Here is a 144,179-nt window from a genome sequence, read left to right as displayed (position 1 = left end):
GTTTCAGTATATAGTAAGATACTGAAATTGTCACAAATTAAGTTAGCCCATCTGTCTTTGAACTTGAAACAGGAACAGTTTATGGTGTTCTGTAGTAGTGCAAACTGAAAGCACTGTCTCTTAAACCTGTTCTTTGCATGTGATCTTGAAACACTGTTGAATATTTCAAGCTGCTTTTCTCCTGACCAAAATATACTGAGGTCCTCAGTGCACTAAGTGCAACTTAATGGTAATTACAGGTCCAGTTATACTTTGTAAGATAGATAGTGGCTCTACCTGAATGGTCTGGTAAAACATAAGTCTTAATTTTTCTTCTTGAAGTTGCTGAAATGAGTTGAAACTCATTTTAATTCTGCCCTCTAAACTTTCTCTGGTTACATTTTTCCTGGTAGCTGCATTTCAGTCAGAAACATGTATAGGTGAAATGTGTTTTGGATGAAAGGTGCAGTTGATTAGATTACTATTATGAGACATCTATCCAAAGCAGTTACTGAGGATGCAATTGTACACTTAGGAGTCTTTTTAACCTACCTGATAATGTAGTGTTTTCAGTCTACAACTGAGATAATAAACTTTAAAAGCACTGTAATTTTGCAATTCTAGTTAAGTAAACATAACACTTTTGTTCTTACTGCTCAGAAAATTCTGAAGTTGTGTTATCTCAATGACTCTTGCAATGAATGTCATCCCATGAGAAATTTCAAATCCCCTCCAATCTTACAGAATTTAGGCAAAGTGGAAAATACACACGGAGAAATCATTTTGCCCAGCTGGGCTTTTGCACAAACTAACTCTTAGGGGAAAAAATTAATTCCAAACACCTAGAGTGATTCCTTGGAGTTACAATTGTTGGTTTATGCTGAATGAGAAATACAGTTTCTTCAACTGTGTCACTGTGATAAACTGCTTCTCTACGACAATGTCCTTGATATTGTAGAATAGCAGTGAACTGCTGTTCTTTTCCCCACAGACTGTGACACGTAGGTGATGACTGGCTGCAGCCATGCAGTGTCAGATGGGATTTACTCAGAACATCTTTCCCCCAACACTGCTCTACAATGTTCTAGTCAACATTACAATCAAGCGTGACATGGGAATGAAAATCTAGTGTTCTAAGCATAGCATTGCCTATCAAGAGAGGTAATTAGTGATTAGTTAATGAGAACATGTGGCTGTGTATCATAAATGCATGTGCACAGTGACTGAACAGATTATATGGATGTGGGGGAAAAACTCCATGAAGTGATTTAGCATAGAGAAGTGTGCAGATAGCTTGTGCTGGATTTAGGTCCTTAGAGAAAGCAACGCTTGAATTGTCATTTAAAAAAAAAATTTAAAAATCTGTATTTATTGTAATAAGAAACTTGATAAAGTAGGAGGCATTTCTAAGACTGTGAAATTTTTCCAATGGCAGTCTGTGGAAGCAGTGACAGCTTTTGGCTTTATGGGGATATTAGCCACCATAATGCCCCAAACCTAACTCACAGAGAAGCACCAATAAAATTAAAATTGCAGGAGTAAACTGAGAAGGAAATAGAGGTGAGATGGGAATGACCTATGAGTTCTCTCTCTGGAAGTACTTCTTCAGAAGTGTCCCATTAAGTTAAAAGTTGCATCTCTGCAGAGGGCCAACTTCATTTCTATGTATGCCCTTGAAATAAATGATTATTCTGGGGCCTGGCACTACCTTCAGTTCTCATGTTCTTTTTGTCTTGGTTTTGACGTTTTCAGGTGGTGCAATTTAGTCAGGAATGTTTCAGCATAGAAGCAGTTATTCTGTCCTGCAGCTTTCCATAAGCCTTGAATGTCTCAAGAAGCAAGATGAGGAACTTCTGCAGACTTGCTGGTGTTCCCATCATTGTTTTACTTGCTTATTTGTATCATGTTTTTCATGTTCTTGAGATTGATGCAGCTAGAAATAAGTCCAAACTATATAATTATGCCGGTAGATTTGTTTTAGAAAATGTTGATTTCTTTAAAGTAGTGTCCAAAACAGAATTATTTTTAAAACTGAACTTTAACAACCTCTTTTATGTGTACGTTTTGTAATGTCTCAATGCTTCACGTGTTCTGATGTTTTTTCTACACTTTCATAGCTGCTTGTAATATTAACTATGCTCATAAATAAAAAAGCAGCTTTCTTGCCTGAAGGAAGTTTATTGTGTTTGTAAAAGATTGGTTCAGGGAGTTGAATTCCACTGGACCACACACACTTGCAGGAACAGTCATAAATTTTGCAATTGCAAGTGTGGTTAAATCTTTTATTTATATAGTAACGTACTTTTCATACTGTCTGAAAACAGTGAGCAGGATGTACTTCTGGTGCATCTGTCTTTGTGTCAGGAAAATCTGCCAGCTTACAATTTCCAAACAAATTGTTTGTTGTAATATCAAACATCAGTCTTCAACATGAGATCTCAAGTACTAAATTAAACAAGTCCTCACTTACTCAAGTAGGCAAAAGGGTTTTGATAAGCTTATTTCAAAAGAAACCACCTTGATCGTATGCAAAATATTGTGGTAAAGTAGATATTGTGAAAGTCTATTTAATTACAACTGGCAAGCAGAGGGAGCTGGACAGATTGTGGTTTTAATTTTCAGCACTGCCTATGGGGCTGAAGAATCTCTGCTCTCCCAGAACTGTTTATAATGCACCTGATGTAACCATACTGTCTCAGAATTTTTTGAAATACCTGAATTTTTGAGTAAAATTGCAACAAAAAGAGTAAACATGGACATAGGTCTGTCATTAGCATTTCTTATAGTCCATCTGCTTGGTCTATTTTCATATACATATACACACTAATTAATTTAGAAGTAAGCGTTGTGTGTTTGAAAGCTTGCTCAAGTGTTTGTTAGGAGGTTGGTTTTTTTCTTATCACAGTTGCACTGCTTGATCTAATTAAAAGTATGTCTCCCAGTAAACCTTGTCTGGCTTGTATCTTCATGTAAGTGCAGCTGTGATATCATGAGTTATATTTGCCATCTTTTGCACATTCATTGCAGCTGGTCTGTGTAGAAGTGTAAAATGAGGCAGGATTGATGCATTAGCTGATCAAGTACATGTTAATATTCAGATTATTTTAATTTCAAATAATGTATTTAAATTTTTGGTAGCCTTTTATATTTATATTTATTAAGAATAGCTGTAAAGATGCATAACAGGACTAGGAAAGCAATTTGTTTGTTGTTTTTTTTTTTTAGCAAATAAATGAGCAACATTGAAGTTCAGATTGGCTGAAACATTAAATCTGCCCATGAAACAGTAAAGTTCCAAAAGGCTCCTTCTTCGCAGCTATCTGGATTGAATAGGTTCCAGATCACTAATTAATAGTATAGGAAATGTTTTTTTGAATGCTTAATCTGAAAAATAAATATGCAGATCAATTTACTACTCACCCTTTGCAAAACAATTTCACCAGTTTCTGCTACGTTCTACAGCTGTTCTTTGAAGACTGTGTTATACAATGTTTTGACAGCAAAAATTACCAGCAGCAGATTCAAAGGCATTCAGTTGCCCTATTCTTATGAGATATAATTTATTACTTTTCTAATGGTTTCAATAATAAAATAATATACAACTCTATCTGTATGTTAGATTTAACATCCCTTTTTTGCTTTCGTATGTAACCATATTTATCATATAAATTCACAATTGATTGGAGGGTTATCAGATATCAAATCTCATGCAAAAGATATTTTCCTTTTATTACATGAATTTAAGTGTAGTTAATGGCACAGTATGGCATCAATGACACAATAACTAAAGTTATAAGCTTTGGAAATGATGCTTTTCATACTTCCTTGAATTTGCTATCTTTCTATTTTACAAAATATATCACAGAGGTAGAATATATGATGCAGGAATCAGACATAGCTCTGAAACAAAAGAACAGCAGAGAAAAGATTGTTTGCTTTTTTCAGGGCTGAATTGTCTATTTGTGGTTCTGTTCAGGCTTTGCACAGCAATCCTTTTGCCATCTGCCAGTGTAGGCTGTCCTTTCTGTTTGTGTGACTGGACCTAATTCTGGATTCTAAGCATGGCCTGCACTGAGACCTGGGTTTGAATGTTTATGTGCTACCACTGTATTTTTTCTGTTCAGTTTCATCTGCTGCCTTACTTTTTTTGAGAAAAAGCTGTTTATTGAAGTCAGGCTGTATTATGGGCTATTATGTCTGCCAGTTGGATCAGCTTGATGTATCAAGTGGTCCCATGTAGGAATTTAGACAATTGTAAAAATTCTGGCTTTAGACAAAATGTTCTGCTGTTAAGCCAGGAAGAACAACCCCTTTCTTCTCTTACGTTTTAAAGTTTTACCACAAATCATCAATCTATTTTCTGTTTTTCCCTCATTTAGGGAATATTGTAGACAATTCAGAGTAGAATATCCATCATGGGATTGACCCTGATGATTTTTTTTCCTTTCAGGTGTCCTTCAAACTAATTTGGACAAAAATAAACACAAGTATATTCTGTCCTGACTGCTTCAGACATTACTGATCACTAACTGCCACAAATGGGTGCTTTGTCATTTGGCTTCTTCAAGTGAGGAGGATAAAAAATGAGTGCTGTCTGTTGAAAGCACTCTAAATAGCTTAATAGCCATTACCTTAGGCAGTACATTTCACTCTCCATTTTGTCTTGATTCCAAAACATGACTTTATCTTTCACATTTGTCGAATACTTTTCCAGATTTGCAGTCTCAAAAGATGAAGGTGCCTTCCTGTACCCAGAATAACTCCCACAAATCTGTCTGAAAAAGTACTTTAGAAATCACTACTATAAATCATTAAATACTTGTGCTTGGGGGTCATACATAACCACCTATGGAGTGAATGATGATTCTTTTTAGTGTCTGGTCTGAAGAGATAGGAATATATTCATGCTGTTAAGTGAAGTAATGATATTTAGTTCCTATTATTTTTACTGTGGTATGTGAAACTATGACCAGATCCTCTGGGAGGTGAATGCATAATATTCTAATGTGGTAGAAAGTAGTTAATTCTAGATTGAGCAACATTCTTAGAGTTTTACATAGCATGTAGTAATAGCAATAGGTTGCTAGTATGTACAGCATGTCTGTTCATAGCTTTGAACTTAAAAGTATTTTTATGGACATTATTTGTGGAGTTGTAAAGAAAATACAATAACAAATAAGGGAAGAAAAACTAGTTGTAGTTCACCTTTCTCTGAGGCTGGTAATCACTCCTTTTATTTTTCACAGATGTCTGTAAGTAAACACATTATTATCAAGCTCTAGTATCGGAAATATTTATTAGAATATAAGTACATTAATTACTTTTTTTTAGTTTAGTTTTTAGACCCTGTATGGGAAACTGATCACAGGCTGAACCTCTGATTAACCACCTGAGGCAAGCAATGAGTCGGCTGTGGTAACACAGGTGAAGGTAATTCAGCTGCCCTATCAGAAGGGGTAGAGCTTGACTCCACTTCTCCCAGATCCCATTTAAGGGCTGACTACCACTGAGGCAGGATCTCTTTCTCTGGAGGTGACTGATCATCTTTCTATCATGATAATCTCTTGGACAAAACCTCTGCTTAAACTGTTCACCTACTGACAGTATAATTGTACAATTGTATAATTGTACAGCCCCCAAGGCTTGACTTAGAACTCACATTTTGAAAACTAAAAAATTGTTTTCCTAATTTAAGGCACCTTTTAAAAGATGCTAGTGTTCAAATAAGACAAATATTGCCTCAGAAGTACACAGTTTGGTTTTATCTCTAAAGCACTTCAAATTTAGAGGAAATAAAGCTGCATTTCACAGATAGCAACTACTTTTGAGAGACTGGGTGCCTTGGAAGCTATCTGGAGCAAGAATTTCTCACTTTAAGCCATACTAACCAGTTTCTGACACAACGTGCTTCCTCAGTGCTACTCTGTCAGATACTGCTGAGGGATTTTGTGTGTTTTTGTTTGGGTTTTTTTTTTTTTATTCATGTCTCCTTAACCTACTGCTTAAACCAGGCAGGCACCAAATAATAATGGCTCAGTGTTGGCTGAAACTGTAAAATGTGTAGACTCATACGTGCACCTGCATGAGAAGCTGTATACTTACACATTTTAAGAGATGCCCAAGGTGTTGGAGCTCTGTTTAAATATGTGGGCTCATTTAAATCACCTAAGATCTCAACTATAATGGTGAAGAGTGATTTTTATGGACTCATTGTAACAATACTTTTTTTTCCTTTCTATTCAAAAGTAATATTGTTGCTTACGTGGCTCTCTGAAGAAAAAGAAATAGAGTTGGCAGAAACAAAATCCTTGAGAGAAAGCTTGGGTCAGACAATTATGTTTTATTTAGCTGTGTTGTTTGAGGCTGTAGCTTGAATCAGCTCTGAAAAGGCCATCTTTACAAGCTGGGTTATGTAAACATTTTGTTGGGAGATGAACAAATTTACATATAAAATGAAGTGATTGAGTGCCTGAACATCAAGCTTAGAAAAATGCCTTAAAGTGGATACTATATGCTGGAACAATAGAGGCAGCAGCAGCCGACTGCTTCATGTACATTATTTACACCAATCTATTGGTGCCTTTATGATCTGCATGCCATTAGAGGAGTGAATGATTACTTTACTGTAGGACCAGATGTTTTATTTGAAGACCATTAATCAAATTTCCCAAGGCAGAAAAAACATTAGGCAATTAATTAAGTTGTAATACCGGTCTTGTAAGAGGTTTCTGACTATACTAATTAATCAAGTCAAGTTAGAAGGTTCTGTTCAAGGAGCTCTGGAGCTCTGAATCACTTTCTGATAGCCTTCAGAGAAAAGAGCTCTGAATATCATGGCGATGTAAACTGTTGGAAATATACTCATCTTCCACTTGTGTCTGCTGCTGTGATGGATTTGATCTTATAAAGGCATGGTGAAATCTAGATGTTTTCTTGAAGGACCATTCTAATCAGCTTCAGTTGAGTGAGAAGGAAGGTGATGTAGAGGAAAATTGTTTGAATTTTGAAGATTAAACCAGACTGACATTTTGGTTGCTCATTTTTGGTAGCTTGTGGAGAGGCTACACTGTTAGGAAGAGCTCACTTTTATTTTCCTCATGCAACAATGTTCATGGCAGCAAGACAGCCTATGGGAGCTTTTCTGTATGCTTTGCTGTGACTCACTGTCAATAACAAACAGTACCAAATTTCCTCTTAGCTGAAGATCCTCAGTGCTCTAGGAGTGTACTATGTATTTTTCTCATTATACCAACCTTTGTCTGGTGCTGAAAATTAAAATGGCAACTTTACTACCTTTTTATTTATTCGAAAGCTGTTTCAGCTTTATGTGTAGTTCCTGTTCTTGTGTGCACAGTGTGAATGGCGTGGGCTGATGTTTGAAAACCTTGCAGTGGTTGGTTGTAAGGGAAATAGAAAAAAAAACAACAACAAACCACACCTGAAAATAGAAGATCAGATGTTTTGAAGAGAAAACTTCTTTTAAGAGAAGTACTTCTTCTAAGAGAAGTAACCATTATATGTGAGAATAAGTAAGAAAAGATCTTTTTCGACACATTATCAACTTCATCGGTCAGGAGAATTAGTCTGAAGTTACAACTATTTCATTAACTTTTAGTACACAAAGAAGTGTATTTGTTTTCTAGGTCGCTGAAGCACGTTTTGGTTGACTTCTTTGCTGACTTATGGACACTGGCCTGACTGGAAAAGCATTTAAGCATTCTCTGGCATATGCTGGGGAGATCTCTTTATAGGAAATAGAAAAGGAGTTCATTAATCAATAAGATCTACAGGTTTTGAAAATAGAGAGCCTGTAGATAAAAAAAAACCTAGAGATCAAAAAGTATGAATGTTGAAGATCATTGACAACATAGTTGACAAAACTTGGTTTTGACAGTCTGAGACAGAGATCAGGAACTTTATTGTGTGACTCTTGTGTGGTGAACAGTGGCTGTGAACTAAACAAATCTGTGAACCTGGTCAAGTTAAACAAATACTTATTGGAACTAAAGGGCAAATTGTGGCTCGCATATAATTTTTTTCAATAAAGACAGTATTAAAAATAAAATATGATGTTTAGGGGCAAGATTCTGAAATAAAAGAACACAACAGCAGCTAACTTTACTATTAGCTTGGGAGACATATGTTTCCATAGAGACAAAAATGATGGATTAGTGTAAATGCTTCATGGACCAATCTTTCCTTATTGCCTAGAATAGAGTTACTTGGCAATACACTGAATGGGCAGGTGCCAAACTTGTGAGATCATCTAATCAAGGGAGGGAGGGTATCACAGTGTCTTTATTTTGCCATCCAGTTTTACAGTATTTCAAACTTAGATACATGCTACTGCTCTTTTTGAGGAAGCATATCACCTCAAACCTGTCTGAAATGAGGAAAGATTGCACCAGAATATTACTGCTAAGGTAATTACATAAGTGTGTACATAATAAACTTTCTAATGCTATATATATTTATGGATCTACATAGATGAGTACCTCTTAAGTCATTACTCAATTTCAACTGAGTTTTCATTTTCTTAATTTCTTGCTTTCTGTGAGTAAGAAATAAAGATTAGAAGTAATCTGTGGCTCAGGTCAGCCTATGTGATGAATTGTGTCAGAGATAATGTCTATCTTGTGGCTTTATGGAATAAGGCTGCTCAAGTGTTCAACTGTCATGGTTTTGTAATTTTGCTATCAGTATTCCACATCATAACATCATGTAAAGCATGGATACTTCTATTGAATGTGCAGTCCACAGAAGAAGACTACATATCCCAGAGAACAACACGGGTAGTGATGTCACAGGACCAGGACGCTATATAATCTTGTTCCCAGGCTGGAGTGTCCTCCTTCTTCTCTCGAACTTCTCGGAGAGTGAGAAGCGTTCCAGCTGTGTCGCCAAAAGTTCACAGTAGGCCTCTCGGTTTTTGGGGACTCTCTTTTTGTTTCGTTCGATTTATTAGCCTCAATTATATTATATTGTGTTATCTTGTATTTCGTTATCATATTTAGTAAAATAAGTTTTTCCTCCTTAGATTGCCGCAGTTTTTATCCCATTCCCCTTTTCCTCCTCCTTTCCGGGCCCCGGGGGGAGGGGCTAGGGGGTGGCTTCCCCTGTCACAGGCATAGGTAAATCTAAGTAACCCATGACATCAACTAAGGAAGTATGTAATCAATTTACTAACACAAAACTGTGTAGCTTCTTTTGTGGAGATGGGAAGGAAACTGACTTCAGAAAAGTTTATATAGGTGCGTGGTTGGATATGTAATTCCAGTGGTGAAATTTTTTCAGAATATCAACTTACAGTTTTCAGCACAGCCATCAGAAATTCTTAAGTAATTAAAGATTGGAATATCCATGCCAAAATTAATCTACTGGTATTTACTAATCCTCCTTTGGTATCTCCCATTGTTCTATAGATATTTATGTATGGCTCTTCTAAGAGCCCTTACTTCAGTATGAATTGATGTTAAATTTAGTTGTGTAAGTTACTTTGCTTTAATTTTTTTAAAGACATCATTTACACAATTTATTACTTAACTCTTTTTAACTTGCATCTCTTCTCCATTTTGCCACAGTTGCAGTTATTTTGTAGAGTAACTGATACAGAAGTTTAACTTTACTAGATATCATGCATGCAAAGAGAAGCGTGATAGTTAACATTGCTTGACGTTTGAAATGTGAATGGCATAAGGCCCATGTTCACTTTAAACTCAAGTCACATCATTTCACTTCCATGTTTAGCAAGTCAAGTAAAATATTTTCCTTTCTCATGAGGTATGATATGTAGTGTTCGCATCTTTTTCAATAGGAAGAAGCATGGTGTGAAAGTCTGTTAAAATACCAGCTCAGACATTGGCTTTCTCATGATTTTGGCATATCATTTTATTTTGATTTCTCATCATCTTCCACAAAAAATCTGTGTGTATCACAGATATTAGCACAAGAAAAACATAGAAATCTCTTCAGGACTTTGACTGGGAGAATGTGCTTTGCTATGGTAGAACTCTTCAGAGTTTTTATCTGCTGTCAAGTATTATGCAGGTTATTTTAGAGTAAATGACTTCTTGTTTGTCTTAATCTGTGTGTTCAGTCACTTGACCTTTTATCATGGTGACTTTAAGGTGCTTTTTTCAGCTGTTGTCTGATTTGGAATGTAGTAACTGAGATTCCATGGGTTCTTTCATTTGGACAGTCAGAAATCCCCTTTATTCCTTGCAGTGCTGAAGTTTGGCTGCAAATTCAGCACTTATAAATGCTGTGTCTTCTTATGAGGCAGAGGACAAGAAATCTTCCAAGATGAGGAGAATTTGAAGTCATTCTTGATATTCTCTCACTGGAGAAAAATAGTAACAGCAGTCTATAATTTAGTGTAAGACTAGAAATAACCTTTAAATAATTGATTTCATTAAATAAAGTCTTGTCATTATGATAACATCATCCTAGTTAATACAGAAACCAAACAAGGTCATAAAACAGCAATTATAAGACACCAGAGTGTGAACTGGGTAAGAAAGCAGTCTTTTAGGAAGTGATTGTTGGCAGTTTTCCCAGGGAACTGCTATTCCAGGGATGCTTGATTCACCTAAACTGCTGCTGCAGTCCATGTAGCCCAGTAGTTGTCTGCCTTACTGAATGAACACTAAGATTCATTCATCAAATCTGTGCTGAGCTAGGAGATTCCTTTCTGTATCCGTTACATTCAGGGATTGACTTTTTCCTTAGGGATTTGGTTATGACAGCAAAAGATTAAGAAAAGGTTCAGAAGTTTGTGAATGATGTGATCATACTGCATTTATGTAGTACATAATATATGCAAAAACATGGTGGTAGGAAGAGTATTTTGATGTTGGTGCTTTTGAAGAGCTCATCAGAGAAAAGCATGCAAGAGATGGAAGATAAGCACTATTGTTAGTATAGGAAAAAATACTTTGCATTTCTATGGACCTTTGTTAAGGTTCAGTTTACCATGCTTACTGAGATCAATATAATGGAAAAAAAAAAAAAAAAGAATGCTTTTAACTGTATTTGTGGATCATTTGGGTATTTATGAAGGCAAAGTTATTTCATCTTTTCCTGTTACTTAGCTCATGAACTTTGTGTTCTATTTCCAGTTTCAAGTCATACAAAATCTAGAAATTGCTGTATTGCTATAAGCTTACCAGTTGCTTCACCAGAATGCTGCCTGTTATGCACACAAATTTCTCTGCTAATTATGTGTGCAAGTTTTAACTCATGTAGGAAGAGAGAATAGTGACTAGAGTTCTATCTTGGGAGTAGAGAATGTTGTCACTGATCTCTTGAGGGATTTGGACAAATCTAGGAGTCTCTAATTTAGCTGCATATACAGAGTTATAATGTTTGAACAATTCACTGTCCTGCAGGGCTTATATGGACCTGAAAGCATTTTTATGTTTTTATGTTTGCCTTGTTACAATTTTTAATGTGTTCATCTGTATAGCACTGCCATGAAATTGATTTTCATTATTTGTTGATTCTGTAATTTTAGGGTAAGGGAATTTCTTTTCTTTTCCCTGCAGCAGTGTGTGGAGAAGAAAAAAAATGCTTAATTTTAAGTGCTCATATATTTTGTTATGTATATTTTGTTATGTATTTAATAATAGAAGTTTAATTGGCCAAAAAGACCAAAGGCATTCTAGGGTGCATTAAAAAGTGTGACCAGCAGGTTGAGGTAGGTGATCCTCCCCCTCTACTCTGACCTGGTAAGGCATCATCTGGATTACTGTCTGATTCTGGGCTCCCCAGTACAAAAAAGACAGGGGACTTTTGGAAGTAGTCCAGCTGAGGGCCACAAAGATGAAGGGCCTGGAGCATCTCCCTTATGAAGAAAGGCTAAGTAAACTGGGTCTACTTAGCCTTGAGAAGAGATGATTGAGAGGGGACCTGATCCAGGTCTATAAATATCTGATGTGTGGGAGGAAAGTGGAAAGGCCAGACTCCTTTCAGCAATGTGTGAAGAAAGGACAAGGGGAAAGAGCCAGAAACTGGAGCAGGGGAAGTTATGCACTGATGTGTGCAATAACTTCTTTATGGTGAGGGTGATGGAGAGCTGGAACAGGCTGCCCAGAGGGATTGTGGAGTCTCCTTCTCTGGAGATATTCAGGATCTGCCTGGGTGCCTACCTGTACAACCTGGTGTAGGGATCCTGCTTTGGCAGGGTTGTTGGACTCAGTGATCTCTGAAGGTCCCTTCCAACCCCCATGATCCTGTGAATAAGGCATTTGTGTAATGAAGTCAACATGAGTCATCACTTGCTTCTCACAGTACAGGATTTCATTGTACAACCCTCACAGGAGCAGAACAGGTGTCTAACTTAGAGTAAGTTGTATGGTGTTGCTTTAGTCCTTTAATGAGCAGTTTTATTTACTGTTGCAAGTAGCTTTGAAAAACAAGGATTGTGTGGCAGTTTGGAGATCTTGCTGGTACTTTTTGAAGACTTGGAAGTTAACCAGTGTTTCATAATGTTCATTACATCAGTGTTAATGCCAAAATACACAAGCATAAGGCTGGAACTCCTCCTGCCTTCATTATCAGGATCCTAGGTAGCCAAATAGAAGAAGCAGCAGTTACTCTTCATTCCTTATGGAAGTCAACAGCAGCATTAATGGGTTTCTCAGAGGGGTAAAAGCTGCCTAAACATTTTTCATTTTACAATAATGTGTTTTAAAAGTTTGAATGCAGGTTTATCTCAGCTTTAGAACATCCTTAAACTAATAAATTCAAGGCTTTTACCTGTCATCACACATAGCTTCATCCTCTCTTTGACCCTGTTAGAAATACATAATTTGTAGTAACAAAATCAATAGTGATTTCAATATCTTACATGACCAGTGCTTATATAGCATTAAAATATTCTGCATTATAACTACTAAAACTAGCACATAAGACAGCTTGTTCATGTGCAAATGTTATTGCTTGCTAACAAAGATGATTGGATTTCAACTTACGTACTTATAGAATACTTGAGCTCATATATAAACTCTCAGGAGTTTTTCTATGGGAAAATGTTCAAGAATGTAAAGGGTATGTCAATTCTACCAAGTTAAATAGCTCTGGGGAACACCGAGTATTGACACTTGGTTGTTCATACTGTGATAATTTAAAAAAGCTCTTTTACTCAATTTTAGTCTGAGCTTACTGCCCATACTAAGGCATGGTTTAAAGCCAGCATTGTCTAGGGGATTTCTCCAGTCAGCTGTTAAAATGCAGCCTGTTTTGGAAAGGAACAGAATTTAAGTGTGGTTGTGAGCCATTCATTGTCAGCTAAGATGCAGTAAGCTAATGCAATGTCTCTCTTTTCAGGTTTTGGAATTCGTTTACACATTACTTAATAAATACTGACAAAAAAAAAAAAAACAAAACAAAAAAAAAACAACCAAAAACAAATAAACAAAGCATTTACTGAAATGATTCCAGAAAAACTTTATTTGAATGCATTTGAAACAAGTTTTGCTTATGATTTTTCAAAATGCTGAGTGCCCTCAGCTCTGCCAGTAGTCAGGTGGGGTTGGTATGCACACCCCCAGTTGAAGAGCTCTGTTTAGAGATGTGTGGCTATAATAGATGCATGGAAGAATTGACCTAGACAAGAACAGATACACAGGCACGACATGAAATTTGGTGCCAAAACTACTTAGATTAAACAAGGTTACAGCTGCTGCTATTCGTAGATATTATATGGTAATAACAGAAAGATGCAGATGGATAAAGAAAGGCAAAGCTGCACTAAATTAATGTTGTTGCAAAAGACAATAAATACCTTTTGCTTTCAAGGTTTTGAGGGTTTTTTTTGTGAGCTGTGGAAGCCAGATTCTGGAATATGGCAGTGCTTCCATCTCCAGGGGATGGAGTGGAATCCTAAATATAGCTCAGTCTGGAAAGTATTTGGATGGCACTGGGTTAGGGAATGTTTTATGAAGTTTCCATACATAAATAAAAGATGAATGCAATTAGTGCTCACCATAGGATATTTCCTTCTGTGTGACCTGAATTCATGGATTTTTTTCTATGGTTTTCAGTGGGAGAGATGTGTCATCAAGTGCCTTTTGAATATCAAACAGTTTGAATGAGCTGCTATAATCAGCTCCATAACCTTTTATAACCATCTTCATGACTGAAAATTTTCCCTTTGAAACCCATATTGTCTATTCTCTTTCAGATTACTACTTCAAGTATGCTGTGCAACTTCCTTGTAATTAGTGATTCTGTCATGTTTTGTAAGATACAGATGAACAGCGTTACTACTATTTATCCAGGTCAGGACTGTACACACTTGGTGTACTCTGAAATATCTTTGTACTTCTGGTCTCTTCAAGCTGTGTCCTAGTGACTTTTACATAATGACTGTGTTACCTTTATTTCATACTTTAACCTCAATTTTATGTGAGACAGGAATCCTAAGCTGAGTAAGATTTTTTTTTTAGCTCAGCTTTAGAATATCAGGTGTTAACAGCTCCACAGTCAGCCGTAGCTGTTGTCATTGAATGCCAAGTTTATTTAATGTTTCCAATATATCTGTAATTTGCTGAGTTCTGATCTTGGAAACTGCTTACAATTGCTTGTTTTCATTTAAATAGTAGGACAGCTTTTGGGATGTCTTGAGTTTTAGGGACAGAAATCTCTTTTTTTATGACAAATACTTCATGGAAATAATCCCAACCTTTTATGTTTTCTAATCTAATTGATGGAGCTGAAATCTAAGGCAAGGGATACTCAGTCTATTTTTCTTAATCAGAGAAAAGCAGTGAACTTATAATGTTTTTATTAAAGCAAATTGTTAGAAATTAGTTTCTGGTATCTGGTCTCGGTTTCTTGGCTCTAAGAGAGCATTTCTTTTTCCACTAAACACTTCTGGATGTAGTTCTGTTTGGTGCTGTTAAGTGGTACTTTCTGACTAGATAGAGATGTCTGTAAATTTTTTTTTATGTCTGTGATATACTTGTAAAGTAACTCAACAGACTGACCAAAGCCTCTGGTCATGTTTATAAAAAAAATACTTTTTTTGTGCTGGTCTTCAAGAGACAGTCAAACCCAGCTTGATCTAGAATGTCTGTGGGAAAGAAATGGCAAGTAATTTGCTGGTCTTACTAAGTAAGAGTGTGAGTAATATGTAAATGATGTCTCAGTTCGGTGAAACTGTAAAGTCTCATTACTAAATTAGTCACTGAGTTCAATATCTAAAATGCCTGATTTATGGCAACAAAACTTGTCTTTGCAGGTAAGTATCAAAACCTAGCTAGCAGGATTTTGAAGCCTTTTCAGGACAGAACCAGTAAATCCTGTAGTGTCATTTAATAAATGGAGATACAAGTAGTAGTCAATTATGTATTGTTTAGGGGAAAAATAAAATCCAATACAGGCAAGCCAGCTCAGAAGGGGTCTCCATGATTGAAGCTTGACAAGAACTGAGTATCCCTGATCTTGTTGGGGGTGTTCTATTATTTTTTCCTGCCCTCTTGCACTCTGTTCATTTAGATTTGGGAAGGTTTATCCCCAACTTTGTGAGGTTTGGCAGCGTTCATGTTTTGTTGTTGTTCAGTCAGAAGTTCCAGGGTAAATATGTAGTTGCTACAAAAGTTGTGTGTGCTATGTTCATTAGTTTATCTGAGCAATGATATGATAATGGATGTTCTATTTATATATACCTGTTGTACAGATGTATGGAAGCATCACAAACTATGTCCTAGACAACACTGAATGGCTCTAAAAGGGCACAGTTTAGCAGCTGCTCTACCAAAGTAGTAAATATCTTCATTTCTTCCCCAGTCAGGATATTAATCTGTGAGAAGACTTTGTGCCAGAGCCTGTATGCGTCTGCCTGTTTTATGTTACAAATGCCAGAGTTCCTTTCCTTCCTTCCTTTCTTCTTTCCTTCTGTCTAAGGACATATGAGAACTGTAAGTCTCACTAGGAGCCATAAGTCTCACTGAGGACAGTGGCAAAGGAAATCATGAGTGCCAGTATCAGAAGTTCTGATTAATGTGTGCAGTCTGAATAAATCTAGATTTATGTGACCTGGAATAATGTATTTCACTGAGGTGCTGGAAAAGGTAAGATGGCACTGGAGACCCTGCAATGCACAATCTGTAAACAGTAGTAAAACTTAATTTCCAGGACCTGAAGAGTTATTGATCTCATTATGTGGTCAATACACCTGAGAGCAATAATTCTTAATAGTTACACACAAAGAATTCCTGTAGTGGAACATGTGAAATGATTTGTCATTGTGCTATAGTCTACCATGTTTGTTAGGCAGAGAGAAGCTCTCTCTAAATGTAGAAGAATCTTACATTTTACCAGTCACCAATACACTATTTCAACCATCTGATGCATGCTTCTGAATTAGAAACACATTGTTTTAAATGAAGAAAAAAAAAAAAAAAGAAATATGAGATGAGAAAGTGTATTAGTTTTGTATGGCTTAAATTTGTTACATTTTCTTGTAGGGTTGATGTAATAAGATTTTTTAATTGCAGTGGAGTACATTTACCTCTCAAGACTTCCTATCACTTTGAGGAAAAATAAAAAATGATTGCACTGTGTTACACTTGCACCAAGCTGTATCGTTGTGAGAAGTGGGGTAAGAAATGAAAGTTCTTCCTCACAGCTCTTTGAAACTGTATGAACTGCATTTCAATGAGCCTCCATCACCACTAGATTCCAGTGGAATACTCACTCATATAATACTCATATTTGTGATTAAAAAGTAGTTGGACATCAGTAGAACATTAATAATGAGAAATCAAGTTAGCCAGTGAAATTAAAATAATAAGAAAAATATAAAACTTTTGAACTATTTTCTTCCAAGAAGTGGAAATTACTGTCTTAAACTGTTTAATTTCTGTTCTGTCTCTTTTCAAGACTGTCATAAATGAATGTTTTCTTTTAGTCTTCAATATATGTTAAAAGAAGATGGAAGAGACTGCATACAGACATTTTGTTGTCTATAAAGACCCTGTCTCTCACTCCTAAGGATTTCAGAGTCAGGATAGTAACAGAATTCTGAATAAGTGCTTGAACTAAAAATTCAGATTTAGAGGGATTAATTAATAGGTGGAAGGTGAAGGGGGTTACTGTGCTGGCTGAGTAAACCTTGCTGGAACTAACTGTTGAGTAGAATTTGTTTCATCTCTCTAACTTGTGTATCAGACCTTAATGTTTGTATCCATATGCCTTCTTTGTATTTTTCACATACAAATTATTACAAAGAAGGGGAAAAAAAAGGCAGTGGTGTTAAATGAGTTAATTCAACTCTGTTTAATACCAAATATTGTAGTTGGAGAGAATTCATCATAGCTCAAATTTTTGGTAAAAGGAAGTATTGTAAAATGCAGCCTCCAATCTTTACTATTTATTTAGAATAGTGAAGGAAGAAGCCTCAAATTAAAGGATTGTGTGTGGGGGGGAAAAAATAGTGGGCATGTGTCTGCATGAGCTGGTCTCTGCATATGTACACCCTTTGAGACAGCCTGCATCTGGGCGTAAAATAACAGATGCATTTGTGGCAGCAATGTAAGGAAATACTTTGTATGTAAAAATTCATCAGCAGAAAGTGATAAAGCATGTAGTAGGATAACTTCTAGAAGCAACTGATAATTCAGTGATTTACTTCTCTTCTGCTGAGTTCTGTTCACTGAAGATCTATTGAAAATATGCAATTCACGCTAACTTATAACTTTGGTCATTTTTTTGCCTTTTTCCTTGGGTTAAGTAGCAGTGATGAAGAGTAATTCACTGGTACTGTTCTCTGTAATGAGGTTTCCAGAAAATTGAGATAAGCAGAATAAAGTTCTACCATTCTGGATGCTGATCTCAGCATTTTCAGAACCGCTAAAATTAATTGCATCCCAGCACAACTTTAGTGCTCTTCTTGTGAGATGAAAATAAAGCTGGAGAATGTGGGAGTAAGAGCAAAAATTGATGAGTTTCTTGCTATTGTCCTTTTGCCCCCAAACCACTTTTCCACTGCTGACACCCAGCATTCTCCTGCATCTCTGACTGTGAGGCTTTGTAATGTTCCACGTGTCACTATATTTCTTTTTGTATTAACTCCCATGAAAAAAGACCTGTTGATTAAACTTAATCTCAGTTGTAGTAAACTTCATCTTGGGTAGGCATGAGTCTGCTTAAAGTAAGACTAATGAGGTGGCCAGCGTTGCTGACTAATTGTTATGGACAGAAGGGTTTCTAGGGATGTGACTGCACAGGTGTGCTGTTTCAGATACTTGAGCTGCTAAGTCCAATTTTGTGGGGATCTGGAGGAAACAGAACAGCAGTTAGGTTTGTTTGTTTTGTTTGCCTGTATTGCAGAAAACAGAGTGATTAGATTATGGTACTGTTTGGGCAAGCTTAGTTTCTTAGATGCTGTAGAAGAGATTGGTAGTAGATTGTAAATAGAGCTGGGCCTAAAATGAGTTGATGTGCAAAACTGATGGAGGGGGGGATGTAAAGGGATATATAAGTGGGAGAAAAAGCTTAGGGACAGCTAGGCTTCTGCAAGTATCCTGGGAGAAAGTAAGGGAATTGCATTTGGAATTGGTGAGGGAATTAAATATGGAATTGAGTGCAGGAAGTAAGGGCTGTTTTTCAAAGTGTTTTCTGAGTATTTAATAGAGAAGCTTACAACTAGGGGCTTTTAGAGGGCTTCCTGAGTTCAGATGAAAGGTGACAGCCTTGATTAGGGAGGGCACGACAGAAGGCTTAGTGGGAAACTAAGCATCTTGAGGGAATATGCAGACAGGGATGCTGATTCTTGTTCAACAGATGCTATGGAGGCCTGAGGCAGCTCTGACTATGTAGGTCACACCGTAAGTAATGCCTTCTATTTATTTCTGTGGAAAGTAAAACAGATACGAAGTGCACAATAACACTTTTTGATAGAGCAAATTCTCAGCTACAGAATACTTTTAGAGTAGAAAGTGTTACTTTTGAAGGAGTTTTCATATAATTACAGGCCTCTCCTAGAGCCTGACTTCAGGCAGAATTGCAGGTGTATGCAGAGTGAGCCTGAGTAATGTAACCCTCAGCAATTTGAGGTTGTGGTAAAGCAATATAATATGAAGCGGAGTGTTTATGGTTGGATTATGAATCCCATGTTACTAATACCTCTGCATTGCCTGCAACGCCACTTGGTGGGAATTTTAGATAAATTGCCAAGATTCTTTAAGTTTTTAATCAAAATAATCTTTATTTTTAATTGCTGGGATTCTGATGGCACTGACACTGGAACACTGAAAGCATTTAAGTATTTAAGAATAAATCTAGTAGGAGCAGTGGCTCTTGTTGGAACATTCAAGGCCTGGGAAGGGTAGTTACAGAGAATGTATACCTGGAATGCTGACATTAAGGGTCCATCCAGTTTACTTTTTCCTATCAGAAAGCGACTTGCATCAGAAAAAAGTATCTACAGAGAAATGAATGTAAAGGGCTAAATTTTGTAGGATAACATTTTTGTGCCAGCTGAGCAAAACATTTTGACATGTGTTTAGTTTCAAAAAACTGTAGTTCTTGTGTTTGTGTGTAGGGTGGATCAGGACTTCGAGTCAGAACCTTGCAGGATTAATCTTTTTTCTTTTTTTAGTAGAGCATAACTACACAACTCAACAAAAACATTGATACACTGTATAAAGTCGATTAAGGTTTGTGAAGTATACAGAAACTGATGTAATAGGACTAATCCAAGTTGTCCCTCCATTATGTTTAGAAAGAGTACTGTAATAGGAAGATTTAGATATCTCAGAGAGTTATGCTTTAATTGAAATATCTTGAAGTTTTGGTTCACTTAAACTCTACTATTCCAAACTCTTCTCTAGTAATTTAATTACCTAAAGGTTTGCAAGGTTTTCTCATCCTCTGGACAAGGAAGGCTTTAGGATTGCTTATATGTACCTCTGCTTTTTGTTGTTGAACTTAAGGAGCAAACTTATTTTTGAGGGAAAAAAGTAAACATACAGTTGAAAATAATGAGAAATGATCAAATGAAAGCTTATTTTAAAGAAATGGGAATATATACCTGACTAAATATGTGCTATAAATAATTCTGTATATGTTGCTTAAATCATTGTGTGCATCAGTTGTAAGGTAGCCTGAGGGTTCTTTAAGTGTTATGTTGAGAAATAAGCCAAGATTTTGCATTTTATTTAAGCCTTACACAACATTAATAGATTTCAAGCCTGCTGGGGTAAGAGATTGTCCTTAAATGACTTTGTCAAGTGAAATGTAATTGAACACCTTTTCTTTGGCTACCTTTTCAGAATATTTTACATGATAATAGATAGTTGTCTTTGTATTAGTAGGCAATTGGCAACATGGTTTTGTATGTTAGGTTTTGGGTTTTTTTGAGCAAATGAATTACTATGTGTTAGTGGTGTGCTCATCTAGCTCAAATGTTGCAAAGGTCATGTTCTAAGGAAACTACACAAGTAGATTTTTGTTTTACTTTGTTTAGGTTCAAGATTCAGTATGCAGTATGTTCAGAATTCGGCAGCTGATGCGATAACTCATGTAGCGTATACTGAAAATATTTCAAGCACTGTAGGGGCTAGAATCCAGTGTTCTAGTTTCAGTCTTGTACTTGTTTGTACACAGAATCAGTGGAACTTCATACAATTTTTACTGTTCTATTTGAGCGGCGTCTGCCATGCTAGGAAAAGCTCAACAAGCTGCAAGTCAGGATTACTTTGGTTAATTTATTTTGATAAGTTAATATTAGTAAAATATTTTTAAGTAGCCATAAAAATACACAAGAAGATCTTATCAACATGTAGTTTTCTTTAGCAGAGAAATACAGAGGCACTTTTAACACAGCTGCTGAAATATGCTTTTGCTAAAATCTTTACCTATTTTTTTTCTGGTTAAACTCAAAACCCTGACTTGATAATTTGTCTGATGGCAGCAGTGCACTGTGTAAATTTAAGATCCTCCTTGTGTCTTTCTTGCACGTGGTTCGCTCAGGCTTAGCTGACTTTTATAGACATGGTTCTGCAATTAAGAAGTACATTTGTGTCCTCTATTCTTCAAAAATATGCCGCTGTATTTTTAATTTATAAGTATTCTGTCATAGTAGAGGAGTAATTAAAAAATTAATATATATAAACACCTTTAAGCAGTGTTGGTATTACACTGCAGTAGGTATTACAGTGGCCCTTTAAAATTTCTGTATCAGTGATGTACACTTAGTTTGCTGCTCTGCTCCTTCACTCATCAATTCCTTCCACTTTCAAGAATGAGGGTAGAATTATGCACTAACAGTACTCAAGGGGCCCCTGCTTGTCTTTGATTATAATCTTTTCTGGGTCAGATTAATAATTCATACATTATTATACAGTATTTCTCTGTCAGAAGAGATGCTGCCTGTCATCTCCCGTCACCTTTAAGGATTATTTCAGTTCATTTGAAAATTAAACTTGAAAAAAGGGATAATTACTGGGTTAGGTGAACAGACACCACACAGCAGACATTTTTAACTAGGATGTGTTTTGTTTTGCATCTTTGTCTCTTAATCTCCAGAGCAACTTCTTATGGAAAATGGTGAAAGGTCAGTTACAGGAGGTACATATAATGCAATTGATAATACCTGATGGGAGGGGGGGGGAGGAAGGAATCACTGTGAGCAACACTTCTGTGCAAGAGCATAGTTACAAATAAAATTTATGGCATTTTTTTGAGAGAGGGATGCATTTCCAATGGATCTTTGAGTGGTTTCTTTAGGCTACTGTACTACTCTTAACTTTTTCTATTCATTATCTTTGAGATAAGGAAATAGAAAAGAAAGAGAGAGGGAGAGAGGTGGACATCTGATTTAAGAAAAAAATCACTGATCCCTTTACCTCCATTTTTAGTTGAGTGAGGAAACCCATATCAAGGAGTACTCAGGTATTTCATAAAAAATAGATTTGAACAGAGACATTCAGAGCATAAGGTGAAGCCCACAGCTTATGATTAAGTTCACAGTCTCATATTTTTAGCCCTCAGTTACTGACAAATTGAGAGTTTTAATTGCGATTTGAGATATTTGCTGTACATTAACCTGTTGCCTATTATCAAAGGGCAAAAAAGCAAAGTGTAGCTTGAGAATCTCACATTTCTTACACTTTGAAATGAGGCTTAAGGAGAGCTGTGGAATAAGATTCAGGAGAACCTCTCTGTGTAATATGGCTTGATTATTCATAGAATCATAGGATGGCCCGGGTTGAAAAGGAACTCAAAGATCACTGTTTCAACACCCCAGCTGTGGGCAGGGTTGCCAACCACTAGATCAGGCTGCCCAGAGCTGCATCCAGACTGCATTCCTTGCAACAGGGGTGGGAAATACACAAAGAAATGATTGTCCGGTCCAAGATATGGCAAAGCTGGTCGGTAATCTTAATATATTATAGCCTGTGATGAATGTGGGGAAGTTGTTTTGCTTCCCTGCTACAGAATAACAGATGTTTTTGGCTGTGTGACATATACATCGTATTAGAAAAACTAAATTCTTTTTATTCTTTAAGAATTGTACTCTAAACCGATCCTGGCAAGGAAGGAGAAGTCTTCTGCTTCAAAAGCAGTCACGATTATTAATTCTGCTGAAGATCTGGTAATTTAGCTTCATGCTAAATCTTGCTGTCATACTCTAAATTGATCTTGGTACACTTTAAATTGAATCAAATAACTGAAACGTGATTAATGCTGAAGTCTGAAGATCAGATCTTGATGATCTCTTTGAAAGATAAATGAACATATAGAAAAGTAATAAAGCTAATACTTTCCTTAGAGAACCAGTGATAACTGTCTTCCTTCTGCATTCCATCACCCTAGGAAAGATTAATTTGTAAAAGATCAACAAGGATTACAGCATAAAATAGACTGCTATGGGAGAGGCATAGTGTTTCTGTCTTTTCAAATGATATGGATATGATTAAATTATAGGGAGAGACAAAAGCTGCACTATAGCAATGTACAAAAATATAGGGGGGTGAATTACTCTTAGGCACACGTTTCCAGAATGTGGTGCAATCACATAAAATGACAGTATGATGTGTAAAGAATGTATTAATGACAAAGACATTTGTGCAGGGATTTTAAAGGTCTAATCACATATTGTATGTACTGAACTGTCTCCAGCTTTGCCGCAGATTGAAATAGCATCTGAGAGAAAGACCCAAGGAAGTTGATTTTTGAGATAGTCTGTGTTATGGTGTCTCAGAAGAACCCAGGATTTAGTTTGAAGGCTAAAACTGTCTTGTTTTAACCAGCAAGCACCTCATTTATGTGAGCTGGAATTAAAGGTATTCTTTACCATAATCTACAAAGCCTTGGCTTAGGGAGAACTGTCAGTGCATGCTCTGTTCTCATCTCTGATTACCTTTTCTTTGCTCTGAAATTCCTTCCGTACATGAAAAGCAAGAAATGAATGTCACAAAGCTTGTCCTGCCTGTTTTGCCCCCTCTCAGGATTTCTTTAAGCTGGGAGAATCCCATAATTCTCATATTTAAAAGCTTTTGGAAGTGTTTAACTTGTTCATGTTTGTCTCACATAACACTGCTATACTGTTTGCTTTCTGTCTGTCTCTGCTAGCTACAAAAGAAAGGTTCGTATTTATGACAGTAAAGGAGGCTGTGGATCAGATCCCTAATGATTCACTCATAGCATTTCTCTCTGTGCTTTTTGGACTGGAATAACTATGGTTTTGCATCTGCAACCCACTGTGTCTGTTATTTACTCTAGTATCTGTGGATGAAGACAGTAAACTCGGACACTAGAAAAGCACAGAGCTCTCTCTGTGTTGCCCTTTCTGGTACAAATATTTATATGATATTTCCTGTTTTATGCAATATATTTCAAGTGTCCCTTAAAATATAGCATACTGTATAATTTTGTTGAGGTCCGCACAGCTTCTGTATGTTATTAAAATATTTTGTATAAAGGTGCAAATGTGATTAGAATCAAGTCAAGCTTTTTTACTTTATCAGAGGGAAGTAACAGAATACAATTGAATTGAAGTATCTTGACATCAATCACAAGTGAAATTAGTTGGCTTAAACTGCAACTTTTTTCCAGTGTATTTTACACAAAGCTGAGTAGTTTATCAAAATTCATAAAAATGTGCTAGAACTGTTATTGACATTGCCAGTTTACATATAAGAATTATGTATGAGCTAACCAGTTATTCCAGATATTAAACCTAAGAATAACTCCATTCCTTGTTCAGAATTTTGGGTCCATTTTCAGAGGAGTTTGATTATGCATATAAGACCATATGTTTCAGTAAAAAGAAAACAAGCAAACAAATGAACCAAAGAAAACCCAGACCAAAAAAACAACCAGGTAATGCATTATTTCTATTCTGCTGTGAATTTTTGAGCTTCCTTCTTTATTACTGTTACTTAAAAATGTGGCGTGTTGTGTCCTTAAACCCTTTTGCAGGTCTCACTAATCTGAAACTGTAAAAATTAATGAAAATCAATAAAAGCTAATTAGTACATGTCCACTGTTCGTGCTTTCACAGGCTATCTCCAGTTTTCTGATAAGCAGAGGCATAATCTGGAGAACATGAAAGAGCTGAGGAGATGCTGTAAGACTGAGTCGCAATGATTCATCCCATGCTTGTTTTGATAGCTGGACTATTTTTTGCTTCTCACCTTTGTTATTTTTCATCACATCTTTTACTTGCAATTTTTTGTAGGTTACACATAGCCAATTAGTTTTATGCAAATATTGAGGCTTTCATTTCATTTTTTTTCTTTTCTTGCCCTCCATTCATTTTTTTTTTCCTAAAGGATATATAATATGTACTATAAATTTAATATAGATTAATTCAATAAGCTTTCATATGTTAGATTACTGTGCTTTGTGGCTGAGTGGTTGTAGGTTTAAGAGAAAATGATCAGCTGAAAAATAATTTTTGGCTTCAACCTCACTATTTCCCACTACTGGACCATGCCAGTGTTTTCAAGATGGAAAAGCATTTGAGTTTGACTGTGGAGGAAAGCCACCTCCTCTGTCTGACTGCTAGAAAATACAAAACGAGCCCCTTCCCCCCAGAGGAGCATCATTTAAAACACTTAAGTATAATTCATTTTGGAACGTATGTTAGTTTTCATTAAAATGACAGTTCCATTAAAGAGGATATATATTTTGTGGTGACAGAATTGGAGTCACAGTTCTACTCATTACATCATTTAAATCTTTTGTGAATTATATTTAAGAAATATTTTTCTTGTATTAATAATGAATGTGTTGGTTTATGTTCTTGGTGTTTTGGGACTTTGCTTTCATTGGTGAAATGTGCTTTGATCAGATTTGTCCTGAGAATAAAATGTTTAGTAGGTTCATACTGTGTAACTATGCTTGTGTATTTTACTTGAAGAAATAATGGAGAGGTGTGTCAAAGGCAAGTGTAGATCAGTCAGCAAATCCAGCACATCATCTGTGCAATCATACCTTTTACAGACTCAGCTCAGCTTCCTTGGAGGCACATTATATCAGTGGGTGGTGAGACAGAAACAGGGCTGAGAACTCCACAGGGAAACTGACAGTTATTACTGATGTTTAACTGGATACAGTTGTCTCTGATGTCAGGATTATGCAAGATATTTGTACAGAAGAAGCCAGTAGCTGTCAAAGTATAATACAATATATTTTCACTCTTTAATGAATTTTTCACAAAACTATGTGGTTTTCGACAGTACTGAGCTGTTCATTTTTTATTGGGCTGACTTACCAAAACTTTCTCCAGCTTCTGCTAATAAGCACATGTTTCTTTTAAACTGCAAGTTTTAAACTGATAATTATCAATATGGAATGCTGTATACAGGGCAATGATAAGAAGCTGTTTAAGGTGCTGGATTAGTCACAGCAGCCCAGTGTAAAAAAACAGGCTTATGTATCCTTACATTGTAATGTATACAGTTCATTGTTACTTTTGGCTGTTTTGATGTTAAACAACTGTGCAATGCCATAACTAACAGTCTTCTCAGGTTGTTTGCACTTGTTTATTTTTCACTTACTAAATCTGAAGTATTTCCTTGTGTCTGATCTGGAAATATGTTGTAATGTAGCATTAGTCCAATGGCCTAATAGAAAGTTAATTTACACTTCTGCTAATTGGAATTCTCTGGAGATAGGAGTTTTAGTCTCTCTGATATGGCATATCAGATTTTCCTTAAAGAGAAGGAGGGGTAAATAAGTTCCAATTGCTATTTCATTAAAAATGTAACAAGAGCTGTGTATCTGTTTTATCTATATTAAATTGTTTTACCTATATTAAGTCCTATCACATTGCAACTGTGAGCACTTGTCCTACTGGTTGACTTTAACTACCCGCATGTCTGCAGGAAAAGTAGCATGGTGAGCTGTAGACAAGACAAGAGGCTCTTGGAATTTGAGTGGAGTAATAGGCCCTTTGTGGGGCCACAGTATTGGACCTGTTGCTCACCAGTGGGAGTGCATGGATTGGTGACCTCAGGTTTGGAGGCTGCCTGGGCTGTATCCACCATGCTGTGATGGGTTTCATGCTTCTGAGGAGTATGAGACTGTCAGAGAGTAAAATCAAGCCACTAAATTTTAGGAAAGCTAACTTCCAGCTCTTGAAGGAGTTAGTCAGCTAAGCACACTGGGAACTTGTCTTCATGGGTAAAGCAGAGCAGAACTGGCAGATCTTTAAGGAAGCTTTCCTTGGGTCATAGGAGCTCTCTGTCCCCAGGTGTAGTAAGTCTGGAAAGGAAGGCAAGAAACTAGCATGGTTGGACTGGGACCTGCTGGTCAAGCTGAAGAGCAAGAAGAGAATGTGCAGGCACTGGCAACAGAGGCTCCCCTTTAATTACTTTGCATACTTAGAGCCTTCACTTTTCAAGGCTGAACAGCCCCAGCTCTTTCAGCCTGTCCTCATCAGAGAGGTGTTCCATCCATTTTTTTGTAGCTGGATGTGCTGCATAAGGTCCACATCTCCCCTGTACTAAGTACTTGACATTTGGGTGCAATACTCCAAGTGAGACCTTACCAGTCCAGAGTAGAGGGGCAGATTCATCTCCCTTGACCAGCTGGCCACACTTCTTTTGGTACAGCCCAGGATACAGTTGGCTTTCTGGGCTGTGAAGGCACATTTCTGACTCATGTCCAGTTTCCCATCCACCAGTACCCCCAGATCCTTTTTGGCAGGGCTGTACTCAATCCTTTCATTCCGCAGATTGTATTGGTGGTGGAGACTGCATTGACCCAAGGCATCTTGGAGTCTGCAGACCTGAACTTCAGTCTCTGCTCATGAACAGGGAATACTGTCCAGAACTTATCTGCTGGGAAAACAATTGCCTATGCAATATGACAATGTGTTAGTTTCAATCATGAAATTTACATAAGATCTTAGTGCTTTGTCCTGGTTTTATCTGTATTCTAGATCATGTCATCATCTGACAGGCTGTGGTCATGATATGGCATCTTTTTATCTCTTCTTGTCTTAATTAGGTAATTTTTTCCTTCTCCCCAAAATGGGGACAGGAGGGTGAAAGGGATCTTTTTACCCTTTTTCACTTGTTGCATGTGAAACCATGACATGCTTATTCTATACTATAAGTATTTTATAGTATAAGGTAATGAATATACTATACTAAAAGTACTGAAGTAGTCTTCTGCGACCATCATTGCTTGCTCATTTTTAAATGTATATTGAGTTAAAGGCTTTTCTTTCTAGGACTTAAAGGGAATTTATATTAATGAGGGAGGCTAGCTTTTTATGTGCCTTCATAGGGTTTAAAAACTGAACAGAAATGGTTTTAAGTTAAAGAGAGAGGAGAATTAGATTAGATATTAGGAAGAAATTTTCTACTCAGAGGCACTGGATCATATTTCCCAGAGAGTTTGATGTCTCATGCCCCGTTCCTGGAGGTGTTCAGTGCCAGGCTGGATGTGTCCCTGGTTGGCCTGATCTCTTGTGGTTGGTAAATCTACTCATGCCAGAGAGCTGGAACTGGATGGTGTTTAAGGTTGCTTTCACCTCAAACCATTGTAATGGAGTTCCTGTTGGGAGTTTGTGCTGGTGTCCTTAGTGAATTTGTGTCCACGTGGCACGGTGCAAGAAATGCAGTTGACAGTGCACATCTTAGAACTGCAGGATCATTGAGGTTGCAAGGGACCTTTTGGTCATCTAGTCCAATCATTGTTTTTCAAAAACCCTAAGTTACTAATGTTGTAAGTGTGGAAGTGGCAAACACTTCTGAGGAAAGGCCCTTAGCACACCAAATTTGGCGCTTTTAGTGGTGCAGTGTTTTTCTGTTACCTTCTGTAGCATCCTGTTTAACTAGGATTGTGATTCACAGACTGACAATGAGCAAGCAGCGATTTTTCAGGTAACAGCTAACCAGTGTAGAACATTTGTTTTATTATTATTATTAATTTTTTTGCTAGGAGCAATTCATGTTGAAGAAAATTAATTTGCATGGTTGCAAAATCAGAACTGATTGAAGAAAAGGGAGATTTCTTTGCAAAGTAATTGTATTTTTTAATTCAGCATTAAAAAGATCAAAGTTGAACGTTTTTCTTCTGTAAATACAATTTAAATATTAGAATTAAAAATCAGTACTTGGGAGTGCACGATAAAATAGACAGTGTGGAAAAAATACAGAGAGCAGAAATAATTCTACATATCACTGCATTAATCCAGAAGTTTCAAATTAGTGTTTCAAAGCCTCCTGAAGGCTAATTGTTTAAGACCCAAGGCAACTCTCATCTCCATAGCAACGGTTATTTACTTTTTTTCATTTAGAAAATGGTTTATGCTTCATACTTTACATACCAGGTATAGTTAAACCCTAATATAAGTTTATTAGTAACCTTTCATTTTGTACCATTTCCACTATAGCAGACATACTCCAGGTATTACATTTTGATTTCTGATCTTAACTAGGTTTTGGTGGTTGAAAGTTCATTATATTTTATTTTTGTGCTGCAAAATATACGTATTTGTTAAGAAAGAAAACATTATTTAACTTAGTTGTTGCAGTGGCGATTCAACTGATTCTGAATGCTTTTCATCAGTGTGCAGTTTTCATGTAATTTAGCAGAGGTTTCACATCAGTGGTAGTGATTGACACCACCAAAAGTAAACATGCTTTATGATCCATGTTATATCACTGGTTCCTGCTGTTTCATCCACTAGAATGTGTCAGAGAATTAGGACTAATAAGCTGAAATTGAAAAGGGACCCAAGCTGATGAATGAAAAAATATGAATCTGAAAGAGTTCTCCCCAGTGTTCAGGCTGGTAAGCTCAGGAAATGAACACCAAAAGTACACTTGTCTTCTAGACTGACTTGCTATATGTCTGAAGATAACTCATTTCACCTCTGACTCAGTTCATAGTGGTAAGAGTGATTTTTGTTGTTTTTGGTTCGGTGTTGTTTTTTCCAAAGCGTGCAACATCAGTGCTTATGGAAACAGATGCTTGATATTTTTTCACTCATTGTGAATACTAACTAGCTTGCTTTTTGGAAATATTTTAGCTTTCATCAGTTCTTGCCCACTAGAGGTTATGCTAATGAAACCAAGGCTCTGGCTGTTTCAGCTGCCTAACAGCTTTTGTGCTTAGCAACCGCTCTAGAGAGCTACACAGCAGTTTTGGCTCCCTGCACACCTTAGTCAAGATCTTTTTGCTAGGACTTGTATGCCTTTCTATAAAGTTTGTTAAAATTATTGAAGTTGAAACTTGTGTCAACACAGCTAATATTGTGTGAGTTTCAAGTGGTCAGGAAGGGTTACATTCTCCTTGTGCAGGCTTCTAGAAAAGACCATTCTAAACTGAATGAAGTAACTGAGAAGAACTACCAGCCTGCTGATGGTTCTGGAGCTCATGCCAGGATTCAATCAAATTGAATGATCTGTTTGGGAAGTCGTAAGATGTGAGCAGGTCCAGGCAAATATCTGTAAAGAATGTTTTAGATCTGGTTGATTATCTTCGTGATGGGTAAGAGATATTCGACTTTCTGAGGTTCCCCCCAAAATAAAACTACTGCTATAGTTTTATGGTATTTTTCAGTAAAGTATAATTTTTTTACTGAAAACTTTGCCATTCCCTTTCCCTTTTTCTTTCAGTGTTTTCAGGTTAGTGTGTGTGAATAAACTATACTTGCTGCTAGGCTTAAATGGAAGCAGTTATCTGCTTTGTGGAATCGAAGACCATCCTTTCAGTGCCATGTTCTGCTGCCTTTGCGTTCTGCCAGAGAAAGATGAGACTTGATGTGCTGGTGACTAACCTTGCTGCTTTTGTTGTGGTAGTGTTTAGATGCATTAGTGAGGAATGCAATGAACGCTTCCTATGGTTTGGAGTTACCTTTAATAAAGGAATATTAAAAATGCTGTGTTGCCTTGTTCAAGAATAATATGCTTCAGCTACCTAATACAAAGAAAATATTTCCCTAGCAGCTTACTGTGATCAAGAATAATGGAACTCCTAATACGGGGAAAACATTTCCCAAGCAGCTTAGTGTATAAATCAGTGTTCCAGACTAAAAATCTAAAAATAATCACACACCTGTAAGGAATTCATAATTTTTTTTGTATGGAAAATATAGACACCCTCCTGCCAACTGCAATAGTAGCAATTCAGATATCAGTAGCATCTGATAATAGCAAGCTGTGGATCAGTCTTCTTGCTCATGTTAATAAACTTCAGCTGTAATAAACTATAACAGCTGTAGAGAAGTTTAGAGAAAAGTAGAACAAGACTTGCTCTGTGTATTCCTGGATGCCAGTTAATTGCAATACATTTATTAAAGCAGCTAAGCAATTTGCTTTTGTTTTTGGGGTATTTCTAGGGGTTTTTTAGTTTTTTTCCCCACATACAGTGCAGTTATAAATGTGCACATTTTCTTGTAAGAGAGCACATATCAGTTGTTAAATGGTTTGGAGGGCTGAAGTATTGGCTTAAATTTTAATGAACGTATTCTTGCTTATAACAGTTACTATAAAAACAAATCGGGAAGACTTTATGAATGGAATGAATTCAATTCATAATTACGTATTTTTCTAAAACCTAGCAGCAATGGCCTTAGTGATATTTACTTGCTTACTTGCAGTAACATTAAGGAGATGAGCTCTAATTTTCTGCAACTTAAATATAAATTAAACAATTGCTTCTCTGAAACTCTCTGATATTTTAAATCTTGATATGTTCAAATGTCTTATTTCTTACAGAAGGTGTTTCTTATCTTTGGCTTCTCCATCTCTCATGTTCTCCTTTGGATCAAGAGCTAAGGCTTCAACTTTTGTTTTTATCAAAAACCAAAGAAATCAAAACACAGTCTGCTTTAAGAACTTAGGTCTCTTGGAGAAGCCCAGTGAAAATAGGGAAATCGCATGCATTTTGTCTGAGGAATGACTGTAAGAATAGGAATCCTAACTGTACACCTCTTAAATGCTGATCTCTGTAGTAGAAAACACAGAAGAAAGTACCTGTCTGCATTTCATCCTCAGTGTTTCTGTGGGAAAAGATAATGGTAGAAAATCTCCTTTCTGGACTAATGGTACTATCCATTTTAGATATTTCTAGCAATCTCAACGAACTTTACAGCTATACAAATGCTTTGTCTGTTAATTATACAAGAAATTTCCAAAAGTTGAGTCAAAAATGAAACTATAAATGAAAATCAAGAAGGCATAATCATATCCAGAGTGTCCAGCAGGTCAAAGGAGGTGATCCTCCCTCTCTACTCTGCCCTGGTGAGGCCTCATCTGGAATACTGTGTCCAGTTCTGGGCTCCCCAGTACAAAAAAGACAGGGATCTCTTGCAAAGAGTCCAGCAGAGGGCCACTAAGATGGTGAAGGGCCTGGAGCATCTCCCCTATTAGGAGAGACTTAGGGAACTGGGTCTGCTTAGCCTTGAAAAAAGAAGGCTGAGAGGGGACTTGATCCAGGTTTATAAATACCTGAGGTGTGGGAGCCATAGTGGTGAGGCTGGTCTCTTTTCAGTACTGCGTGGGGATAGGACTAGGGGTAATGGGATGAAAGTACAGCATAGGAAGTTCCGCAGGAATGTGTGGAAGAACTTCTTCACAGTGAGGGTGACGGAGCAGTGGAACAGGCTGCCCAGGGAGGTGGTGGAGTCTCCTTCTCTGGAGATATTCAAGACCCGCCTGGACGCCTACCTGTGCGACATGTTGTAGGGAGCCTGCTTTGGCAGGGGGGTTGGACTTGATGATCTCTAGAGGTCCCTTTCAACCCTACAATTCTGTGATTCTGTGATATCCTAATGGCAATTTCAACTTTTTTGGCCAAAATGAAGTCTCGGAATCACAAACGTTGAGTAAACATGGCTCCTGAATTGTGTTGAGCCCTTCAGGCTTGATTTGAAATGAATAGAAGTTGAATAGTTGCTGAAAAACTTTCTCAAGTAATATTTGTGTCAGGTACAATGCTTCATAGTCTTCAAAGAAAGGATTTAGATCCCAAATAGAACATGAATATCCAGGGCATAAAGTGCAACTATTATTGTCAAATAATATAAATTGAAAAATAGTTGAACTGTAGTTAGAGATACTAAGTAAACTGATGGTATTGTATTACATCTTCTTATTTGTAAGTAAAAACCTGGGTGGAAGGGAAAACAATTAGCGCTATTGTTACAGTGTTCAGAATCATTGTGTAATGTGCCTATAGACTGGAGTACCTTTACCTGTTAAGTCTCCAGTTTAAAGCAAAGTGATATCTAATATAGGGTGATCTTTTTTTACAGAAGCCAGCGAGTCATGAAAATTAGGTTTTGCTAACAAATATCAAAATAGCAGATCTGTACAGCATCTGTTTCAGTTTGTCTAGTGCTGTGTTGACCCATCTGTCAACACAGTACTTAATTTTTGAGGCAGTAACAATAAGAAGAGAATAAAGAAATATGCTTTATTTTCCTAATAATTTTATTAATTTTCCATGTACTGGAACGCTGAGTTTGTAGGACTGCAATTAATTGATTAATAACCTTAAATATTAAGAGGCTTGTTTTTTGTTAAATGTGTGAGGATGTTTAGGAAAGAAAATATATGGTAACATCACCACGTAGACCAGGGCAGCCTGGCCTGGTGGTAGGTGACTGTGACTGGGGTTTGAAACTACATGATCATTATTGGTCCTTTTCAACCCAGGCCACTCTATGATTCTATGATCTGGTTTCTGGCTTGGAAAATGAGCCCCTATTTGAAGTTTGGCTTTATTGCTGCTATTCCTTACCATTCACTGATGTAGTAATACAATATAGCAGAAGGGATTGCAACCAAAGATATGGAAGGAAACAGCAGGCAAAAATCTTGTTTTCATAAAATGACCTTAATTTATAAAGGAAAAAAAGAAGAAAAAGCAGGAGGATCTGAAAGAAAGAAAACACAGATACAGAACACACAGATACAGAACTCACAAAAATTGCTTTTTTATAACTGTATTTATAGCACTTATGAGTAGCAATTTCAGTGGAAAAAGTTTCTTACTGTTTTTTGCAAAACTGAATTTGTTGTGGTGTCTATAAATGACAGTATTTATAGATATGGGGGTAAGATTTTATGCATGATATACATATTAAAGGAACAATATCATTTCCCATCTGAACCTTATCTAATCTTTTTTTAAAGTTAAATTTATCTAGAAAAATAATAGGCTTTAACTTGTTTGTTTATAAGTTACAAGCATCCTCTGGTAATTTAAGTCTACATGCACTTGGCTATTCTTTAAAACCAAGGTACCTAAAAGCAGATGTGATTATGGGATAAATAAGCATTCTACTCTTACATTAAAAAATACAAAACAACAACAAAAAAAAAAATCCAAAACCAGCCATATTACCTACATAGGAAAAATCCATGCCTGAATATTCATGTATGCATTTACCATATATTGTACAGAGCCATTGGCATGGTTGTATCTAAGGAAGATGAGAAGTTCAGCATTATTGTTTTAACATCAGAGATAATGGAAGCTAAGAATATTTTCTGTGGGGGAGAAAAAACAGAGCAGAGATATTTAGGTTATTTAGGATATATTTTCTTACTGTTTCATTTCTATATATTTCCATGGTTCTGCTTTTTGGCTGATGTGTTTTGGAGCTGTTGAAGTTATTTGACAACTCATTAAATTGTCAGAATTTTTTCCACATCATTGCCTTAATTCTAGTACTGTCTCATTTTTTCCCCATCATATTCTTCTCTTCATCTCTCATACTCTTGTCTGTGTTTTTTTCTCCCCCATCTCTTGCTCCATTGCTTTGTATTTCATTATTTGAAATAAACATCTTTATATGGTAAAGAATCACAGGTATGTTTTACATTTTTTGCTTCTTTCGGTCATAGACATTTGTTCTAAATTGTGTGCAAAAGTCCCAGTCTTCTGGTGGTTTAAGGTTATCTAATGAATCCCTGGATTTTTTCAACAGAAAAACAATTATTTCTGTGTTATTCCAAGTTAAAAACACTGCCAATAATGTAGCAAAGTAAACAGTAAGACCATTCTGAAATTAATATGAGAAGATGTCACACTGAAACAAATAACTGTTAACAAAGGCTGGTAAAATATTTAGGTCACTCTGAAATTACTGCCTCCTACTTATTTCCATGGAGCCTATAACATATCGAGGAGAACAATAATGCCATTTGTTAGGGCGAATTCTCATCTACAGAACACTGTTTTTCTATGTAATTGCCACTATTAGCTATGCATTTTTTCAGAAGTCTGCATGCTGTGCTCTTAAAAAATAAATAAATAAATAAATAAATCTGCATGCCCATCTGGATCATGGCTTGTTGCCGTTACCTCTGCTGAAATACTCTATCCATCTTCATTGCTCTCACATGTACTGTTTGGCCTCCACTCTGTTGAGCAAGTGGCAATGGGTGCAGTTTTTTTCCACAAGAAGGGATTCAATGGTGCACCTTTGCTTCATCGGCACTTCTGTGTCTGACACCATTCTGTCAGATTGCCCCTCTGCTGCCATCTGTCACATGGCAGCAAGATGGAACCTCAACCTCTACAGCTGAACCACCAACATCCACCTTTGACACTGAGGGTTGAAGTACTAAAACAGGATATGTTATTTTCAAAGCAACCCTTATAAAGAAATCTTAAAGCTGGGGCTGTATTTAGTTTTTGTGTGTGTTTAAAGAAGCTCCAAACTTAGTTGTTTTTTTTTTGTTGTTTTTTTTTTTTGTTTTTACTCATCTCTCAAATAAGTAGGACATACTTGAAATAAATTCTATTTATTTTAATATAGATTGATATGTTCGGAATGTCTTCAGCAACAAGAGGTGTTTAAAATCTGGCCTCTGGTTCTATTGTACTTAGCTGGGACAAGTTTATAAAAAAAATATTGTGTAGTCTTGTGCTGCATTCTTGTCTTGAAGAGGGGCTTATGCTGAGCCCTATCTGCAAATCTTTTTTACTTCTTCCCCTAAACTTACATTCCCAGCTTGGCACAATAACAGTGGAAGCACGCTAATTCAGTTAAGACTGTTAATTTTGCTGTAAAAAGAAATATGATGGATGAAATTCTCCTCAGGCTCCATGCCTGGGGGCTTCAAATGCAGAAAGATTTGAAAAATAATGAGGGTTTTACAGCTGAGAGAATAAGGTTAGTGTAAAGATCTGTTAGAAATGTTAATTGCTGCTCTTTCAGTAGTGTCCATAGGCTGGCTTGGAAGGTTAGGAGGAAATTATTTCCATTCAGTAATACAGGATAAGTGGGCAAGAAAGTTCTTTAGTCTTCATGTGATAGCAGTGTAACTCTGTCCTGAAAATGCAAGTTAATTAATTGTGGAATGTCTCCTTAATATTAATAGAGCTATTATCATTAGTTTGCGTGGTAAGTCACATTTGCTAACTCATGACTGATAAGCCCTAGGGAAAGTTATTACTTTGTTGTTCAATTCTGTCATTCCTGGCTCTGATGGGAGGAAGCAGCAGTGTATAGATGTTGAATAGCTGAAACTGTGAGGTGGCAGGAATTGCCTGTGATTCATGGTGGATCTGACAGAACACTAATATTTTCCTTTGCTAACATACAGTTTTTCTACTTCCATACTGACTTCTGTATCATTTTTCTATCCAAAAAGAATGGTTTGCACACTGCTAAGTTAATGCCAAGTTAACAATCTCCTTAAGAGAGGATTTTATTTTCTAACTGTTGAACAAAAGGAAGCATGGTGTATATTGTAAATTTCCTATCTCACTTTGCCCTTTATTCAGGCTGTTGTATTTTATTTATAAGAATAAATCCACAGGTCTTTACCATGTGATCCAATTTGCTATTTTATAAACTGAAGCAAATACTAAACTAGGAGTTCTTTCCTCGCTGTGATCAATGGCAATATTCCCAATAGTGTTGGCAAGTGTGAGAACAGACCAGAAAGATGTTTGCTTGAATCAAATGAAGGTACAATAGATCATTCTTTCAAGAAGTTGTAGCATATTTGAAACACTTGTTTTTTCTTATGAGAGAAGCTGCATGCAGCCGTTGTTTGCATGAAAATGCACTAAAACTTGTCTAACTCATTTTAATGAGTCACTGAGGGACTGTATTAATGCCTTCATCTGTTAGGTTATATGTGAAGCAAGGGACTGCATCATTCAAACTCAGTGCTCTGAAACAGAATGCAGATGTCCAATGGGGACTGCTCATGGCAATTAGGAAACAGTAACAGTTGTTTGAAAGGCAGAGACTACATGTTAGTTTAGACTATAAGTCTTACAGAAAAAGATAATGAAATGCTTTCTTTGGAAACAAGATGGAATCGGTATCCTTTTTTGTATGTATCTCTGAAAACCATTAAAGTAGGGCTTTAGTTCTGCTGCTTCAAAGGACTATCTCTGATACAAATAAATCTTGTAGCTGTGGACACCACAAGGCTCCAGCAGAGCCTGAAATCATCATGTAAACTGCTATGGGAGCTCTGCATCCACTGCAGACTTAAAGCTGTACAAACAAAAGACAGTTTATCAGACAGTCACAAACTCAGAAATCACAGATAATGTGAAGACCACATGAAAACAACTTGAAGTCTAGAAGTAGCAAATGTAGAGAAGTTAATATACTCCATGCTTTCTGAACACTCTGAGTTCTTTAAATATCACCTCAAACTGTGTAAAATATGGGATATTCCTTCAGTGACTTGGTTCTGTTTGTGATTTCAAAGAAAAACTATGAATAACAAGCATGAAAATACACTTCAACACTAAAGATGTGAAGTGTTGCGTTACTGGTGGTATCAGGATGGATTTAAGGATGTGGAAAGGCATTTGGGTAGAATTTAGGTACCTAAATCCAAAGATGCTATTCAGATTATTTTTACTGTATTAGGATATTCATGCATGTCCACTTCACCCTACCAGAAGTGAAAACATCTAATTAGATTCTAGTTGAAGCTTTGAGTGGACAGTAGCTTATAAGACAACACTGAGTCTGACCTCATTATTAAAAACAGAGAGCTTCTATAGGTGAGCTGAGATCTGGAGCTAAACTTGGGGGTTGACATTGACCATCCAGTTTCAGTGAGAGAAAGAGCTAGAAATACTCAGAGCTGTATTTTTTGGAAATGATCTCTCATTGATTTATTTTCTTTTTCCAAAGATAATGTTTAAGGCTTAAACCTTCATATGCATTCTCATTTGTATGAATAGTCATGTTTGAATAAGTTAGCCATGCAAAGTCCTTGTGTACAGGTGTTACTCTGGGGGACTTTTCTGCTGTATTAAGCAGTAACAGGGACAGCATTAATTCTTGTTGAGAGGATAATGAAAAATAACAGATCCATTGAAATGTACATTGCTAGAGAACACATGATTAGTGAGAGAAATTTAAAACAAATTCTATGCCTCTAGGAGAGGGATACTTTTCCAGTGGAAAATACACAAGCTCAGGGAAAACCCTTTAAGTATGTGTAGCTAAAGGAGATACAAGGAAGCAGAGGAAAGAGGAAATCATTTGTGAAAGGATGAATTAATTACTTTGGAGACAGAAAACAGGCCTACACAAAACTTTTCTTGGTATTTCCCATACGTTCTGTACTTCTCTTGACTGCACATAGCATGAATGCATAGAGTAGATAGCACAAAAGAAAATATTAGGGATCAAAGGTAATACTTAGATAGGAATGATCCATTTATTTAAATGGTGCTGGAGTTCATTCTTTCTGCTCAGTAAAGGCGAAGTATTTGTCTCTTGAAGATATTATAAATCTATTGTTGTTGTTGTTGTTCTTTTAAAATATTACCCTGGACAGTGTACTTATTTTGGGGGAAGATCTTAAAGTGACTCAGATTAAAAAGACTGGGCAGCTTGCATCTGAGGTTCTGAGTATTAATGGCCCTGATGATGGAGACTGATATGCAAAAAGTCTCTTCCCCTGAAACATGATTATGCATAGGTTGTTCTTGGCAATACCAAAATAGTTAAAATTGCAGTCTGAGTCCTTTCCCCACATTTATGCAGATAGCTGGTGTCTCTTCCTGTCCGCATTGTCTAAATCTCACGTGCTTTCCAGTTTAGTGCATTGATTCCTCAACAAGTGCTTTGAAAAGAAGGCTTTTTTTTTTGCTCATTTCTAGTGCGTGGACCTCTCAGAATTACCTAAGCATAAGCACTAAGTAATAGCAATGATCATATGAAATTAGAAATAGTTCTTAGGAGTTTTGCTGTCTTAATAAATCAGGATGCAGCTGTAAATGAAATTGTCAGTGCTGTTTGGTATGGGCCACATTACACATAGCATGTAAGCCTCAGCTGATCAAATAACAGAGTGGTTAAAGTTGGAAAAGACCTCTGGTCCACCTGTGATCAATTCTGTTTCCATTTCTGGACTGGAGATTTGTTTTGAAGTATTAGTGCAGTTCTCTGGAGAATGTTTGAGACAAGTCGTTTCTGATAAATTAGGTTTGCAACAACAAAACAGTTGTGCCAGCTGACAGACAGCAGAAATATAATGACTATCCTTCATAATAATTTTACTCATTTAGTTGTACAACATGGGTTAGGTAGCTGAAAACCTGGACCAGCTGTGGCCGGCTGACTTCCCAGGCTCTCTTTATCATGCCATTGAACAGTAAAGTTGCTAGGTGCATTTTAAGTTAATTAGCAAAATGTTAGCATAATTTAAATTTCTTGACAGATTGTTTTCCACAATCTAATCACAGCACAGTTGGAGTCTATCCAATTTCCCTTAGTGTTATTGTATTATATTTCAGTTTCTAAATACTTTCCTTTGGCCATCAGTAAAGAGATGAAGAATTCTTTACATTGGAGAATAAGAACTCTGGCAGAGGCTCTCTGTGTTTAAGATATTACACCATAAGGGAGGAAGGAGAAAATGGAATAAAAGGTCTCACACAGCTTTCCTTGCAGCTTTAAGGCTCCAAGAGTGCCTTTAGTCTGCTGGTTCTTTCTGTAAGTTCCCAAAAGGGAACACTAGGTTCTCCAGAGACTCCCTGCAGAGCATCCACAGCATTATGCTATTTTTGAGACATCACATTTGGCGTAGCAATTTTTTCAATAGGTGGAAGAAGATCAAGAGGAGACCAAGCATGTTTCTGAGGCTTTTCAAAAATACACTAGCCCCTTGAGTTTGTCTGCAAAACAAGCAATGGCCAGTATAAATATAATTTAATCTCATATTTCTGCACCATGCTGCTGTCCTTTTTCTTTGGTATGCATGTCAGAAAGAACAGGGCTTGGAAGTTTTATGACTGTCAGATGCATGTAGCAAGTTACATGAGAAAAAAAATAATAAAATGACATCAGTGAAGGTAGGAAGCAGGAAGCCAGGTCAAAATTCTGAAGTGCAGAAGCTATGCTGCCAGACTGAAGTTGCAATAACAAATCCCTCCAGAATTCAGCATTAGATGTAGCTTTGAGTCAAATTTGGCTTTATGCCACCTACCTGCATGGATTAAACAATACTTGATTTCAGCCCTCAATTAGCTATGTGGAAATTGTGCATCCTTTCATTGAGAAAAGATATGTAAGGCTTTTCTAGCAGCCCTGATGTCCATAGGAGAAGCATGCTTATCTTGACTCAGTAATTGTGACTTTTTTTTTTTTTTGAACATGAGAACAAATATTTGTAGATTCAGGAATTTGGGAATCTGTGAAATTCTGTTTATGAACAGGATTAGGTGGTAATAATTGATGTTTGAGCATACATACAAAATCCTTTCAATAGTTATATCTTTTCATAGAGTGTCAGGTTTTTGTGATTTAGGTCTCAGACAGTGATTAGAAACCAGCTGCTATCTTAGGCAGTCCGAAGCACACCCGTACTGCTTATTGTGGAGTTGGAAACTAACTGTAAAGCACTCTTGGAGCTCTTAACACAGAAAGGTGTGCAACAGTCTCTTAAGGTAATGTGACATCATCTATACATACTATGTATCATTTTAGTAGATACTTATATTGCTGTAATGAGCTGTCTGGTTTCAGAGTCATGGCTGCATTTTGACTGTAATTGTTTTTTAAGTATTGGATTGAGTCTTCTGGGTCAAACAGTTCAGGTGTCATTTGTAAACTCTTGCATAAAAATCACTGAGTGCTAGGGTCTTGAAAGGATCAAGGTGAATTTAGGCTTGCTAGTGTACTTTAAAGGCTATTGTGTGTAATAGTATCCTAAAATCATCTGCATAAGACATAGTGCAGCTTAGGAAGAAATTAACATATCTACCTCAGCTACCCACTGTCCTCTCATGTTCAAGGCTGACTGGATTTTCAGGGATGTAGTCTAGTAGAAGGTTGTCTATTAGATTGCTGCATTCTTGTCGAGACAGCAGGAAGGCTGGCATATACCAAGACAGGAATCTTCCAAAGAGAACAGAGGGTTTCCTGGCTGAAGTCAAGAATGTGGATTGCTTATTACCCAAAATGTTCCTGTACAATACTGTATATTCACAACTCATTGTATGCTGTCTGTTGTCAAGCATGCTGTTCTTAGACAGTGGAAATTAAACTTCTAGCTTAGCATCTTTAGATTGTTCAGAACATTGTTTTGAGGAAATTACTATCTCTGAAGTGCTTTCCATTGGTCACTATGCAAAATAACAACGATCAACTGCCTCCCACTTTGACACCTGACACTAACGAATACACTAATTTTCTGGTTTTTTTCTGCATTCCATATATAAATGGAGGTGATATGCTTACTATATGTAACTTGATTTTGTGTTGCTACTCTCATTCCTCCATTACAGAAGCTCTTTTTACACCTGTTGCTTTAAGTAAGCAATAGGGAAAGTGAAAACTGCATTCTTGAGAGCCACGTAAGAGAATTTTCTCAGAAGACGATAAAGAAATACATTATGAGTTTTAAAAAGCAGGATGTTCCACTGATCATTTAGTCAACTCATGTGGAGTTGTCTTTAAGTATTTCTTCCCATGGGATTATTCTGTGTGAGAGAATGGAGGGGAAGCTAATCTTACCTGCTAGCATCTAAGGGGACATAAAGATTTTCTTCCACTTTTGTAGCTTGTTGCTAGCTTGACTGTCACCTGCTGATTCAAGCACAAATGCAAGGAGTGGAGAATGGCTTGAGAGCAGCCCTGAGGAGAAGTATTTATAGGTGTTGGTTGACGAAAGACTCAGTATGAGCCAGCAACGTGCACTTGCAGCCCAGAAGGCCAGCTGCACCCTGGCTTGTATCAAGAGCGGTGTGGGCAGAATATGGAGGGAGAGATTTTTTCCCACCACAGGAGATGTGAGCAGTGATCTGATACTATATTCCTATAGGAAACAGCTAGGAGAAAAGCACAGTAGAGACTGTAAACTAGTTATGTTTCTCATATTCTACAGGAGCTATTTTTCCTGTCCATAGGAAAATAGACTCATAGCTCTTCTGCCCTAGTTCTTTTCCCACAGCTTGCTATGTACCAGATCTTTTATCTGAAGCATGTATTGTATGAATCCTGCTTCTATGCAAATTTTCAATTAGTTAATCAGAGGATACAGCTAAAAGGAGGTGCAATGGGTTCTCAATAGCAGAATGGGAAATCAGATAATTCTTTTACTTATGTGAGTAGCTAGCAATCACTACTAAATGTGTGATGCTCTGCATTCCTCACACAGTAAAGACTTGCTTGTCTTACCCACTAAAATGTGCCTTTTACTTCTTTTACTCAAGCATCACAAAAAAAGGTGATTTGTTTTTGTTGGAGTGTTCTGTATTTCTTTGGTTTGTCTCAAGTTATTACCCTTACTGAAAGAGTTCTTACAAAGAACAGGATCTGGCAAGAGGGGTAGAGGAAATGTATATAGAACAGTAAATCCGAATTTCCTTTCTTTGGAAGTTCATCTATTAAAAATGGTAAGATTAAAGATTTAAATAAAACTTCCAGAAGATATTTCTCAATTAACTGTTACCCTTTGGGCAGTTGCAGGGATAGTTTATTATGTCTATTCTCCAAAATCCGATGGTAGCACCTTTTCTAAAGACAGCACTCACCTGTTCTTCACTCACTTGATGAGCCAATTTTCCTGTATTCCTGAACACTTGTTTGAGCCACTCTAAGGATGCTCCTCTGTTATGGCGTGGAACACTTATTGAAGCACTGTTTCAAGCTTAACATGTTAACAAATGTTCTATGTCTTCAAGGAAAGGCATCGATAATTATTGATATTGTACTTTGCCGAGACCTTGGATTTTGCAACATTCATCAAAAGTGATTCAGACCTGGCTGCTACTATTAACACATTAAGTTCATTCTGCCAATTAATTCTACTATGATATGACATTTTGATGCATCACTTTGATGCATCACTTGACATTGCACTTGTGGTCTGACACCTGAAGACGAAATACACTCCTTCCTCAATGAAAATGCTCTTACTGAGATACAATAGCAGTCCAGATATGAATAGTAGCTAGAAGAGATCATTACCAGCCTTATCTTCTTGAACTGGACTTGCTGATAAAATTGTTTAAGAGAAATGAATGTGTTTGTGAAGGTTTTCTTATGAAGAATAAGTATCATTGAAACAATCTGTCTGTTGAAAACAGCTGAGTGAAAGATGATGCAGAAAAGGTTTTGAGGAAAGAATATAAAGAATAGGTGGATAGCAGAAAAGTATGTAATGGAGGAAAGATTGAAAACAGCACAAAATTTAAATGAATATCTATCAGGCATATAATTAGGTGGGGTTTAGATAACATTTCTACTTGGAGTGAAAGTTCCAAGGCAAAGTACCTTGGAGCTCTTACAAAGGGCTCCAGAGATTTTGATTTTCCTGCTTTGAAATGTCCTTGCATTGCACAGGGTGATAGCAGAGAGGGAGAGACTGGTGTTTGTGCTTTCAGGCAGATTTCAAGAAACATAAAAGCAATTCAACAAAGCCACAAAACTAAACCTAAAGATACTTCTGATAAAAAGGAGGAATTTATTTTATGGGGAAAGTTCAAGTTGTAGTATGGCAGCACTTGAGCCTAGTTTTAATTTAAAACAGATTTAAATTGAGGGTAGAAGGAAACAGCTTCCAGACCTTTCTCATTGTGAGGAGATTCAACTCCAATGTCACATTGAGAATTCCTCCTTCCATGTCAGTCTGCTTTCACTTTTAACTCAAGTATCATAGAAGACTGGAAAAAGACACAAGAAATGAATTTGGGAAAATATGGATTGAAAAAAAAAAAGTCAGAAAATCTTAGCTCCTGCAACCAACAGCAGGAAAACCATCTGTAGCAGTAAAATGTTTATTTCCTTTTACCAACTCTGGGCTATTGTGGTAGTGAACAGGGTACGATTGTGACCCCAGGCATACAACAGCTTTCTGTTATCTATGCGTAGTAATGATTTCAGGAATCTTCTGCCACTTATGGCTTAAATATTTTTTTTGTTGATGACCTAAAAATTACCTACTGTTTTAACTGGTGTAGCCATAAGACTTATGGGTGTCTGCAGTTCCTGGTGCTCCCAAAGTCCTTTCTATCAAATAAAAAATAAATAAATAAAATTATATATATATATATATATATAATAAGAATTTCATTATGAAATTCAAAATGAAAAAGAGTATCATTTAGTGGTTACTTCAGCTTTACTACTGTGTTTAATGTTGCATGGCCTGGGTAAGCTAGAATCTGCATGAGATTCCTCCTGGGTAATGGAGGGTGGATCAGCTTTAGCAAAGACTTTTCTTGGGTACTCAATGCTATTTCCATGAAACATATGCTATTTGTTAAAAACAGTTTGAACTGAAAGTAAAACCCTGTCATGTTTGGAGTGAGAATGTTTTATACTGGAGAAATACAAGTAGGATGACCAAAAGATTTTAGCTTGGATTAGGTGAGAGTAGAATTGTTTATTTTAAACTCTGAGGTTATTCACCAAATTGTAGTGATTTATTTACTCATAAAATGATATATTTGCTCAATATATCTTTTTTTTAAGTTGCAAATCATTCAGAAAGTTCTAAACAGTTACAATGTTACAATTTCAGTTCATGGGTTTAAAATTATATAGCTTTTTTTTTTTTTTTTTAAATTTATTTTGAGACCTTAGCTGAACTTCTCCATCATTCTTTAATAGGCTGCTTGGAGCAGTTGTGTCTGCTCAGGCATATCTCACATTATGGAATACTTACAGGTTGTTTTATTGGAACATAAATTCGCTAATGGTTATTTGCTATTTAAGTGGTTTAAGGCCATGACCTTTTGGACAGTGTGGTGCACCAGATTACAGTGTCATTAATTAATTTGGAAAAGAGAATATGCATAAATATAGCCAGCAAAGGATTTGATGCTGTTTAAATGGCAATATTAGAATACTGATCTCAGTGATTAAGTATTACATGAAACAGACTTTGTTCTTGTGGCTACTAAGGAACAATTTCAGTTTCCAGTTCTGAATGTTACAGCTTCATTTGCATTACTGTATGTTTTCCAAAGGGCTACCTTTGGAGTCCCGGTCTTATTAAAGTTTTGTTTAACTATATATACAGCCAACATATTTTAAAGGATGACTCTTCTGGAAAAGGATCTTGAAAAGAGATGTGTAGGCCTGATTTGACAGAGGAAAAGCCTTTACTTCCTTTTAACAAAGAAATAGAAACATACAAAACAATAGTTTTGACAAATATAGAAAAAGACATTTAAAAGACTTTTTAAGTTCTTAAACATTTTCTGCTGTAGTCTAGTTCAGTTTATAGAGGTTTCTGGGAAAGAAGTGGTTAGTTAACATTACAGTCATCAACAAGGTCAAGACACGTATTCATGTTTTCCATCTCTTGTGATCTTGCCAAGGAAGCTGTCTGGAGCACATATTTCCTTTCCCTGCATCTGTATGGAATGCAGAAATACATCAGGCTGTTTGGGGCTTGCAGGTACTGAGACAATGAGCATGGTTTCACCAAGGGCAACTCATGCATGACCAACCTGGTGGCCTTCTGTGATGGTGTGACAGCATTGGTGAACAAAGTGAGGGCAAGTGAGATAGTCTACCTGGAACTGAAAGGCCTCTGACATGGTCCTGCCCCGCACCCGTATCACTTAACTGGACAGACGTGGCTTCAAAGGGTGAGCTATTCGCTGGATGAGGAATGGGCTCCATGGTCGCGGCCGGGGTTGTGGCAAATGACTCTGTGTCCAGGAGGCCACTGATGAGTGGTGTCCACTAGGGGTCGTCTTGAGACTGGCACTCTTCAACATAGTTATCATTGATGTCAGTGATGGATGGATATCAGTGGGATCAAGTTCACCTTCAGCAAGTTTGCAGGTGACACCAAACTGAGTGGTTCAGCAGATAGGACAGAAGGAAAGGATGCCACCCAAAAAGACTTTGGCAAATTTGAAATGTGTGCTTGTGTAAACCTAATGATGTTCAGCAAGGTCAAGTACAATGTGTTACACTTGGGAAAGGACAATCCCAGGTATCTATTCAGACTTGGAGAAGAATGCTTTCAAAGTAGTCTTGCAAAGAAGGACTTAGGGTTCCTGGTAGTTGAAAAACTTAACATGAGACAGAAAATGCAGGCTGCATCAAAAGAGTGTGTGGCCAGCAGGGAGAGGGAGGTGATTGTCTTTTTCTACTCAGCTCCTGTAAGGATCCATCTGGAGTTCTGAGCCCTTGCCCAGGGCCCACAAATACAGGAAAGATGTGGAGCTTTTGGAGATGGTCCAAAGGAAGACTGTGAGCATAACTGAAGGGCTAGAGCACCTCTCCTAATAAGACATGATAAAGGAACTTGACACATAAAGTCTGGAGAAGGCTTCAGGGAGACCTCACTGAGGCCTTTGAATATTTAAAGAGATTACAAACAGGAGGGAAATCAACATTGTACGTCTGCAGACAGTAATGGAACAAGGTGGAATGGCTTGAATTTTTTAAATGAGAGATTTAGATTAGATGTCAGGGGAAGTCTTTCATTGAGAGGGTGGTAAGGTGCAGGAACAGGTTGCCAAAAAAGCTTAAGAGTACCTGGACGTGTTTAAATCCATCAGGATGGGGCCCTGGGCAATCTGATCTAGTGCTTGATCTCCATTTAGGTTGGAACTAAATGACTTTTGAGCTCTTTTCCAACCCAAGTTATTCAACAATTCTACAAATAGTCCAAATATGACAACATGAGCGTTAAATTCTTTTACAGTTGCAAGTAGACTACATATCCCAAATGAGAAAAGACCAAGCTTATTCCCTAAAAAGACAGAGAAACTCAAAGTTAAATAGATGTTATGCACATGTAGAAGCCTTGCTGATGCATTTGTGAGTTCAATTTGTGTGGTCATACCACAGTGACATCTGTGCTACCATTTGTTTCTGGGCTCTGCCAGTGGAACCCTGGGAACTTCCCTGAGCTACATGTCAGGTGTTGACAAGAAGAATGCTAATCTTGCTAACCTGCCATGCTAAATACTAATTTTGGTAATTTACCGTACTGTGAGTAGGTAGAAGTACTTCCGTAGCTTCTTTATTTTTATTCTTCATTATTTCATACAAGATTCATGTTTGGTATCTTTAAAAATGTTCCTCTAATAAAATTTACATTCATAGAAGTAAATAAGAGGAGGGTTCTACATTCAAAACCCCAAATCATGTTGGAGTGCTGTACGTAACTATTCTGTTAACAGTTCTTTTCTCTCTGATCTCATTTATTTTATCAGAAAAAATATAGGAGTAAATGGAGTTAAAACACTTCCAAAGTGTTTGCGGTGTTTCTGAAGAATGAATCGAACTTTCATTTATTAAATACAAAATAGCAATAAATTACAATTGCACAATTTCATACAGAGTTTTTATTAAGATCAAAATTACTTGTTCAGACTAGATTTATATAAATAGATCACAGTACATTTTTACTTGTGTTTAGAAGATTGTAGTACATATTATAAAATTAAGAAATTTTTTGTCCCTCAAACCATCACTGCGAAAAGGAATCATGCATTATTTTTACTAAACAAACAAAATGCCCACCTAGTAGAGAGAGCCTCGGTACAGGAATGGCTCTGCTCTCCAAAATTAGACATGAAACAGAGATACCAAGACTATTTATTGAACAAGAAATAATAAAGTACGGTACAATGATTGTGTTATTAAAAATAAAGTATACCAAAACAACACAGCTCTCTTCACACACCTTTGCAAGGGGTATTAAAAATGACAGCTGGCCAGCATGCAACTGAGTAAAACATTCCAGTTTTACAATGTCTAAGTTTGAGCAATGGAAAGACTAACTAAAAATTCAGACAAAACAAACAACCCAGATGCTTACAAGTTCTCTTGTCACCTTCCCTTCAGTACCATGTGTGCTTTGCTCACTCAGCAGTTGCGTTATGTCCTGGTGATAGCCTTCCTAAATAGTGTCTGTTTCTGCCATCTGGACTAGTACATTTCATGGACCTTCAAGGAGGTGGAGGTCCTTTCAGGACCCTGGCTTTTAGGACCCTGGAGTACTTCCAGCCAGAGTTCCTTGCCCAACTCACTGTTTTAGATGGTGACTCTAAAAGAAGCTCAGCTCTGAGTGTGCTGTTATCTTACAGGGTAATTCACACCTTGCATAGCTTGGTTCACAAATCATAAGGCTGTCACTTCAGAACAGAATTATGGTTGCAATCAAGGCTTTGCAGTACTTAAAACTCCACTTTGATTCTTGTTGTTACAGAGTCTGTCCCACTCCTATTTTCCTCAGCATGGAGGGTTCTGTTAAATTCTACAGTGTGGTGGATTAGTTTCTCTACATGTTTTTTTCCTTTTGGAACAAGAAAGCCATTGTTTCTCACTTGATAGTGAGATGTAAATATTTTTAAGTACATTGTTCTAAAGAGAAGAAAACATTTTATTGGTAATGCTTCATGCTGAGTCACCTACTGTATGATTTTTATTTTTTAATTTTTTTCTGTTCAAATAAACCCAAAATGCATTAACTGTAATTTAACGTGATAGATTTCTAAGAGGGTGAGAAACACTCTTCAAGCAAATTTCCAGTCCTCTTTCTTCCTTTCCCTTTATCATTTGTATCTTTTAGACTAGAAGCGAATAGAGTTCATGGGAATTTTATTATTATTATTTTTAATGGCAAATATGTCCTCTCAGTGCTCTAACACTTCTAGGTGATAAAACTGCAAATTTGCCTCTTGTACTTTGGACTTTAGATGCAAAGTGTTGATACAGCTTTGTATATTGGCTGGAGTTTAAAAAGCAAAACAACAACAACAAAAAACAAACAAACAAACAAAAAAAAACAACCAAACATGCCCCTCACACCAAGAATAGGTTAGACTAAGATAATATTTCTTTTCATTCATTTCTGTTGCTCTCTGCCACTGTACCAGTTCTGCTACTGGTAGCTATGTTGCCCCCTTATAATGTTTGCTGTCTTATGTATCAGTTGGTATAGAAAGCTGAAATGTACTGACTGGCAGGAACAGTATGGGAGGTGGATCTTTTTTTCCATTCTTGCTTTTTGTTCTGTTCCTCCTTGCTTCTACAGGTTGCAATGCATGTGTGATTGGTGTATCTTCAGGATTATTTACAGGGGAAAATGACACAAAAAAACAATAAATGCTTTTAAAGTCTTGTGACTTCAGCAAAAATAAAGGAATTTCAACACTCAACTGCAGAAGTGTTGTGCCTGTGAAGGTTTTAGCCCTAGAATTTCACACAACTACCCATTATAGTCTGCCTCAGTGTAGAACCTTGGAAAGCTCTCATTTATTTTTTTTTTCTTTATAAAAAATATCAAAAATCACAGCTTCTTATAGAAAACTAAGAGTTTAATTGAATATTGTTAATGAGTAAAGTGGGATTAAAATCTTGCTGAGATGCATTCCTGGGGGATTTCCCTTTTTATTTTAGTAATGCTTTACTTGTGATATAGCATAATTGTGCCTTCACAGGAAATAAAACAAATGAGGGTTGGAGGTTTGGAATTATTCTTATGAGCTGTTCTACTGATTCACCTCTGTGAATTATAGTTCAGAAAAGAAAAGTGATCAGTACCGGGATCACAATTACCTCTGTGTTTCCAACTGGTTTTCTAGCAGTACATGCTCCGTTACTTCTGATATTGCTATTGCCAGGCCCACCAGAACCATAACATGGGAATGCTGAAGGTCAAGGGAATAGCATAGATTAAGTGGAGTCAAAAGGTGAAGAGAGAGAAGCGCAGAAAACATCTGTTGTTCCACTTGTGCACTGCTATGAAAAGGCAGATATTTTATAAAGCACAAAATGATGCCATGGCCTGTGTAACAGCTTGTAAGTCATGAGTCAGAGAGCAAAAATTAGGAGAATTAAAAAAAAATAAAGGAAAAAAGACTTTTCTTTGTAATAGAAATATTTCAAACTGTTTTTAAAATCATTCTCTTGATGCCAGCCCCTTGAGCATTAAATGAACTGCGTACGATAATAAAAAACATTAGCAATTATAATGACACTTCTTTTCTGTTGATGCCCTTTTGAGTCACTAGAGGCAAATCTGAGAAAGATTTCTGTTCTGTACCATGGAGACAAAATGAATTAGCTGCATAGGTCTTTTCATTCTTACAGAAGCTTCTGTTCATAACACTGCCCTGGTAATAACGATTGCAATGGGGATGCATGCCTTGTGTCCCAGGTGGTATTGCATCTATGCTGTTTTATCCAGGAAATCTAAGATCTCCACTTACAAGGAAAAGGTCCTTCTTTGTTCATGTGTATCTCCCCACATTGGCTTCTGGAAGATGTGCCTGAGTAAAGAGTGCAGAATTTTGCCTGAAGTGAGGACCATGCATGAACAGTTATGAGCATTGTATTATATCACTGGTCTGCTGACATAAGGCTTCACTTGAGCATGTATTGAAATACCTCTGCTAGCGCTGCTTTGTGTTTTTTGTTCTGGACATGCCCTGCTACCAATCTGAAATTTTGCTTGGGCAGTCTTTGAAGAGTTGTTGAGCTTGCAAGGACAGCTAAATTCTTCATAGCAAAAAGTGAGATTTTAATGTTTTGGTTTTGGAACAACTGTACTTGTGGGACTTCTGCTCTGCAGCCACACTACATATTTACAACAGATCCAAGATCTTCTGCAAACATTAAACTGTGTTTTTACCTTTCAACAATTCTGGTTTTCTGGAAGATCCCCAAATAACAAGTTATAAAACTATTTTTTTTTTAAATTATTATTTTAGATAGAAATTGCAAACATTTTCTTGAATCTGTACGATCGTTTTTGTGTCAGCTCAATTACAAACTGAAAATGACTGGTGAGCATTTAACACATACAAGATGCAAAACAACATTTGTGTGCATAAACTTACCTGAACAGTATATATGAAGACAAGGGCTACCTACCTGTATTTAGCAGGCATCTGAATTGTATAATACACACATGATCTGTGTTTGGACTTTTAAGATAAAGATATTGATGTAGAAACCTGACTCAAAGTCTCTTCAGAAAAAAAGTTAAGGAAGAGTTAACCCTATGCATGGATAAATAATGAGCAGAATTTTTCCCAGGGAATACTGTTCCAGGACATAAATTTCATCATGTGAAATAATGTAGTGCTTTGATTTGGTTTGATTTTTTTTTTTAATGGTCAGAATTCATCAGCATTTACAATGTACAATCATTTAAGATAGCCCTGTCAATGTTAGCTCTACTACAAATAATAGTCTTCACAGGCATTACATAGATTTGGAGCAGCATTTTAAGACCATGTGTGTGTGTGCACGAGCTTGTGTGTATGATGAAAGAGTGACCTGTCAGATTCTGCCAACCCTTTGCAGTGTTATGGACACAACAAAGAAGCAGTGACTGGAAAATCATCTAATAACACCAAGGGCTCCCAGCCTCCATGCTGTACAGATGCTAATCTTCTTTCTAAAAGAACACACTGTCATTACAAACACTGCATGTATCTTGTTCTCACCCAACAGAACTTTTTACAGTTTTGAAGGATTTGAAGCATTTCTGCTAAGCAGTGCATTATGTAGTCTTGATTTCATGTAAGGTGAAAAGGGACACTAACAGAGGCAAAAGATACAGCTCCTCATCAAATAAGTCTGATGACAATCATTCTTGGGATAAAAGGACTTAAATAGCTTTACATTTACAATACTGCACTTTTTTTTCCCCTTGCGAATACAATAACCATATTTGAAGCTGGTTCCAGTATCTGTTGTTTCCGTTGCTGTCATGTTGCTTGTAAAACCTGGGTTATTTTAATAAACAAAACATTTGACTTGAATTTGGGTAATGCTTATGATCATACAAAAATCTATCAGTAGCAGTAGTGTCAGCTGGAGAACTAATGCTACAAGTGGATAACATTGCACTACTTGAAACCAATAGCTTTTGACACAGATGAAGACTGAGGGTTCTATTCAGCAATATTCAGGGTCCTATGGTTGTGGCCACAGAGGTTCCAGAAGCTCTCGCTGAGTCTAATCCTGATTCAGGAACCAAAATGATATGCTGTGTATATATTTCTCTGCACAGCCTGGATGCGCTGGACACCCTCCCCCACTTGATTCCTGGGAAGGGAAAAAAAAAAGTCTCTGTTTAGCACAGTGGCATGAAAAGGAATTCACAGCAATGAAATCTAAAGAAGTTAGCCAGGCATGTATGAAAAGAACAGGTTGCCTGTAAGAAAGGGAAGAGCTGTCAAAACCTAACTGTGGGCTCTGGCTGCAATAAAATTTATCAAAGAGGGAAGACGAGTTTGATTTAAGGATGTAGCCAACTTCTGCTAAGAGACACTTCTCATTTTCTAGGATATACTAACTGTTACAGTGCTCCTCATGTGCTCTGTTGGTCTGTTCCTAACACGGTTTGGTTACAGCTAAGAGTGCAGTGATGTGTTTTCTAAACTCAACTCTCAAATGCCTAGGTGAGCATTTCAATTGTGGCATTTCAGCCAGGAGCTAACTTCAATGAGGACTCAAAAACCTGGGCTCCAGACTTTGCTTGATCTTTCTTCACAACCATGCTTGTCTGTTGGTATCCCCATTCTCTCACAAGGCAAAGTGCTTCCCTGCTGCAATGGTCTGGGAGTGCTTGAAGGTCTCCCTGCTGAAAGTGTGCTGCTGTTGTCCCCAGGAACCAGTAAATGTAATTGATTATGGAGATAGACAAGGCCAGGGAATCTTTGCCATTTTGTAACATCTTCCTATTGTGTGACATTTAATTTATGGAACAACCTAAAGCTGGTGCTTGCAACCAAGTCAAGTCTTTAGTTGCATTCTGGTAGGAAGTCTAAACTGCAGAAAGTACACTCAGAGTGTCTGTCAGCTGCCTGCTTCTATATATCAGGTGCTTATGGCATTATACATGGCATAATAGGAGTATGATATTTTTTCTTGTCTTTCAGCAGGCAGCTGTGACTGTCCATAAATATAGTAGCTTCTCCTGACTGGGACTGTTGCCCAACTTTAGCCAGTGATAGCAACAATAAAAATAAACCATGGGAACTCTTAGGAACCAACTTAGAGCATTGAAGTTTTGTGTCTCATGAATCAGGATTAGCATTCCCTGTATTGGGAAGGGAGAGGATTAAACAGAGGGATTAAAAGGACATCTTTACCCCACTGGACTCTGTGGAATAGCCCCTGAGGATATGGCTAAGAAAGAGTTCAACAGGAATGCCAAATTTCTGCTGAATAGGTTAAAAGGGTGAGGAAGCCTCTTCGGCAGCCATCCAAGCGCAGAAGACCTGCATAACATTTCTGCTCAATAGGGCCCTAAAGACAAAAAACAAAACAAAACAAAACAAAACAAAAACCATAGGAACCTTGAATTTTATTTTATTTATTTTTTTTACTAATTGTGTGGCTTCTTATTAATGCCTCAGATCTCCAGAGACACTTAAACCTTTTCTTTTTCTTTTTTTTTTTTTTTTTTTTTTTTTTTTTCCTTTTCTGAATAGTTAGACATTCCTTGAGATTTGCTAGATGATACAGTCTTGCAATAGAAGTAATCATATCAGGCTTTTATATTGAAAAACAGTGGGTCTTGGTTAATTCTTAGGGAGCTCATTTCTTTAAATCGATTATCAGTGAAAGATACCCTATCCTATGTCTGAAAACAAAAACAAAAACAAACAAAAAAACCAACAACAACCAAAACCAACCAACGATAAAAATCAACCAAATAAAATAAAATCTGAAACCTTTATCCATTGAATAATGAATGTGGTTTTCATGTATTTATCAAATACATTAACTACTTTCTGTTCCCATGAAATTGAAAAGAGCAGACTTAATTTGCATGTTATTAGTACTGGTGTTTCTGAGCACTTTTCTAGGATTTAGTGTATAGTTGTAGATCTTGGTTTTATCTGTAAAATTTCATCCTATTTCTACTGCCATAAAATAAAATTTTAACAACTGTAGTAATTGGAAAGCAAGAAAAAAGTCTTACCTCTGCAAGAGGATGCCAGTGGGCAATGGGTTTCCGAGGATATGAGAGCATTTCATTCCAATGGTCACGACCTAGACTTTCTGCATCGTTGCCTACTTGACATACTCCAATGACCTCATTGTGACCTACACTGTGAAAATGTTCCATAATATGCTTTTCATAAAATATTACCTTTAGAATTGTGCCATTTGCATATTTCATTAAAGACAATAATAATGATTTTTTAGATGTATCTAAATATAATAAAGTATAAATTACGTGGCTTTGCTGTTGGAATTTCCCACAAATCAACATAATTCAGTACAGTATCCACGGTAGCAAACACTGTGTGTCTATATGCATTTCTTTTATTTTTGTATGAGAAATGTAAAAAGTTCTTTGTGTTCTGTAATTAGTTACAAGTCCAGTAAACTGAGCCACAGTTTTAGAAACTGAGGCATGTGTCTAAGGGGTTAGCGTAGTTGCTCATAAATAGAAAATCAGTGTATAAACTGATAACCAAAAACAGTTATTTCTGTTCTGGTAAACACATGCAGCTTAGTTATATTTGTTATGGATGCAGATCTGCATTTTAAAATTTAGAGAGGAAATTCTGCCTGACATTGAGACATTTTAGTCTTCTACCAATCTCAGTATGAGAAAACATTTAATTTCCCTTACACTGGGAGGTAAAGCATAACAACTTCATTCCTGGATGCAAAGCTGCTATGCTAGATTTTGAGCCAATAGGTAATGTTATTTTACAGCTACAGGTATCTCACCGGTCATAATCCATAACAGCTATCGACAAGTTAATTTGGTCAATGTTTTCTGGAGGGACGTCAAAGACTATGGCTTCATTGTAAACGGGATTAAGGGTATTCCTCTTGGTGGAAGTTTTTCTTTTCTTTAGTCGCCTTCCTTCACACATTAAAGAAACCTTCACGTAGGGATCTGTGTGAATCATAAGAACAATGTTGTTTTTTTGTTGTTTTTACAAAAACATAAATGGAAAGTAAAGGGAGTATTCTTGTATGCCCATACTGGTTTGCAGAATTAGTCACCTGTGTCTGGAATTTGAGCTTCTTTATTACCATGGAATGATGGGGAGGCAATGGATATTGGAAAGCTTTACCTGTTTGAAATCCTGTGATGAACAATTTAGCTTCAAGAAGTTTGGGTTTTTTGGTGTACTGACTTCAGAAAGAGTATTAAATTATCCACTGAAATATGACTGCTTTATACAACAGCCTGTGTATCAGTGTATTTATCACAACGTAATTACTTTTACAAGTTTGTAGGTCAAACAGAAGACGATACTATTGTGCACAGTATTGATGTATAGTTAAATATAATTCCAGGTGTAAAAAACTGCAGTTTATGTTTCTCAAGAGAATTATAAATACGGATGCAGTGAAAAATTTTTAAAAAATGAAAATGAAGGGGAAAAAAAAAAGCTATTCCACTCTAGATCCTTTTTGGGAGTTCTGTGACTTCTAGTATGGAAAATGAATCTGTGAGCTCTTATTTAAATTAGTTTTCCTTGTTTTCATTAGCCATTTTTGATACTGTTGCTGAAAGGAGTCTGGGATGACTGTTTTGTCCATATGCCATCAGCAGAAGAATTGGCTTGGTGTCTCTTGGAGACAGTCGAGGGTCAGCCTGCCTCTGTGCCACAACAAATAATCTGTTGTATGATCCAGTCTCTAATATTAAATCAGTTTCATCAACTCAGCCTGCTTTGAATCATGATTGCTTTAAAAGTAATAATGCTGCTCTCTTATTGAGAGGAGATTATTTTGAACTGTTGATTAAAGCAGAATGAACGTTATTTACTTCTCAGTAATTCCTGTACTCAGGTGACTCAAGAGCTTGCAGTGTAAAAACGCTTCTTTTCTAAAAACATTCTGGTAATTGACAATGCTGGAGTTCTGTGTCTCAGGAGGGAAATGGGACACTAATCCACACTGAGCATTAAATAAATTCTTACCTGATGCTCCTGTGATATCCATTGCCTTTAAATTTCTTGCCTTTATTATTGTAATAGTTAGTCTGCCAGCTGTTGGAAGGTAGCAGAGTGAGAACATGAGGTCACCAAGATCCACATTATCCTGTTCCAAGGAAACAAAAAATATGAAGCAATAATAATAGTTTTCCCTAGACATAATCCTTAGAAGATAAAGGTAAGTTATACCCTCGAGCTTCTTGGAGAGGGGAGGTAATGGCCCGTGTGTGATGTATACAGCTCACCTGCGGTTTTTTACATCCATTAGGGAGTCTGTCATTTGGTATGGGGAAAAGTTCCAGAATATCAAGTATCAGGGAGAGATGATGACATAACATTAGCAAGCATTCCTTGGCATGAAATAACAAAAAACCAGGTTCTGAAGACAACTGCTAATTATGATTGAGGGCCATGAGTGTGAATGAATTACTGTAACCATCCAATGTAATTTTATCAACATTTTGAAAGACTGCATTTTGTTTCTAAGTCACTGATGACATGCTATACTTCTGCTGGCAAATGCACAAAGGATGCTTAGAAACAGTTTCCTGAATGGCCTTTTATCTGGCAATAAAATAGCAAAGGTTTATTCACCTCTGTTTTTGAAATACTTCTACTCCAGAATACCTGGTATTTGTGGGGCTTAAAGAGATGCTAAGTCTAGAGGCAAGCAATTGGGAATAGGGAAGCCTGGGTTACAGTCCTTGCTGTAATAAATAAATAAGTAAGTAAGTAAGTAAATCTCAACAGGAAATAAAAAAGCTTCAGAAAAAGTTAATGAGAAAGGACATCTTGTCTTGCAGCGAGGAACTTCTTGTCTAAAGTAAAAGACACGGGGTATGAATGGAGTTCTCCCACATACGTACCCCATTGAGTAATTTGTTAGTGGGAAGAGGATGACAGATTGCTTCCGACAAGTATTTTCTGAGAACAAGTGGAAGAAGCATCCCACTGAACACAGCAGGTTGTGAAAAGACAGTTGCTATCATTCTTATTTATTTATTTTTTATCAATTTCACCTCAGATGAACTTTCTGATCCACTGAAAATATCTGCTTTCTAAATTGATTTTCCTGTGAAACTCAGTTCTGTAGTAAAGTCTGACAGAATGTAGTTGGATGGAAAAGATGATGTTTTTAAATGTATTTGCACAGATTTGGGCCCCTTATCCTGGCACTCATAAACACTCTCCTCCCATTCTTGAATTTGACTGGAGCTTGACACAGGAAATGACTATCAGAAGGGGAATTATTTACTCTTCTACCTCGACTGCCTTGCTTATCTCATGAGGCTAGTGCTCTCCCCTCCTTAACTAGATATCAGATATTCAGTGCTTTCTAAATAAGGATCAAGCAGTACATTTTGTTTTAAGAAAAGATCAATGCATCTGCAGATAAGAATCTTTAGGAGCTGTCTTTGTACCAACTATTATGTCACACATACACATGTACTTAACCCCCACCCCTACCCCAGCACACCCCAAATGAAGGATGGTGGACTTCATAAAAAAGGTGAGTAGACTTCACATAAAAGGTGAGTGAAAAGAACTCCTAACAAATGTTTGACTCTGAGCTAGCTGCTACACAGACCAGTGCCCAGAGCCTATGTGTGCACAGCTTGGAGTCAGCAGGGAGATACACAAGGCAAAGAATGGTGGTCATTATCAGAGAAAATGGTACATCAGAAGGGATTTCAGAAAATATGTGCATTCGGTCAGAAATAGCTCCTTTCCTTCTGCTGTTACTGGAAAGGGCTGCTGTCAAAGAAGGAAAATGCTGATAATAAGGGCCTTCTGTCAGTAATAACTAGCTTTTAACCCTAGCTGAACTTTGTCAACTGTCATCCTTTCATTCTAAAGACCGGTGTTTTGTGGTGGCTGTAAAGCTGATAAAGGCTGTGACAGTATCAGGATAGCTGATATGACTCATGCTGTTTAGTGTCTTGCTGGATCATGCTTGGAAGCAGACCTGCTGCAGCACTGTTTTGCTGACTTGCTTTGTGGGAGTATCAAAGTGCTGTTTGAAAAGGTGACGTTGTTCAGTCCTACAAGCTAGAGTGATATCAGCACATCTGGGAGAAGTTCCTGTCGACTGATGTCTGTGCTTAACCTTACAGCAGGAAGATTTTAGAGGGGGTAGTTTTTCTTCCCATTGCAAGAAAGGAAAAAAAAAAAACACAATTTCAATGTAATTCCTCAGCTCTAAGGTGCTACAATTCATAGCTGTGGAATACTATCTTCAACTGACAACTGTGCAACTCAAGGGAATGGAATTTGAGAATCCACTTCAAGAAATTAAGAGAAGCCATCTTTGGTCAATGAGGGGAATTGGTCACTCTGGCAGATTTTGAGGGTGGATATTTTCCATTATTTGGTCACAAGCTCATAGAAGAATACAGTGTTGTGAAATCATTCCATTTTCCTTCATCATAAAATCAAACCTACAAGGCATCTGTTGTTTTAACTGTGTATTGGAATATTCTTCTCTTGAAAGACTTACTATGCCTGCATTTCAAAGACATCTCTTCTAGTACCAGCCCCCCCCCCACCCCCCCCATAAAACTAACAGTATGATTATAAATCTTTTAAAATGCTGAATTCTAGTGGTCATGTTAATAGCCTGTGTGTCTATTATCAGAAGCTATTTACAGTTTTAAAAATAGCCAGAAGGATAAGTCACTGCCTAGTAAGGTGTCAGCAGCTCCACACTGCTGCTTAGGTTGTGCATAAGTCACCCTGTGAAACAGGGATGTGTAACCTTAAAGGGAACTGCGGTAATGGACCTCTGAAGGGCTTCACTTTTGACTCCTTTGAGGCAGCATTAGGAAACTCAGGACGTATCATACCTTCTCAGTGGAACCTGTAAGTTATCTGATGGTTAGGGAGTTTCTGACAAATGGGAGTTACATTTGGCATCAGATTGCTTTTGTGGACTGCTTATTCCTTTTCTTAAATACACTGGGTGCAGGGAACAGGTACATAAAATGATTCTAAACAAACAGCAAGGGATGGAAGGTAAAAAACAAATCATAGGTCATGAGTCCTCCCTTTGTCTCTAGTCTAGATGAAAACATGCTACTGCTGAGTTAGACAATCATAAGTTTTGTGCCCATTGAGCAAATTGTGCCTTGATTTCTGTAGCAAACAAGCTGTAGTAGGCTTGCTGTCACGTAGTGCCTTGTGTCACTCTAAACTGTATGCCTCAATTATGACAGGTTCCTTGGTTCCTCATGTACAAAAAAGACAGCCACCATTTATTTACTTATTTATTTAGGCGTTAATTTTCCGGTACATTACAAAAATAAAATCATTCTAATTCTGGGTAGTGAGATGCTCAGATGTACTTTTATTCATCTACTCAACTCAACCATTAAGGGGAGCACTCAGAGGCAGCGATGCCCTTGCTGATATCTTTTAAAGCTGCTACCTGTTGAAATAGGTTTTCAAGTCTCTGTCAGTTTTAGAGATTTTACAGATTTTTTTTTTTTTTTTTTGCTCTGTCAGAAAATGGTGATTTTGCAAACTACCTCCAATAGCAGTTTTGCATGTCACTGGAAATGAGGAATAAAATGGACATTTTGTGTAATGAGACTGTATCATTTGTGGACTGATTACCAGTATTATCTCTCTCTTTTTCTTTTTTTTTTTTTTTTTTTTTCCCTACTCCTAGTGAAGGAACATCAGTCCAAATTTAATAATAAAAAATAATAATAATCTAGTTATTTCATAATCTTCACTGGAATGACTGAAATTATGCTTCTGTACTGCAAGACAAAATTTACTGTATATTATTCTTCATTATTATCTTTAATGATATGAGAACTTCAATTTTGCAGGATTTTGGAATAGGTTCACCCTGCTAAGAGAAAGACAATTTAAGTATAGAAGGCATATGTTTTATGTTGAAATGAAAAAATACTTTAAGAGGTGCTATCTCCTTTATTGGATATAAATCTATTAAATTGCTCATCTATGCTGATAAGTCTGATTCAGATTTGAGTGATCTAAGATGTTCATTTGGTTCAGGCACAAGTCCATGACACAGATTTTATGGAAATACCACACTAGGAAACACTTGTGAGCCTAATCTATTTTGGAATGATGGTAAATCATGTAAAAATATCTTAAAAAATGATATACTTATGAAGGTAACTACATTTTCAATTCTTCATTAGATCATTCTGAGTAATATGTGTGAGAAATGTATACCGAGGAAAAACACTTTAGAAATGTATGCTTTTAATTGGATTTTCACATGAATAGAAGAGTGACAGCTGCCTTCTCAGTACAAAAGTATTGGTGTTTTATGATGACTAAAAAAACCTCTATTTTTATGACATCTTAAATTAAAGAAATGAACACTAGTCAAGTAGGCATTCATCAGTCATTCAGACTATATACAGTGAGCAATGATTGAGTAAAGTTTGTGGAAAGTGGAATGGCCTACCTAGCTTGTATGTGTATACAACTGTATGAGGTGTATACAGATCCTAATCTAGGGTGAACAAAAAGGCAAAATAATGATTTCTTTTGAAATCATTGGAATCCTAGTATTTTCTCCACTGGATTATCTGTGTCTCAGCACTGATTACTTAGCATACATTGATAAAAAAAAAACTGAATCTGAGTGATTCTTGCTTGAATCAGCAAGAATGAATTATTTGCTGGAAAAGTAGCACTGTGAGCTGTAGGCAGTTCAGGAGGCTCCTGGAATGAACTGAGGATAACTACTTGAATCAAGTACTACATGGTCCCACCAGGGGAATGCAGTACAGGACCTGTTGCTCACCAGTGCAAATGAAGTGATCGGTGACATCAGGATTAGGAGCTACCTGGGCTGTATTAACCATGCTATGGTGACAGTCAAAGGGTCTTGCATAGCATCTTGGCAATTTATAGTCTCTGGATTAGTGTCATTGGGTCTTTTCCATTTCACACAGGAAAAAAAAAAAAAAGAAGAAGAAGATAAACTTATGCTATCAGCAATCCTATGTCTTCACTTCACAGCCTAGAGATCTTTTGACAAAGGTTTTTCTTTTTCCTCTCCTGAATCCACTGTACTTGTATCATAACTGTTTATCTTTAAGACAGACACCTGTATAAGAACTTGTGTTGTGTTAGTCGGTCAAAATACCTTAGAATGTGGGTAGCAGGCATCAAAGGGTATGAATGTAAAGGATGTACACTTCAGAACAAATCCAGTTAGTTTATCTGAGGGGAACATATACATAACTTGCTCTTGCCACAATATCCTTAGTAAGTCAAGGAAAGAGGCCTTTTCCTGAAGGTGGTGTACTTATGTTTCTGAAGACTCAACACCTCCATTGTCATAATTTATATCCTATAAATAGAATGGCAGTGATTAACTGAAATTGCCTTTCCAATCGGTTGCCTGCATGTTGTCTTCAGTTATCTGAATGCATTTACAGAATGTTCTTACTGAGTCGCTTAAGACTATTGCTAAATTATTCTCTATTAAGATCCTTACTTTAAAATGCCTCCATTTGATAAACTTCACACTCATGATTATTTTAAAACTCACACTTAAATCCTATAGCTTTTACTGGCTTTGCATTCTTTACGTAAATTTCCAAATCAGTAACCCAAAAAGTAAATTGCTTTGCTGAATCTAGGTCTAGGAGTGACTCTAATGAATTATCCTATAGCTATTGAGATAATGTCTTAATTTGTTCCAAACTAAACTGATGAATGGGGGTGACAGCCTGAACTAAGCTGATAAAAATTAGTAGACATGGCTGGAAAAGCTGGAACACTTGTCCTCTTCATGTGCGTGTTGCTGTGTCAGAAATTGATGTCAGAAGTTAACAAAAGTAATTTTTAGCTTCCCTGTGAGTTAAGAGGAAAGAGTATATATGGAGTTGTTTTCTTAGGGCTTGCTCTGTGGCACTGTTAGTCAAAGAAAGGAGTAGTTAATTAAAGCTTAAGCTTTACCTTTCAAGTTTTGCTATTCCTCTGTAAAGGATTTTGTTTTCTCGAGTTGCTACTGCTTTATGCAACTCTTCTGTGACTTGTTGCTTTCTACAAAATACCAAGTACTCTATGAATTCACCACTACTAAAAAAGTATAACGTTCCCCTTCTCTTCCTTTTCCAGAAACTATGCGTATCTTATCATTTCAACAGGGGAAGGGAATGTGTGTTTGGTGGGGAAAGATATGGGAACACTTCAGAGCTAGAGAAGATCACCTTATCTTTCTGATCTAATATTTAAAGATGAAAATGTCATAGCCTGTAAGATGTGAGTTTACAAGTGAGATGCTGTGAACAGACCCGCTTCTCCATTTCTTCCAATATATTCCACTTCAGTATATCCCATACTGTCAGTGCTTATAGGCTGACACATTTGGTATTATGCTTCAAAAATCTTTTGAAATGGAAGCTCCTTGAAAGTGAGTTTGATTATTCCATGCTGCTAAAGTATTTTAGTACAATCAACTCAAACGTTTCTCTCAGCAGAGAAGGAAGTGATGCCTTAGAAATACGGATAAGTTTTGGAACAGCCATGAAATACAGACTGTTCTGTATAGGAATAGTTGTTTGGAGAGCAACTGTTTTCTTGAAAGGAAAGCTAGAGGGAACTTCAGCCAGGAGATGGTGCAGTTTTGATGTTAGGTTGCTATGGTTTAACCCCAGAAGGCAACTGAACACAATACATCTGCTCTCACTCCCCATGCGAGATGGAGGGACAACTGGGAAGATAAAAGTGTGAGAACTCGTGGGCTGAGATAGACAGTTTGCCAGGTAAAGCAAAAATCACACATCCAAACAAAGCGAAAGAAGGAATTCATTCGCTGCTTCTCTTAGACAGGCAGGTGTTCATTCACATCCAGGAAACCAGAGCTCACCATGCACATGACAAACGTCATTGCTCCAAAATTTCCATTTCTCCTTCATTTCCTCAGCTTTTGTTGTTGGTAATGACACCATATGGTATGGGACATCCCTTTTGCCATTTTGGGTCAGCTGTCCTGGTTCCGTCCTCTCCTGGCTCCTTGAGCATCCCCAGCTCCTTGCTTGGCAAGGCAGCTGACAAGTCCTTGACTTAGTGTAAGCACAGCTCAGCAAAACACTGGTGTGTTATCGCCATTATTCTCATAAAAAATCTATACATAAGCATTATATGAGCCTCTACAAAACAAAAATAAAAACAAAAAAAGCACAACTTAACTCTATCTCAGCCAAAACCATGATACAGGTGAAGACTGTAGAAAAACAAAAAGGGAGGATGGGTAGGTTGGGCAGACAGACAGGAGATGCCTTGCAGAGGGTAGTTTCACAAAGCAGTCTAACAGTACAGTCTGAAAAAATGGACAGTAGTTTCTCAACGTGAGGACCAAAGCTTTCAATAAACATCTGTCATTATATGTCATGTCAAAATCCATCATTTTTCAACAGACTTTGGATTTGACCTCAGTTGTAGGTGGAATGCTGAGACTGAAAAGAACCACAGTAAGCAAAGGTTACTGGCATTGTAGTGTAACATAATAATTACAATACAAGCTGATCAGGGTGGGCCAGACTTTCTGTTATCTAAGCTCTAGATAAAGATCACATAAGTGGAAAGAGATGAAAAAATAAACCCCCATGGTTTTGAGGCTAAATCCTGGTCATTTATGAGAAAGAGGAGAAGGCTAAATTGCATGTTAAAAGTTCACTGTCTCTAGGCAGGCATGAGCTTGAAGAAAATGAAGCAGAAAATCCATCCTAACACATAAAATTATTTCTGCCGTGAATTATTGGACAGTTACCTCTTGCTTCCATTCTGACATAAGTTGAAAGCAATGTTTAATTTCCTCAGTATCCCACTAATAATGAAGATCTCAAATACATTCAAGAAAAATTGGAAGGGAGGAAATGGGTTTTAAAAATAAATTAACTCATCAAAATATTTTAATCCAAAGTGTCTTGCCTGTTAATATTGTTTTTTTAGTGTGTTAAAATTAAAATGACAATTTAAACTTAAATTTCTATGCAAATTAATGTAATAGCCTTTCTACCTTGAATTACAGTGGCCATGTGTGAACTTACAGCTCCACTAAAACATCAAAAGATGCTCTAAGTTTATTCAATTACCTGTTCACTTACAGGGACTGAAAGCAAGTATTATGTCAGGGATGTGAGGGCACTTGCTCAATAGACCCCATTTTCACCCCAGCAACAGCATAGGAAGGCCTCCTGTCCCTCCAGTACTGTGATCCCCGCTGCTCCTGGTGCCTTAGCCACCAGGGAACCGCCATCCTGGCTGTGCCCTGCTGCAGTTTTAATTAAGTCTCGCAGAGCAGCCGTTCTGAAGGCAAAAGCTAATATAGACATGCTGTTAAAATGAGATTAAATTAAAGCTAGGGGCCCTAACTAACAGTTCCTCACTTTTCCTTAGCACTGAATGTCATTCTCAGTACTGGCATCTTTGTGCTGAGTAAAGCAGCCGTCTTATGTCATGAATTCTAATCTCATCATCCCGAGGAGGAGACAAACTAAGTATGTGGGTAGTGTTGAAAAAAGAAGGAGAGTCACAGTATCAGGGGGAAAAAAACATGTCCTTTCTAGACTATATAAGCACCTATAGTGTTTTGAGGACGTATCATTATGCTTACATTCGGTGCTCTCTACTTTCTGCTCAGTCTTAGCAGGGATTGCATTCAAAGCTGGTACAAAGGCAATTTATTCTTATAAATCTGAATCCATTTTTACACGTAATTTCATTTTTGAACAAATTGAAATGAAAAAGAGAATAGTCACCAGATGTCTCCTGCTGGGTTGTAGGCATCTGCTGACTGAATCTGTTTAATTTCAGTAGGGAAGATATGTGGGTCTACTCTATACTTCTGTGTATGTGCCCTGGAAAGCCAGGAGAGGATCATTTTGCTCAGGGCTCTTGTGTAACGAATGCAAAAGCCAGAGCAGTATGTGCTTATTGTTAATTGTAGACAGACAGTGAAGAAGCGCTTTGCCCCTAGATTTTGCCTATTGGAGAATGGTGCCATTTCACTGATTTCTACAATAGCTATTACTTAACGGTGTACTGCCATTCATCTAAATTCAATGTAATCCCCAGTATGCACTTTCTGCCTCTCTGTCTGATCTTTTCTGCTTTCTCATCACCTTAAAAAGAAATAACAGAAGTAATAACTTGGTTAATAAGGTATACCTAAGGCAGAATTTTCAGAAGTTTTATAGATAAAAGGTACTTATTCTTTGCAGTAAGCAACTCTCATGGGTTTCCTTATTATTTTAAAATCAAGTATTAAAGTTCCTCTATGGGTTTTGTTGCTCTATAGACAATTCTTTTCTATTGTGCTGTGTCATTGTTACACTCCATACCCAAATCAGAACCTGCTCTGGCTTAAAGCAAAGTTTAGTTTATTTAAATGATATTTAAATCCTGTTACTTCTGAAATTTACTTGGTTGCTATTGAATGTTGGCTTGTGATCTGTCATCTGTAATGCACCAGTCCCAGAAAATGCTGCAGAAAAATAAAGGATCCTTAAGGCTTAAAAACATGTCTGACAGCATTCCACATAACCTGCCATTAGACTGAAAGCACAACTACATTTAACATGCATTTAACCAGTAACACTTCTCTGTGAAACTACCCACTTTTAACAACAGTAAAGCAATTTCCACAGGAGTTTCATTTACTTCCAAGTGGTTTCTTTAAATGGGTCATATAGAAAAGAAAATCACTACAAATTTCAATGTGAAGAAGCCAAGGTAAAGAGACCACTTCACTAATAGCAATTTTCTGTTAATGGATTGGGTTGAAAGTTGTGTGGTCATACTGCTTTGGTTGTCCTTGCATGGCCATTCACTGTAATTGCACACACGAAATAGGAGATGAATGCAGTAATGGATGCAAAGGTTAACCCTACGAAACACATTTATTAAACCTGTCAGAATAATAAAATACCTCAATCTTCACTACTGCAAGTTGTCTCATTTTATACTTTCTTCATTTCTTTCTTTATTTCTTTATTTTTATACTTTACAACCCTTCTGATTATGAAATACAAAAAGGAATTAAAATAATGGGGTAAGGAAGAAAGAGAGTGACAACAAAATTAATGATAATAAGAAACTATTATTTCAGAAGTACAGAAAACAGGACAGCTTTCATCCTTTATTTATCAAATCGTGCTGCAGGAAAAAAAGTCCCATTTGAATCAGAAGAGTATTTGAGGTTTTAGTTCTCTTTTCAGAGTGAAGGAGAACCATGAGAGAGAAGGCAGGCTGTTCTTCCTCCCAGAGATTCTGTTGACAGTTTTACAACAGACTGCTATGTAAAATTTGCCAACCACAAGATGTGCCAATATGCTGTTGGTATAAAACCCCCTCAGAGCAAACCTCCCTGACTGACCTGAACTAATGCCATGATAACGCCTGAAGCTGATGTGATGATAAGCAACGAGGGGTTGCTTTAACTGCTCCTCTTAGGAAATGCCAGAAATGTTGCTGTTCCTCAGTCTTTGTTGCTGCCCAAAAGGTCAGACAAATTCAGTGACCTTCTTTTCTTCTGAGATGGTTCTGCTCTATTGCCATTCTGACACTAAGCTTCCCAGATGTGAGAAACGAGGAATTTATGTTATTGCTGTACGCTGTTCACCTGCCTTGCAAATCAGTAGAATATTTTAGCCTTGGAGTTCTTAAGCAGCTTACCAGTATAGCACTGTAGCTACTTAAGAGCTGTACAGAAAAAAGAGCTTTACAATAGAACTTAGGACTGTCAAGGAAGCTAAAGGAAGGGGAAGGATGAAACACAAATCTATTTTAGAAAATGCAGACTCTGAATTCAAATGTATCATTCAGAGGCCTAAAGCATGAACAGGTGAAAATGTGATTGTGTAGTGTGATAGCAGTTCTTTTTATGATGTACTTATTCTCTGGATGTGCTCATGCCTCATTATATTTAGACAAGTACAGCTAGCAATTCTAGGACCACTTAGTGTGTTTTCTCTCTTAAAGAATGCGTGGAAGGTAGTGTAAGATACAAGATAAAAAGAGAGCACTAAATATATATAGAAGTGCTTTACTGCTATAAGCTCATTAAAGTGAGTCAACAGAACTTCCTTTTACTTGTATGCTTCACATTTAAAATGTAGGGAAAAAAAGGGATATTTTCTCTGATTTGTTTTACTCTATTCCTGTGTGCGTTTATCTGACATGGGTTAGGTTGAAGTGTCCAGACTTCTACATAGTTCTCTTTGTACCAAGAAGACCCAATGCAATTATTTATGTACTAATATATAGATAGGAAAGAATGGCTGCATTTTTAGTGTTGGAGTGACCTGGTGTCTTGCTGAAATTTTCTGTTTAGTTACTTATAATTTAAATAATCACAGAATCACAGAACAGTTGAGGTCAGAAGGGACCTCTGGAGGTCATCTAATCCAACCCCCCTTCTCAAGAGGGAACACCCAGAGCGGGTTGCTTAGGAATATTAATCATTTCCATATTCAAAATATAGCATAAGGGGCATTGTTGACCAACTGCTAAGTCAGGAAATTAAATAATCTGATAGTTTGGAAATTATAAAGAAAGGGCTGTAAATTGCCTTGTACTAAATGATGAGTTCATTTTAGAACTCTTTGTTACTTTGATCAATGAATTTTGACTATTCAGTTTGACACTTTAAAAGGGCCTGCCTTCAATGTTGTCAAACGTATGATTTTGAAAGAACTTGGTGCATTTATCTCTGAGCATAATTGCTTGTAACTCCTGGAGTAAGACTAAAAGGAAGGATTATGTCCATTGTGTGCGCCTGTGTGTGTGCTTCCTTAGCATTATAAAGTTTCCTGAAATAAAGAATTCATGAGAAGAATAAGAGTGGCAGGATGGACATGAGAAGAGTGAGCATCCATGGCTATATCTACTTAACTGTTTTTAAACTAACATATTTTCTGTGGGGGAAAAAAGGAAGTATTGTAGTTAGAGATTGCATGAGAAGCTTTTAATGTGTTGTTTATGGTAAAAACATTGTGTTGGGTGAATTGTTGCTCATGACTTCCCCAAGAATGCTGATTTTAAGTAAACTGAATAATTTGGAAAAGGAGCTGGCAAATGGGAAACATATCTGAGCTACTGAAAACATACCCTGAGGAAAAATAATCTGTTCTGTTTTTGTTCTATGGGAGCTGCTGTCAACCAGTCAAAAGTTAATGATGTGGATGTACAACTCAGGTTATTTCTGATGTAGAGATTACTGTTTGCTTTCTCCAGGACCACCTTTGATAGCTGACTGATTCTGGGAGGAGGATGGAGAGATTTCTTTGTTGATCAGGACATTGTCATGTATTTGCTTTAAAGAGGAGAAAAAATGCCTTGTTCTGCTGTTCTAGTGAAATTTTTGAGGTACATCTTAAGAGATTTATTTATATTATTCAATGTAGCTTTGTGTGCTGTTTAAAAGGTACCATTTCCTAACTAAAAGGGTATCCAGTGGGAATATTTTCCCTGAAGTCAGAAGAACAGAGATCTCGTCCAGAGTACCATTCATTTTTACCCACATAAAATGGCGTGATCCCAACTGACTGAAGTTTATTGTTAGACTGGCATTTACTGTAAAATTCTGTGCTCAGTGAGGTAATGATATGCAGTTTGCAAAATGATTCCTTTCTTCCTGATGCTCATCAATAACACCTTAAAGGGCCTGAAGCCAACCAAAGTCTGCTGCTGTCTTCCTACCCTTCTTGTATATCCTTCTTGTACAGACTTTTTTCCCCCTATCCCACATATGTTTAATTGCAGAGGCTGTTCAGAAGAGATATTGTTACATGGATTAAATGATTGATTAAACCACAGCTGGTTTTTAAAAATATTTCTAAAAACTAAGCATGCTTTTAAAATAAAACAGGTGAAGATCTCTATGAACTTTGAAAACAAGTATAGAAATCAGTGAATAAATGATTATTTTGCTCTTCTGCATTAATTTTCATAGCATTTGGGTAGTATTTCCTAGTTTAACAAAAAATGCTAGATATTGCATGTATTGTTAATCACCTGGTCACTGCTCCTTTCAAAATACTTGGAGTGCAAGAAATGGGACAGAAAATGTTTGCTGGGAGTGGTGGGCTCTGGGCTCTTATGCTGTGGCTGTTAGCAATTGGTTGTCTGACAAGCAAGCTTACGTTTCGTGATGTTGTGATAAGCTGTTATTTTTAAGGCTCCAGATTTGGCCCAAGAATATGAGTGGGGAATTTATCCCAATAGTTCACATAATCAACTGTGAATACCTCCAGCTGTCAGGCTTTTTTTCCTGCTTTCCTGCTCATCACAAGCAAGATGCCATCTCTAGTCAGAAATCTTCCAGATGGTGTATGTTGCTTTAGTTTGGGGTCTGCCTGATGAGAGTAGTAAATGATTAAGTGCTCACAAAGGTAAGCTGCAGCTTGTGACTACTGTTTTCCTGAATAACAGAGCAAGGTGTATAACCAAGACAACAAAGTGCCCGAAAAAATGTAGATATATGAAACTCAAACACCATTTTACAACAAACATCATTTGAGCCTGCCACTTTACCACACTACACCGTGTGAAATACTCCTATTGCTCTGCAAAGGGCCATGGGAAGACTCAGGCACCACAAATGACTGCACACATCATTAACTCACGTGAGGAGTTCCAGGGATTTTGGCAGGACTAATGGCAGAAGTTCATGTATCCCTAAGCTTTGCATGAAGGATTGTAAATTAACCTTCATGTTTTTGAGGACCAGGGAAGGATTCTGAAGCTAGTGAATATCATTTAATCTCATCCAGGCAAGCATAAAGTGATGTTGCCAGTGAACTGTTGGGTTTCTTCTGGAAATGCTATGCTTTATAAGTTGTTCATTTCTGAATATTTAGAGAAATGTATATGCATGATGAAGAGTTAAATATTAATATTTGTAAATCTCTGCTATAAGTAGGCAGTGTTTCTGGAGCTGATATATCCAGACTAAAAAGTTTTTGTTTGGGACACAGGTATCTCAGTTTTGCCCTTTTTTTCTTTAGATCTGCTTCCAGAAAGGTAGCTCATTGAAAAAAAAAAAAAACAACAACAAAAGATGCCTTTGTGTCCATCGTCCCCTGTGTATTCGGCTGTCAAGTAATCTGTTCCAACAAAGTGAAAGAAATGAAGAGTGTAGCTGTGCGTGTTTGCAGTGACCTGAGAGAGGTTCTCTATAGAGCCACATGAGCAGCCCTAGAGCTCCGAAGTGCTCACGACCGAAAAGGAAAAAGCTGTCATGTGCTTATGTGAGGCCTTTCCGGAACAGTCGGACTGGAATAACAATGGTATTATGCTTGCAGACAGCATAACCAAATCTTAGCAAAATATATTCTGCCCTTTAAAATTTCTACTCTCCTTTATGTCAGTCCAGTTGTTAAATCTTTTATCTCTTTCGAACTTCTTGATCAGCTGCTGAAAGCCTCCTAGATTAGAAAAGCTATAGGTGGGTGGTACCTGACCAAAAGTCTTTAGCACATGGTTGGGAACATGCACGCTTAATCTGTAGCTTGTTCCTCTGCTGGTGCCAATCCACTTCTCTTACATTTGTTATTAATAACATTGCCTATTTAAGTAATAGTACAGGGTTACATTTTTCTTTTTTTTCAGGTTTTCTAACAAAGGCTTCATCTGAGTATTTCTGAATTCCTGATATAAACATATATATAATGTATAGAAATATATTTGCACATAAACACTATATATACATACAAGGAATGGTGTTTTCATAGAAAAACTGGAGAAAATTGACTCTACAGATGAAAAATGTAAAACTGAAGCATTATATCTGGTGGAGAAGGATACCTGATTGGGCTAATATCTTGTGGAATTTAAAGGCTAAAAACGGCTTGAGGCTTTTCACATAAGCACAGTACGTGCAGTTCATAAGGAAGAATGTTTTCAAGTTTGGCTCCAAATATTGAAACTGAATTTAGAGTGGGATTTTTCAGAAATTCTGATGGATTCACAGGCTATTTAAATGCTATCCATAACCCCTGATAAAAAGAAAGACGAAGTAAGTATTCCCCAAACTGAATAATTAAATGTATGTTTGAAGGGATTTTTTCTCTGCCTGGCAAAATACGTATTTGAGTTGAAGGTTACATAATCTTGTATAACAAAAGGCTGTGGTTCAGTCTAATCTCAAATTATGTGCAGGATGGTTGCAGCATAGGTCACCTTAATACAGCTGGTTTATAGTCAGTGATGTGTGTGAGTGCTCTTTGCTCATCTTGAAGAAATGCTGCCTATGAACTGTAAAATACCAGAGCACTCTTTTTGTTTCTGGTTCCACTAACAAAACTGCATGGTATAACTGAAGGACAGGCTTGGCTGATTAGGCTCACATTTTGCCTTTGCTTTATACACAAAACATACGCTATCATGAGCTGCTTCACTGAGGGCTATCTCAGAGAATTGTTTAGAGAGCCATGTCTAGATACATAAATTGGCAGAGGAGGCTGAGAAGAGAGATGTATACTATAGGGATGGTTATACACTCTTGTTGTTATCTAGAGGAAAAGAAATTTAGAATCATGTCTAGCCTTTTTTAGTATGTGGCTAATCTATGGAGGAGAGTGTTCTTCACATTGCTGCTGTGCTCTGGATGTACAGCGTTGTAGGGTGGGAGTAAAATCAACATGTAAACCAGGATTTTCTTTTCTGAAGTCATTTTGATTGATTTCCATTTTGAAGCAGAGTATCTGCAACTTGACTTGAAAAGATTTTGAAATCCCAGTCTTTTCAGAGTACTGAGTTTAAATTGTTTTTTTCTCTAATATCATTTCATTGAAAAGGCCCTCTTTCTACTTATTTACTCATTTGATACATAAGCCTTAATGCCCACACATTTCTCTGAATTAATTTTGTCTTAAGCTAGTCTCAAAGCCCCAATAAATATTATCTGAGGTTTCGGTGATATTGCAAGACTTGTCCTGTTTCTGACCACATCTGCGGAGCTAAAAGGCTCCACTTGCACCAAATCATCACCATTATTGACTATGGAGCCAAGCTTGCAGTGCTTATACCACTGACATGAGCCACACTCGCTGTGTTTCAGACCATCCCTCTTGGACGCATTTGACTTCTTTTAGACTTCAGACCATTCCTAATTTTTCTTGAGTGCAATTCTCACTTAGCTGGTTATCCCAAGAAGGATTAGACTTTCCTTTTTCCGAAAACATGTCAATACTGTAACCCAAACAGTTTCAAGTAAATGCACCTTCCCTCTCTTTTGTTACACTCATTGTTTTCTCATCACTTACATTTGTCATATCTGACAAATCTCCTGCAAAATGATCAGCGCTAAATGAGGAAAGTAAAAAACCCATTTTAAAATAGTAACTATGAAATATAAAAATCAAAGGAAAAGCACTGGCTAAAGCTGTGTTCTGGTGTACTACTGTAACTGCTGATGCTGAAAGCCTGCAGATCTCTTGTTTATTCTTACTGTGGTGATCTTTAGTAGGATTAAACATCTGTGTGGCATCATTTCATTAAAAAACTATTCATTAAAATGATAACTTTATTTTTTTAATGTAGATTTGATTCTGTGGAGATAAATACTTAAAGTGAGAAAAAAAATCATAAAGACTGACCTTTGTGCCTTATGAGAATATGAATATTCACTTAACTGCCTCTTCTGATTTTGATTTTTGGGGGATTTTGATTGTTTTAATACATGTAAAATGTAAGTGTGGTGAGTCTTACTTGTCTTGTCTGCCGCCTTCATTTGCATAGCCAAGAAATAGCTGTTATTGCTCCCTAAGCTTTTGGCATGCTTTAGTGTAGGCAAGATATATGGGCTTGTGAATCTCTCTGCCAGCAAGGCTTTCATTTGTATACCATGTAAACAAGTATACTTTCACAGCAGTAACTGATTATTTCCCTGGTGCCAAAGCCTACCTGACTTTAAGCAAATGGAATTAATGCCTAGATATGTCTTATTATGTGCTATTAAAAACAAAAACAAAAAACAGTGTTTCTTGTTTACTGTTACCATTCTAAAAAGTAGTTATAGCACTTAGAATCATAGAATAATAGAATAAACTGCGTCCCTCAGTACAACATCTAGAAGTTTCTTGAACACCTCCAGGGTCGGTGACTCCACCACCTCTCTGGGCAGCCCATTCCAGCACCTGACCACTCTTTCAGAGAAGAAGTATTTCCCAACATCCAGCCTGAATCTCCCCTGGTGCAAATTGAGGCCATTCCCTATAGTCCTGTTGCCAGTTACACAGGAGATCAGCACTAATAGTTTGGATTTGAGTTCATAACTAGAGCCAGAGATTTGGGTTGCTTTTCTTCCTTCTTCAACTGTTGACTCTTAAATTCCTTAACTGTTGTAAACATATTAAATGCTTTCCTGAGATCTTGCTCAATGCCATCGCTTCTTAAAATCCAATAACAGAACAGGAATTTCAGAAATACTGGCTAAAACATCTCAACAAGCTAAACTCTTCAAAATCAGAGTAGGTGGACTTAATTGACTCACTGCCAGCTGCAGTGACTGTTAACTGCTGAAGATTAGCAGTCCAGTAGGTGCCAGGAATCTGTGGATACTGAACGCAGTCTTATTTCAGCTATTAAGTAGTGCCATGTCTTCTATGTCCGTATGTGCACATTAGGGACAGTATTTACTTCTTTCAAAGAAGGTCTATTTTCCTTGAATTCTGGGGTTGTGTATGCGAAGGATGATGAGCCGCACCTATGCATGCGTAGTTGGCACACACTAAATTACTCACAGCCTCTAAACAGGAGTTGTTCTGAGTGATGCAACCTTTGGGAAAGTATTTTTTGTTTCAAGAACAGAGTGGAATTTTGAACCACCAAAAATCCAGTAGGCTTGGTCAGGTTTCAAAATTTGACTTTTGTTATGCTTTTCCTGAACAACTGACTGAAATAATTCAGTCTTTCCCTCTGCCTCTCTCCTGCACAGACTGTGGTTGGCATTGACATCTCTGAAACGAGGAACTTGAAACTTCCTTCTGGTGATGTTATGATTCCAATTACATCTCAGTTACACAACATGAATGCCTAAAAATACCAATTCTCAAATCTTTTTTTCTTGGGTAAACTTGAGAACATCAGCAGTGAATGAGTGCTTCTAGAATGCAAAGTTTAAATACTTATACCATCCTACTTTTTAATTATCTCCTTGTCAAAACACGAGCGCATGTACGAAGATACCATCTGAATTCTTTTTTCTTAAACCCTATGTTTTTTTGTACTGCTTACAAAAAAAGGGATAGCATTATGTTGTTTTCTTGACCACTATATTCAGTAAAAAACTCCACAATTCTTAAAATAATACATTTAACTTTCTTCCTTTTCATCTTTCAGCATATGCTGGCTCTTTCCGGCTGTTAGAGCAAACAACTTTATGCACATTTTTATAGCTTTGAGCTCCCCATAACTCTCCTTCCGATTCTCATCTAGCCATCCATGTTCTCTATAGCCTGTGATGTTACTTCTCAGATTCCACAGGTATTGCCAAGCTTTTCTTTTTGTAATCTTTCTTTCTTCCTTGAATATTTTTTTTCTATATTTTTACCATCCTTTAGTACTTAAAAATAGTTTGCTTTCACTTAGTTTGTTTCTTGATATGTATATATATATATATATATATATATATTATTATTTTTTTTTTTTTCTCCTGGCACTACTGTTTTTTGCAGAAAAAGAACAAACTGCTCTTTGAATGTGACCAACTGCCTTCAGCTTTATCAGTTTCAATTCACTTTATACCTTCACAAGAGGTGGGCAGAGCTGCAGTTCCCAATGAAACTGCAAGCTAAAGAAGAATAGTACCAGTAAACTATGATTTACAAAATACTAGGTGCGTAATCACTGTTAAGTCTTGCTGTAAGTAGCCTCTGAGAATAGAATGCTATAGAAAAACTCAGGAAAACGGGTTAGTCAGTATGTTCAACCAGCAGATGAGATGAGAGATACATTGCCAGTGGGGTGTTAGGAATAGAAGGTTTTGTGAAGGTGTTTGTTTTTATCACACCAGATATTTAGTAAAATAACATTTTCACTCTACTATTCCTGATGTCAAATATAACTATCTTTGAAAGCAGAAAAGACTGTCCTACTGTCAAAACTCTATGGGCTGTAATATCAGTCAGAACTTGACTCCTAAAATGAGTAGTCATTTCAGAAAAATGTTGTCCCAGTTAAGAATGAAAGCATTCATTATTCATTCTTACTTTCATTACTTCCTCGCTCCAAGTGGAGGCTAATTTTAAATATTCCTCTTTTCTAAAAAGATCACCTGCTTAGAAACTGATGCAGGCTGGGCATTTTGAGAATCCAAGCAAGGCGGTATGAATGAGAAAGAGATTTTTAATTCACAGAAATTCTTCTCTGTGCCCTACAGCTGCCTGCTGATGTTCAAAGAGCAATTATTTTTCCTTCTGCATGCTGTGGTAACTGAGCACCTTCTGAAAGAAAGGGTTCTCTTTTTTTTTCTTTTTATATGGACTATCTGACAGCTTCCTTTCCTTTGCAGAGGTTAATTTTATCTTGCAAAAAAGCCATATATTCTTACCTGATCACATGTGAGCTTGAAGATGGCAATACTAAAGACTCATTTCCCTTCAAAATTTACCACTAGTCAATGAACATTACAAAGCAAAACAAGAGGAGCCAAACTATGAATACTGAAATCCTGCCTAAAAGAATCACTCCATCACAGAATATAATATATACACATTTGTAAATAAATCAGGAATAAAAAGAAGAAAGGCTATGATAGACTGAAGCAGTCGCAGAGCTTGGATGAGATTAAAAAATTATCATTCCAACGCTACAACTGTATTGCTTTCTACTCTCAGTAATGCATAATAGAGATCCAGGGTCAGATGCATTTGTGCTGTAACTGTTAGGCTCAGAAGCTTGAAACAAAGATGTATCTGGGCCTTTCTGTTTAGTACCAAAATAGATAAAATAGATAAATAAAATGAATCCCATGGAAAAAAATAAAATAAAATAAAATAAAATAAAATAAAAAAAAAATCAGCAGAAGAATTAAACAACCCCCTAAGAGGGATGCCATCCTGAAAGGGGGAGGTCTGCCTCAGGAGCATGTGTCAGTTCTCATGCTCTGTAAAGAGCATCTTGTTTTCTCTCCTTGATGAGCCAGAAACCAGCATAATCTGTGTGGTAGCTATATGAAGAGCTTATCTAGTTCGTTTTGTATTCGTCTGAAGTTGATCCACTTAATTATTTCTTCCATTAAACAGCCCACTGCTGCATTTTCCTGCTGGAAAAAGCATCAGTGTTACAGGGGAGAGATTTTATGCTCAGAGGAGCTGGGATTAGAAGAACAATCACTCTGCTATCAGAGATTTGTGTTTGGAGGCAGATTGCTTTTGAGCACATAGGAAAATCTTTATGCTGACGCGCATCTGTGTTATGACATCATTTCAAGCTCTGGGGTGGCAATAGATATTATAGTCCACAGAATGAGAACTGCTGGTTTGGGATAAAGAAGACGTCTAGTGTTATTAGAAATCACAAGGAGGCACACGGCAAAGTAGGCCAGCATAACTGCTTACAGCTGACTTCTTGGGCTGTGGCGTGCAGCGCTCTCTTGAAACAGAGCTTTTTGGGGCAGAGGAGGGTTTGATGCATTCTTTTCTATTACCGCAGCAAATTCAATTAGACCACAATAAAACAGACAATAAGGGAAAGGAAAGGCTTTGGGATCTCTGGCTCTACAGTGCACCCAGATTCTATACTAAGTACTCTTCAGCAATACAACAAACTCCTCACGGGTAGTCATGCGGAGCTTCTCTCTCTCCAGCATGTTCTCTTGGCTTCTCCCTCTTGTGCTCTGCTCTCCATTGATAGGCACCTAGCAAAATTGCCTGGCCTTTGTCTGCTTTGTAGTTATCATCATTTGGAAGAAAAAGACATTCACAGCTTAAGTGATCGGTAACTCACTTGAGTTCATGCAGTTTCTGTTTGCAACCATAGACTGCCCAGTGGCGCTCAGAACTTTGCTAAATGTTATTTCAGAAACGCTTCAGTGCTGCCCAGTACTGCTTGGGAGCGCAGCCACATCAGTATTTATTTTAGCAGCTTCACTGAGGAGCTACTTGGATTCAGCTTCTGCTGTCAGTCTGGAGATATCTTAGCTGCACAGACAAGGAAATGTGCTGAAAGTTGATTTCTTATGTGATGCTCAGAAGGTTTCTCATCATTTTTACTTGGTTATAATCTTTGACATTTGGGAAATATTAATTACTGAGCTGAGTTCTCCACACTTCCTTTTATCTGATACTGTTATCTCAAAGTTCAGATTAGCCAAAATTGGATCGTGTCTCCTTCTGTGACTCAGTTGCTTCAGAAAGGTCTCTGTGAACTGAAAACCCAGTAACAAGTCTACGTTTCAGGTTATGTGTTTCATTTGGATAAATACATCCTCAGGAGAGGGAGCTGCTAATACTTCTGCTGATGGTCCCTCCTAGAGTAAAGAGATTTGTATGTATGTATGGGATGCTGAGTAAGAAAGCTATAAATACACTTAAAACAAGGGCAATATATGATTTCAAAAAGACACTGCAAACAATTAGAACAAAATAATTTTATCCTCTCAAACTGTCATATGGCATGCCTGCAGGCCACAGAGGCACAAGGTGAGGGTCTTGGTTCAAGAATGTAATTGCGTCAGGACATACCGAACTTTGAAACAGTTTCTTGCAGTCAGCTTTGCATAGGCTTAAATGCTTTCCTGAGGTGAGGTCTAAGAAACGTACATCTTGATCTCACTAGGAATAATGTTGGGTTTGTTTGGCTCTAAATCATACTCTCCATTTGAGAATGGTTTGATGTTTCAAATGAAATATTTACTGACCCTTGGCTTCAGCTTTACCTCTGTGGATTTCTGTAGTGCATCATTCTCATAGAATGTCTGTTCCCCATAGGGTGTGCATTATTAATTTCTATTTGCATTACTTAGAGGCTGGCTCATGCATAAAGAAGTCTTTTGTCCAGAAGTAATTTTTGTGGTCTTGTACCTAATCCCAAGTGGGATTCCCTCACTGAACCTCGAGACAGAATATAGATGTATTTTACAAGTTCCCCATTTCCCTGTATAACAAATCTATTCCAATCAAGGACTTAATCCAATCACGTTTTTTCTTTTGTGGAATGTGTACTGAGGTAGTGGTTATAATTAGTATTTTTTCTATCTCTCAGGTTTTATAATTCATTTCTGTTTTGGATAGTATTGTCTGAACCTAGTTTGCCTGGATTCTAGATAAGCTGCTATCTGACTTTATGTGAGGGCACCATTTAAAGTACTAAAGAATGCAACTGGAGAAATCTTAAATCTGTAGTTCTGTTATGTATACTGGAATTCATGGCAAATAATGGAATACAAAGAAAGATAAGCAAAGTGAGAAAAGTGGTGTTTCCTCAGTAAATTTTACATTAAATGAGACTTAGAGGAAGGCATTCTATTACTCTATGGCTTTTCTACTCTATTAGAAGAAAAATATAAGACATTCTTTAATATAGCCAAAGAATGAGAAATGAAGACTGAAATTGTACTGTCAGCTTCTGAGGATTAAGGTCAAATCTCAAGAAAAATAGAGAATATTTTCATTCATAAATTTATAAGTGAATTATAGTTATAATCAAGTAAAGGAAATGAAATCCGAAACCAAGAATTAAAAAAAAAAAAAGAGAGAGAGAGAGAGAAAGAAAAAAGATTGTACTTACATTGGTGACATATTCAATATCCTTCCAAATATTACATTCCCTGGGAAAATCTGCCAAATCTAAAAAATTATCCACTACCACTTGGCCAATCAAGTCATGCCTGGAGAATCTGTCAAAGTCATAGACAGAGAAATGGAGCTTCCGTGCATTCAGATCATTGTATGGAACAGTAAATAAAAAAACTTCATCAAATACTGGATTTAGGGTCTTTCTGTGTACTTTAGTCTGGTGTTTTGTTTTTCTGTCAGGAAGTAGATATATCTTCACATACGGATCTGAAGTTCCAGAGAAGTCCTTTGCTGGCAGGTTGATGGCCTTGTGTATCTTCACTATCAGCTGCTCCAAATCACAGTCATATTTCAGAATAAAGTTCAGTCTTCCACATGCCTTGCTATTACTCCTCCGGCCATCATCCGTGTCCACAGATCTCTGTTTATAAAGCTCTGGCTTAATGCGGCCAATTCCAGTCAGTTGCTCCTGTTTCTGAACCTGCTGGATGTTGAAGTCAGGATTGGAGAGGTTGAGCTGTCTTCGGATTGAATTATGCCTTAAGTGAAAACAAAAGAATTGAAATAGGTTGGGTTGACAATCATATGAATCTGAGCACGCCAGCAAAGATCCTCTTTTCATTTGACATGTTTTCTTAATGTACAACAGTGTCAGATTTTTACTTGCATAATGTTACAAAACACGATAATTAATTTTCTCAACCTAATGGCGTGAACTCTCCAAATTTGGCTGAAGAATGTAACAAACTCAAATTCACTGCCCCTGCAAATCCACTGTACTACAATCTATTGCCAGTAACTGTTATCAGTTACCATTTTTTCAGCAGAATCCTTTGGATTAATGCCTATGAAAATAGTTCATTACAGGCCAGATCCTATTACAACTTAAAATATACCCACTGAGCTTGGTAATTTCTGGTGTTAAGTTAAAGATGAACAAAGAGGATACTTCTTGACAGCTCTTCACTTCAATGACTTGTTGATTTCCACATTGTTAAGTGACTTGTTCTGGCCTGAAATTATTTGTTGACTCCCCCCCATCAATTGTTTTGTTTTGCTTTTCACTTGTGACTGATGTAATGAGCTCTGAAGTACTTAGGCTGCAAAGCTCCTTTAGTTTCATTACTCCAAGGAGAGAAGGTTGTTTTAGCTTCGGTCCAGTGAGATTTATTACCTGGATTCACTCATTTATTGTGATTGAAATTTCCACTTCATGAGATAACAGAAATCAAATCTGCAATCACTATAGGGGTGAATCACTTTCAGGGATGTGAAAGCTGGATTAGGTAAAATCCTAATCTTATGAGTTGGATTCTACTTTTTTTGACTTATTCATATGCAGCAATTGTTCAGTGTATTGGAGTACCATGAACTGTGGCTGAATATAAAAGGATAATGTAGACAATGCTGGCATAGAGTTAAATCAAAACTATTTATGTTGAATGTAATCAACAATAGTTACTTTGCCACTGCTGTTCATTTATTCCTTTTAAATGTGTGTTCATGGGTGTGCAAACCACCTTATAAACTACCCTCATATTTTTTCTGTTATTCTATAATAAATACATAACTTTATAGGTACACATATGTCATTGACATGAAAAAATATTGTCAAGTCACAGAAGAAGATATATACTGTTCAAATGTAAGTTCCTCAGAGCAGTGGGAGGTGCAGAATATCCTTAGAGAGTAAAAAGGAGGGAATGCTCCCTTACTGAAGTCTTAACAAGGATTGTAGCAGAGGCAGGTGCCTGGTCTCTGTGGCTACACAGAAGAGTGATACAATAAAGGAGCAGAGACAAAGATGAACAAAGCAAGGGTGCGGTGCAATGAAATAGGCCCCTCTTGTTTTGTGGAAGAGTCTTCTGGAGAAGACCTAGGCAAACATAGGAGGTAAAGAATGAAGGGGTAATGAGCAATGACTACTATCAGCAAACAGAATAGATCATTGCGGAGACCTGGGCAAGTAATTTTCTTGTGGGCATACAAACAGACCAGAAACAGCTGGCAGAAGATGAAACTGCAGAAATTCACTGAAGACATGGTTCATGCACTGAAGATGCTGAGGAGTGTTCTGTTACAGACTGGGACTGCTGCTGTTTCTTGTGAGATGACTAAACTGTGGTGATATTGTGCATTTGTCATTTAACAACATGTCAGAATTGCTATCCTGTTGTGGAAGAGTGCCTATATTTGATTCAGTGATCTCACAATAGACAAATATAAGAGTTCTTGGTGTTAGATGCTGAATAAATCTCCTGTTGTTAATGAATCTCATATCATGCTTATTTCTCAGCACTCAGAAAGCAGAGCAGCACCAGCCCTGTAGTTTTGGGGTATTAGTGTAGAGTCAGAATTCAGCCTTGCATGCGGTAGGATGCAAGCCTGAGCAATTGTAACTATGGCTTTGACCACCTCAGAGATTCCTACATCAAAATGAGCTCATTCTTACACTAATCTCAAGAGAAAAGGCACTCGAAGATTTTGCTGCACAGCATTAATGATGTTTTGGGATCTTCTCAAATTCTGCAACATGCTTTGCACTCCTGGCAATTCCTGAACTATCTGAGAGCTGCTGTCCTTTTACCCAGGTGACCTGAAAAGAGGCTACCAGGAAACTCTTGGATGAGTGCTGTACCCTCCTCCAGCTAAAGTATATCTGCTTCGACTCAGAAATTTACTGACTGGCTCCGCACACTGATCCCTTCTCTTATTGTGTGAAGCATAATCCTTTTATCATCTGCCCCTGAACAGTCACACCCTGCTTGTTTCCTGTTCCCTCCTGGGTTAGTTCTACCCTTCCCCTGGAGTCTTCCCTGACTCTTGTTCAGTCACTTTTCCCCCCACAGTTATGACTGTGGCTAAAATCTGTGACTTTAAATCCTATTTCTAACTCTTGCAAGTGTTTCATTAGCTCGCCCTACTTTTCTTCTTTAGCTTTTTAAAAAATGTTTGAGGAGACATTACTGAGTGCTCAGCACCACTAAGTGCAAATGGATATGCTTTACAAGCTAAATGTAGGCTGTCCTGGTGCTTTAAGGCACACACTCCTCTGGCTGCTGACCAATCAGGCAGTAGTTGACACAATGGTGGAATATTATTGTGATCCTGCGCTTTTAATCTAAGAGACTTGTGCACCTTGATAATTTTTACGTATATATTTTTTCAAAGAACATGACGAATAATTATGAATTCACAGTAGACCAATGTACTAAATAGTCAAGCTGTAATTCTTTGGCTATATCTGTATTCATTAATGCTAGAGATAAATTGGAGGTACTGACCGAGCAGAAGAGGTTGGTTCAGTGATCTGACGATGCATTCGTGCATTGTGTACACAGTTCTCCTTTGTTCCTGCCTGAGCATCTACTGGAATATCAGGAGAGGTGTGGCTGATCTTCATGGAGGACTCTGGGTATGTTGTTGGCTGACCAAGATAATCCTCGCTGTAGTCATGGTCATTGGTCTCTGTATCTGTGTAGTTCAGAGACTCTTGTTTGTCTTTGTTCCCAAATGGCAGGCCACGCTCTCGCCAAGGAATCCAGCAAAGCTTCCAGGACACGAACAGGGACACACCAAACAGAGCAAGACCACAGGCTGTGACAACTAAGGAAAGCAAGCTTATTGAGATATCTGCAAACAAGAACACATATACGTCACATCTTTAGTGCTTTTCATTTGGAACTCTGCATCTCTAACACATAGAATATGGAAAATAAGTGTTTCTATATTGCAAGTCTGCAAAAATTAAATTCTGATTGGTGCAGCAGACAGATAATAGGAACATATTGCATTTTCTGTTCTTTTTTAAATTATTTTTCCCCCAAGAAGAAAAGAACAAACTTGTTTTGAACTTGTGTGTAAGACTCATTTTGATAGAACCAAGTTTATATTTTCCTTTCAAAAGCTTAGTGCAATAAAGGGCCTTTCTAAATACGAAAAAGGCTGTCCATCACTCAGCTGCCTATTGGTGAAAAAGGAATACCTGCAGTACAGTTTTTTTCCTTTATTTTTCTTTTGAGTAGCGCACTTTCCTTCATACCGTTTATCAGTTCTTACTACCTTCTCTTCTAGAGACTGATACTTTCACAATCAAGAACATGTCCACATGCATAAATGGATTTCTTTAGGTATTCAACTGAAATATCTTGTCTTATTATAAGCTATTTTCCTCCTAATCTTAGACTCATTCTTTATTTGTAAATGATTATTGACTATGAATGCATGTCCTGCTGTTCATCATTTAGTTTAGATACTAATATCTCTTCAAAACGGAGATTTTTAACTTTAAAGGCTCTTTACTCTGTTTCCAGTCTTCTGGTATAAAAGCAGAGCACAGATGACTCTCGTGTTGTTTTTCTCCGCATTCCTAGCATTATCCTACTCCATAATCACATGAACAGACTTAATTTACAACAAGGAGAGACTTTTCTGTTTTGCTTTGTTTTTAGTTGCATGTTGGGAAAATGACTCAGTGTAGCAGCTGCTTTTATGGTTACAGTGTTTTTGAAATCAGTTTCTCTGTGGATTACAGAATAGATCACGCCTTAAACACAATTAGTAAGAATTCTATTTTACAGCCTCAAATTATAAACAACCTTATCAAAACAATTTTTCATACTGCTTTATATATTTGGAATATCAGCCTGCATCTCCATAGCTAAGAGCTAGCCTAGATTTTAAGAGGGTGGCATGAGGTTGCAAGGTTGCTCTTAGCAGGACAGTTAAGGATGGCTATTCAGATGAAACAGCCTCAGTTAATTTGGACAAGGAATACTTTTTTAAGTGGAAAAGGCAGTGGACTCAACCCTTGATGTGAGTCATTCTCACTAGCCAGACAGATTAAATTTCTGCAGAGTGGGGAGTGACTTTCCAGTCAGCTTCACGCAGGAGCCGTCCAGTTTATTTTGCATGCTGAATACCAATTTAAACATTTTTAGCCAACATGGTCCTTTCTGTCCTTCTCCCAGTTGCATGAAGACAAAGCTCATTAGCAGTGGGGACAGCATAGCATCTGCCTGCAGTTACAGTAAAGAGTTTCAGAGCTAAAATTAATTAAAGAAATTCCTCCCATGCATAAAAGGCAATGTGGGAGAAAGTAGAACAGTGGTTCTTGGTATTTTTGGAATATTTACTGGTAAACAAGCCTAGCAGTAAAGGCAGAGACAACTTCTCCGTATGATTAAAAGGCAGAGGAACTGAGATGCAGTAGTGAAGGAGGACCTTCAGAATAAAGCAATTTGTCTTAGATTCCCTGGAGGAAATACACTAGAGGTCTGCAAAAAGGTTGCTTTTTCAAAGAACCAATTGCTGTATATGATCCAGCATTGAAGGAAATGAAAAATTACGAGTTGTCAGAACGAGGCAAAAGATTGCAAGGTGAGAAGTGAACAAGAGACTGCTGAATGCTAAGGATGTGTGAAGGTGAGGAACAATCTGAAAGGCAGACCAACAGTTCCCTACCTTGAGAATGATGTTAGCAGCAAACATGGCCATCTACAGAATTCCCATAATGAGTAAGAAATAAGAAATGATAGCAATATAAACTATATTTCATTCAGAGAGTCTGAAAAGCTTTAATAATATGATTCCTTGTTTAACACAGTAACACTGAAAACCCTCACCTTATGACTTTCAGAGAAGATGGTTAATAGTTTAGACTTGCGAAGCTACAGAATAAGAAGTGACCATCTTCGTCCTACGTCTGAATCTTTAGGTAGCAACCAAGTTTTTTTGTATGTGAATGTTTTATTTCTGAGGGTGGAAAAGGGATGATCAGATACCCATCTTATTGCTATGAGAGAAAGCGTGACTGAAGGGCTCTGAACTGTTACCTTTCACTGGCCAGTAATTTTCAGGAATTACCCTCCTGGCTATCAGTTTGCAGTAGTAGGCCAAGCCCAGTGCAGATAACTGAGGTCAGTGCAGTGCCAAGCAAAGAGGTTTTTTACTGTATTCTGGAGCTGCTTTTACATGTAAAATATTCACAGATGCTCATAAATAGGGAAAAATGGATTTAAAACATTAAAAAATATATTTTCTTGTTTTGTAGCAACAGCATTTGTGGGACATCTAGGGCATCAGGCTTAGCCAGCAGGGATTCAAGAAAGGCAGGTCCTGCTTGACTAATCTGATCTCTATCTGTGATCAAGTGACCCACCTGGCAGATGAGGGAAAGGCAGTTGATGTAGTCTACCTAGACTTCAGCAAAACCTTTGACACTGTCTCTCACAGTATTCTCCAGGAGAAACTGGCAGCCCGTGGCTTGGACAGGCACACTCTTTGCTGGGTAATGAACTGGCCGGATGGCCAGGCCCATGGAGTAGTGGTGAATGGAGCTAAATCTAACTGGCAACCAGTCACAAGTGGTGTTTCATGGGAGTCATTATTAGGGCATGTCCTATTCAAAATCTTTACTGATGACCTGGATGAGGGCATTGAGTGCACCCTCAGTAAGTTTGCAGATGACACCAGGTTGGCAGAAAGTACCCGTCTGCCTGGGAGTAGGAAGGCCCTACAGAGGGATCTGGATAGGCTGCATAATTGGGCTGAGACCAATAGTTCAACAAGACCAAGTGCTGAGACGTGCATTTTGGCCACAATAACTCCAGGCAATGCTACAGGCTTGGGGCAGAGTGACTGGAAGACTGTGTAGAGGAAATGGACCTGGGGGTATTGATTGATGCTCGGCTGAACATGAGCCAGCAGTGTGCCCAGGTGGCCAAGAAGGCCAACGGCACCCTGGCTTGTATCACTAATAGTGTTGCCAGCAGGAGGAGGGAAGTGATTATCCCTCTGTACTCAGCACTGGTGAAGCCAGACCTTCAGTGCTGTGTTCAGTTTTGAGCCCCTCGCTACAAGGAAGACATTGAGATCCTGGAGAGTATTCACAGAAGGACATCTGATGTGGTGAGAGGTCTCGAGCACAAATCTTATGAGGAGCAGTTGAGGGAACTGGGATTATTTATTCTGGAGCAGAGGAGGCTCTGGAGAGACCTTATAGCTCTCTACCAGTTCCTGAAAGGAGGATGTGGTGAGGTGGGAGTCAGTAACTAGCAACAGGACTAGAGAGAATGGCCTCAAGTTGCACCAGGGGAGACTCAGGATGTTAGGAAATACTTCTTCACTGAAAGAATGGTCAGGCAGGGGAATGGGCTGCCCAGGGAAGTGGTGAAGTCACCATCCCTGGTGATGTTCAGGAAGGGTTTAGATGTGGCACTGAAGGACATGGTTTAGTGGGAAATATTGATAGGTGGACAGTTGGACTGGATGATCTTGGAGGTCTTTTCCAACTTTGGTGATTCTATAATTCTGTGATTCTATAAAAGAAACATTTTAGCTTTGATTATTAAGAAATGCTTTTATGTAAGCAGAATGTTTTGGTTGTAATTTGGGTAAAGTGACTTTATGAGGCCATTTATTAAGTGCAATCAAAATAACATGTGAGCACACCACTCAGAAGTATACTTGCTGAATAAAACCAATCAGTTTCTATGATAATACTTAACTTTCTTTCTCCAGTAATTTAAATCACAGAATCACAGAATCGTAGAGGTTGGAATGGAACCTTTAGAGATCATCGAGTCCAGCCCCCAACTGGACACAGTACTGCAGATGGGGCTGAGTAGCTGGAGAAGAAGCTGAGTAGCAGAAGAGCTGAGTAGCTGGGCACAATCACCTCCCTCTCCCTGCTGGCCACTCCTCTTTTAATGCAGTACAGGCCCTTTAATACAGTCTTCTGGGCTGCAAGCAAGCACTGCTGGCTTATGTCCAGGAGTGTACCCAAACTACACACTGGGTTATGGAAATGAGTGCATTGGAGTCCTGATGTCAGTACATATTGAAGTTTTTATATTGGTTGTACCAAAGTTGACCACAGAGATAAATTCAAAGCTTTTCAACCTCTGATCTAAACATTTTCTCAACATTACAATAACTAAAAAACTAAAAAACAAAAGTAAAAAATCAGGAAAATCAAAACAGTGCATTTCAACATTCATTTACTACCTGATCAGTGAAGTAAACACAGGCATGCTGCTCTTTGAATTTGAGGCGTCAGTCTGAGTTCACAAAGGTGATGTAAATTGCTGCTAGTGACTGCTGAAAATGAACCTATTAAATGCCCTTAAATTTTTGGAGTAAAACTGTGAAGTTATACCTGGAGAAATGTGGCCACATCACAGGGCCAAAGGGGGACACTGAATAAATCAGTGAGTGTGAAAGGTGAGATGTTACTGAGAACTTGTTAGATTCAGAGGGGAAACAAATCTTTAGAGGGATATGCATGGGGGACAGAGGGCGAAGTTAACAGCTAGATATCATCCTATGTATTGTTATCTTACAGCTTTGCAAATCCCTTGAACTTTTCTGTCTGCAATACTCATGGCTGTTTACTCTGGGGAAAAAAACCAAACAGATTATGATGATATATAAATGACAAAGAGCCATAGCAATACCCAGCTCACTAAGGCTAGAAGTTCTGGTTAAGATGTTTCAGCTTTATGGAAAGAAAAAAAAAAAAAAAAAGCTTATTTTTGACCTCACACCTGTATGTAATAGGACAGGCATTTCTTAAGTAATATAATTCTTCAGAAAGGACTGTTCAGTCAGGATTTAATTTGATTTTCATTCATTTTTGACATAAAGGGTCAAGATACAAACATTGCAGCATTTCAGGGTTTTAATGCTGGTAGTAACTTAACTGAATACTTTAGCTCTGCCCATGTCTAGAGGTTTTAAAAGCTGCAAGGGACCTCACAGTGCATTTAACACCTAAGAAAAACAGGAAGTGATTTCATTTCAGATGTTTAAGAAATGATTGCAAGACCTTTTGCACAAGAAAGGAAACATCCACTTTTGAGTTCCAGAAAATTTGAGTTCCAGAAAAGTATCAGAAACTCTTATATATCATACAAAAGATCATTTATTGCATTAACTGCATGTTCAAATCTATTTACCACTATCGACCACTGTAAAAAAAATGTTATTTCAATGTATCTAAAAAAAAATAATGTTCAGCAGTTACAAAATTAGCACTTAATATTTCAAAAGGGAATTAATCACAGTGACCTCAGGCATGTGGGAAGAAATCCTCTGTGCACCTTGGATAGCCTGAGTTTGACTAGCAGCTAAATGCAAGCTTAGCGTACTCCCCAGACTGGGATTTTTCAGGAATAAATGATTAAGATAAGGTGTCTTCTAACACCTTTCCTGTCAAAATCTTCAGAGTGCTTCTTTGATGCAAAATACATTCATCATTACTGTTCAGCTGGCAGCATCAACTGATTTCAAACAACATACAAATATGAAAAGGAATGCAACTCTAGATACTTAAGAGAAAAATGTAATTTAGGAGAATCTTGAAAGAAATCTGTAAGATACTGTTTCTCAGATTTTCTGTCTTAACAGCTTACTGACTTTGTATCTGAGATAGTCATTCATTCTATGCTTCTGTGTGGGCACTATGAAAGCTACATTTACACACACAAGAGTTTTTGGCCCACGATATGCAACAGTGCAGATGTTTTTATTGATGATAATGTTCTAGCGTGCTTCCCCCCCCCCCCCCCCTCCCCCTCCCCATTGAGACATTTGAGACATTTTGAAAGCCAACACTTGGATAACACCAAGACCCTTTTGTTTTTAGTAAAGGAAAAGTAATTTTTTTTATGTGTACAGACATCTTCCTGGTAGTTTATCGTACACAACCAGGATAAACTCTTTCTAATAGACAGATGCAAAATAAAATGGAAACAGGTTAAATTCCATTCTGGGTAGCAGCTGAAGCTGTGTTCTTCCTTCTTTCCACACCTGAATGGGAAAAACACCTCTCCCTGAAACTAGTTCAGCTCATCCAGCTTTCTTCAAGAAAAACCTGTTGCTTCAACTGACTGTTTTCTGACTCCTTAAACAGTATAAATCCTGTAGGGATTTCATTGACAATGACCACTTCAGACATTTTACTGATAATATAAAAAATAAAGTGCAGTGATTATACTGTGATTATACTTGCATTCTGTATTTGCTCCAGGTCTCAGCTTAAGGAACCTCCTGACTCACCACTATTGTGCATGGATTAGTCTGTTAGTCTGCATGGGACATGCCTTAGCTGTGAGATGTGGACCAGCTGCTGAGATACAGTAAGGAACTGCTTCTTGGATTGTTACTGTCTGACTCAAATTAAGGTTCAGTTGTATGGAAGATGGGGAGACCAGTAGCATTTAGCACAGAATGCTGCTTTAAGGTGACTTATTAACAGATCAGATGAAAAGAGGAATACCACTTCAGGGTAGTGGTTATTTCCCAGATGCAACCTGTGTTTCATTCCTACTGCTCCTTCTCATTTCCATATGTAAATGAATCAAGACTGCATAAATGTTAGCCACCAATCTGACTCCACAATGATCAGGAACAAGAGCTCTAATGCTGTCAGTCCAAGATGAGATGCATTTTAAGATCTTTATTTTTTTTTACTGTCCCTACTTCTTAACTGTTATCCTTTAGCTTCCTATTACAGTGTCCCATTGTTCTTTCCACACTACCTGTGGGAAAGAGCTCAGATGTGTCTAAGCTGACTTCTGTTCCATGAGCATGCATGTTCACTCATGAACTCAGCATCTTCTCCACCTGAAAAAACTGTTCGCAGATACTACAATTACTAGTTAATTTGTAGTAAGCATGAATTGAAAAAGAGATGATGTTTTGCTTTTTGCTTTGTTAGTTTGATCCTTCTGAAGGCACCACTGGCCCCACAGTTTTGGTTACTTTGGTTCTCATAGATTCCTGAAGCTTGATTAAACTCTTTAAGAACAGAACACGCTGCTCTTTGAAAGCAATGAGTGCAGAGAGTGAGAAAAATCTCACTGAAATGCCCCTGCTCCAGATCTTTGTCCTGGATTCTTGAACACTTCAGAGCTTTGCCATAGTAAGCTTTCTGGAAGACAATTATAACTACCTTTATTTTTGGCACTCAGCACCAAATATACTGGATATAAACTTTAGTGACCAGCCTGCCAGGAAAAGAGTTCTTGATTTTTTTTAGGCTAATTCTTCTTTTCGACAATGGATTCTTAGCGTAAAAAAGAAAACAATTCACTCATTAAACACTGAGGTTATCTTCTCATACACCTGTTTTAACAAATAATATTAAGACATTATTTAGGCACCCTTCTTTTAAGAAAAATCTACAACTATGCAATAGTCTTAAGCTTCTCTATGAGGTAATACTAGGAGCTCAAGAAATGCAAATGCCAGGAAAAGCTAAAATGGATTTGATAGTCATCTCAGTCAAAGAGAAACTATACCCTAAAAATCATTTACTTCCACTCCAAAAAGAAACCTTTAATCCTCCTGGGAACAAAAATAGGCAAGAAAAAAAAGAGATTTTGATATTAAGTAGAGAATGGGGAATGATGTATGTCATTGACTCAAGAATTAAGTTCTATATTCTAGTTTCCTAATAAAATAAAATAAAATAAAAACCCTGGGAAATAATATGAATGAGGCTAAAAACTGGATTAAGTTTATAGTTTATTAACTTACTTGCTGTCCTCTGAATGTACTCTGAATGCTCCCCTAAAGTCATATGTGTACATTTTATGAAAAGTCCCTTATTAGAAAAGACAGAATAAATTGAAATAAGTAATTGAATTTCTTTCTGCTTGTGGAATACACGTCATTGTATTAAATGTCCTTGTGAATTAAAAATATTAAGTTGGCAGGTTTTATGGAACATTTCTTCAGACCTTAGATTACCTTAGCTGAACTAGAAAATGTCAGCTTTCTGCCTTCAAAGAGAGTTGCCACTGTTTGCTTAAGAAAATCAAGGAATGCTCTTGAAATTTGCTAGAAAACATTCAATTTTTGCACAGGATCTCTACAAGCATCCAAACATACACAGTTAAAGCCATTGGGAGTAAATCTGAATCTGGCAAATGTTAATGGAATGTAAACAGACCAAAAAATGTATTTGAAAACCCTAATGGTTCTTTGAAGAACTGCTAGTAATGTTTTTCTGTCCACATTACCAGGTAGCTGGTAGCACCAAGCTGTTAAATTATCACGGTGGTTTAACTGTTTATCACTAAGCAGCTTTTTGCATCCTTCTATAAATATCAGCGTTATTGAAATGTCTTTTTACAACTGGACAACAGAAACCAATATGCAGCACAGTCATTCAAGGCAAAGTTGGGTGAATCAGTTAAAAAGTTAAAGATGGAATTGGGATCCTCCTTTTTAGCCTTATTGACTTTCCAGCTGCTTCTAGTAAAACATCCCAAAGCTGGGTGGAAAGAGGTGCACAGTTTAGTGAACACTGAATAGTGCAAAAGAGGGATTTTGACCAGCAAGCAGGTGATATGGCTTCTCCAAATGATCTAGTTATAAGTTAGTTAAATAACTGAGCTCTGAGGAAGCTGTTATCTCTACAAATGCACCTGCCTTCTGTGAGACAGTGGGCGTATTGCCACTGCATGTAGAGCGCGACTGACAAAATGAGCAGGTTCTGAAGAACAGAAGTGGTACCAACAGCTGAGAAGTTGTGCCATGATACTCTGGAACTCTGTAGACTGGAGGATTGCTCAATGTAAATTCTTAAGCTGAAAACCAAAAGATACCTGGTAGATCCCAGGAATCCTGAAATACAGCACAAAGCAATTAGTATCAACCCCTATAATGATGTTAAAACAAACAGACAAAACAACAACAAAACAACCAAAAAAATCAGAGGTTTTGATAAACGTAGCAATGTTAGAAGATCCAAGCAGAAAACCTAAACACTATTCATCTTCATGCTTGTATTATTCTGGTAGTAAAGATTTACAGTGGATTCATACTGTGTAATAATCCCCACCTTCTCAGGGCACATATATGTAGGTGGAACTGCTATTGAAATTAACTGCCTCTTTTAACTTAGAATTTTGTGGATTTCAATGTTGCTATGCTTTCTTCTAAAGGAAAATCTGACGTAATCAAAAGTCCTTTCTTATCAAAAGTCCATTTCACGCAAGAACTTTAATCTGATAATTGAATTGAAAATATCAAAATAATTAACTGAAATAAATGCAAGCTCCAAGATAAGCCAGAAATCTACTCATGGTATTTAGGCTTGTCTTTTCACTTGCAGCAAGTGAAAGTCATACAAATAAATTAGTTTCTGCACTATGATAGAAGGTATGTCTATTACTCTATGTACCTCTACTGGCAATTTTTGCATGCTCCTGTCTTCTTTTGTCTATAAGAAGGGCTTCCCTTTTGTTGTCCTCAATTGCTTCTTGGCAAAAGTCTTCCTTTCATTGAGGTTTCTAGACAGAGCGTGTTAATTCTGGAGCTTTGGCTATTGAAATAGAAAATATTGCCAGGCTAAGCTGGTAGATGAATTCATGTGTGCAATTCAGTACACAACATGGAATTCCATCTTTTGACCTTGAATGCGCGGAGGTAATACATTCCTTTCAAGGACTGCTATACAGTTCCATATGCAGAGAACAATTGCCCCATCATACAGATAGAATGAATAACTTGTTTCTGCATCCTTAGCTCTAGTCTTCCTAAATAATATAGGATCGCCCACATAAGCAATTTAGTATTCAAGTGAAGAGGGAAAAGGATTCTTTTTGGTGCAAATCTACCTTGTGTCTATACCTCAAGTCTGGAAGCACTCACTTGAATGAGACACAGTGCTTAGGGGCGTCTTTGAAGTAGCTGGACCTCCTGGTGGGGCCAAGGCTGCAGCCAGGCTCCTGCTACAGCCCTGGGGGTGCAGGTTCCTGCTGAAGCCCACACTGACGCATGCCATGGTCTGGCAGCCAGCCCAAACTTTACAGCTAGTAATGGCACTGTGGGGACACTCAGTCCTATAACCACAGTGGTGCACAGCATGTCAAACTCCTCATTTGGGGCTACGCAAGCTGGTAATGTAGATTTATCTGTAGTATCTTTTAAGTTACTCTCCCTGAAGTCAGTGATGTTTTCCATGCAGGATGACTATAAGTTTGAACATGAGTTATGTTAAAATCCTCCTATGTTTTTGCTCTGAAAAGAACCAAATCACCTCACCAAAAGATTGCCTTATTTTGAATTGTATTTTTCTAAGCAATTAACTCCCCACTTTTGAGATCCAAATAACAAAATAATAATGTATTGTACAATTTAGAATAAATACTCTGCAGCAATTACAGTTAATTGCATGAATTTCTCAGTGAGGCCTAGGATAAAACAGAGGTGACAAGCAATTTAGCAGACTGTACTTTCAGTGCCAAAATCAATTAAGACATTCCAAATCCTGTAAACATTAATAGTAATTAGTAAGCTGCTTGCTATTGTATGCGTTTGACTGATGTCCAGCATGTACTGCCTTGTGTTTAGCTACAGTGAATACTTACTAGCAAGTATTTTACAAAGGCTGTATAGCATGTGTTTGAGGAGAGGTAACAAAATATCTGTATGTATATATGCTGCTGCTGCTGCCAGGGGCTCAAGACTATTTAGGCCAGCCTCTGCATGTCATCGACAGCATAAATACTTAATAATAATTAATTACTAGGCAATGCAAACCAAAACCAAATGAGGCTGAATGTGAAGCAGTGTTCATAGCACTGAGATTATTATTCATTTTGGCTCACTATTACATGATGTTAGTGGCAGGGGATTACAAATCCCTTCAGGGGTTACTCTGCAGTGGAATACCACCAGTTGCACAGCATCTTTCTTCTGAAACCTAATTTCCAATGTACTAGGTTCATTCGAGCAATAAATAAGAAAAAGCATATAAATAACCTAACCACAGAGAGCAATAATAATCATGGTATACAGAATAGCTTTCTCAAAGACCAGTTCAATTACTGTCTATCTCCAGTATATAATATACCTACTGTGTTATCTGCCAGTATCTCTAGGTGGGCGTACAGAAAGAAATGGGGTGTAGAGAAGGAACCATCAGTTTTGCAACACTGTCATCTCAAAACCAAGGCCAAGGGGAATCTGTACATGCGGCAGAATGGCTTCTCTCTGCACTCTCAGAAAAACACAGTGTAGAGAAGAAGATGCTGTTAGCAGCCCAACATACCCCAGAATCACAATCCATAGCAGTGGGAAACTTAAGAAAACAGTGTGGAAACACTAAGCTGCTGTTTCCATGTTTTCTTTCTTCCCTCAAGCACTGATCTGCTGGATTGCTCTTAGATCTGGGGGTTTCCTAGGTTTTTGAAGAACTCCAAGAATTCTGTTTCTCCTAAATGGGGAAATCAAATGGATATAACAGAGGAAACTGATGATTAATTTCTAGGCACTGTTTTTTTTCATCTTCTGATCTCTACATTTATTATCCTTGCCCAAGAAAAAACAAACCAAAAAAAAAAAAAAAAACACCCAACAACACAACTAGCAAATAGCAATAAGAGTTTCTTCCCAGCTCCCCAGAGACAGCCCACTTTCCTTGCTATCTGCAATGCTAATGATAGGATTTGCTAATTTTTCACTACTTCAGCTGAATGACAATAGGATAAGTTACATGAACACTTGGTCCTTATTTATCATTCAACATTCCTAAGTAGATCGGGTATCCACCAATTTCAAATACTTATTCTGGTCCCATACAGCCAAAAAAATAACAAAATCAAAATGTAACGAACATCACACTTCCTGTGCCTTAATTATATCATGAAAAAAAAAAAAATGTACATAAACCTGTGCTATATTAACATTAAGTTTATTTAGAATCAGGTTTTTGTATGTATCCTTCTCCCTGGAAGTATCTGTGATCCTATTTCCTTTAAATTAACAGTATCCTCACCCTCAGGCAGACATTTAGCAACCCATTTTTGACTCACTGCATTCACAGTGATTACCCTTCACACTGTAAATTTCTAATTTCTGCTAGCACTGCATTGCATTGAAGAGAAAAGCTGATCGCATTCTTGTATTTTATAGGAAGAATTTATGAATTTCTTGTTGTAGCATGCTTCTTTTATCCGAGTAAAACGAAAGGGAATAAATGAAATAAAGAAGATCAGATGACTCATAATAGATCATTATAACACCAAGAGTCACAGAATGATTTGGGTTGGAAGCAACCTTCAAGATCATCCAGTTCCAACCCCAGCAAAGCAATTTGGATAGAAGCGGTCATTTTTTCTTCTATGGAAACACACACCATAAGGCTTAGATTTTCAAAAGCATGTGAAGGATGCACAAATTCTCACTACGTGTCACTTCTATTTACATGCATTTATTTGAAAATGTTGTTCTCAAAGATTATTTTGAGTTAAAGGAGTCTGAAAGTCATGAGGTCAAATTTAGTGCCTGTCTTGAGAGCATTTAAGTAGAATTAAGTTGTACCTTAAAATGCATAAAAGTCAGATGAATGTGGGGAAAGGGAATCGTTTCTGAATGACCAAAATATGAAAATTTAAAAAATAATAATAAAAAATCACTTGTAAGAGTAAGATTATTTTCACTTAAATAAAAACTCGACAGAAAAGAAGGGAAAAGGAAAAGGAAGCAGAAAAGAACCATACACTTCAAAGAGCTGTCTGTTCCAGATTTCCAGACTGGCGGAGATCTGGCTGTCAGCAGGTTGCTCAACAGAGTTACAGAACTGTTAAGACAGTTTCTTTAGAGAACTTGCACATATGGAAATGGATGTTTCATTTTATGAAATACTTAAACGGCAGGTACACTGCAGACATTGATAAACAAATGTATATCTTTGATAACAAGTAACTAGAGACAGTGAAAAATGCACTGTTTAATACCCAACATGCGCATGGTGGGTGGTGAACTGGAGAACGGGGCCGAGTAAAAAATGCCCCTCCCTCCAGGAAACATGCTTTGTATCTTGTATTTCTGCTATCAAAATGTGAAAAGGATTACTATTATACTAATCCTTTCAGTTTTCTTTTCAAATGGTATCATGCCGAGATGTGCATTTGCAAACCTAACCAGGCCAGGAAAGTACATGTTTGAAAATGTACTGCTGAGAGGCAGAAAAATAGAAAATGCTGGGATATGCAAAAGATAACTACAAGTTCCCCTGTCAGTTGCACAATGAGATACAGGCTAGAGTCTGGGGTGGGACTTAGATCTGAAAACAGAAAATCAAGCTTGCAAACAGTTATCGTGAATAAATTCCATATCTAAACATTCAGATTAAGCTTGGCACAGAAGCAGAGGTTTTGAAATCCTGTTTACGCTTTTATTTATTCCCATCTGAATGTCTGTTCCATCAAATCTCCACAACTCAATTACTGCTTCCTTGCTGATAAGAGAGGCACATTTCTATTTGCTAACCTACACAGGAGGAAAATATATTCTGTTTATTATTTATAAGAGTAAAGTGCTGAGAGGCCTCATCAAAGCACAGGCTCTTCTCTGTTCACTGAAAATACACAGAGATGCATTCAAGCACTTTCACCTAAGTCATAGGGCCTAACGTTTTCTCCTGGCTGCTTTTTAGGCAGTTTTTTGCCTGGCACTTTAGTGAAATCACATTTGAGACATGCCCTGCTCTCTCTCCACTGATTACAAGCAGAGGATTAGCTGGAGTTTTAGCTGCATATCTGTACTGAAAAGGAGAAAAAGCAGCACTGAGGGATGTCTCCAAATGAAACACCACGTGACTGGCACAGTTCAGCAAAGAGCCTTAGTCTTCAGTTCCCAAGTAGCAATCTGTCCAGCCAGCTGAACTGTGTCTCTAACAACTACACTGGTTCAATATAGTTTGTATTAATGTGAAGTGGAATAATATTTGATTAATGCAGATTTACATGCCGACATGTCCTATACCCTTTCGTATGCTTGTAGTCCTCATTACTGTGGCTGTCTTTCCATTACTTTGAACTGACCACATCAGTATAATTAATTCCTGTAATGAATCTGCCAAAAAACCAAAGGCTTTCCCCACCCCTCCTAAGATTAACTAATAGATAAAATGATAAGCAACATTTGGCTTATTCAATTAATTATTATTAATACACTGAAAAACACTTAAAGGCCTGGCATGTATTTACTGTAACTTATGGGAATATGTCTGCTTGAACCATTCCAAAACAGGGGCTCTCCTTGTGATCTGAAAGCTAACTCCAGCTCTGTACCTAACATCTTTTCTATTCCCATCTTGAGCAAATAAATCTTTATTTAGTGTCAGCATTTCCACATTAACAACCCTGGCACGTGCCATATTACTCACAACGAATCCAAGATCTTCTTCAGATGCAGGCACCAAGGTGATGTTTCTTTTTTGGCAGGTCTTTCAATGCACTTTATGCAACCACATTTCAGAATGCTGGGGCTGCAATAGAAAAGTAAAAATTGCTCCCCTTTTACAGCTTTGGATGCTTTATACTGTTGGAGTCTTGGACTTGTGTGTTTTGTGGATGCAGCTGACTGTTCTCACTGCTATGTGTTTCACTGCACCCCTCTGCTGATTGGTTTATCACATCTAATTTGGTCATACATCCTTGAGATAGCATTTTAAGGCACTAATTTTACAGCTTTCTGCACAGTTCTGCTTATGGAGAAAACAAAAAGGGAACACTGAACATACAAGGCCTGGATGCAGCACTGATAAAAGGAGAAAAGAAAATAGCAGAGGCTAGAGGGACTGCACAGCTTCTTTTAGCTCTGTCTCCTGTACAGTATACATCATGCCATTCACAGGGTTGGGGAAAGAGTAAGGAGAGTGAAGAGGAAAAAGCAAAGGGAAGAGAGAGGGCTAAAATCCTTTCTGTACACTGATAATTTTAACCTTTGCAAAAATACCTCATGAAGTCAGCAAGACCATCCTGAAAGTAAATCCAGCCTGAGAGATGGTTAGGGATGCTGCTTAAAACAAAAGGGCCTGGTGAAATAAAACGCAGTACGATTTGTGCATTTGAATTCCCCAACTCCACTCCTCCCTGACTCTCATGATTTTGAATGAAACATTAATACTGCTTCAGATACTTCTTCCCTCCAAGGCCAATCAGCTGCTCGGCAGGGCGTGAAGCGGTTGTTCATCTGAGCAGCTAACGAAGAAGTGGAAGGACAGAGCTAATTCTCAGGCTTTTCCAGCTCTGCTGAATCTTGCATTTGCCTTGACGCGTGGGGAGTGACCTGAAGAGCCTCTCCCCACTTTGGAATAAGAGAAGTGGTACTGTATTAACTCTGAGTAAACAAGCCTGACTTGTCAGAAGAGATAATTATTCACTGTACAACCACAAAGATAGTTTTGAGATTGGAGTAGACACCTCGTCCTGCTTAGTACCATGGCAACAACTGCCACTGGAAATCTTCCTTTTAAGAGGGGCACAGAAAAGGGAGGTATAGCAGCCAAACGTTAAATCCCCAGCCTTCTGTTTTAACAATATTTCTGTTCCTTCTTGCAGTGTACAGAGCTTTCAGAACAAGAAGTAAATCCTGAGATTGTATTTTAGATGTTGCTGAAGGTAATAAGTTACTTTTCTCCCCTGTTTGGGAAGGAGGGAAAAAAAAAAAAAAGTTGAGGAGGCCAAAGCTGTTTCTAGTTTTGTTGCTTTTAAGGTCTGTACTGGTTTCTAGCACCCAAGAAAATTAGGAAAGAAAGAAAAAATGCATCAAAAGAAGAAAGCGCGGTTTTTGTTCACAGTGCTGAGTCTCACACGTAACACTGAACCACAGGACAGATACAGTAATTACTGTCAAGTCGCTCTGGAAATCCTATGCCTTTGCACTGCTATTCTGGGCACTGCTTTAACTATTTTTTCATCACCAGCTCATCGGAGCAGTAGGAAAGAAATCAGCCTAACTACTCAAACCACTCATTATAACAACAACAGAACAAGAGACAGGTAGAGGATGAGTAAGGTAGGCACGAACAAGACATTAACTTGAGAATGAGAGCATAGATAAAAATGTTACACCTTCTGTATCTAGCAGAATCTGGCAGGAACAATGATGGTGCTGTACAGGAAGGAGTTGAAGTGACAGCTTTTCCTTAGTAGGCAAAGTCATGCTGGTGATGTTTTCTATTTCTTGATGAACCACATCCCTAGTATCCGGGTCAAATAATGCTTTCTCGGGCTTGCTTGCCAACCTATGAACTCTTTTGAAATGGCAATTTTTACTCTAATAAAAAAATAGAAATATCTTACAACAAAGGAATAATGAAGTATATCCACAACTTTTCCTGTCTACTATGACTCTGTAGGCTGCACTTCAAAGTCCCAGGCTTCAGTTCAATTAACTCTATTGCCAAGTGACAGCAAGTTTGCTCAAATCTCTTTGGCCCCTTAGGAACATTAGTGATGCCCATTTTTTCTGAAACTTGGTGGCCACCTCTGGTCCTTGCATCCATCCCTGGAGCTGAACAAGAGACAATCTTCCTGCTCAGGTTTGTTGCACTGTGGGGTTTCTAGCACATGGACTTGGTGGCTGTGTAAGGAACAGAACTTCTTCCCAGCAAGGGGTCCCTTTTACCTCTTCTAGTTTGTGGGACAGCTAGAAACTTGGAACAAGCAAATCAAAGGAAAATAAAGTTCAACACTGCACCTTTAGGTTTACCAGCTAAACAACATCTCTTTTCTCCCCTGTTCCAGCCCCATACGTTTCTTCATTAAGCCTGATCATCTCTCTCTCTGTCCTTACCTTAGACTGGAATAATGTTTAGTTTGAGTGAATCAACCCATCACTATTGTTTATCACTTAAACAACAGCAACAACAAAGTTAGATTAAGTAAGTTGGACTTTCACCACCATGGATGCCTTAGGGGCACATGCAGAAAGAGGAGTCATTCCTGGCAGCACAATTTGCCCCAGAATCACAGATCATCACTGAATTAAACAAATGTGGAGTGATTAGTTTAGATTTGTTTTTTATATAATCCCGAGCAAATTGGTAAAATGTGAAAAAAAAATAATACCATTAAGAAGAGAATCTTCTATTCAAAGCTTGCCTTTTTGAAAGCAATATCAGATCTCTTTTCTGTTGTGTTTGGTTGCTCATCAAACTAAAAGCACTTTTCAGGCAAGTAAGAATTGTCATAATGCCATTGCTGCATATCCTACATCCGCTCTATGTCAGGGAATAGAGAAGCACTCAGCAAGAACCAGCTTAGTACCTGTTTTATTTCCCTGTAGCCAGCCTCATGAAACATTCTGCTCCCTTACGCTGTGCAGAGAGGCCTTAACATAATAAATACTTGAGATCAGCCTATTTATGGTAAGCTTCCCACAAAAGGTACAGTGACTGGTCATTAATTTTATCCATAAAGCTTCTCTAGGGAAAAAAAAATAAATAAGGAAACTTCTGTTTTGAATGGATAAAACATATACTGTAAATGGAAACAGAAGATTATGAAACTTGGCCTCATTGCTAATTTTCTAATTAGTATTGCACATTATTTTGTGTATATTATATTATAATTACAGTTTGTAATTGGTTACAAAATTTGATAGGTGTCAGAAATAGCTCCTATCTCAGTCTGTGTTAATAAAATCATTAACTGTAAATTACAAAGTAGGTAGAAAGTTTTAAAAGAGAACTCCAACAAGTACTTTATATAGCTTTGGCTAGATGGCTTGTGAGATTATTTATGTGTGAGGTGGGCCAAATACTATATGTTTTTTTTATTAAATAGCAATACAATCGCATCCTTAAATCATGCTAAATCTGGGGAGAGAACAAGATACTTATGAAGCCAAGGAATTAAAACACAGATGAATTAAGCTTAGATTTTCCTGAAAGATTACACTCTCCTGGACTCTTCCATTGTTCTTCTTAATAGACACACATGAGCCGCGTATTAGCTTAAGACATCTCCATATGTATGCCAGTTTCAACTGATAACAATGTATTTTTAAATACCAAATAACCACAGGAAGTATAAAAGAGAAAATCCTGTAGCGTGTCTGCCAAAGGAAGCCAAACTGACTTGACTTGGCTAACGAATGTTGAAAGTCCAAAAAAGCAGCTAAACATATTGAGCAACATAAAATACACAAGAATCAGTGTGATTACGGTAGTGCACCAAATGTGCAAGCCACCAGCTGTTGTGTATAACATTTTCTTTGTGTCACAGGATTTTTTGTACTTTCCAGATCAAGGGATCAACTGCTCGCTACTTAATGGTACTACAGAATATACAAAAAAGCTTTCTCTTGTGAGACAATGATCTTTGAGAATTGATAATTGTAAAAGTTGCCACTAACAGCTTTCATTTTTCATCCAAGACATCCTTTCATCTGTAATTAATTATTTCTTATCGCCTGATCTAAAATTTTGTTAACGGTGTAAGAGGGACATAAAGCTTGAGACCAAAATAATCGCTCCATATATCTCTAGTCTAAACAGAGCCACAAAAGAGCTCTTACGTTAATGACAAAATATAGGAAAAAAATGCACAATACATGTTCTTAAGTACAGCTTTGCTCTAAGCCACCAAGGATCTGTATTTTCAATGGGGGAAGTACTAAACCCTAGGAATGTGTTTATTAACATAAGCGGAAAAATGAATTGCAAAAATATGACGGGCCAATACTAAATAAGGGAAAAGCCAGGAATTACAGCTTTCAGTTACAAGCCTGTTTTTGCTTCTCATTAAATATACTGTTGTGACCATATTGCTTGATATCTGCATCATTCACCTGCCTGGGGAACTCCTCCTCCCAGGCCATGGTAGAGAGAGGGATCAAAGACAAGCGAAGAACAGTAGCAGCTTCTTCCTGCCCCTTCCTCTTGTAGGTGAAGGTGTAACAGGGAGTGCTTTGGCTCCAAGCCTCTTTGCTAAGCTGACCTCTAAGTGCTGCAGACTGCTCTATCTTATTTCTTCCTTAAAACAGGACTTGAACTGTCACTGAACAGAATCACTATGAACCTCCTAAGGCAATCGATCACTGAATAATAAATGCCAGATCTATACTCACCCAGCTCTAAACACCATCTAGATCTGTGCCCTGAATGGTTCTAATCAACTGGGAAACAGATGGTCTTCCCAAAGGAAGATTTTATGCCATCTAGAAGATAAAACAAGACCTGCAAACATTTCCTGTTCCTTTTTCCCAGCACAGAAGCAATTTAAGAAAATAATGTTTAATTCCCAAGCAGTCTTCTAGGTCTGTGCTGCCAGCATAGCTGCCTACATGTGATGTGCTAGCAGACCAGTGGGACACAGGGGAATCATGGAACGGAATTCCATTGGGAATAATATAAGGAAACGTACTACTCAGTGGCAAAAATACACATCGTCTTGTGTATCGTATAAGTAACTCCTGAATCTGTTAATGAGAAGTCAAATCTGTGATATGGGTAGCGGTTTCCAAGAAGTTTATGTCTTGATTATGTCATGCAATCAGTTCAAGGAAGCAGAGCTCCAACCAAAGGTAAAAATGCAGTTCATCTTCTACATGTTACAGACCAAAGCTGCTATGCTGCTCTACAGCCTCAAGACTCAATTTAACTGGATCTGCTGTTTCCAGAACTGCTTGTTATGACATCAGTCACTTCGAAGTTACATTTCTAGGTCTCTGAATTGTCAATGTGATTAAACTCTCACAAATTAGTTTGGAAAGGAAATTTCCAAAAAGCTATTGGGGCAGGAGTAAAAAGTCCAGAGCACTTGGACTTGGATCACACAGAAAACTCCAGCAGTTCAGAACAACACCATTCTTGTAACACATGGTCATGTTTGTGATGAATTAATGACCCATAAATCCATTACAGTTACACCTCTCCTTAAAGGATCAGAGTTCTTTGTCTCCAAACAGAAATTGTTGCCTGCAAAAATTAAGCTTTCATATGTTTCTTAGGAAACTGCAATTAACAAATTCTTCCCATCCCCCCTGCTGCCAAAGGGAAACATACAAAACCTATTGAAATAAGAGTTATGACAAATGCAGTAATAAAGTTTTAGTGGCGAGAACAGTCATATGTGCAAGGGCTAAATTTAGCCTCCTGTTTTTCATCACAAAACTGGCATTTAAGAGGAGAATTCAGGTATAAGACAGACTGTGAGCTATTTAACCATCCTACTTTTTAAAAGGTTGTTGTTTTTGTCATTACTCTCTAAGCTCTTTTCAATTATATATACTTTTGTTGCCATTCAAAATAGTGGTTTTCTTTATTATTCACCACACGTTTGGAGGAGACTTAAAATGTGGGATGACTGCAGAGATAACTGGCTTCTGAGTTAATTGATGTTTTATTCTGACTTTTAAGATGACCTGACAAATGTGATTGCAAGGACTTCAGCAAATAAATACTCTTGATATAAATACATACAAAGTGAATTTAGAATATAAGAAAACACACTTTAAAAATGTATACAAAAGAGAATGGTTGACATTAGTCTAACACAAGCGTCACACAATGCTTATGCCATAGTTTTGGTGTGTAAGTGCATACTGTAAACAGAATAAGTTAAATGCAATTCCTGTGTAAGTGAGAAGTAAAAACATAATGGCAATCAAAGCCCTAGAAATCCTTTGCTTTCCACACCTATTTTGAATATAGATGCAGAGGTCAAGAGAAGCTAGAAAGCCACCTTTCTCCTTTTTCCCAAAGCAACCCAAGGGCAGCCACAAGGTAGTAATGGCATCAAATATTTGTCAAAGTACTATAAAACACCTCAACACATTTCCACCCTCAAGTTATGAGGAAAGGGACAGTTTGAAGTAGTTTTGCACGACTAAAAAATGTAAAACGACTTTGCTACTGAAGGGATCTTTCATATTTGAACAGTGTATACCATGCTGCAACCTCGTCAAAACTCAAGATCATACTTTGTAATGTGAATGATCTTTGTAGCCTTCCTTTTCCTGTTTCTGGAGTGTAAGTTTTAAGTAAAATATCTACACATCTCCAGGCTACCTGAGGAAATGACAAAATTCTTTCTCTCTGAGTAACTGTATTAAAGTAAAACCTTCATATTGAAATGCAGTAGTTTACCTGTTCTTCATTTTCATGCATGTTCTCCATCCTTTCTTTTTTAATTTGCAAAGAAGCAATTAAAGCTATCAGGCCATTAGTAAGAGCACAGTTCCTTTTCTCTCAACATAAGATTTGCTTTTTTCTGCACTACATTTCAAGTCTCACAGCTACCTGTTTCAAACAAATTTCCCATTCCCCAGGAGCTCCAGGTACGAAGCTTTTCCAGTAGCACAGGAAAATCCTTGAGTGCTTATTTCTTTACATGGACTTAAACTAGCAGAGAACCTCTAAATATAAGGAACAGGGAAGAGTTATATTTACCTTCTTCAAACCTGTTCTTGACTTTTCACAAAAGAAAAAGGAATCATGTTTTCAGTTTCAAGTACATTAAGCGCACTGCATTACTTTTTCAAAAACCTTGAAACTGTATTTTGATTCTTGAAAGTCAGAGAATTTGGACCTCATACTTCACTGTTCATTTGACATTGTCAGTGGATGTTTTGTACTTGTCCTCTGTCTTGTCAAGAGCTCTCTACTGACAGATCATATAGAATACGATCGATTTTGAATGGCAGAATTTTATATTCATTTTTCAGGATGAAAATAAGATGAAAAACATGGAAAATGATGCCTCACAACTAATGAAATCAAAAATGTTGAAAGTTTTACTCATAAGTTTGACTCATTACAACTCTGTAAATGCTTTTTGCATTCGTCTACATAAATCTAGATGTATTTATTATATCAACGAAACCCTGCAACTTATGTTCCTGAAATATAATTCCATATAAAGAATCTTGCTTGATTCAAACACATCATGTTTGAATTCTCTTCTGAAGAGCAGAAATACACGAAGGATTAGCTTCCGATAGAGGAATCAATCCCCTCGAATGAGTCTCCACTCAAAAAAAACTTCATTTCCCACATTCCACTGGAAGCTGGGAGGCCACAGTTCATTCTGTTAGGCCCTTTTGTTTCCTTGCACTTTCATCTTTCCTGATGTTGAAAGTATTAATCACTGCATTATTTGTAGAAGCATAAATTCTACTGCAAGAGCACAACTGCATCCTCACAAGTTGTATCTTCAATATCCATCACATTTCAATGCTCACATTTTAGTTTCTTGATTGTGAACTATCTTTAAGTCAAATAGTGAATTCTGACTTTCTGTCATGGTACAATACTGACTTCTTACTTAGTACCTATAGCATGCATTATGCCTAATGGCCATGATTACATTCACAATACTCACCACTTTTCTGTTTCAGCATCTATTAGCCAACTTTTAAGTTGGAAAGATAGGAAGACTTTTAAGATATGAAAATGTACTTCTTATTTCTATTTGTTATTCCACTCACTATGGCATTAATGAAAATTCATTATGATTAATGGCCCAGACTTTTAATGTATTTCTTATCTTTATAAATGCCTTTTTCTTTTACCCTCAATCCTTATGCTCATAACAGCTTCCTCTGACCTTTTCAAACTTTTATTTAAGTTTTTAAGGGTTGTATCTTTCTATTCCTTAACTAGTGGAAGAAAAATTCAGTCTGTAGAATGTGCTACCTTTCTGTGCAAGGCAGCTTTTATACTTCAGTTCCTTTATTTACTGAACTTCAGTGATATTAAGTACTAGCAAACATCATGCATCTATGTATTGAGCACCTTGTTGCTGCATCTAGCAGTCAGTAGAAGATATGCAGCCAGCACATCACTGCAAAGTTGGCAAAATACTACAACAAAAGGCAGTGCAGAAATTCATTAGGTCTGTGCAGAACAATGGTAGCCTACCACTGCCATTGCTCTGCAAAGTTGTCCTTGCTTAAAAAGCAAAAACCACACAACAAAAAATTCTCCTACAGGGGAGAAGAACCACAACAAAGCTTTAAGGTTGATTTCAGCACTGACACAGGCAAATTAATGAGAATGGAATGCTAATTCATACTCATGCAGCCAATTCATGTTGGTAGACCAAGGGCTTCTTCTATGCCATCTCTATCCTATTATCCTATCCTAAATTGAAGCAATGTATCTCTTCCTCTTGATTTTTCTTTTTTTTTTTTTTTCTTTTTTTTTTTTTTTTTTTTTTTTCCCAAGCATCCATCTTTTTAAGAGCCTAGATGTGACAAAGACATATGTGACATTTTTGGCAACTTTGATTCATTCACCACCATGTTTTTCAGTTAAGAAGTTGCAAGGTAAATCTATTAGAGAAACAGTCCATAAAGGGGTGCAATCTTTGGTGTCTTAACTTCTATTTTAGTAATTCCTGGTGTCTCCATTCAGATTTCCCACCTTCCTGTTTTTGTTACACATTGGTATAATTCCTTCAGTCAAGCAATTTTTCTTCCAATGGTTGCTCCATTCTTTGAGCAACCTGGTCTAGTGGGAGGTGACCCTGCCTATAGCAGGTGATCTTAAAGGTCCCTTCCAACCCAAAGCATTCTATGATTCCTCATCTGCAACAACTGCTGTTGGCTTTACCTGGTGTCTTGAAGTGATCTTGAGGGGTTGTTCTCAAATGTCCATATGACTAACAAGGTTTCCATTTGAATTTTTATATGAGTTCCATATGATTTTTCTTTATGATTATATTGCATATTTGGTATGCTTAGCCTTTTTGCAGCAATTTATCCTCATAAAACACCTCTGTGCTATAGAAACATTATCATTTTACAAATATAGAACGGAGGAATGAAAAAGACAAAGATGCAGCTTATTAAGGTATCCAAATGCTTATGGATGCCTACTGGGATTTTCAAGTGTGTTCTGACATATAACTCCTATTGAACTAATTGAAGATTTTTTACTAAATGCCTAATTTGCATTTCTACTTTTCTGAAAACCTTTAAAATCTGACTCACCCATGTCACCCTTCAAATCCAGGAGACCAGTGCATTATGTCTAAAACTCATTAGCCCTTAAACTTATGTTCTAAGCAGTGCAGTGCTTCCCAAAATAGAGCAAATTATGTGAAAAATAAAGATGTCTGTTACCAGCACCCAGTCTCCGACCTGCCCCCACTCTGCTGCCTCCACTCCAAGCCACACACAATACTGGGATGGTGGCAGGCCAGAGACATAACTGCACAGGTGTCATGTGTGAAATGAGGGGTTCTCTGGGGACTTTGCTGCTGAGGACTATGATGGAGGGTCTGTGAGACCAAGTTTGCTGACAGACCCTCATGTTGGGCTCAGCATTCCCATAGTTCAATTTGGCTTTGTGGTAGCTACTGCAGCTGCCATACACATGGTACAGCCAACTACATTAATGGCTCAAACCGAATGTGGTGCTGCATGTTAGCTGTATCCTTCATGGGGCTGGGGGTAAGTGAGTAGTTGCTTCATTAGAGAAAAACATGCATAAGGAAGGGGGAATGCGTTAACATCTGCACAAGAGCTAATTAGGTATGTTCTCCAGCTACACTTTTCTCAACTGAGAGAACTGATGAGAGATAATGGCCTCAGGATGTGCCAGAGGAGGTTCAGGATGGATATTAAGAAAAACTTCTCAGAAAAAGTGGTGAGGCATTGGGATGGGCCGCCCAGGGAGGTGATGGAGTTGCCATCGCTGAAGGTGCTGAGCCATGGAGTCATGGCACTGACGGACATGGTTTAGTGGGTGGGCATGGTGGGGCTGGACTGGGGTTGAATCTTAGAGGTCTTTTCCAACCTTTATGATTCTGGCCAAACAGCAGACTGCTACATTTGTCTAATGCACATCACCTTTGCACAGTTAAGAAACAGAGGTTATAAAAATTACAGCTTCATCTTTTTCCAAATTCTGCTACAAAGATACTCTCCTTCAACACAGGCTTTCTTCACCCAGTTTAGGTCCCCAGTTGCTGGAGAGTGGCTGTATCTGTTATCAGGGCTTTTCCACTATTACTAAGTAGACAACATTCATAGTGTGCATCAATATACTATCCTATGATTGCAAATCATATTATTTATTTTGGGAAGCCAAGTAGACTGTCTTCTTGCCATGATATCCAAGGACTAGCCAAACAAATCTCATGGGCAGCCAGTTTAGTGGGACACCATATGTATTTTAATCAAAGAAATGTGAGGTAGGGTAAATTTGTATATTCCTGACATAATATTGCTACTCTGTAGAAGTGGTTTCTGAGACAGGGCTCATGGGTAATGTGTTCCCTGCTAGACCCTCTGAGACTGCCTGCAGCTGCAGAAAATAAAGATGTTAAAACTGAGGCCAATAGGAAGATGCTGCCTGCAGCATAATTGCTCACTGTTGTTGCGCATCGGCTGGCGGAGGTTAAGGAGCGCTGCTCTGTGTAACTGAGCAGGTTTGCAACAGTATCACAAGTCCGTTGTGTAATAATGCTTGAAGAAAAGCAGATAGGAATAAATACTATTTATTTATTTATTTGTTTTTATCTTTAGGTGGCGGTGATGAATTTTTACTGAGCGCGCCATGTTTTGAAGAACGCTCCCAGAATGATGCCAGGTACCCTTTGCCTAAGGCTGATGGAAAAAAAGAAAAAAACAACAAGGTACTTTGAAGAAATCTGGAAAGCTGTTATTCAAGGTAGATGAGCCTGAAGCCCTCCTATGCATTCCAAGTAATTTAGTATTCAGAGTGAGCACTGATTCAAGTAGTCATTTTAGGAATCATCACCTGATATACAAATACGTGATTGATCCCTTGGTAAATGAAAATGACAGAAAATCACAGGTGTCTGTCGCCAAAATTACTGCTTGTGTGAACAAAGAAATTAAATCGGACTGTAAGAACAAGACAGATTTGTCTGATTTTAAATATTCCTTATCCAAGATTGCATGAATTACTTTAATTTGAATATTTTTTTGTAAGAGAGAAAACAGAATGGCTGCAAATAACGCTAGATGCAAGCAAGCTTGTACTGTATCCACTATTTGCTTCTATCTCCTTATTCATTTATCATGATAGAAGAGCTTCCCTTCCTCCTTCCCTGAATATTTTTGCATTTTTCCTGGTTTCCTCCAGACTTCCTGGCACGTCCAAGCATTTGTCAGTAAGCTGCACTTTCAGTCCTACTTCAGAATTTGCAAATGACAGAAAATGTTTAAGAATGTACTGAAAGTAGATTGCCCTGTGCTAAATGACCTAATGTATGCTCATAATGTTGGGCTGTGACTATAGCTGATCTAGCACCAAGGCTTCTCAGTGCTACAAACGTCTCTGCTTCCAACTCTTTAAATGTCTCCCCCTCATACTAAGCAAACTCCACTGATGATGTAAACATAATAGGCTCCTACTTCAAACCGTACTTTGCCTTTACCTTTCCCTTATGACCAGAGACGTACAGAACATCATTAATCTTTCATCATTTCTGAGCAGCTGGAGCTCAGCTTCCTCATTAAGAAGCTTCCTTACGTGAAAGTTTTAAAATCGGTGCTATTGCCAAGATACGAAAAGGCAACCATAATCCAGAAACACACATACACAAACACTCAGTTTGCATCTTGTCAGACCTACAACCCCCACACCTGCTACAGTCATGCGAGAAACAGCCGGTTCGCCTTGTGAAAATGCAGAGCTGGAAAGTTAGCTTAAATCGTATCGTACGTACGCTGCTCCGCAAGCCCTACGTCCCTACAATTAAGGCCACGGGAGCAAAGCAGGAGCCCCGTAACCCTGCGGCACGGCGGCGAGGCACCGGCCGCGCCGGGCAAGGTCGCTCCGGGCCGGGCCGGCCACCGAGGCCACGGGCCAGCCGCCTCCTGCTGGCCAGGAAAGTTGCCCGCGACCCTGCCCGCAGCTCGCAAGCAGCCGGCTCCGAGCTGCACCGCGTATGCGAGCGAGGCGAGCGAGGTCGACAGCGATCGGGGGGGGCTCCGCCCGTCTGCCAGGGATGCTCCCGAGGCCGGGGCTACGGGGAGCGCCCGCTCCGGCTCCCGCCGCCGGCAGCCCCGCGGGGCCGGCAGGCCTCGCTCCGCCGCTCCCGGCCTCCGCCCGAGGAACTCGCCCTCCGCCCGCAGCCGTGGACGGCGCCGGCCGCCGCGCCGGGCCCGCCGAGCTGCGCCGCCGGCCGTACCTGAGTCGGTGAGGCGGGGCCGGGCTCTGTCCCGCAGGTAGTAGATGAAATCACGGCAATTCTCGTTCTCCACCGCCCCGACGGAGCACAGCTCGGCCAGCAGCTGCAGCGCTTTCTGGCAGATCTCGTCCTCCCTGTCGCCGGGCATCGCCCCCCAAGCATCCTCGGGCGCGGAGCGGAGCCGTGCGGTCAGGCGCCTCGCCGCTGCCCTCCGCCCGCCAGCAGCCCCCCGCGCCGCCGGGCCGCCGCCCGCATCCTCCGCCAGCGCCGCCGGCCGCCAGCCGCTGCCGCCGCTGCTAGCCCCGCCGCCGGGGGCCGGCCCGGCGCCGCTGCCCGCCGGCCGCGCCGCGCCTCGGGGGCGGAGGAGGATGATGGAGAGGAGGAGGGTCCCACCAGTTGAACGCGGGAGCGGGGAGGGAGGACGCACGCCCAGCAGAGCCGCGGCAGCCCACCACGGCGGGGAGCGCCCGTCCGGCCGCTGCCCTGCTCGCGGGTCCCGGCGCCTCTGCCCGGTAGGCTGCGCCTTGCTGATGGGGCGGCGCGGCCGGGCCGGGAAACCGGAGAGGGGCTCGACAGGCGGCAAACCTCGGGAAAGTCTTCTTCCTCCTCTTCATCGCCTGCCAGGGCCCAGCCCCCTCTTTGCTAGTCTCCGTTTGGTCTTCATTTACGCTTAAATACCGTGAGGTTTTGTGCCCCGCTGCCTTCTCCTTATTCAGAAAGAATTACATTCGCTCAACAAATTGTCTGGAAATTATTTTTCGATACGTAATGTGTGCCCTCACTCTCGGAAGCCTAGAGGAGGGGAGAACCTTTATAATGTCATGGCCCTATAGCAAATGGCACGTTCCAGCTGTTTTGTGTGGTGGGTTCAAAACAGTTAAAGCACCGGTGACAAATCTCAGGCACCTGAGACCTGGACGCAGCTTGAGAGGCAGGCATAGCACCAGATGCAGGAGTGAGAGCATCCTGCTTCCTGAGGAGGCAGCTGTGGGGCTGAGCAGCCTTCTTCCATCACACATGGTTATCATAAGAAATAAGCTGTAAGGTGCTGCTTCCCTTTTAGGACTCGCAGGCAAGGTGAGCCTAAGTGAGCACAAAACTGAGAAGTAGCTACCACATTTAGCCTGATGTTTATGTCTCTGTATTGGGATGGTTTGAGCAAATCTCAGAGGCCAGAATGAGCCAGAAAAGTTCAAACTGGCACAAATGTTCAGTCTGCTGTTTAAAGACTGGCAAAAGTGGTGTACAGCAACATCTCCTGGTAGAAGTTCTTCTGAAGAACTGAGATAAGTTAAATTGCATTCTGTTAATGGAGATATTAACAACAGGAATTGTTTCGTAGTGTAATGATTTCTAGTTCTTTGGCAGCATTGTTTTTGTCTCAGAGGCATGACTTTTTCCCTCATTTTCAATAGGAAAAGGATATCTCTAAAACATGATTGTATATGCCAAGTATAATTCCAACAACAAACAGGAATCTTTCATTTTGGTTTTTCTTAGGAATGAATAAATGATGATAAAATGGTCTGTAGATGTTATTGTTGCTGAAGTCGTATTTTTAAAGCCCAGAGATAATCATAAGATTGCATTTTCACATCTAAGCAAAAGGAAACTTCCTGCTGGCCTCAATAAATGCTGTGCAGATACTTATGTTAGTGCTGGGAATAGCAGTGGGATTGACTTGCTCCTCCAAGATCCAAGAAGGGAGAGAAAAGAGGGATTGGAAGAGTTGCTGTGAATCACAGTGTTCTTGGAAACCAAGGACCAGGCAGTAAGAATACTACTGTTGCTCTTTGTGCTGCAGTGAAGAAGGGCTGAGATTTACAAAACATAGGAGAACTCTGATGTACCAGCATCTCTTTGGGGGAAAACTGACTTCAGAAGGCTAAATGAATTATTCACATCTGTAAGCTCTCTGTGGGGAAGCAACTCTTTCATCTCTAAAACCAAATTGAGTACCGCTCCATGTCAGGGATAGGTAATAAAGAGGAGGAAAGACAGAGGAGCTGTCAAAGACCACTGTTGGAGACATCTGTCAAGTACAATCCAAGGAGTCCAGCAATCAGGCTGGACAGCTATGATGTTCTATTGCTTGTACTGCATCCAGGGTAGTCGAATGTATCAATTGAAAAGGATCTTAATGTATTTACTCAAGTGTGGTTTTGATCCTGTGGGACCACGAGCCCATAATTAACCTGGAATTCTAGCTCACCACAGAGCAAACTCAGGACAGCTGGGTGATGGAGTGGTGACTTCTTTTTCTTTCTCCTCTAATTAAAGCATCTTGCTTCATTTTTAAATGACAGCAATTTGAAGGTGCTGAGATGTTTGTAATGCAGTTGATGGCAGGAAATTTCTCACAGCCTAGTGGAGGAAAGACCATGAAATTGCTTAGATGTCACTCATAGTAAACAAAGACATCTATTCTCAAAAGCTCTGGGCATGTATTGAGTGCACTGTCCAAGAAAATATGCATTTCTTTTTCTGGAGATAACCACAGTAAATTTAATTTGCTGTGTCTAAAAGCAGATGCAATCTCTCCTTCCCATGCACATTAGTGAAAATTGGTTTACCTCTGCCATTTGTTGCCATCAGTTATGTGGTTTTGTACTTGCAGTCATCCCTAGTTGTGATGAGTTTACTCTTGTCTCAGCTGCAGATTTTTCCCATTTGTGGCAGGAGTTATGCTGGAGATCACCAGTGAATGCTGCCCTAATTAACTGTTGTCCTAGAAGGGCATTGCATGCAGCCGAGGGCCACTCCTTTTAACCATATGTTGAATGTTAGAGCTTGAAATTACTGACCGTAAGTACATATTTTTTCCTATAGAGCACGCAGCTGTCCTCACACAACACAGTGCACTCGGAAATTAGAAAAAAAATCCCAAAGCTGTATGTGGAAGCAGAATATGTTGAACTGTTCTACCTGCAACAAGTCTATCATCCTCAATTGTCGCATTCTTCTTTCTTACCTTGAAATAAGGCTTTTCTCAAATGTTCTACCATTAACGCAAGGGTTGCCTGGCAATGAAAAAACCTTCAAAGCACAGGTGCTGATGAAGCAAATGGCTTTCTGGAAGAAAGTGGGCAACTTGCATCAGAATCATTGTTATACCTATGCTGTAACCAGAACTCATCATGTTTGTCAGAGTTGCATACACCTCTGGTCTGCAGGCAAGAAATACGACAGATTGAGTGGATAAAATTATTTTGTTGTCGTTGTTTGCAGTGTCTTTTTGAAATGAGATACTGCCCTTATTTTAAGTGTATTTATAGCTTTCTTACTCAGCATCCCATATCTTTATATGGGGCATGCTGTGCACCCACCACACAAACCTCTTCATGCTAGGAGGGATCATCAGCAGAAGCATTAGCAGCTCCCTCTCCTGAGGAAAACAGGCAGGGGCATGGACATTGGTGGCAGAGAAGGCTGAGCCTGACTTTGCTAGGAAAGCTTACTGCTCCCCAGTCACAAGAGAAAAGTAAGAATCTGACAAAGCAAACCACAGACACCCCAAGTGAAAACTGGCTTTCAACAGCATTAAGTGCCACAACCAAGTTCGGCGTTCCCAAGTGACAGTCTCCTGGATGTGACTGCACCTTCTCAGTGGAGTTGCCTTGGTATGTGGTACTCCTATGTCAGTGCTGTAACTGTGCAAAAGGTGAGTGGTGTGTTACTTTTTTTTTTACTCAGTTCCCCCTCAAAATGGATACAGCATATACTTTGGACTCAGGTTTTCTGTAATGTCTGAAATTAAAGGCTTCAAGCCTGAACCAGGAAGCATTTATTAGTTCCAAAAAATATGAATTCTCATGGGAAGCGTAAACGTATTTATCCAAACGAAACACATAACCTGAAACGTAGACTTGTTATTGGGTTTTCAGCTCACAGAGACCTTTCTGAAGCAACTGAGTCACAGAAGGAGACACGGTCCAATTTTGGCTAATCTGAACTTTGAGATAACAGTATCATATAAAAGGAAGTGTGGAGAACTCAGCTCAGTAATTAATATTTCCCAAATGTCAAAGATTATAACCAAGTGAAAATGATGAGAAACCTTCTGAGCATCACATAAGAAATCAACTTTCAGCACGTTTCCTTGTCTGTGCAGCTAAGATATCTCCAGACTGACAGCAGAAGCTGAATCCAAGTGGCTCCTCAGTGAAGCTGCTAAAATAAATACTGATGTGGCTGTGCTCCCAAGCAGTACTGGGCAGCACTTGCGCATTTCTGAAATAACATTTAGCAAAGTTCTGAGCGCCACTGGGCAGTCTATGGTTGCAAACAGAAACTGCATGAACTCAAGTGAGTTACCGATCACTTAAGCTGTGAATGTCTTTTTCTTTCAAATGATGATAACTACAAAGCAGACAAAGGCCAGGCAATTTTGCTAGGTGCCCATCAATGGAGAGCAGAGCACAGGAGGGAGAAGCCGAGGGAACATGCTGGAGAGAGAGAAGCTCCGCATGACTACCTGTGAGGAGTTTGTTGTACTGCTGAAGAGTACTTATTATAGAATCAGGATGCACTGTAGAGCCAGAGATCCCAAAGCCTTTCCTTTCCCTTATTGTCTGTTTTATTGTGGTCTAATTGAATTTGCTGCGGTAATACAAAAGAATGCATCAAACCCTCCTCTGCCCCAAAAAGCTCTGTTTCAAGAGAGCGCTGCACGCCACAGCCCAAGAAGTCAGCTGTAAGCAGTTATGCTGGCCTACTTTGCCGTGTGCCTCCTTGTGATTTCTAATAACACTAGACGTCTTCTTTATCCCAAACCAGCAGTTCTCATTCTGTGGACTATAGTATCTATTGCCACCCCAGAGCTTGAAATGATGTCATAACAGAGATGCGCGTCAGCGTAAAGATTTTCCTACGTGCTCAAAAGCAATCTGCCTCCAAACACAAATCTCTGATAGCAGAGTGATTGTTCTTCTAATCCCAGCTCCTCTGAGCATAAAATCTCTCCCCTGTAACACAGATGCTTTTTCCAGCAGGAAAATGCAGCAGTGGGCTGTTTAATGGAAGAAATAATTAAGTGGATCAACTTCAGACAAATACAAAACGAAGTGGATAAGCTCTTCATATAGCTACCACACAGATTATGCTGGTTTCTGGCTCATCAAGGAGAGAAAACAAGATGCTCTTTACAGAGCATGAGGACTGACACATGTTCCTGAGGCAGACCTCCCCCTTTCAGGATGGCATCCCTCTTAGGGGGTTGTTTAATTCTTCTGCAGATGCAATTGAGTTCATATTCTTCTGGTAGGATGCTGTTATGGTCTACTAAATTTACAGGAAGAAGCTATAAAGGCAGAATAACTCACATGGATCGTCTCAGATGTATAGGTGCAAGCTCCACAATATTTTAATGTGCTGCTGAAGAGTTATGTGAGTAGCTCCGGTGAATTTAGTGGGATTACTCTTTTGAATAAGGATTCAGCCAGCACAGTTGGGAGGCAACAAATCTAGTTCATAATTTGTAAGGCTGTGGATTGGAATAGGGCACAGTTAACACAGAGTAGCCTGGAGTTCTGGTGATTAAGAAGACACGTTTAAGCAGAAATAATCAGAAGTAGATTTCATAATATGAAATTTATATGGCTATCAGGAAATTACTTTGTGATTCTTTGTCAATGAGAAAAGGCTATATAAATGCAAATGTATTTTAAAGTATTAATTTCATTTACTCATTTTATTTTATAAAAACAGTATTTTTACTGTATTTTGGTACTAAGCAGAAAGGCCCAGATACATCTTTGCTTCAAGCTTCTGAACCTAATAGTTACAGCACAAATGCATCTGACCCTGGATCTCTATTATGCATTACTGAAGATAGAAAGTAACCCAATTGTAGCATAGGAATGATACTTTTTTAATCTAATGCAAGCTCTGTGCCTTCTACTTTCCATTCTTTTTGTTCCTTTGTATTCCTGATTTGCTTATAAATGCAGTTCTGGTAATCTAAAACACTGAGGGATTTTTATTTGTTTGTTCAAAAATTGTTCACTCACCTTAGGTTCTGTTTTACAGCTGATTCTATATTAGTTTCTGAAGTATGTTCTGGACTTAATTGTAAGATCCGTTCTAGTCAGGCTGGATTGCATTGAGCTTTGTATTTGACAAAGACATAATTGAGATCCTTAATTCTCTGAATGAGGATTAATGAACAGCAAATGTCTGGGTGAATGGTCAGGCTCGGAGTGTTACAGCAAATGGTGTTGTAGCAGGCTGGTGACCAGTCACTAGTGGGGTTCTGCTAATATCCATTATAGGGGCAGTTCTCTTCAATGTTCTTAGAAATGCTCTGAATTCTGGACTTGAATAAACAAAAAGTAAGCTTGCAGATTATACTAAAATAGGAGGAGCTGTTGATTCCCTCAAGGCTAGAAAGGAACTAAGGCTGTTCAAGCTCAGGAAGCATTTAGAGAACACTCTCAGATACAGGTTTTTTGTTTATAGGTAGTCCTGTGAGGATCCAGTAATTGTACTTGGTGATCCTCATGGGTCCCCTGCAATTCAAGATGTTCTATGATTCTCTGAGCTGCGAGAGGCATAACACTATCTTACTGCATGAGTTGCTTTTGGATAAAGTGAAAAATTTCAGACTAACGGCATCTTCTGCTGACCCTCATGATGCTAAATGGACTATTATTTAGAAAAAGGGAATATGCTGGAAAGTGTTCACCCAAATTATTCACGCAACTAACCATCACACTGCCCATTTCAGTGCCATTGTGCCTACTACCCTTTGCTCATTTGGTGAAGCATCCAAATCCTTGAGAAAGATGAAAAACTGGTTGAAGAAAAGAACCTTTTAGAAACTGAGTGTCGTGTCTTACTTCTTCAAGGGTTAGCACTGTAGTTTATTTACATTAACATACTCACAGAAGTCAGATTGTAACAAGATGGGAGGTGGCCCTGTGATTTATGCATCTGCAGTCAACAAATAACAATAAATAAATATATCATTTGACTATTTGTAAGTACATGACAAGGGCATGAAAAATTACGTATAACGTCACTGAATATAGTCTTGCCTGGAAAAATAATGTAGTCGAGATTGTACATAAAACCTGAAGCAGGCTTAGCAAACTAAGCAACTGAGTAAAGTAGATGTTATTACCTCCAAATCATTTTTTTTTCTAGTTCAGAAAACAGAATCACCTGGGACAAAAATGATTTTCAAAATTGGTGTCACGCTGTCTAGAAGGAGTTTTATGTAATGACTTTTATTGATTGTCCCACTCAATGATAAAGATCATATAAGTACATAAGAACTCAATCACAATGGCAACTGGAGGAAAGCTCTACTAATGTATTTCCACTCAGATGCTCACAGCTATTTATTACTATTTCCTAACCAAAAGAAGGAATAAAAGTATTCTGTGGGGTTTTGGTTTATTGCTGACTGATTTTGTAAGAGAAAAGAGCTTGTGAGAAAGCACCATCTGAGTCCTTTCAGCTGGCCAGCTGAACTGGATAATGGCTACTCTTATACGATCAGAAAACATATGTCTGTGTAGTCCATGGGTTCTTATTTCTAGTGTTAACCCCAAGACTTCATAACTGCAACTTGCATAGTCTTGTCCTAATACATAACGACCCTTGTGGATTGATGAAAAGCTGTATTCCTTTCAGGTCTGCCTTTAGTTCTCCTTGTGCTCAAAACCACTCTTGTACAGTTTAGATTGCTTTGGGCTCTTGTAGAGAATGTGCATGGATAGAGAGGAAAAGTGGTGATCTTCATGGCTGCCCTTGCTCCAAGTTGATCCTGGCACTCTGTTTTAAACAGGAAAGCTGTCTAATGAGACTGTTTACTTTCAGTTTCATTAGAGTTCTTTTTAATATGCACTTGCTGATGTATTGCCACATATTACTGGAGAAATCTGGAAGAAGAAGGAGAGATGAAGTTACGAGTTTGGGTGCTGGGAGTAAATGCCTGTATGACACATGTACAGTTTGTATATGGTATGTACGCTTTGAACAACCTTTGGAATAAATACTTGAGTATCACTCGTAGCAATCCTGAGGGCAATGGCACTGACCCCAGCCTTGACAGCTGTCACAGCATAATGGCAGCATGTGCTACAGGCAGGGCAGTGTGCTGAAGAGGGGTGACATACTGCTCTAAGTTAACAAATTGCCACCATTTCCAGTGGGATATTTTGTGAAAACTTCCTTTCTCCTGGGTATTCAGTGAACACTTGCAAAAGGTGTGTGGCCCATGAGGCAATAAGGCGACTGTGTGTATGGAAGGATAAAGCCTTAAAAGCTCTTTTCACTTTTGCTATGATCTTTCACTTGTTCTTAGGGAAGGCTTCACCTTTTGTGTCCAGTTTTCTTAATTTCTGAGGTTCCCTTAGCTTGACTCTTCCTATAAACACTCTGGAGCTCGTGCTGAGTCCATCACTGCCCTGGCCTCAAGGAAGAGTTTGGATGTGTAATCCCTTTTTCCACAAGCGTGAATTCAATCAAGCTTGCACATCGCTTCAAGCACCATGATACTTCTGTACTTAATTAAATGAGACAATCCATGTCCCTTAAGTTTAGACACTTTCCAAGTATATCTCTGAATCAGGACTGCCTAAAGTTAATGCTCCTGGACTGCTTGTTTGAGCAATAAATGATGGAAATAACGTTGTTCAATTTCCACTTCTCTTTCGCTTAATTCACTGGAAGGAAAGAGAGAAATGAATCCCACATGATGTTTTGGATGCTGTGTAACTTGCTATACCTAATTGCAAAGGCTGCTGCTGCTGACCTTCTGCTCCTACACAGTATACAGTGCTTGGCATAAATCTGTAAGTCAGAAGGAGTTTTGTAGATGACTTGGACATTCCCCTTCACAAGAGACTAATAAGAGACTTATTTTTCTATTGCAGTTGGAATACAGAGTGAGTAAATGACCTATACTGCTGCTGTATGAGGTATTTTTGAGGGAAAGAAAGGAAAGCTGTTTCTTTAGTGTAGTCATAACAAACTTATGACTGAAGCCCCAAGTATAAATTAGTTTCTTGGAGACCTACTGGTAATACAATTATATACACTGATAAGTATTTCATCACAGTAGAAGTGTGAGCAAACTAAAGAATATGATATGACTAATAATTTTATTGTTATTTCTCCTCATTAAGCTCTTCAAGGTGACAAATTATTTAACAAAGTCGTTATTGGTAAAAACTTTGGTCGCTCTTGACAAACATACAATCTGTCTTGTTGCAATCAATAATAAGATTAAATTTCTGTAGCATTAATTAAATCATAATTGAATTTTAAGACATTCATCAAAAGAAGATTTGAACTTTTTTGGTGGTCCAACATTATAATACTTAAAATCATGGTGAGATTCTTATAAAATGTGAGCAGCATGGTTTTGTTTCCAACTGGACATTTACCTGTCACTAGAGTTCTCTAACATTTGATCAAAGTATTTAAAACTATGCAGTAAATATCTGTAAGGGAAACTGTTGATCACAGCCTGAACCTCTAATTAACCACCTGAGGCAAGCAATGATTCAACTGTTGGAGCACAGGTGAAGGTAATACAGCTGTGCTACTGGAAGATGTGGAGCTTGGCTCCACCTCTCCCAGATCTTATTTAAGGACTGACAACCACTGATGCAAGATTTCTTTCTCTGGAGGTTGCTCCTTTCCAGAGTTTACTGTGAACCTTCAATATCAGTGAGCGTTTTTTTGTTTATCATAGATTATCTTTCTGTCATGATAATGTTTTGTATGAGACCTGTTTACCTATTCACTGTATAGTTATGTAACTGCACACTACCTTAATAATTAACAGATCAGGGCTTGCATTCAGTTATGCCTCAGAACATAATCTATATTTGCTTAAATATAAATCTAATATTCTGACTTTATTTTCTGCTTCTCACATTAGGAACTAATGTTGCTTAGTGAATATTATTTAGTTGACTGTTGCCTAATGTAATCAGAGTGTAACTTCTGAAGCTGGCAGTCTCTGACAATTTATGGTTTATATCTGAATCTGAACTTCTTTTAATCATAATACAATTAGTGTTTGATGGGAAATGTTGTTCCAGTTTCTCAAAATTTTGAGGAATACCATATCTTCTGTACCACAGTGTGAGCAGAAGGTAAGATCCTTCAAAACACGTTTTGTTTTCAACCTTCAAACCTTGTTTTTGGTTTGCTTAGTTGGTTGGTTTCAGTTCTGCTGATAAAGTAAGCTTCTTCATTTAGCCAAAGATTTTGTACTTGAGTCAAATGCTTTCTACATGAGCTTCCCAGTAACTAATTTTGCTAAACAAAACTGACATGGAGAAAGGAAGATGTTTGTCTTGTCTATATTTGTGGGTATCTCATTTCACCCCAACCCTCTCTGCCATGGAAGTCTGCTGTTCTTATTAACATAACAAAGCAAACAAATTGGAGTTTACTTACAAAAACCTCCTGAGCTAAAAGATTCCTTGAAGTTTCTGTTGAAGCTCATGAAAGGGTCTTTGACTGACAAGATTCTTCTTCCTCCCTTAAGTCTGAAGAGATTTCCCATCTTTTTTTTCTTTTTTTTTTCTATAAATCTGTGCAGCTCAAAATCTTCCATTAAAAACAGGGGGTGTTGATTATCTGCTTTCCACAGGAGCCTGAGCTCTTCAGTTCTAGACCTCTTATTGCCATTAGGTCAGTGGAACTGATATGAGCTTACTGTGGATTGGCTTCACTCTGTGCATCCAGCTATTTTTCCCTCAAACCATGTGGAGAAAAAGAAATGATCCACAGCCAGCTATAGTCTTTGTTTTTTCCTGCTGTTATGTTTCTGTTCATTCATAGGCCTTTCAGTTTTATGATGCCAGCTTTACATGAAAGCTGAAATGTAATTGCATCCTCCTGAGTAAAATAGACTATTTCAGTGCCAATTGCACTTTTAAAGAAAAAGATTACAGCATTCATTCTGCTGCCTGCGTTCTTTGCGTATAAATCCCTCTGCTGATATAAAGGGATTAAATATTCGGAAATGCTAGCTGGACCAAGTCATTGTAATTTCATAAATGCACAGAATAACACCTACGCTATTTTGTCTTAGGAAGAAATAAAGGATGACAAGCAGGCTTCTTTCAGTGCTCTTTATTTTACTTTATCAAACACTATGAGGAATCGATTCAGTATACATCATGCTTGTTGTCCTTTTTAGTTCTCCAAGCCAACTTTAACTTCAACCTCTGTCACACTTTGTTGGTCTAAGGCAACCTGCTAAAAACTGCAGTTGGCCGCTTTATGTTTTGAAATGAAAAACTTAAATATTGTAATATTTATGTCATGGGGGAAAAAAGAAATAAAATTGCATGCCTACATACAAATTACTTTCAATATCTTTATCCTCTTTTTTTAATTGTTTCTAGCATACTTTGTATCCTTGGTTATACATTAGGCCAGCCCTAGAAAATGGACTTTTACAGAGCTGAATTTAGATGTAGCATTTTATTTTTCATTGATCCCATTTTATAAGCTTCCCAGGCTTACTCATGCATTTTATGCTAGCCTATGCACAGTCATAAAATAGTTTGCTTCTAATTATTCTGTAAGCATAAAAATGCCAATACAGCCCACTTTCTCTGAATAGTGTACACAGACTTCTCCTTTCCCAGCCAAATGATGCTCTGTACTTCTCTGAAAGCAAGGTTATGCAATGTAGTTCTTATTCCTAAAAATGTGCTTCTCTGTCTCAAGTCAGCACAACCTTTACTTTACACTGGAATTTATTTTGTGGAATTCATCTCTAATATCCCACAGGACTGTCCAAAAAAAGCTTAACCAAGCTTACCAAGTGGAGGATAGGAGAAAGAGTCCTTCAGAACTAGTCGAGTAATAATTCTAAGTTTACAGCCCATTCTATCTACAACTTCCTGAAGGGAAGGTTTTGATGAGGAGGGGTTTGGCCTCTTCTCCCAGGCAACAAAAGGGGCCTGAGGAAATGGCCACAAGTTTTACCAGAGAAGGCTTAGATTAGACACAAGAAAAACTTTTCCTCTCAGAGAGTGGTCAGGCACTGGAATGGCTGCCCAGGGTGGTGGTGGAATTGCTGTCCCTGGCAGAGTTCAAGAGGCATCTGGATGAGGAGCTACAAGATATGGTTAAGTGGCTTGTGGCAGCAACAGTAATGGGAGCATGGTTGAACTGGATGATCTTGTAGGTCCTTTCCAACCTTGTGATTCTATGATTCTGTGATCTATAACCTTACTACTATTCAGTTCTGCTTCTTCTGTCCTCATCCTAATCTTGAGGCAGGTTGTCTACTGAGTACTGATTTTAGTTGTTTATCATGTTTTCAGAACTCAAACACCTTCCTTGACTATTCTCAGTGGACATGTGTAAGCTTATTATAAAAACGGTATATACGTATCATGATTTTTCCTATACACTAAATTCAACCTAAGCCCAATTTCACTGATGTGTTTAAAAATGCTTCTGAAGAAGGAATGTTGTAGGCAGATGTTTAAGTATGTTTCTTCAACCACTTGAGTGTTAAAATTTGTGATTTAAATTTAACTCTTTTGTTGAAAGAAGTGAAATACATTTCATCTTGCAAAAACTGTCTGCTGATTTTGCAAAGGGCTTGCTGTGAGCTACTTACAATACCCTAGCGGTAGATAGTTGAATTTAGCTGGAAGGTAAGTGTTCTCAGAGTAGTTTGAGAGTGGAAACCCCAGACCAGAATTCATCTATAAATGCAGTTTGTTAATACAACCGCTGTAATGGGAAATTGGGATTTTAGATATTGAAAATTCAAACTGAATTAGACTCCAGTGCACTTACATAACTTACCATTAAATTGGTTTTATGAACAGATTTCAGAATGTGCTCTGTATCAAACGTCCATGCAGTAGGCTTACTGCGTACACATGGTTATTTTCAACTTCTAATATTTCGATAAGGGGGATGATGAGAAGCATAAAAAATGAATGGAAATAGCTAAGTTTCCTACACTGCCACAAATAGGAAATCGTGAGTGCTAAGGTCTTGCTTGCCAGCATTCTACTGTCTTCAGGGGTCATCAGTCTGGTGAAAACAATGATGTTCAGCAATGTTAAGCAGCCGTGTGTCCCTGGAAGACTTTCTGCTCCAGGGATCCTTTACTATCCCAGGAACACCATATCTAATTCCATAATTGAACACACTATAGGAAAAAAAAAAGAAATACTTGCCCTCAATTGAAACTAACATGCAGCACCAAATGTGTCTTGCCTGCTTATTGTTGAGTTGTGAAGGGTATAGAATTGAAGATCTTTGATTACATTCGAGAAAAACAAATGGCAGTACTCCTAGTTAATTTTTTTCTGTAGCTTTTTAAATTAGAGGCTTTGTGGTCTGCTTGTGTTTTGAGTTTGTTACTGTGTTTTGAATGTGGATATTTTGTTGTTTGCTGCTAGGAAAGAAGAACCTTTTGTAAAAGGAGTGTTTTTAGTGAGAATTCTGTGTTCAGTTTCCCAGCAGTCTGACCTGTCTTTAAGCCATAAGCAGCAGTATCTTTTATTTTCTGTGGAATTAGAAGGATTGATAACCTTGCTTAGCCCTGTTACATGTTTTGTGCTTTAACTTAATAAAATACTCTTTTGCCTTGGGCTTCCTGCTGATTGTGTTGTAATACCTGCACCCCGAAATGTGTCTGTCAGTACATGCCACTTCTCTTTCTATCTAGCTGCCTATTTAGTAACCTTCTGTAGCATCAAATGCTTATCAACACAGGAATTCCAGAGAATGCCTCATCACAGAGATGTCAGTGCAAAAACCCTGCATTCCACATCTTGTTTCTGTAATGAAGCAACACACCTGTGTCAGACTGTACCACACAGCTGTGGATGTTAGTTATCTTGTAATTAGGTGAGGCTGTGCTTGCAGGAAGTGATAACAGTGAGCACAGGGCTGCGAATGCTCAACAGCAGATTTCTTTCATTTTCTGTTCTATCTGTAGAATGAGAGAGCTCACGGTATCAAGGAAATGCTGTATGAATGAGCTATATAAATGCCCCAGAGAGCCCTGGTAATAGGGAGATGTGAAAGTGTCTGCTGCAGCACTTTTTATTTGAAATTAATATTGCTTTGAATAGGGATTGTCTTTAATGCAAACAGGTTTGAAAAGAGAAAGTTACTATCAAAATAAAAGCATAAGGCATACTTAACTGGTCAAAACAATAGAGATAGAATAGGATACAGGAATGTGTGTGTGTATACGAAATGGCATAAATGTGGAGAACTGGAAAGAAATCACATTTTTGCTGGTTATTCATAAAATATTTTATGCATAGTGAAAGATATATAATCCAATTAGCAGCAAGTAGAAGTGTCTGAGTGGTGTAGGGAACCTGCTTTGGCATGGGGGTTGGACTCAATGATCTCTAGAGGTCCCTTCCAACCCCTACAATTCTGTGATTCTGTGTGAGTGACTGTTTGGCTGTTAAATTCATCAGAGGTTAAAGCACATTTAATATTGGAGGTAGAGGAACTACAAGCATTCTCCATGCTACTTCAGTATTTTTCATTTCCTGCTTATCTCTCTTGTGCTTGTTTTGTCATCTCTGGGATCATGGGGGACAAGAGTAACCAGGTCTTTTTCAGTAAAGTATCTGTAAGATCGTGTATTTTTTTTTCCCTTTTAAATCAACAGGAAACTGTTATTTATTCTTTCTCTTAATTTTAGTTGTGTTGTTGCTTAGCCTGTGCCAAATATGTGATGCAGGAACTTTGTGCCAACAGTTGTGACTCTCTTAGAGCTAGAGTTCCCATTCTACAACACAGGGACTGTGGGAATCAAATGTTGTTTCTGCATTTAGAACAAAATATGAATATATAAGTGAAGAAATTTGTAGTTATTAGGTAAAAATCATAGTTATAAAGACCGCAGCTCCTGTCAATCCAGCTATCTGAAATAAAACTACTTTTTGGTGCTGGACATAGTGAGGAACCTGCACTCAGATAAAAAGGATCCAAAGAGGTAAGTTACAAAATAACAAATTACACGGATATGAACTAGCCAATAGAGGATAATTGATTTAACGTTTTTGTTTGTCATACCAACTCATGTAAGACAAACCTACAAGCTCATGCCCAGACCTAAGATGTGCCTGGCAGAATAATATAGGGCAAGGACTGGAATCATCCCCCCCCCCCCCCCAGATATATTGTTTACACGATCGGGTGCTCTGGGGACCCACAGATGAAAGAGCTTTGAAACGTTGGTAATACAAACGACTATCTCAAATGCGATAAGAGTACGCGATGTGCATCTTGGATAAACAAACAACCAGCGAGTGATGGGCGACTACTATCACAGATGATCTAACGCGGGAATCAACAAATGTCGGAATGTAATGCAAATCTCGAGTAAAATTGTAACCTGGAATACCCAATCAAAGGGGAAACAGGAGGGGAAAACATATGGGAGAAAAGGTATAAAAACTGTAACATCATGTCCATAGGTGCGCTTCTGCCATCAGGGCGCCCACCATTGCAATCACGAATAAAAACTGCTTTTTATCAGAGATACCGTCCTGACCAAAAATTATTGAGGATATTTCCAACAGGACTAAAGTAACATTAGTAGTACAGGGTTCTAAAGTAAACTGGGAGAATACTGCAGATAACTTGTTCATCTACCACATGACTGCAAAGTAGAACTGGTATCAAGAGCTTTTCCAGGTTTTGGTGATATCTTGGTTTCCTTTATCACTGCCATCTGAGATAGGTTAGGTGAGGCTGAAATTAGTCCTAATGAATACCAGGTGGGCTGTTTCTGTGCTCATTGCTCAGAGTAGCACACTGGACGCCAGCAGCTCACTCTTACTCTCTCCATATTGCTGAAGTTTTTTATCTGAAAGGATATACGAGGGAAAGACAGTGAGAAAACCAGGGTAAGGGACCTCTGAATATAAAAATGTACATGTTCGGTGTTTCTTTGGAGGAGATGGTATCATAGGATAAACTTGAAACAGCTTTCTACAGCAAAAGTAATGTCTTTTTTTTTTTTTTTAATCTAGGCTGGTGTAAATGTGTGAGTGATACTTCATAGGGAAGTAGGGGAAGATGGATAATCTACTGTGTGCTTGTATAAAATAAATCTGCTATTTGTAGATTAGGGGAACACTGAAGATATGATTGTGTGCTGTGGTCTCTGGTACATTTCTTGAGCTTGACTGAGGAAGAAAGCACGATCCTCCTGAGATTCTGGAAGCCTGAAATAGAGAATTGCTGATACAGCAGAAGTGCTTGCTTCAAAGAACTGCTGATTGAGTGTAATGGGATAGATTTCGTATGATAGGAAGTTTTTGCCCCGTATGTGCTAGAACTAAATTATTCTACTGGTTGTTTGTTGATTGTAGTATGTATTTCCGTAGTGGGGCAGGCTTTGTTGCCTGTATTTTTCTTCATTTAAAACAAGGACTGACAATACCTAATTACAGTGAATTCTCTGTTAAAAAGAATCTTCTGAAAAACAGTAATGAAGCTGTATTGGTAAATGAGCTACCAGAGTTCTTCTTTTTTCAGTCTGACTTCAGCTTCGAGGAGATGATAATCTCTGTAGCAATTAGCTTTTATTTTATTATGGCTTTACTTACACGTGTTAGTGGAAGGGAATGCGGGTCACTTGTCTCCTTGGAAACCAGACGATAAAATTATTCCAGTTGTATCTGTTGTCTATATTTTGTTAAAAATAATATTTTGTTTCCCAAAGGATAACTACTTAAGCAGTGAAGAATTAACCAATTTGTAATTGTTTTCTGTCCAATGCTAAAGCAAGGGGTCTTGCAGTAGAAGAGCAGCAAGAGTATTCTTAATTGACCAGTTCTGATATGTTTATTTCCTCACGCTTCTTGCATTCTAATTAGAAATCAAAGCTTTAGGAGGTGTTCCCTTTTGACTCGTACTCCTGGTGGTTTATGGAGGTTTCTCTCCCTCTTCTACAGCCTTTTCAGTGCAAGCTTATTTCTATGCAAATATTTTTAAATAAAAGTCTTGTAGAATATGTTCTTTCTATAAAACTTAAACTGCTAATGGTAAAGAGCTCATCTATAATATATGTCACATAGTTTTTATTCCCATGGAGGTACTAAAGCTGAAATGTGAGGAGAATGAGCGTGAGAATGTGCTAAGAGTCTGATAACTGTAGGTCAGAAGCACTTTAGCAGATGTAAAAGAGGTGCAATGTTCTCTTTGAAAGATAGATATATTGTGACAGGTGTTTTTAACTAATAGTAGTGTGGTAATGTGCTGCAATTTAGATGCAGTCTGGGGAGTTTTCTTAATCTTTAAGCATTTTTGTTTTCTAGACAGTTTCTTGTGCCTTGCTGTGTTTAACACAAGGAAGGATGGCCGCATTCAGTGAGAACCCTTGAGTTTGATCTGTGTCATTGTTGTTGACCCTATGACTTGTTTGGTTGTTGTTTGTTTTTGGTTTTTTTTGCATAATTGGAATGTTTTCCTGTGTAATACATTCATAAGTGTGCAGTGGAGTAGTACACCCAGTCTGAGATTACAGAATTGTTCCTGTAATGCAGAAAAAAAAAAATCATTTGCCTTTTGGTCTGTCCTTGATTCTTCCCTGTGTGCCACCTGTGACAGTTTGCTTAGTTAGCAGCAAAAAGTCATTGCCTGTCACTTCTGAAGGGAAGCTTGTTGCAATCTGAAGTGAAAATATGAAGTAAGCTACTTAGCATTGATGCAAGGCTTGCTTGGGGATTTCTAGGTATTCAAATCGAGTTATCCATGGGGAAATGGGTAGCAGTTCCCATTAGCATTTAATGTTCTTCTCTCTTTTTCTGTGGTTAAACATTAGTAACTTTGACAGTGACAGGAACGTGCATGACAAATTTAAGCGGGAGTCTTTATCACTTACATGAAAATGTTCTACTGGCTTTTTTTGTTTGTTTGTTTTTCCTGACTGATAATATGCCAAGGAATAATAAATTGTGTAATGTTACATGCAGAAAGAGATAAGCCTGTCTAAAAAATTTCCTTATTTGTGGTTTTCCAGCCTCGTAAAACCAGGAAATTTTATAGAGGGACAAGACATTTAAATATACTTGTTTACTAAGTTCTCTTTTTTTAAACTATGTTTTGTACAAGTAATTATAAATATTTGTCTAGGAAACTTAAAATATTAAAGCAAGGCTGCTGCAAATAGAGGAATGTAATGATAAGACTGCAGTACTGATGTCAGCATTTAACATTATTTCTTAAGTAACAAACAAGAAAAAAGCTCAACTCTTAAGGATGAAAGGGAAATTGGGGATAATGAGTGTTTTAAAGTTATTTAATAGTTTTAGTATGACAGAAGGTGAAATGGTCCTGCATTTTGAATGGCTGCAGAAGGTATCTAAAGTATTCCTTGATGTCCGTAATGTATTTCCCATTCACTTAAAGTTTTTTTCTGGCTAAATCACAGCTTTGTAACATTGACTGAAGGAGAAAAAAAAAAACACAAAAAAAACCCAAACTGTTTAATGGGGAAAGCAGTTAATCTCTGTTCAAGGGCTAATGCAGCTTAATGTTTGTATTATAAGTGGTAAATTTAATACTATATTGTAATGCAGTTGACTTGCAGTAAGTCAGAATTGCAAAGGATATTACCATTTCAGAGACTTATGTTCTGTTGAATGGAATGTTGATATGGTTCCTGTGGTGTAAAGCAAATCTCAAATGCGTCACTGTGTCTCAGCTGAGACTTTCAGTGAATTAATGATAACTGTCAGTAGTGTATCATGTGTGCAAAAACTGAAATAACAAACAGTGATTTAACTCAGAATTCTTTCCTTTGTAGACAACCAATCTGGTCTAAATTGATTAACATGGCAATACAAAACTCAGCTTTATATGGCTGAACTCATGGAAACTGATAGGTAGACTGTCTTTATATGCTAGCCTGTTCCATAACATTAGAAAGCCTTATTTTTGTGTCCTTGTAGCTAAAGCAGTTTTTAGGATCTGTGTGTCTTGGTGAATGATGGTGGTGACAAATCTCTGTGGGCTTTTGCTTGTTTTCTAAACCAGCCTTCAAATTTGATTGAACGACTCTCTGGGCAAATCCGTCCATCTTATTTGCCGACATGAAAAACCATCCTGATTTTATGATTTATTTTTTTTTTTTCTCCCAAGAAGAGTTATAATTAAGCACTTTGGATTTGTATTGTTAGCTGCAATAATTCTGAACATTATTTAAACAGATGTGTAGCGGAGAGGGTTTTATTTATGTGTCCTAGCTCTTAGGAAACCACTGTTATTTGTAAAATGGTACTGAGGTGCCCATCTCTGAGGAGATGTTATGGAGCTGTTAGCAAAGGCAACAAATCCAAAGACAGCCAAATAGAAACACTGTGGAAGCTTATGAAAACGATGCAGTAATAAGTGTAAGTGATTAGGACACAGTGCTCCAGGTAAAGCTGCAGCTGCCACAGATTGATCTCTTCTATTCAGCATTTACAGATCTTGTAGTAGAGTCTTGTCTTTTCAGGTATGTCCACAAGGAGCATCAAAAGCCTGGAAGGTTTTTCTCTTTTTGCAAGAGGCTTTTTTTTGTTTGTTTATTTTAAGTCAGTTTACAAGCTGTCGAAAAGGCTTTTACATGCCTGTGTCATTTAGATTTTTTTCTATGGAAACTGGAGAAGGCAGTTGTAGGAAGTGGAAACAATAGAAATCTTTAAGAAGTGCATAGCATTGATTTGTTGCTGCCTTTTCTGAATCAGTTGTATAATTCCATGTAATTTAATCCTGCTTCCAAGGAAATAATTTGTGAACCCTTCCCCAGTTACCTCTAAAGCATTTGAGTTTTTCAGGATTGATTTAATGAACCCCTCCCTAGGATAACAAGCGTCCAAGTGGTTTAGTAAAGACTCAGTTTTTGCTGATGACTACTGTCAGTTGTTCAGTCCTTTTAATTGTAATCACCAGAGCTCAAAGAGTGTAGTAGAGGTAGTGTAGTTTGCAAGTCAAAGCCGTTCTGGCTGTATCTGATGCGACCTTCGATTCCAGATGAAACCCTAAATTATATATGTGCTGCTAAGAACTCTGCCTGCTTTTAGTTTGTCTACAGCACTGTAAAGAGCATTTAACAGCAGGAAGAAAGCAGGATTAATGATGGAGTTAAAAAAAAAATAAAAATGTTACCTAATAGAAGTATGTTGAAACAATCATTTGAATTTCATTTGAAGATTGATCTTGTGTAATGCAGCTCTACTAACATTATGCTCCTTGCTCCTAAGGTAGCTGTAATTGTTTGAAGTTAGCCTTTTATTACTCATGTTAGATTTTTCTTTGTTGAGTACCTCTACAGCTCAAAGTATTTTAATGGTTGTGCTTTATCTCAGTATGCATAGTTAGGTTGATAACTAAATACAGCTTAGTTTGATATGTTTTTATCTCTCCCAAAGGAAGCAGGGAAAAGAAACTGGCAAGAAATTGTTCTAATGAGTTTATTTTTCTTAAGAGTTTTATAGTGATTGTTTTTCTTCAGCTATTTACTGGAAAATATGGTGAGTTATTTACAAGAGTCAAGGTTCTATGAAACTGCGTCAGAAGCAAAGTGGTGCTCTCAATGTGACAACTTCTTGGTTGTTTCAATGCTTCTGATGTTGGTTTACCAGAACACTGAAGTTTTCAGAACTTTTGCAAATAGCACCTCAAAGCAAAATTCACCAGGAGGCTGCAAGTGAGCTCGCTTTCCAAAATACTCGAGTTGAAAACAGTTGATGTTAATGAAAAGGCAAATTCTTATTTGGAACTTTGTGTTTTCTGTGCAATATATAAGCACATGTAGGAAAGACCAGACTGGAAAGCCTTTATTTCAAGGGTGGGTTTTTTACTGCTTAAGACCTGGGTGTTTTGATAAACTACTAGTGCATTGAAGGGCTCTTGAATATACAAGCATTTTTAGTCTGTTCCTATGTCATATATGTGAACTTAATGTTGTCTGAAAATGGTATGTTTGTATCATTTCAGCCATCACCTGTGTTTCAGTTTGCATCACTGGGTTTTGAACTGTCTGTTAAATTCCAAGCCACTGGGAAAGAACACAACCCAGTGTGTTTAATTAATTCTTGCACTTTATTTGCTGTGGCTCTGTAGTGCCTGAAGAAGAAAAGTCACCAACTGTTACATATTCCAGTGAGCTGTCCTGTTCTTCCAGAAACTGAAGCAGAGATAATTTGTCAAGTGTAGTCAGTACAGCATTAAGGCTAAAGAAGGATGCTGAAGTTTTGCAGTTTCTTAGGAAGTATTTTATTGATCCTCATGCTGGTTTTAAAAGGAGAACAAAGATGGTATGTTTTCTGTGATTTTGAGGCTGTTTGCTAAAACTTATATTTGGGCAGTAACAGAAGTGCTAGATGAAGGTGCAATGTTAGAAGCATTCTACTTGCACAAGTATTTTTGTTTGAAGGAGCGACAGCAGACACATACAGGAGATATCAGGAAACAACTAGTGTGTTTCCAACTGGTATTTCTGCTGTATACATACTATTTAATATCTCATAAGCACAGACATGGAAAGTAATCAAATATTAGAACTATTTGCAAAAGAGTCTGGGAAAAGTTCTTTGTCTTGCATAATTTCACATGATTTGGTGACTAAAAAGATCTTTGTAACAGTAAGATGTGCTGGGTATCAAAATGAAACATTCCTATGCACACAGATGCAATATGCTGCAAATTGGTAGTAAGAGCTCTGAGAGTCATCATATTAATGCGATGATATCCAAGGAAATCAGGGCTTTTGTTTTGTTGTTCTCTCATTTTATTTTTTTAAAGCAAATTCTGAGCCAAACAGAAGTGGCTGCTCTCAGACATGTGTAAAACAATATTTAAGCGTCTGATAGTTGCTGATTACAAAATGTAGCGAGTCCTTGCAAAAACTTCTTACCTATTTCCTTGGCAGCATCTGTGTGGGACACAAGTTGTAAGAGAGATAAGCTCTTAGTGTTTAGCTAAGTGAATTTTCAGTTTTCTCTACCTTGCTGTCACTTTCATCCTTTGCAATCAGTGCTGCAACATATTGAACCACAGAGTGAGAAGCACAGCTTCTTTGCAGTTAGTTTCTAACTGTGTCAGGTTTATTGAAGTTATTTCATCAGTTACTTCAGTGTAGTGCAATGCTCTGTTGGATGCTGCTGTTACGTATTTTAAGAACATATCTAGTTTGAGTGACTGTGAACAAGAATTTGTATTTACATTAAAGCTGTAAAAAGAGGGGGATCTTTTGGGCCCTACCTATAAACTTTATTTAGAAGTGTAAAGAAATTTGTTAAGAGCTGGAAGGAGCCTATTGACTTCGCTGATGTAAGAAATACTTCAAGAATTCTGAGGGAAAGCTGTTCCTCCAGGACAGAACTACTACTTCTTTTCCACTGGAGCTCCTGTGTTAAGACTGCTCTGAAAGAAAAGGGGTAACTTCCCAAGTGCTTCTGGTCTTATCCTTGTGCTCAGCCATGTTTTCTTCCACTCCTTGCCATGTCTTCAACAAACCTGAATGTAATCACGCAGTCCCTGCTGTCCACATGTGTTCAGTCAAGCAGATCCTGTTTGGCAATAGTCAGTGCATCATTCTTCTCAACATGACGACATCAAACACTTTACTGCATTGTGTCCATTAAGAATACCAAAGATACTACTAGTATTTGAATGAGAGGCTTTAAACTGATGAGTAATTACCACAAATAATCTGTTTCCTAACTTTTTGTTTAAGTTTGTCTGGGATAGTGATAGATTTTTGTTGACCTGTGGGAATTAGGTGTATAAAAGCGCAGCTTAATGGGTATCAACTGCACCCAGAGCAGAGCTGGAACAAGAAAGCAAACTTCTCCCATTTACATGGGGAAAGAGGGGAAATCCCAGTCAAATCTGTGTCTCAGCAAGCTGGAGGAAGCTGGGGACAAGTTGGTTTGGAAACTGAATTTTTCTTGGTATCTGTTTTGTCTGGATTGACACCTCCGGCACCATATGTCTCCTGTGCAATGCTCTGTTAAAACTGAGCTGTATAAATCTGCAGTGTTAATGTGGCACAGACTTCTGTTTGTAACCATTTTACTGTTTGTGGTGTTTTTCCTGGGGTCAGTACTTGGCACCAGAAAGTTGTGGCCTTATTTAGTATCTGGAAGCAGTAAAAAATGCAGGAACTCGTGATTTTTGAATACATAGTAATGAGAAAAGACATTTTGAATAAACTATTGATTACAGAATCTTTTGGAACTATGGTTGAGAATATATTAAAAGCAGTGTGGTAACTTTCCTTGATTCATTATTTCTGAACTGTTAAGTTTGAGTCTTAAATTCTAAATGAATTTACATTGTAAATACACAGAAATATTGTGGAAGATTGATCAGCAGTTGTTCAAGAAATGTGTATTTAGTATCTTTTTTTTCCTCTTCGAGGATGAAAAAATACATTTAACAAGGAAGCTCTGCATAACTGAAACCCCTGCTACCACTTCTGAAAGTTATTTTGCAATCGTATTGGTTTTCTAAAATTAAAATGTCACACACAGAAAGCCTTGTAGGGAAAAAAAAGGTGGGAGGAACAATGAAAACTCCAGAAGCAACCTGAAATTAACAACAATTTTATGCAGCATGTTTTTCAGTATTTTTTATCAAAGTAAAATGATAAAATCTCTACAGGTAGTTGAAATCAAACCAGAGTAATGGCCATGTGATGGGAACTATGCCTTAGTAACGTAATTGAATTCATAGTTGTTGATGAATTATTGGTGGTATTTTTTGTTTTTGAGAGATAAAATTTAACAATATAAGGCTTGTGTTCTTTAATATATTGGTAACACTTCACATTGATTCTGTGTAGGTCACTTGAATTACCAGTTTAGTGCACAACAAGTGTCCTACATGTGAATGTGTTATTAGGAACTGCATGAATGAAAGGTTTATGTGGTATTGAGCCACTACAAGCATCTGGTAAATTTGTGCTAAGTACTTTGAAGTTCTAGCAGTCCATGAGAGTAGTTATAGAGGTGATCATAAGCACTGAATAGTTTTATGTGGAGAAAGATAAATGATTGAAGAGTGTCAAATTTGCAAATCAAATGATGAACAGAAGGTAATAGGCTTATGTTAGACACTTAAACTCATAATTGAAATAAGAAGATTAGGAAGCCCTTTCCAGTACTAGAGGTAGGGCTTTGGTGTGAAGTTTCTAAGCACCAGTGTTCTGGAACATCTGAGGATTACACTTCTTTTTTCTTTTCCCTCTTTAAAACAGTACATCCCACAATTTAACTGTTGCGGAATTAATGAGGGCAAAATTGAGAATTCAGAAAAGAATTTAATATACTTCTGGAGGAAAAAAGAGCCAGAGGATCTGTTCATGTGAAGTACAAGAGGTTTGTCAACGGTTGGTTTCTAGGAGCTGGTATGGCATGCAAGAAGACATACTGTGTTTATTGTATTTATATTTTCCACAGGTGTTTGTAATCTTTGTTGGGTAACAACTGCTGTAGATAGATATACTTCTGTACTGATTAATTTGTGTATTCCAGTCTCCAGCTGTCAGTGGGTGTTTTTTTTTGTTTTTTTTGTTTTTGTCCTTTTTTTCAGGAACAAATTTGAGGCTTGAATCTTCTGGTATTACATGTGGAAGAAGCAATGGTCAGAGAAGAATGAGGGTGAAAAAGCAAAAATTATGGTTACTGAGGAATGAGCATCCTCTTTGCCATGCATTTCAAGGCTGTCCTTTCTAGATGAAGCCATCTATCCTGCAGGCTCCAGACATTCTACATCCTGCCATCTGCCACAGCTGGTAGAGTTAGAACAGTTTGTCCATAGATATGCTGTCTTTGGAAACATTTTGATCTGTTTATGAGATAATTTGCATAAAAAGATATTCTTGTACAAAACTTGGTAGCTCTGAGCCAAATGGTTTTCTAAATTATTTACGTAATATTTGCTGAATAATTTTGGCAAGGAAATGCTGTATGACCTGCTTGTAAGTAACTCCAGACAGTACTTATTTAAAATTTAAACTATCCATATTATATGAAAGTAAATTCAGGTATTGCTTCTTCTTGGTAGGACCAAGCATAATTCTTAACAATTGCAGACCTTTGCTTGATTCCTTCCGTTTTAAGACTATTGCTTTTCATTTGCACAGCATTTCTATGTTGTTGGCTGTTAGTTCATGATTCCACACCCTCTCTCTTCAGTATGTCATAATGTTAATAATTCATGTTTCTGTACCCATTTTACTGTTCTTTTGTAACATTTCTTATAATGTATGCTGCCTCTTGGTTTTCTTATCATCACTTTGGGCATAAATACCTATATTGTTTCTAAATAGAATTTGTTTAGAAATAGCATGAAATGGAGTCTTATTAGGAGAAAAGATATTGCTATGCTATACTTTTCCTATTCTTTGGTGTCAGCTTCTTCCATTACTCCAACAGTTCTGAAACTATTTTCTCTTCTGATGTTGTACTTGCAGGAAAGATTTCCTTAATCTCTGTGTCTCAGGCTGATTGGCACAGGGATCTTCAGTGCCTGTCTTTAGGGTTCTGGTTCATCAGAAACTGTCAAAATGTGCTTCCATGTGAGCAATGCTATAACAGTTGTCTAGGAACAACTTGTAATCCGTATCTTCCATAAACCTTTCTTTGGCTTTCATATAGACTGCTTTCAGCACTGGAAGTAATGATGGTGCATGCATCCCCAGTCTGGGGGGGAAAAGAAAGAGAAAATGTTGTTGTGGTCAGCAAATACTAATTGCCATTAATAAAACAGCATTATAAGCTCCTTCTGTTTTAAGGTGGTAAAAACATCCTCTGAGGTATATAAGAATTTTCTCTTAGTTGGAATAAGTTCTGTAAAAACTATAGTCATGTTTCAAACCACTTTGAATCAGTGATGATGGTAGAAACATGGAAGATGCTACCGACACAAACACAGGCAGGAATTTTAACAGGGGAGATGAGAAAATAAAGCACAGAGTGTTTTGTTCCAGCTGTTGATTCTGGTTCTCTGGAGATTTCTAATGGCATCTGTTAACTAGTGGATAGAGAGATTGAGTGCTTTGGAAATGCTCTTTCCCTTGTTTGTGAGGCACTGTCATCTTAAATTTCCTGGATGTGTTCTGTTTATCCTAATGGTAAAATTTTGGGGACAGAATCTGTTAGTGAGGGTAACATCTGAGGAATAAATATGTTTGTGAGTTGCAGTGAGGTCACCAATAAGCCACTGTAATGGTCAGGAGGCTGGAAAGCTCAGCATACAAGAAGCTGAGGGTTTTAGCCATAAAGCTTTAACCCAAAACAAAAATAGAACTAGAAGCCATTCTTCCTTGGATATTATGAAATAGGAATTGAGAGTATTTTCCATCTGCTTATTGTCCTTACTTGGAGGATCTCAGATTAATTTGATTTTAGGAAAATGGTCAGGATCATGCTAAGTGTACACCATGATATTGCAAACTGAACACCTTTGGGACTTAAGTCATCTGAGCTGGATTATATTAGACCTTGTGACTGAAACAAGTCATTTGGAAGAAATCACGGCCCCATTGGAAATCTCTCCTGTGGTCTACACTTTTATTTACCCAGTTCAGTGAAGTCACTGTGCTTTGAAACCAGATTCATCTCATTAGAACAAATTAGTAATACAGTTGTCTATTGCTGTGTTTAAATAAGTGTGACAGAAGGATCATCTGATTCTTAACCTTGATTGGTTAAAAATGGATGTAGATGACTGTTTTTATTGTAGTAAGATACTGTCATGGTGTATTAGTTGGAGAAAAGGCAAATAGCCTAAAATGTTGACTGCATCATGTAAAACTGTCTTGGTGGAACTCTGATGGCTTACTCAGTGCAAGCTTAGTTTAGGTTAATGTTGTTATCTAAAATACAGAGATGTTCAAGATGACAGGCCTACTTAAGAGCATGCATTATTGTTCAAGAAATGAACAGAAATAAGAAAGAATCAAACATGGCAAAAATATTTACCAACAGTCTTGCAAAAGAAAATTTGTGCTCTAGATCTATCGACAGCATCTAAAATTTGTTGTGAACAAATACTTATGGAAGGGTAGCTGCTGGGATTTGGAAGTTCCCAAAGGGTTTTGACAGGTGACTTAAAAAGAATCCCAAAAGAAACCGGAGTGGAACTGAAATACGACATCAAAGTTATCAAAGTTTAATAAGGCAAAATAAGGATGTCAAGGAGTGTTTTGAAATAATGGTATTCTTCTAAGCTTTTGCTTAATTTTTTGCTAGCTTCTTAGAAAATACTGAAGTTAGCAAAGGAGGCATAGCCATTAAACTAAGACCAAAGCTGTGTTACTGCAGTTCATGTTTATATAAATAGCACACCCATGCTACAGCTCACTAAAATGATTAATATTTAAATGACTCACAAAATATTGCAAAATATTATCTTGCAAGATTGCTGCATAGCATTAATCATGCAGATACAGTACTAACAGCTTATAAGAAAATATATATTTACTGTGAAGTTGTTATTAAAAACAAACATAAAAGCCACATTTAAAAGGGGGGGGGGAGGGAGTATGTTCCTGCCTAATAGTGACTGTTGTCTTGTGCTTTAACCTGGTCATCAACTAAGCAGTATTCAGCTAGCTGTTTGCTCCACAGCAGTGGGGTGGGGGAGAGAATCAGGAAAAAAATAAAACTTGTGGGTTGAGATGAAGACAGTTTAATAGGACAAAAAATGGGAGGGTATTAGCAATGAAAGAATATAAGAAATGAGTGATGCACAATGTAATTGCTCAACACCTGCCAACTGATGCCTGGCTAGTCCTCGAGCAGTGGCAAACTCCTGTCCAACTCTCCAACTTTTATAGATCAGCATGATGCCATATGGCATGGAATAGCCCTTTTGGGTCAGCTATCCTGATCATATCCATTCCCAGCTCATGCACGCCCTTGCTGGAAGGGCAGTGTGCAGAGCTGAAAAGTCCTTGACCTACTGTAAGGACAGCTCAACAACAATTAAAATGTAAGTATGTTAGCAACACTGTTATCATCCAAATTCATAGCATCAGCTACTGAAAAGAAAACCAGCTCTATCCCAGCCCAAACCATGATTAAGAATCAGAACATTTGGAATATAAATACTCATATTAATTTCTTCCCCGCTTCTTTTTGGCTCAAGACTTTGTACAGTGGAAATGCTCAAAGGAAAGTTAAGAGCCTGTGAGGCTGTTAAGAAGTTGATGAGAGGTAAATGAAAATAATGTTTTGGAAAATTAGCTGTGGTGGACCCGAGAGAATTCATAAGTGAACTGGGAGGAATGAGAAACAAGTTTGTTTTAAAATCTCCCACATGTAGAATCTGCTAAAGTACAAGCAGACTGCTTAATTTTATAAGAATCTCTTCAGCTACTCCCAGCTCCTCCTCTTAGTAGCCAGTAGAGTTACATTATCAGAGGTTGGGACTGTTACATTAATATCCTGTGACAGAGCTTATATTTAAAAGATGGAGGGTGTTTTTAACTGCAAACCTTGCTCAGCGCTTTCTCTCAAAGGACCTATTTTGCTTCAAGATATCGTAGTTGTTAGGCAGTTAACTGAAAGAACTAGCAAGTAAAGTAGATTTATCTACCTACACCATTCTGCTTTCAAGTTTGGTTTTTTTATTATTTATGTCCCATGAATATGCCAATGCATGTAAAGCCTCATACAGCTGGGAAAGTAAGATATTAAAATAAAGATTTTATAGTTAAAACATGAAATAACACATTCTAAGGTCAATGTTTTGGAATAGGAGAGGTTCTAGTAAAGATTTTAAAACTGAGCTGAATAATATGCAAAAGTTAACAAGTAATAACCTGATGATTATCCTTGTCAGCTGTTTATTTTTAAACAAAACACAATGTAAAGAAGTTCAAAAGATTGGGATGCTGGTAGTCTTGTTGATGAACTGTGCATCAAAAGTGTTTGCTTATTGTGGAAATCTTTTAAAAATAAAAAACGGATAATGTTTTCAGTGGAATTGCTACAAGTGCTCTGTAGCCGTCTTGATATTTAACTCAGGCTGGATATAATCCATCTTATCAGTCACTTTTTTTCTTTCTGGGTCAGAGCCCATCAGCTGATGTGCAGTTGTGTAATTCTGGTAGCACAGCATGTTCTGATTAAGGAGCTGTGTGCTGTGGGGACTGTCATCCCTGGAAGTGGCTGTGGAAGAGAGAAGCCTGGGAGAGTCAAACCCTTGTTGCTATAAGGTTTTTTGTTCTTTAGGCATCACAAATTAGTGGTGCTCTGGATTTTTTGTAACTTCATTTATAACAACTGTAAAGGCTGAAACTGCTGTGACTAACATGTTAAATAAAAGCAGATTTTTGTCTTTAAAGATCTCCTGACTTTGAGGCAATGTTTCAGGCTTGACTTACGCACATCGATGTTCTCAGCCCTAGGAAAGATAGCCGGGCTGAAAACGTTGCTGCCTGTTGCTGGGGTTCTAACTATTTGTTTGAAACGCAAGTTCTACTTGTGCAATACAGACACAAGAGCTTAAAATCAGCTTCAGGGTTTGTTTGTTTTTTTCCCTCTGACAGAAATATGCTGCAGTTTCTCCAGAATCAACCAAATTTCGCATTCCCTTGGGATCCTTGCTATCTGTTCCTGCTGGCCCTGGGGAGCAGGGTGCCTCATGGTGCTTCCATGAGAGCTGGAAGCTGCAGATTGCTCATAAACAAGGCATCTAACATCCATCAGCAAGCAAAACCACTTCCTGGGATATGTTACCTAATAATACAAATCACTTATTTGAGAATTCCAAAGCCAGTTCAAAATAAAGTCAAACAATCTCTGCTGCAGGTCACATTCTGAGATTCTTAGCTTTCGAAATCATAGCTTTTACACAGAATTCTGCAGCTCCACATCTAATGCTTTCACTGCCTTGCTACCTGCGAATGTCCAGCTGAAGATATTCATGAATGATCATCTCTCCAGATACATTTGAAAAAGGATCTTTAAAAAATGACTGTTCTTTGGCAAGAGGTTTTCTTGTTTGTTTTAGTTTCCACTCAACTGTTTTAATTTCTGTCACTGCTGCAACCACGAATTTTATGAAGTTGAGTACATGTGGGTTCTTACCAGCAATTGTGCCTGCAAGACTCATTTCTCTTTTAAAACTGCCCCACAAAAGGCCCTGCATGGTTAGATTCATCTGTAAGAAAAGTGCTATGAAGCTAGCTCCTCTCTTATGCTGTGCAGATGAGTGTGCGCTTTATGTGCTTCATGTGATTTACCATCCTAGGAACTGTCTGAGCGTGTCAGCTGTGGCCAATGCATGAGGAATCCTTCGATGAAAATGACTCTCAGTGATTTCTGGAGTTAGGAATGCGATATAATACTGCATGAGCACAAAGCAATTGGTACCATCTGCACAATGTTACCTGTGTTTTGAAAGTAATATTCCTTGGCTCAAGACAATGAGAACAAGATTAGTTATTCTTTATTGTCTCTTCATATGTTGTCATTTGATCGTTGGAAAGCATATTAAAACAGGGAAAATATATAAGGAACATCATATAAACTGATAATGCTATAAAACATTCTTTTATTTTGGTTAGATGAATTGAGATCAGTATCGTATTTGAAACCTCAGTGTCTGCAAGTGCTCTTGTCAGTGTTTATGATAGTGCAAAACAATACTTCATACTAAGCTGCCCAAGATTCTTATTTGAGTGACTTTTAGTATTCCTTACCTAGAAACCTAAAAAGGAGTTGGGAAGAAAAAACAATTGCAGAGGGGGAAGTCTGCTTCATGTTTAGTTACAATTCAAGAAAAAAATCAGAGGGATTTCAGAGCAGGTCTTTCTCTGAAAGGAAAAGGAGTAAAGAAAGCAGGGGGAAGACTTCTAAGTCATTGGAGACATTCGGTTTTTTGTCCTTTAGACCCAGATTATATAGGGTACGTGGATGGTGTCTGCTTTGTCTCCTCTGTCTACATCACTACACTGCAAGAGGGCTTTGCCCTTTGCTCTGTAAAGAAACTGCTGACTGTTTAATGAACCTTGTTTTGAGATAGCCTGTTGCCATTATCAGCAACTTTACTAATGCTGAAAAGATTTTTAGCTGTCGTTGTTAGAGTGGCAATGTAATATCAGACTGACAGTAGTTAAATACCTTAGCTCTTTTTTATAATGCAGCTGAAAATTATTGGCTTCAAATGCTAATACTGGGTTGCTGACTACTTTTCATCTCACAGGGATATTAACAAACAGCCCACACTTTGATATCATGCAAGAATGTGCTACTTTTCCTTATGTTATTCTGGACTCAGCAGTCCCATTTACTTTTTCTTAAAATGTTTCCTATCTGAGATTGATATGTGCAGATAGAGAAGCCCTTCTATGCATGATCATGATTTTATATTAGATAAGTTGTTCAGTTCTATAGACAAGAAAGAATGTAGGTAAAATAAATGATATTCTAATACTTATTTCCTGTATTAACACTTCTACCAGATTGTGATGAAAGTCAAAGGCTGCCCTTTAGCTATAAGCTTTGGGAAGCATCTCCTCTCTTAGACAAACAGACCTAATTGCTATCTGACCCCGTTCCAATCAGCAAGTCACTGACTGCACACATCCTCATTGTGTGACACATTGGGATGTGCAGGTCTTTAAGTCATTCATGTACACAGCTGAACTAGAAAGTGTCCAAATTTGTATTCAGTGATTCTGGAAGGGAGGAAAAACAACAACTTTTGATGCTGTGCCTCTCTGAAATATCCTTTTCTTGTGAGAAACTTAAAATTCAGTGTGCCAGCTGATAAAAGGAACCTGGTGATTTCTGGGACACTGTAACCTTGAATCTATGCAATAGGAAGCATTATTGAAATATGCTTTATGCACTTCTTTTGTGTGGCTTCTTTTGTACAATCAAACAGTATTAACATGAGGTTAAATAAGGATGGCTGCAGTAATAATTAAAAATTTATTAGTATCTGTCAATAGTTTCAAGTGGGTCTAGTGAAATTTTGGTAGCTGTTCATGCCTTTATTGAAACTGGAGTTTGTAGACTTGATATTCCATTTGTAGATTTGATAATCCATCTTGACTGACATGTGAGTTACTTTGCGATAGGAGAGGAGAAGGGTATTATAAAACCAATGGCCATCTGAGGTATTGTGCTGGTTTGTGGGTTTGTTTTTGGTTTTATTTTTGGACAGTAAATAAACCATTTCATTTTTTCAATATCTGTATTTTGTTAAATCTGAAATTTGTAGTAAGCAAACATTATAATTGGATTATTTAAAAAAAAAAATAAATTGAAAAAATGTCTAGTTCTTCCCCTACTTTTGCTCCTGTCCGTATTTAGGGAAGCATTATAAAAAGTCAACTCAAGATGCTTTCCTTTCCAGGTGTATAAGCATAGGTATCCTTTTTTTGGATGAAGTCAATCTGATACAGTCTTTCTTCTTTTTGTGAAGTGTCCCTGTTTTCAGGCATGTATTTTGGTGCAGGAAGATGCCTGCTTGCACTGTGTCCCAGGACACACTGAGCCCTCATTCCAAGGGAGCAAAGCAAAATGACTTTATTCTGTGGGTCAGATAAGCTTGCGTCTTCCTCACTAGAGCTGTTTCTGGTAGCTTAGAGGTGAAAAATGGTCAATTGACCTCTTATTCTACAACTTTGTCCACCCACATGAGCAGATGGAGCTTGGAATGTTGGGTGGATCTATGGAATGCTGTGTTTGCACTCTGGTTCATACTTGTGTTACAGTCACCTGCTTAATTAGTCATTGGGCACAGGAGCCAGGAGGTGCCTGCACCTTCCCACACAGGCTCCAGTGCCTTTTGCTTAAGCAAAGTGCATGTGCTCTGCTCTTTGCTGTGTCTTGTTCCATGCTTTTTTCTCTGCTTCAGCCAGGTTTTTCCCTGCCTGTGCTGCTTGTCTTTTAAACCCTTAAACTGTGTGTCTCTTCAGCCAATGTGGTTTCAAGTAAGTTGAGTTCTTTTAGAAGCGTGTTTTTTGTTTGGTCTGCTGTCTTCATGGCAGTTGTGGAGCTTACATTTAGTCTTGCGCATGTTGCCTCTCCTACATTTTTTAGAGTACAGGTTGATTCTTGCTTAGAATAGCATTTTAAATTTTCACTCTTGAACCCAAGAGTTTATTGAAAATTAATGTAACCTTTTTAGATTCTGAATGCTTTAGACTTGATAAACTAGTTAAAGTTAACGAGTGGATTGAGCTTCCCTCTTGTGGCTGCACTATGTAACTAAATACGTATAACTATATATGTATACTAACTACATATTTGATAAAATGTGAGTTTAATCCCAATAATCTTTCACAGAGAAATTTCTGTGACATCTCTTGAGTTGACTGCTTGGGATTTGCTGGTTTTGAAGGCTTCAATTGTTGCCCTTTTATAGGCATATATAATAATTACAGCATGAAAGGAAAAGGTGAAACATAAAACAAGATCAACTAAGAAGATTTAAAGTAGGTAATGAGCAATAGGTTGTAATAAGTAGGAATCTTTTTCTGCTTCTGCCACGTGGGGGAAAAATCCACTTCTTTTCCTGAGGCTTTTGTCTTGCAGCTTCTTCCATCAAGTAGGTGATCTGGTATGTGTGTATAAACTGTTGACCATTTCTATGTTGGTTAACATTTTCTATCCCTGATTTTTCAAAGTTGATGTTATTTCTTAAGTAGGTAGGTGGGGGTTTCATTCTTTTCTTAAAAATACCACCTTTTAAGTTAACTGTGTTATTAACTCTGCTTATAGTAGTCACCAAAATGTCATATTAGAGCAACCTTCCAGGTTTTCATTTGTTTAGCTTTCTGAACATCTCCATGTCTTCTCAGCATTCGTACCTCCATTTGGTGAGAGCTTAAAAATCAGAAGTCACACTTATGGTTTGAACTGAGGCATGCAGTGAGATCAGCTGTTAGGTGCGTTACTGATTACTGAGGTATCTGTTCTCAGTTTGGGAAGCTGCAGTTATCAGGTAGGGAGGAAGGGCTGACAGTAGGATAATTGGCATTACAGGCAGCTCAGAACTACACATTATTCAAGTTTCATGTACATGGAGAGCAGGTGGTCTTATGGAAGATAAAACGGTGACTTTGAGTCTGTATTTACTGCTGTTGTAGATGTTGTTGTGAGCCAGACTATATGCAACTTCTTCCTCTTGTTACTTAGCTATTGTCCAGAGTTGTGTCAGCCTTCGCAGTACCAACTGCTCCTCTGGATGAAAGGAAATCTTTGCTGATTTTCAGGAGACAGCTGTAATTGATGTATTTTTGCAGCCCTTCCTGCTATGCTGTATCTGATCAGTTGGTCAGGACCATGCTACATGCATCTGGAGGATTTAATGTGTACAGTTAATAGCATATTTTGAGGGAGTTAAAAAAAAAATCCTTCCAATTTCACTGTGACAGCAAGTCCCAACTGAAGGCGAAAAGCCTCTTGACAATACAACATATAGGAATATTTAATGGAGTCTGAATGTGAACAGGAAGTATGATTTTTCCTCTTAGTCATTAAGTATCAAGGTGACTGTTTTTCTACTAACTGGCTCTTTCCTGGCTTAGCTGTAATAGTGGGGAGGTAAGGTGAAATTCACCTTACAGAGAGACTCTTAAATGAAATTGTACAGTGGGGAAGTTGTGTCACAAGTCCACACAATCAAATATTGTAGTAACCTAATAAATGTGCAGATAACAGTTAAAAGACCTTATTGCTTACCTGATAAAATTTTCTTTAGAAATGTAGCTACAGTGTACCTTAAAAAGTACCTTAAAGTAAATACC

At 37.9% G+C, this 144,179-nt stretch overlaps 1 protein-coding gene and 1 long non-coding RNA gene across 4 annotated transcripts; one reads left to right on the top strand and one right to left on the bottom strand.

Moving 5' to 3' along the window:
• Positions 1-47,176: 47,176 nt before the first annotated feature.
• Positions 47,177-109,674, bottom strand: SYT9 (synaptotagmin 9). Of its 3 annotated transcripts, XM_015863972.2 has the most exons (8): positions 109,442-109,674; positions 81,812-82,160; positions 78,520-79,066; positions 55,777-55,897; positions 54,569-54,740; positions 53,808-53,937; positions 52,972-53,128; positions 47,177-51,922 (listed from the first exon to the last, which is right to left on the bottom strand). In XM_015863972.2, exons 1-7 carry the CDS (start codon positions 109,587-109,589, stop codon positions 53,021-53,023), a joined length of 1,575 nt encoding a protein of 524 aa, XP_015719458.1. In that variant the 5' UTR covers positions 109,590-109,674; the 3' UTR covers positions 47,177-51,922; positions 52,972-53,020. The 3 variants fall into 3 exon arrangements, with proteins under 3 accessions (XP_015719458.1, XP_015719459.1, XP_015719460.1); XM_015863973.2 differs by lacking the exon at positions 52,972-53,128; XM_015863974.2 differs by lacking the exons at positions 47,177-51,922; positions 52,972-53,128 and having other exon boundaries at positions 53,814-53,932.
• Positions 88,561-108,163, top strand: LOC107314590. Its single transcript, XR_004307407.1, has 2 exons — positions 88,561-88,666; positions 107,808-108,163. It is a non-coding gene; the product is annotated as an uncharacterized LOC107314590 (long non-coding RNA).
• Positions 109,675-144,179: the final 34,505 nt, after the last annotated feature.

Source organism: Coturnix japonica, chromosome 5 (assembly GCF_001577835.2).
Source record: "Coturnix japonica isolate 7356 chromosome 5, Coturnix japonica 2.1, whole genome shotgun sequence".
Classification (NCBI taxonomy): Eukaryota; Metazoa; Chordata; class Aves; order Galliformes; family Phasianidae; genus Coturnix; species Coturnix japonica.
The sequence above is the reverse complement of the archived record's forward strand: the minus strand, read 5'-3'. Positions and strand labels throughout refer to the sequence as shown.

Excerpts from the sequence above, each read along its gene's own strand:
- SYT9 (XM_015863972.2), bottom strand. The coding sequence starts at position 109,589 with ATGCCCGGCGACAGGGAGGACGAGATCTGCCAGAAAGCGCTGCAGCTG. Across the intron at positions 54,741-55,776 it reads GGATATCACAGGAGCATCAG|ATCCCTACGTGAAGGTTTCT; the intron begins GTAAGAATTTAT and ends TGATTCACACAG. Across the intron at positions 53,129-53,807 it reads ACTGGCATCCTCTTGCAGAG|GGCCCTATTGAGCAGAAATG; the intron begins GTAAGACTTTTT and ends TTTTGTCTTTAG.